The following is a 144,179-nucleotide window of genomic DNA, read 5'->3' on the forward strand; positions in this document are numbered from 1 at the left end:
AAGGACACAACACACATGATCTTCCTCTTTCCAGTGGAGACAGTCAGTGAGTACAGACACAGGAATAACAAGAGGAATACACCAATATTCACCACAGCTATATCCTTCCAAGCCATACGCACACATTCTTTCCACACCAGCAGTGCAGTCAATGACAGCTTATGCTGGACAAACCCAGTATTCAGGAATGCAGCACCAGCATATTCTCAAACAGGCCAGCACTACGGATTGCCCACTAATGGAATCAAGACCGAAGGAGGACTACCGCAAGTGCAATCTGCACTACAGACTGGATGCCTTAGTTACAGCCCAGGATTTGCTGCACTCCAGCCTGGCCAAATGGCATATTCCTATCAGATGCAAGGTTCTAGTTTCACACCATCATTTATTTATGCGAGCTGCAATTCTGTTTCCAATTCGACAAGTTTCAACAGTTCTCATCAGGATTACCCTTCCTACACAGCATTTGGCCAAAAACAGTATGCACAGTATTATCCAACTTCCACATATGGCACATACATGACCTCGAATGATACTGTTGATGGTACCTCTTCAACGTCAACGACTTATCAGCTACAAGATGCCATCCAACATCACCAACACAGACATCGAAAAAAAAGACTCCAAATCAGACAGCGAAGTGATTTGACCACTTCTTGGTTCCTGATACACAGGGACACCGATGGCGTTCATAAGGACATGCCATCATCAAACTCAGCACCCCACCAAGAGAGACATTTGACCATGATGATTGAAGGGTTTTGGACTCGCACATTTGATTTGGACTTATTGTTTAATCACTGTTCTCATGACTTGTACATACCATAACTTATCTACCTGTTTTTTGTTCAATTTTCTTTAAGTGTACAGAAAATAAGTAACATGTAAAAAAGGTGGGATGTGGTGATATGCATCACTGTAAAGACACAAGGGGTTAATGTAAATACATGTAGACTAGCTAGACACTAGAGGGAGCACCAGAGACATGACACACAGACACCCAACCAATAGAACAGTGAGATAGGACACGACCAATGGGCATTCACGATACACACAGAGGTGACATGACCACAGGAGGGCATTATCACAACCCATATATAAAGGACACAACACACATGATCTTCCTCTTTCCAGTGGAGACAGTCAGTGAGTACAGACACAGGGTTGATTCAATATCACTCCCACCACGTGGATTGTGGCAGACTGGTTAGTCAGTCTGGGTAGCTATCGTAGGATTAGCAGTAGTGTCGAACCCGAGTAATAGAAGTGTAAATAGTTTAATAAACGTGTTGAAGTTATCTCCACGGCTGAACCTTCCTTTGTCAAATGCACCACAAGGAAGCCGCTTATGCTACACCTAGAGCATAACAAGACAACAGGTATAAAATGAAATTCTATATCCTGTTTACCAGAACACACAGGTATAAAACTAAACTCTATACCCTGTTTAACGCAACACACTGGTATAAAACTAAACTATATATCCTGTTTAACAGAACTGTAGCCACCTAAGTTGGCCAACTCCCAATTTAAAATGGAGAACAGCAAAGGCTGAAGGGAAATTCAGCCAACATGGTGGCCTGCCCTGCGATCAGTGCCCACCGATGTGCGGGCGGACTTGTTCCGTGGGGGTGCTTCTTTCCTCCGCATCGGGCCCATGAAGGGCTCCGCAATATTACATGGGGGCCGGTGCCGAGAAGAGAACCCCCGCGCATGCGCGGACGTACACCGGCCGGTCCGCGCATGCGAGAGATCACGCCGGCCGTTACGTGCATGCGCGAACTCGCGCCGTCCCTTTGGCGCCAGCTGGAGCGGCGCCAACCCCTCCAGCGTCCACCTAGCCCCCAAAAGTTCTGATAATTTCTTACGTTCGTGGCCTGTTACGCCGGAGTGGTTGCCGCCGGTTTTCCCGCCAGGCCCGGAAGGGAGAATCCCGGCCTATACCCTGTTCAGCAGAACACACTGGTATAAAACTAAACTCTATACCCTGTTTAACACAACACGCAGGTATAAAACTAAACTCTATATCCTGTTTAACACAACACACAGGTATAAAACTAAACTCTATATCCTGTTTAACAGAACACACTGGTATAAAACTAAACTCTATATCCAGTTTAACAGAACACACTGGTATAAAACTAAACTCTATATCCTGTTTAACAGAACACACTGGTATAAAACTACTCTATATCCTGTTTAACAGAACACACTGGTATAAAACTAAACTCTATATCCTGTTTAACACAACACACAGGTATAAAACTAAACTCTATATCCTGTTTAACAGAACACACTGGTATAAAACTAAACTCTATATCCTGTTTAACAGAACACACTGGTATAAAACTAAACTCTATATCCTGTTTAACAGAACACACTGGTATAAAACTAAACTCTATATCCTGTTTAACAGAACACACTGGTATAAAACTAAACTCTATATCCTGTTTAACAGAACACACAGGTATAAAACTAAACTCTATATCCTGTTTAACAGAACACACTGGTATAAAACTAAACTCTATATCCTGTTTAACAGAACACACAGGTATAAAACTAAACTCTATATCCTGTTTAACAGAACACACAGGTGTAAAACTAAACTCTATATCCTGTTTAACACAACACACAGGTATAAAACTAAACTCTATATCCTGTTTAACACAACACACAGGTATAAAACTGCACTCTATATCCTGTTTAACACAACACACAGGTGTAAAACTAAACTCTATATCCTGTTTAACACAACACACAGGTGTGAAACTAAACTAGAGTTTCACACCTGTGTGTTCTGTTAAACAGGATATAGAGTTTAGTTTCATAACTGTGTGTTCTGTTTAACAGAACACACAGTTATGAAACTAAACTCTATATCCTGTTTAACACAACACACAGGTATAAAACTAAACTCTATACCCTGTTTAACACAACACACAGGTATAAAACTGCACTCTATATCCTGTTTAACAGAACACACAGGTATAAAACTAAACTCTATATCCTGTTTAACAGAACACACAGTGTGAAACTAAACTATATGTCCTGTTTAACAGAACATACAGGTATGAAACTAAACTCTATATCCTGTTTAACAGAACACACAGGTATAAAACTGCACTCTATATCCTGTTGAACAGAACACACAGGTATAAAACTGCACTCTATATCCTGTTTAAAACAACACACAGGTATAAAACTGCACTCTATATCCTGTTTAACAGAACACACAGGTATAAAACTGCACTCTATATCCTGTTTAACAGAACACACAGGTATAATACTGCACTCTATATCCTGTTTAACAGAACACACAGGTATAAAACTGCACTCTATATCCTGTTTAACAGAACACACAGGTATAAAACTGCACTCTATATCCTGTTTAACAGAACACACAGGTATAAAACAAAACTCTATATCCTGTTTAACAGAACACACAGGTATAAAACGAAACTCTATATCCTGTTTAACAGAACACACAGGTATAAAACTAAACTCTATATCCTGTTTAACAGAACACACAGGTATAAAACTAAACTCTATATCCTGTTTAACAGAACACACAGGTGTAAAACTAAACTCTATATCCTGTTTAACACAACACACAGGTATAAAACTAAACTCTATACCCTGTTTAACACAACACACAGGTATAAAACTAAACTCTATATCCTGTTTAACAGAACACACGGGTATAAAACTAAACTCTCTACTCTGTTTAACAGGACACACATGTATAAAACTAAACTCTATATCCTGTTTCACAGAACACACAGGTATAAAACTAAACTATATATCCTGTTTAACACAACACACAGGTATAAAACTAAACTCTATATCCTGTTTAACAGAACACACAGGTATAAAACTAAACTATATATCCTGTTTAACAGAACACACTGATGTAAAACTAAACTCTCTACTCTGTTTAACAGGACACACATGTATATAACTAAACTCTATATCCTGTTTCACAGAACACACTGGTATAAAACTAAACTATATATTGTGTTTAACACAACACACAGGTATAAAACTAAACTCTATATCCTGTTTAACAGAACACACAGGTATAAAACTAAACTATATATCCTGTTTAACAGAACACACAGGTATAAAACTAAATTCTATACCCTGTTTCACAGAACACACAGGTATAAAACTAAACTATATATCCTGTTTAACAGAACACACAGGTCTAAAACTAAACAATATATCCTGTTTAACACAACACACAGGTATAAAACTAAACTATATATCCTGTTTAACACAACACACAGGTCTAAAATTAACTATATATCCTGTTTAACAGGACACACAGGTATAAAACTAAACTATATATCCTGTTTAACAGAACACACAGGTATACAACTAAACTATATACCCTGTTTAACAGAACACACAGGTATAAAACTAAACTCTATATCCTGTTTAACACAACACACAGGTATAAAACTAAACTATATATCCTGTTTAACAGGACACACAGGTATAAAACTAAACTATATACCCTGTTGAACAGAATACACAGGTATAAAACTAAACTCTATACCCTGTTTAACAGAACACACTGGTATAAAACTAAACCCTATATCCTGTTTAACAGAACACACAGGTATAAAACTAAACTCTATATCCAATTTAACAGAACACACAGGTATAAAACTAAACTAGATACCCTGTTTAACAGAACACACAGGCATAAAACTAAACTATATACCCTGTTTGACAGAACACACAGGTATAAAACTAAACTCTATATCCTGTTTAACAGAACATACAGGTATAAAACTAAACTCTATATCCTGTTTAACAGAACACACAGGTATAAAACTAAACTATATATCCTGTTTAACAGAAAACACAGGTATAAAACTAAACTCTAGATCCTGTTTAACACAACACACAGCTTTAAAACTAAACTATATATCCTGTTTAACACAACACACAGGTATCAAACTAAACTATATATCCTGTTTAACAGAACACACAGGTATAAAACTAAACTCTATATCCTATTTAACAGAACACACAGGTATAAAACTAAACTCTATATCCTGTTTAACACAACACGCAGGTATAAAACTAAACTCTATATCCTGTTTAACCGAACACACTGGTATAAAACTAAACTATATGTCCTGTTTAACACAACACGCAGGTATAAAACTAAACTCTATATCCTGTTGAACAGAACACACTGGTATAAAACTAAACTCTATGTCCTGTTTAACAGAACACGCAGGTATAAAACTGAACTCTCTATCCTGTTTAACAGAACATGCAGTTATAAAACTAAACGATATATCCTGTTGAACACAACACGCAGGTATAAAACTAAAGTATATATCCTGTTCAACAGAACACACAGGTATAAAACTAAACTATATATCCTGTTTAACAGAACACACTGGTATAAAACTAAACTCTCTACTCTGTTTAACAGGACACACATGTATAAAACTAAACTCTATATCCTGTTTCACAGAACACACAGGTATAAAACTAAACTATATATCCTGTTTAACACAACACACAGGTATAAAACTAAACTCTATATCCTGTTTAACAGAACACACAGGTATAAAACTAAACTATATATCCTGTTTAACAGAACACACTGGTATAAAACTAAACTCTCTACTCTGTTTAACAGGACACACATGTATATAACTAAACTCTATATCCTGTTTCACAGAACACACAGGTATAAAACTAAACTATATATCCTGTTTGACAGAACACACTGGTGTAAAACTAAACTCTCTACTCTGTTTAACAGGACACACATGTATATAACTAAACTCTATATCCTGTTTCACAGAACACACAGGTCTACAACTAAACAATATATCCTGTTTAACACAACACACAGGTATAAAACTAAACTAAATATCCTGTTTAACACAACACACAGGTCTAAAATTAACTATATATCCTGTTTAACAGGACACACAGGTATAAAACTAAACTATATATCCTGTTTAACAGAACACACAGGTGTACAACTAAACTATATACCCTGTTTAACAGAACACACAGGTATAAAACTAAACTCTATATCCTGTTTAACACAACACACAGGTATAAAACTAAACTATATATCCTGTTTAACACAACACACAGGTATAAAACTAAACTATATATCCTGTTTAACAGAACACACAGGTATAAAACTAAACTCTATATCCTGTTTAACAGAACACACTGGTATAAAACTAAACTATATATCCTGTTTAACACAACACACAGGCATAAAACTAAACTCTATATCCTATTTAACACAACACACAGGTATAAAACTAAACTATATATCCAGTTTAACAGAACACACAGGTATAAAACTAAACTCTATATCCTGTTTAACAGAACACACAGGTATAAAACTGCACTCTATATCCTGTTTAACAGAACACACAGGTATAAAACTGCACTCTATATCCTGTTTAAAACAACACACAGGTATAAAACTGCACTCTATATCCTGTTTAACAGAACACACAGGTATAAAACTGCACTCTATATCCTGTTTAACAGAACACACAGGTATAATACTGCACTCTATATCCTGTTTAACAGAACACACAGGTATAAAACTAAACTCTATATCCTGTTTAACAGAACACACAGGTATAAAACGAAACTCTATATCCTGTTTAACAGAACACACAGGTATAAAATTAACTATATATCCTGTTTAACAGGACACACAGGTATAAAACTAAACTATATATCCTGTTTAACAGAACACACAGGTATACAACTAAACTATATACCCTGTTTAACAGAACACACAGGTATAAAACTAAACTCTATATCCTGTTTAACACAACACACAGGTATAAAACTAAACTATATATCCTGTTTAACAGGACACACAGGTATAAAACTAAACTATATACCCTGTTGAACAGAATACACAGGTATAAAACTAAACTCTATACCCTGTTTAACAGAACACACTGGTATAAAACTAAACCCTATATCCTGTTTAACAGAACACACAGGTATAAAACTAAACTCTATATCCAATTTAACAGAACACACAGGTATAAAACTAAACTAGATACCCTGTTTAACAGAACACACAGGCATAAAACTAAACTATATACCCTGTTTGACAGAACACACAGGTATAAAACTAAACTCTATATCCTGTTTAACAGAACATACAGGTATAAAACTAAACTCTATATCCTGTTTAACAGAACACACAGGTATAAAACTAAACTATATATCCTGTTTAACAGAAAACACAGGTATAAAACTAAACTCTAGATCCTGTTTAACACAACACACAGCTTTAAAACTAAACTATATATCCTGTTTAACACAACACACAGGTATCAAACTAAACTATATATCCTGTTTAACAGAACACACAGGTATAAAACTAAACTCTATATCCTATTTAACAGAACACACAGGTATAAAACTAAACTCTATATCCTGTTTAACACAACACGCAGGTATAAAACTAAACTCTATATCCAGTTTAACAGAACACACAGGTATAAAACTAAACTCTATATCCTGTTTAACAGAACACACAGGTATAAAACTGCACTCTATATCCTGTTTAACAGAACACACAGGTATAAAACTGCACTCTATATCCTGTTTAAAACAACACACAGGTATAAAACTGCACTCTATATCCTGTTTAACAGAACACACAGGTATAAAACTGCACTCTATATCCTGTTTAACAGAACACACAGGTATAATACTGCACTCTATATCCTGTTTAACAGAACACACAGGTATAAAACTAAACTCTATATCCTGTTTAACAGAACACACAGGTATAAAACGAAACTCTATATCCTGTTTAACAGAACACACAGGTATAAAACTAAACTCTATATCCTGTTTAACAGAACACACAGGTGTAAAACTAAACTCTATATCCTGTTTAACACAACACACAGGTATAAAACTAAACTCTATACCCTGTTTAACACAACACACAGGTATAAAACTAAACTAAATATCCTGTTTAACACAACACACAGGTCTAAAATTAACTATATATCCTGTTTAACAGGACACACAGGTATAAAACTAAACTATATATCCTGTTTAACAGAACACACAGGTGTACAACTAAACTATATACCCTGTTTAACAGAACACACAGGTATAAAACTAAACTCTATATCCTGTTTAACACAACACACAGGTATAAAACTAAACTATATATCCTGTTTAACACAACACACAGGTATAAAACTAAACTATATATCCTGTTTAACAGAACACACAGGTATAAAACTAAACTCTATATCCTGTTTAACAGAACACACTGGTATAAAACTAAACTATATATCCTGTTTAACACAACACACAGGCATAAAACTAAACTCTATATCCTATTTAACACAACACACAGGTATAAAACTAAACTATATATCCAGTTTAACAGAACACACAGGTATAAAACTAAACTCTATATCCTGTTTAACAGAACACACAGGTATAAAACTGCACTCTATATCCTGTTTAACAGAACACACAGGTATAAAACTGCACTCTATATCCTGTTTAAAACAACACACAGGTATAAAACTGCACTCTATATCCTGTTTAACAGAACACACAGGTATAAAACTGCACTCTATATCCTGTTTAACAGAACACACAGGTATAATACTGCACTCTATATCCTGTTTAACAGAACACACAGGTATAAAACTAAACTCTATATCCTGTTTAACAGAACACACAGGTATAAAACGAAACTCTATATCCTGTTTAACAGAACACACAGGTATAAAACAAAACTCTATATCCTGTTTAACAGAACACACAGGTATAAAACGAAACTCTATATCCTGTTTAACAGAACACACAGGTATAAAACTAAACTCTATATCCTGTTTAACAGAACACACAGGTATAAAACTAAACTCTATATCCTGTTTAACAGAACACACAGGTGTAAAACTAAACTCTATATCCTGTTTAACACAACACACAGGTATAAAACTAAACTCTATACCCTGTTTAACACAACACACAGGTATAAAACTAAACTCTATATCCTGTTTAACAGAACACACTGGTATAAAACTAAACTCTCTACTCTGTTTAACAGGACACACATGTATAAAACTAAACTCTATATCCTGTTTCACAGAACACACAGGTATAAAACTAAACTATATATCCTGTTTAACACAGCACACAGGTATAAAACTAAACTCTATATCCTGTTTAACAGAACACACAGGTATAAAACTAAACTATATATCCTGTTTAACAGAACACACTGATGTAAAACTAAACTCTCTACTCTGTTTAACAGGACACACATGTATATAACTAAACTCTATATCCTGTTTCACAGAACACACAGGTATAAAACTAAACTATATATTGTGTTTAGCACAACACACAGGTATAAAACTAAACTCTATATCCTGTTTAACAGAACACACAGGTATAAAACTAAACTATATATCCTGTTTAACAGAACACACAGGTATAAAACTAAACTCTATATCCTGTTTAACACAACACACAGGTATACAACTAAACTATATACCCTGTTTAACAGAACACACAGGTATAAAACTAAACTCTATATCCTGTTTAACACAACACACAGGTATAAAACTAAACTATATATCCTGTTTAACAGGACACACAGGTATAAAACTAAACTATATATCCTGTTTAACAGAACACACAGGTCTAAAACTAAACAATATATCCTGTTTAACACAACACACAGGTATAAAACTAAACTATATATCCTGTTTAACACAACACACAGGTCTAAAATTAACTATATATCCTGTTTAACAGGACACACAGGTATAAAACTAAACTATATATCCTGTTTAACAGAACACACAGGTATAAAACTAAACTCTATATCCTGTTTAACACAACACACAGGTATAAAACTAAACTATATACCCTGTTTGACAGAACACACAGGTATAAAACTAAACTCTATATCCTGTTTAACAGAACATACAGGTATAAAACTAAACTCTATATCCTGTTTAACAGAACACACAGGTATAAAACTAAACTATATATCCTGTTTAACAGAAAACACAGGTATAAAACTAAACTCTAGATCCTGTTTAACACAACACACAGCTTTAAAACTAAACTATATATCCTGTTTAACACAACACACAGGTATCAAACTAAACTATATATCCTGTTTAACAGAACACACAGGTATAAAACTAAACTCTATATCCTATTTAACAGAACACACAGGTATAAAACTAAACTCTATATCCTGTTTAACACAACACGCAGGTATAAAACTAAACTCTATATCCTGTTTAACCGAACACACTGGTATAAAACTAAACTATATGTCCTGTTTAACACAACACGCAGGTATAAAACTAAACTCTATATCCTGTTGAACAGAACACACTGGTATAAAACTAAACTCTATGTCCTGTTTAACAGAACACGCAGGTATAAAACTGAACTCTCTATCCTGTTTAACAGAACATGCAGTTATAAAACTAAACGATATATCCTGTTGAACACAACACGCAGGTATAAAACTAAAGTATATATCCTGTTCAACAGAACACACAGGTATAAAACTAAACTATATATCCTGTTTAACAGAACACACTGGTATAAAACTAAACTCTCTACTCTGTTTAACAGGACACACATGTATAAAACTAAACTCTATATCCTGTTTCACAGAACACACAGGTATAAAACTAAACTATATATCCTGTTTAACACAACACACAGGTATAAAACTAAACTCTATATCCTGTTTAACAGAACACACAGGTATAAAACTAAACTATATATCCTGTTTAACAGAACACACTGGTATAAAACTAAACTCTCTACTCTGTTTAACAGGACACACATGTATATAACTAAACTCTATATCCTGTTTCACAGAACACACAGGTATAAAACTAAACTATATATCCTGTTTGACAGAACACACTGGTGTAAAACTAAACTCTCTACTCTGTTTAACAGGACACACATGTATATAACTAAACTCTATATCCTGTTTCACAGAACACACAGGTCTACAACTAAACAATATATCCTGTTTAACACAACACACAGGTATAAAACTAAACTAAATATCCTGTTTAACACAACACACAGGTCTAAAATTAACTATATATCCTGTTTAACAGGACACACAGGTATAAAACTAAACTATATATCCTGTTTAACAGAACACACAGGTGTACAACTAAACTATATACCCTGTTTAACAGAACACACAGGTATAAAACTAAACTCTATATCCTGTTTAACACAACACACAGGTATAAAACTAAACTATATATCCTGTTTAACACAACACACAGGTATAAAACTAAACTATATATCCTGTTTAACAGAACACACAGGTATAAAACTAAACTCTATATCCTGTTTAACAGAACACACTGGTATAAAACTAAACTATATATCCTGTTTAACACAACACACAGGCATAAAACTAAACTCTATATCCTATTTAACACAACACACAGGTATAAAACTAAACTATATATCCAGTTTAACAGAACACACAGGTATAAAACTAAACTCTATATCCTGTTTAACAGAACACACAGGTATAAAACTGCACTCTATATCCTGTTTAACAGAACACACAGGTATAAAACTGCACTCTATATCCTGTTTAAAACAACACACAGGTATAAAACTGCACTCTATATCCTGTTTAACAGAACACACAGGTATAAAACTGCACTCTATATCCTGTTTAACAGAACACACAGGTATAATACTGCACTCTATATCCTGTTTAACAGAACACACAGGTATAAAACTAAACTCTATATCCTGTTTAACAGAACACACAGGTATAAAACGAAACTCTATATCCTGTTTAACAGAACACACAGGTATAAAACAAAACTCTATATCCTGTTTAACAGAACACACAGGTATAAAACGAAACTCTATATCCTGTTTAACAGAACACACAGGTATAAAACTAAACTCTATATCCTGTTTAACAGAACACACAGGTATAAAACTAAACTCTATATCCTGTTTAACAGAACACACAGGTGTAAAACTAAACTCTATATCCTGTTTAACACAACACACAGGTATAAAACTAAACTCTATACCCTGTTTAACACAACACACAGGTATAAAACTAAACTCTATATCCTGTTTAACAGAACACACTGGTATAAAACTAAACTCTCTACTCTGTTTAACAGGACACACATGTATAAAACTAAACTCTATATCCTGTTTCACAGAACACACAGGTATAAAACTAAACTATATATCCTGTTTAACACAGCACACAGGTATAAAACTAAACTCTATATCCTGTTTAACAGAACACACAGGTATAAAACTAAACTATATATCCTGTTTAACAGAACACACTGATGTAAAACTAAACTCTCTACTCTGTTTAACAGGACACACATGTATATAACTAAACTCTATATCCTGTTTCACAGAACACACAGGTATAAAACTAAACTATATATTGTGTTTAGCACAACACACAGGTATAAAACTAAACTCTATATCCTGTTTAACAGAACACACAGGTATAAAACTAAACTATATATCCTGTTTAACAGAACACACAGGTATAAAACTAAACTCTATATCCTGTTTAACACAACACACAGGTATACAACTAAACTATATACCCTGTTTAACAGAACACACAGGTATAAAACTAAACTCTATATCCTGTTTAACACAACACACAGGTATAAAACTAAACTATATATCCTGTTTAACAGGACACACAGGTATAAAACTAAACTATATATCCTGTTTAACAGAACACACAGGTCTAAAACTAAACAATATATCCTGTTTAACACAACACACAGGTATAAAACTAAACTATATATCCTGTTTAACACAACACACAGGTCTAAAATTAACTATATATCCTGTTTAACAGGACACACAGGTATAAAACTAAACTATATATCCTGTTTAACAGAACACACAGGTATAAAACTAAACTCTATATCCTGTTTAACACAACACACAGGTATAAAACTAAACTATATATCCTGTTTAACAGGACACACAGGTATAAAACTAAACTATATATCCTGTTTAACAGAACACGCAGGTATAAAACTAAACTATATACCCTGTTTAACAGAACACACTGGTATAAAACTAAACTCTATATCCTGTTTAACAGAACATACAGGTATAAAACTAAACTCTATATCCTGTTTAACAGAACACACAGGTATAAAACTCAACTATATATCCTGTTTAACAGAAAACACAGGTATAAAACTAAACTCTATATCCTGTTTAACACAACACACAGGCATAAAACTAAACTATATACCCTGTTTCACAGAACACACAGGTATAAAACTAAACTCTATATCCTGTTTAACAGAACATACAGGTATAAAACTAAACTCTATATCCTGTTTAACAGAACACACAGGTATAAAACTAAACTATATATCCTGTTTAACAGAAAACACAGGTATAAAACTAAACTCTATATCCTGTTTAACACAACACACAGGTATAAAACTAAACTATATATCCTGTTTAACACAACACACAGGTATCAAACTAAACTATATATCCTGTTTAGCAGAACACACAGGTATAAAACTAAACTCTATATCCTATTTAACAGAACACACAGGTATAAAACTAAACTCTATATCCTGTTTAACACAACACGCAGGTATAAAACTAAACTCTATATCCTGTTTAACAGAACACACTGGTATAAAACTAAACTATATGTCCTGTTTAACACAACACGCAGGTATAAAACTAAACTCTATATCCTGTTGAACAGAACACACTGGTATAAAACTAAACTCTATGTCCTGTTTAACAGAACACGCAGGTATAAAACTGAACTCTCTATCCTGTTTAACAGAACATGCAGTTATAAAACTAAACGATATATCCTGTTGAACACAACACGCAGGTATAAAACTAAACTATATATCCTGTTCAAAAGAACACACAGGTATAAAACTAAACTATATATCCTGTTTAACAGAACACACTGGTATAAAACTAAACTCTCTACTCTGTTTAACAGGACACACATGTATAAAACTAAACTCTATATCCTGTTTCACAGAACACACAGGTATAAAACTAAACTATATATCCTGTTTAACACAACACACAGGTATCAAACTAAACTCTATATCCTGTTTAACAGAACACACAGGTATAAAACTAAACTATATATCCTGTTTAACAGAACACACTGGTATAAAACTAAACTCTCTACTCTGTTTAACAGGACACACATGTATATAACTAAACTCTATATCCTGTTTCACAGAACACACAGGTCTACAACTAAACAATATATCCTGTTTAACACAACACACAGGTATAAAACTAAACTAAATATCCTGTTTAACACAACACACAGGTCTAAAATTAACTATATATCCTGTTTAACAGGACACACAGGTATAAAACTAAACTATATATCCTGTTTAACAGAACACACAGGTATACAACTAAACTATATACCCTGTTTAACAGAACACACAGGTATAAAACTAAACTCTATATCCTGTTTAACACAACACACAGGTATAAAACTAAACTATATATCCTGTTTAACACAACACACAGGTATAAAACTAAACTATATATCCTGTTTAACAGAACACACAGGTATAAAACTAAACTCTATATCCTGTTTAACAGAACACACTGGTATAAAACTAAACTATATATCCTGTTTAACACAACACACAGGCATAAAACTAAACTATATATCCAGTTTAACAGAACACACAGGTATAAAACTAAACTATATATCCTGTTTAACAGAACACACAGGTATAAAGCTAAACTATATATCCTGTTTAACAGAACACACAGGTATAAAACTAAACTCTATATCCTATTTAACAGAACACACAGGTATAAAACTAAACTCTATATCCTATTTAACACAACGCGCAGGTATAAAACTAAACTATATATCCTGTTTAACAGGACACACATGTATAGAACTAAACTATATATCCTGTTTAACAGAACACACAGGTATAAAACAAAACTCTATATCCTATTTAACAGAACACACTGGTATAAAACTAAACTATATATCCTGTTTAACACAACACACAGGTATAAAACTAAACTATATATCCTGTTTAACACAACACACAGTTATAAAACTAAACTATATATCCTGTTTAACACAACACACAGGCATAAAACTAAACTCTATATCCTATTTAACAGAACACACTGGTATAAAACTAAACTATATATCCTGTTTAACACAACACACAGGTATAAAACTAAACTATATATCCTGTTTAACACAACACACAGGTATAAAACTAAACTATATATCCTGTTTAACAGGACACACAGGTATAAAACTAAACTATATATCCTGTTTAACAGAACACACAGGTCTAAAACTAAAAAATATATCCTGTTTAACAGAACACACAGGTATAAAACTAAACTCTATATCCTGTTCAACACAACACACAGGTATAAAACTAAACTCTATATCCTGTTTAACAGGACACACAGGTATAAAACTGAACTATATATCCTGTTTAACAGAACACACAGGTATAAAACTAAACTATATATCCTGTTTAACAGAACACACAGGTATAAAACTGAACTCTATATCCTGTTTAACACAACACACAGGTATAAAACTAAACTCTATATCCTGTTTAACAGAACACACAGGTATAAAACTAAACTATATATCCTGTTTAACAGAATACACTGGTATAAAACTAAACTCTATACCCTGTTTAACAGGACACACAGGTGTAAAACTAAACTCTATATCCTGTTTAACACAACACACTGGTATAAAACTAAACTATATACCCTGTTGAACAGAATACACAGGTATAAAACTAAACTCTATACCCTGTTTAACAGGACACACAGGTATAAAACTAAACTCTATATCCTGTTTAACACAACACAGTGGTATAAAAGTAACTCTATATCCTGTTTAACAGAACACTCAGGTATAAAACTAAACTCTATACCCTGTTTAACAGGACACACAGTTATAATACTTTTTTTGTGTCATACTTCTGAACTTCAATAAAAATTCCTTGGGGTTTGTGTCATTGGAAGTCCAGGATTTTTTGCACATCCTGATTTGTCCTTTTTGCTTGGCTGTCTCTATTTCTAAGGGCAATTGACAGTCAAACACTTAGGTCGCAATTCAGCGGCCTCATTGCGCTTTCACTTGTGTGTAACACGGCCGGAGAATACCGGGAGAGGCTTGCAGTGCTCCTCCCAACACGCTTTACGCCTTCCAGGATTCTCCGAAGTCCCTCGAGACGTCGGAGTCAGAACCCCGTCCCAAATGGGCTGGACCGAATGGCGTTTGCAGATTTAGGCCGTAACACTACATTCCACCGACCTGCGTGGGATCTGTGGTATTATCATAACTATCAACATTACAAGGGTTAATGTAGTGTTGAAAGTAACCAGTAGAGGGAGCTGCAGATACAACTATATAAGGCAGTGATGCTAGACCTTAGGGGAGGAGCGTATGCAGGAGCTAGCTAGTGAAGGTCAAAAGAGCAAATAGTGTGAGAAGGTTAGATTACAGTTTATACCAGTAGTGAGATTAGCAGTAGATGAGTGTAGTTACATGTTATTAATCAATTCTCTTGTCTTAAGGACTAAGTGCCAAATCCCAGTTTAGTCGTGCAAACAAAATCATAACTTTGTTTAAGTAAAAACTATACTGTGGTCTTTGAGGAACATTACGCCAATGGTCCTAAATAAGCAACACAAAAAACACCACATGGTACCTGGAGTCCATTCCTTTAAAGAAACAGCAATTAGATTAGGTTAGAATAGCATTGGGGATTGAAGAAGAAATCCAGATGCTACAACTCAGAAATAATCCACAGTAAAGGCTGATCAGAAGATGGAAGGTCTCAAGAAACCTGACCAGTTCAAGACACATTGTAAACTATGCCAGAATTGGACTTTCTTTAAGCAACAGTTTGAAGGCTTTATTTATGCCTCCGCACTTGAAAATGTATCAGATCAACGTAAAACAGCACTCCTACTAAATTTGGCTGGACCGCAAGCTTTGGAGCTCTTTAATTTGTTTGAATTTAGTACAGATAAGGACAAAAATAAATCCAGCATGGTGCTCCAAAAGTTCGATACGCACTGTAAGAAACAGGTGAATGAGACCTGTGAGCGCTACATGTTTCGAAAAAGGCTACAGTTAAGGGGAGAGTCAGTGGATTCCTTCATCACAGCTCTCAAGCTTCGGGTGCAGTCCTGTAATTTTGCCTCAGCCTCCGGGTCTATACAGCGGGACCAAGTTGTGTTCGGAATAAACGATGAACGATTGTGCGAGAAAATGTGAATGAAACCGGTGGTGTCGATTGAGGACGCTATAAATATGTGTAAGGCTAGTGAACAGGTGTCGTGTAAATATGCCAAACTCGTGGCTAAGGAAAAGAGTGGGAAATTGATAAACATGGCTGACGCCATTAATGCTGTGTTGCAGCAAAGAAAACTGCATATAACGGTCAGCGACCATTTTGAAAATGACACCCCTGTGCACACACTGTGGACATGCCCACAGTCAAATAAAGTGTCCGGCAAGAGGGAAATAGTGTTCCAATTGTGGCAAATTGAACCACTTCGTAGCACATTGTCGTTTATCAGCAACTGTTCCAGTAACCAAATTTAAACAGCTTTATCGTGATTGCAGATGGATCCAAAGTGTGCAGAGTGCTGAGAAAAAAGCCGAAATCATAGCAGATAGAGATGATTGCTCACCATTTTCACTTTCTGATTCCTTCATGTTAGAAACTATCACTAGGATTGATTTACTGGATTGAAAAGAAAGACCAGTAAAGGCACTCTCAAAGCTCATAAAGGAGTGGACTGTCTCACTAGAAATAAATGGAGAATTGATCCCATTTAAGATTGATACAGGAACGCATGCAAATATTATCATGTACCGGTGTTTAAAGCGAGCAATCGTAAACCTCTGATAAAGCAGTTCGCCTGTAGGCACACAGATTGCAATGGTAACACGATAGCCACAAAGGGGTCATGCTGTCTCGTCATCAAGAATGGGAAAACTAAGATACCCATCGACTTCGGGGTGATAGAGGGTGAGAAATCGTCATTGATTGGAGTTGATGCTTGTGAAAGATTGCAGCTAGTTGAAAGGATTTATTCAACCAGTACTTCAGATGACCAAGATGGGGGGGCTATGCTCATTAAATGAGGGTGGAGGGGGGGGTGTTTGAAGGGTGGAGGGAGGAGTTGAAAGGGTGGGGGAGTGCAAGGCAGGTAAGGAGGGACCTCTGGGAGGTTGAAAGGGTGATGGGGTGGGGGTCCTGTAAGGGGGCTTGAAGAGGGGGGACCCCAGGGACCTCAAGGTGGGGTGTCCTCACTTGGGGGGTGGGGGTAGTGTCCATGTTTGCGGGGGGTGATACTGCCCATTAGAGATCAGGTAACCCTTTCAAAATGGCGGCCCAATCTCTGACTTCAGATCCCCAGTGCTAAACGAAGTGTGGGCTAAACCGGTGAGAAACTCCCCAGGGCCCCAAAAAATGACTAAGTGTCATTGAATAGTGGTGGAGAACTCGCCGGCGGAGCAGGCGGGAAACTCCCTGAAAAGCCCGCCACAAATTAACTTTGAAATGTTTTGGGAGAATCGCACCCATTGTAATGGATTTGGAGTCACAGGCAGACCAGACCACTATAGCTGGTCGATTTGCTTCTCCAAAGGACATTTGTGAACCAGATGGCTTTTTACAACAATCTATAATAGTTTTATGATCACCATTACTATTTTCTTAGTGAATATAAATCCCTGAAGCCAGGTCAGAATCTCGGGCGGGATTCTCCAATCCCGCGGCAGTGTTTCCACGCCGTCGTAAACGCCGTCGTGTTTGGGCCGCTCCCAGGACTAATTCTGGCCCCTACATGGGTCAGCACGGCACTGGAATGGCATGAGCAGTTGCGCCGGCGCCAACGCGCACATGCGCAGTGGCCTCCTTCAACGCGCCGGCCCCGACGCAACATGGCTCAGGACTACAGGGACTGGCACGTAGGAAAGAAGGCCCCAAGCCACAAAGGCCGGAATGCTAATCGGTGGGCCCCGATCACGGGCCAGGCCACATCGGAGGCCCCCCCGAGGTCGAACCCCCCCTCCACCCCGCACAAGCCGCCACCCGACCCTTCAACGCCGAGTTCCTGCTGGCCCAGAGCAGGTTAGAACGGCTCCGGCGGGACTCAGTTCTTTTCTTACCGCCGCTCAGCCCATCCGGGCCGGAGAATTGGCGACCGGCGCCGCGCCAACCACGCTCTACGGAGAATCGCGTGCTGGCGTCGGGGCGGCGTGGCCTCTTCGTGGGGATTCTCCGATTCGACCCCAGGCTGGGAGAATCCCGCCCCACAACATTTCCCCGGTTTAAGGTGATTGGTCTATTACTCAGTCTGTAGGTGGTATATGTCTCAGTAATGTACAGCATGGCCTGGGTCTCTCCACAAGGTCCATAAGAGCTATGTACTGCAACGCAGTGGTGGAGGTTGTCTGCACAGGGACCCCTAAGATCGGATTAGCAAGGTTCACTCTCATTGTGGCAGTTCAAAGTCTGATTCTTGGCAGATGGAGTTTGTCACAATGAACCTGTTTAATGACTTCCCACGTTTCCAATTCTTTGATCCAATGCTGGTAGATCTTGCTCAACAAGTGCGCTCCGAGATGGAAGATTGGCAGGAGATGGTTGAACGGATCATCATAGAATGGGTACGTGAGGGACAGCATGGATGATTTGAACCAGCTTGTTGCTTTTCATCAGTGTGGTATTACGGTCCTGGACCAGACCCCAACAGTTGCTAGGATACTGGACAGAAGTCCAATATTTAATTTAATTTGTATGACTGTGATGAAAGGATTCTTCACTCCTGGATTTATTCCATGCACAAATCGGGATATGGTATCTTGGAACAAACCTTGTTACTGACACAGGATTAAACTAACTTTAACATTGTACTGGAAATAGCTTTCAATTACCAATTAAACAGTGCTTAACAATAAAATGAAACACTTGAACTCCTAAATGCTTTCTTTTTATCTCCAACCCAGCAAAACCATCTCAGATCAAAACCCACTTTTGCTAGATGTGCCAAACATTGGACAGAGATGTGTTGAGACTGCTTGAAGATAGAGACCTGACACCCTGTCAGAATAATGCAGAATCTCTGACTGTATTCTCCAGAAACTGGTTCAGAGCTCGCCTGCCAGCCAAAAAAAGTAAAAACTGAAAACTCCGCACCTGACTGCTTCAGCCCCTGGCTCACCCCCATTTACTACATCATCTCTATCCCACTAATTGGGTTATGACCATCGTACTTAGGCTAACCACCATGGGCGGGATTCTCCGTCCGCTGCACCAGATTTCTGCTGCACCGCTGCACTAGATGCGCCACCAGGATTCTCCGTCTCGCCAGCCGGCCAATGGGGTTTCCCATTGTGGGCAGCTCCACACCGTCAGGAAATCCATGGGCTGCCGGCGCAAAGGAGAACCCCGACAGCGGAGAATCCAGCCCAATCTCTCTAAGTATCTACTCTCCAGGAAACCTTCTTTCTATAATCAAAATTCCATTCGCCCTATTTCGGTAAACAATACACATAGTTGGAATGAACTATGATCTTACTTTTATGAATCTTTAATCATCCCTTCTGTAGCGAGAGTGTCCACCTGTCTTTTAAAACAGGATTATAAAATAACATTACCGCAGCAGTCATACACACACAAATTCAGGCTTTTAACCATCACTGCACCAGATACATACAATACAACACCTCTAAAATGCCTACATTCATTAGAGTGGGGGGGGATGATGTTTGCCAGGACAGAAAGCCAGGGGAGGGGTGTTGAGTGGACCCTTCCAGTTATGATGCACATTGTTACATTCAATTGAGTGTCAACAAGATATGTGTGTGTGTGTGTGTGATGACCTTTGCCAGGCAGGTGTACAGTATTCTGCTATGGATTCTGATAGGGCAAGTGCTGAAGTCCCGAATGTCAGGTCCGGAAATCTGAAATATAAACAGAAAGTGCTGGAAAAACTCAGCAGGTCTGGCAGCATCTGTGGAGAGAGAAACTCTCCCACATATGCTGTGTTGACATCATGCTTTAGTCTCTGGCCATCCATGTAGATATGCAACTTTTTTTGACACTGGAGCTGAAATATTCTGGATCTGGTTTTAGAGGGGTTCAATGTGAGACACTGGGTGCTACTATATTCCATCAACTTTTCAATCTCTTCATTAAGGATCAGAACCAGAGGACAGAACGATGGAGCTTGGGAGGCACAACAGTTGTCATGAGAATAGTTGAACTTGCGGGATGTGACTAGCTTCCAGATCTAGATTTATTCTTCATTGAAAGGCAGCATGGTGGCACAGTGGTTAGCACTGTTGCCTCACAGCACCAGGGACCCGGGTTTGATTCCAACCTTGTGTGAAGTTTGTATATTCTCTCTGTGTCTGCGTGGGTTTCCTCCGGGTGCTCCGGTTTCTTCCCACAGTCCAAAGATGCGTAGATTAGGTGGATTGGCCATGATTAATTGCCCCATAGTGTCCGAAGATGTGCAGGTTAGGTGGGGTTACAGGGATAAGGGGTGGAGTGGGCCTAGGTAGGGTGTTCTTTCAGAGGGTCGGTGCAGACACGATGGGTCGAACATCATCCTTCTGCATTGTAGGGATTCTATGAAATCTATGACTCAGTAGGGACTGGGATGTGCCTGCCCAACTCACCTCATGTAGGAACCTTACTGCCAGTGGGCATTTACATGGGCATTCCTTTGGTGGAGGGGGCAAGAACCGGATGCATGTTAGAGAGAGATTGTGTTTCAGAGTGTCAGGAAAAGGAGGCTTTTCCCTGGTGTGGAAGGGGGGAAGACTGGTTCATTGAGCATGAGTATGGTCAAGGTTCAATGTTCAGTTTGAGATGCATTCGACTTGTAAGAAGAAGCGAGCATTTCCTCAGTGTTAAAATAAGCTGCGCAATGACTCTTGATTTTAACACATCCAGGACACCGAGAAGAGAAAGGTTGTGTTAGACGGTATAGGAATAAACTCAGGGCAGCAAGAAGCACAGCGGTAATTAATAAGCAGGAAGATATAAATCAGGTTGCAATAGAGGGGCTTTGAAGCTGGCAGTCTCCAGAAGAGGCCACTATCACATGATAAGCTTTTACTTATGTGTGGGTGCCTCTCTGTCAGCCAATCAGAATGCAGCTTTGGGTGTGTCTCTGGGTGGCCTCAGTTCCCAATAATCAAATGTCCAATTGGGTGGTGGGAATCTGGGAAAGGTAATGTGGAATAATGACCAGCAGTAAAATGGGAATAGTTATTCCCTTGGTTTTTGTAACATGTGGAAAATGAGTGTTGGCACTTAAAAGTACACTTAAAAAAAGTAACCTTTATCCAGAGGAACCCATAAATCTTCAAGTAAAAGCTGAGTAAAATCATGCTGAACTCACGAGCGGAGACTAAATGGATTTTGCAGCAAGGTAAGTACATTCCAGTTCAGTGTCCCCACTGAGTTTATTATATACACAGGCATGACTTCAAACTAAAGCCAACATTAAGAGTGGGAACATCACCAAGTTCCTATACTTCAACTCAAGCAACAGCACCCATCAGCTGAGCTGATCCATCCGAAATATGAAATGGGGATAGGAACGAACTGCCCTGTGATGCCATACAAGGTTGTATAGCCCTCCAGAACTCACAATCCAGACCCTCACTGGTTGATTGAGCAAGGCATAGGAATTGGGAGGCCAGGGGGGAAGTGGAGGGTGGCACATATCTGAGTAATTGTACACCTGTGAGAGGTATAAGTGGGGAGGGGAGAACTTTGGGCTGTGCGATTAAAGCATTTTCGAGGGTTTTGCAGCATTCCTACAGACTGTACTGTATCTCAGGGTCTATCTCTTCAATTAATCACGTCCAACAGTCCATATACACTTTCTCCTATCACTGACCCTCTCTCACTATCCTTCCGCAGTCCATATACATCCGGCACTATCACAGACATTGGGCACGATTTAATGGGAAAAAAATGTCCATTTTGGGAGCATTTAGTGGGGTGTCTGTCGACGCTGCTATGAAACAGGTCTTTGTTTTTTTTGGCCTAGCAAGGAAAGCTCCGCCGAGGCTGCACATATATTAATTTCCTGGACATTCATTTTTAAATGCCATCCCGATCTCTTGCCCCCCCCCCCCCCCCCCCCCCCCCCCGCCCCCCACGACGACCTCCGGGCCCCCCAAAGCCCCAACTTACCGATTAGGTGGTCCGCAAGCATCCCTCATTCCATCTTATAAGGGCAGGGCAATCCTTGGATATGATCCCCGGCACAGGCAGCCTGCCACCCAGGCACCTTGGTACTGCCAGCCTGGCACCCTGGCAGTGCCCTACCAGCCTGTCAGTGCCACCTAGGAGTGCCCGGAGGCCGGGGTGGGGGTTGAGAGATTGGGGTGGCATTTAAAATTGGAAGTGAAGATGCAGGAAATTAATGTAAGTGTGGCTGCAGTGGGGGGTTCTGAACTGAGGCCAAAAATAAACAGACTCCTGTTTGATAGCAGGGTCTTTTAGGGCGCTAACGAGCACTCTATTAAACGGAACTCTCTTTTGCTTCGGCCTCGGTGAGGAATGCTCCACCAAGGCCACACTCATGTTTATTTCCAGCACCTTCATTTCCTGCCAGGAGGGTTCCTGAGCAGCAACCTCCGGATGCGTTTCTCGCTGAGGTCAAATAAAAACAAAGTTCCATTTAATAGCGGAATCGTCAGTGCCGAGAAAGACCCCACTAAACGCGCCCAAAACGAGACTCTGACCGAGATCGTATTGTCTTGTCACACCCGACTGGGTGATGGGACAAAGCCATTAAATGTAATCTCGCGAGAGGCCCCTCACGCGATTTACAATGCTTGGGATGCCTCATGAGATCTTTTTTTATTATAAATTTAGCGTACCCAATTGTTTTTTTCCAAGTAAAGGACAATTTAGCGTGGCCAATCCACCTATCCTGCACATCTTTGGGTTGGGGGGGCGAAAACCACGCAAACACGGGGAGAATGCGCAAACTCTACACAGACAGTGACCCAGGGCTGGGATCGAACCTGGGACCTCGGCACCGTGAGGCAGCAATGCTAACCACTGCACCACCGTGCTGCCAGCCTCATGAGAGCTAACGAGATCCTGCGAGACGTCGTGATCTGGAGGGTGGGATTCAGATTTGCTTATTTTAATGTGCCGTTAAGCTCACTTAAATATGTTTGAGCCGGAGTTGCCCTAGGCGCAGGATCAAATGCCCACGTCTTGGAGACCCCGACGTAGCACTGTTTAGCACTGGTTTCAACAAATGTGGACCAGGCTTAACAGCACTTGGGGGGAGGTGGGGGTCTCCCAGGAGATCAGAAGCCCCCACGTGGTCTGGCTCTGGGAAGGGTGGTATTCAGCCTTCCCCGATGCCACCTTGGCACTTCCAGGGTGCCCACATGTCACTGCCAGGCTGGCAGGGGCATTGCCATGATGGCGGGCTGGTAGTGCCAAAGTGCCCAGGTGACAGTTTGCCCATGCCGGGAATTGGGCCCAGGGTGCCCTGTCCTTATGAGGTGTGGTGAGGGGGGTTCCAGGATCCCCTAATGGGTAAGTTAGGTGCTGGTGGTGTGTGGAGGACAAGGTACGGGGTTGAGAGATCATGGGGCCATTTAAAAATAGTGCCCCGATCACTTCTGACACTGGCGAGCTGAGCTTGGCAGGAAATGAAGCTAAGTGCGGTCTTGGCATGGCATTCCTCGCCGAGGCCTAAAAAATAGCGGGGTCGTTCTTGGCTCTGCAGATGCCTGGAAACACCCCGCTAAACGCGCCCAAGACTTTGTTTTTTTTCCCCATTAAAATGCACCTTCTAACTATTGAACATCCTCCCACAGTGTATGTACACTCTATCCTATCCTAGACCCCATATGACTGATTTAAATGCCTGAGTCATTGCTCTGTATAAATCCGTAAAGATAAATCCACAAATCTTTGCAGAATGCATTTTGTGCCTTGATATGAATTTGTTACTAATCTTGCTTTTGTTGATTGAGAGTGGGATTACTAACCAGAACAACTTCTTCCTTTCTTAGGGAAGGTGCTGTGGGAATGCTAAGGTCCAGCTGAGCCAGGTCGCTGAGGTGTCGATCTAGCGTTTCAGTCAATGTTTCCAACAGTGCAGCAGCAGCCCCCCCCCCCCCCCCCCCCCCATTCATGTACAGGTCCGTGTGGCCCCGAACCCTCAGCATTACTGACAATTTCTGGCTTGGAGGGCGGTGAGAGAGACCCAGCCGCTTCAGTGCTGACATCTAGAGTTCTAAAGCTTGACCAATTAACTCAGCACTGACCAGTATTCGAAGCAAGTCTCTTGCTGTTCTTTATGGTTCAAATACTCGTGAATAAATCTGCTGAAGCATCAAAGAACCCCACCTGTTCAAGCACATATAATAAAATTCAATATATACATATAGGCAGCCGGGACTCATCTGTACAGTTTCTGTGCTGATGCCAACTCCGAGATTCACAGGGCTACATTATAGAGTAATTCTAACAGTAGGCATAGCTTAAAGAAATATTTATGTGGTGAAAGTATGATGGACAAGCCCTTTTTGTACATGTGTTTTTTTGAATTTGACTATGTAGTGTATTCCCTACGGAGTGCACAATCTGTGTCCAATCAAAGCTGTGTGGAGGGCAGACGTCCAGAAATGGAATATTCCATATTGACTTTTCCAAAGGAGAGTCAGGCAAAATGGCTCCCAATCAGAAAGCAGCCAGACTTTAGAAAGGCGAGGTCTGTGAGTTTCAGAATGACATTCTGTTCACTGAACGATACCGAGAGTCCTGGAGTTACAGCTGTTTCATCCCTTCATAAATAGTTTGCTGTGGGAGTCACTGAATTCATCACATATCCAGTCCATTGTGTGACTGATGTTGAAGTTTACTGTACAGGGTATATTGAGGTGTGTGGGCACGCTTCAATGTCCTCCAACTCTGGTCTCTTGTACAACCCTGGTTTCCATTACTCCAACATTTGTCATTGTGCCTTTAGCTGCCAAGGCCCTAAACCCTAGAATTTATCCTGAAACATATCTCTCTTGTTTTATCTCTCAAGCTCTTTCTGTCCTGCTCTATCTCTCTCCCACTCTATCTTTCTCCCCCTTTCTCTTTATCCTGCTCTGTCTGTCCCACTCTACCTCTCTCTCCTTCTTAAAAGCTTTGCTTTTTGGCCCAGCTCCTGGCCACTTGTCCTAATATTTCTTTAAAAGACTTAGCGTAATGCTTCTGTGAAGTGACTTGGAAGGATTTACTATATTAAAGGTGCTATTCAGATGCAAGTTGTTGTTGTAGGGTTCTCAAATACACAACGCAATGTTTGAAGTGGGTTTTTGATCAGCCGACATTATTGACAGTACATTACTTCTAAGGGTAATATGCAGTGAGTTTGGATATGCTGCTAGCTCACTCCCTCTAATATCAGCCTGACCCTGTATAAAGCTGCTCAAAGTACTGAACCAGTGATTTGTGAATTCAGATTCCACTGGGGCAAATTGTGAAATGATATTCAATATCCCGTAACTCCCGGTACATTAGGGTGGCACAGTGGCACAGTGGTTAGCACTGCTGCCTCACGGCGCCAAAGTCCCGGGTTTGATCCCAGCCCCGGGTCACTGTCTGTGTGGAGTTTGCACATTCTCCCCATGTCTGCGTGAGTCTGTAGCCATCTGGGATGGCCACGTCCCGATTACAAAATGGACACTTGCAAAGACGGCAGGGAAAATTGGGCAATGCTAAGAAACAAGCAGGTGCAAGCTCTGTCTGTTGATTAGAACCTTAAACACTCAGACAGGACAGAAACTACCAAACGATTTACATACTAATGAGCCATCTCCGGGGACAAAAGGGAAACATTTAGGTACACAATGTTAGGACAGACTCCCCGGTGCCAGAAGAAGCTAAGACAAAGCAGACTGACAGTCACCAGGACACGCCCAGCGATCAGGGAACCACCCCTCTAATGGAGGAAAATCTATACCAATGATTGGGAAAGACCCAATTAGTTGAGGCCAAGTTCAAGGCCCACCCAAAAGAGCGCAAAGCCCTTATGAGTATAAAAGGTATCCCCCAAGGGAGAACGTTCTCCTTTGGCTTTGGCTCCCAGCGAAGAGAGAGACCAGCCTAGCAGCTACAGCAGACCAAGTAAGTTCCAAGTCAACGCACGCTACGAGATAGATGCTCCTAGTTGCTACCCTGTAAACAGCTCAACCCAGCAGCATCAGAACCGAGCACCGGCCATTGTTCCTCTGACTGAGTGGGCGCCCAAAGCTAAGTGTGGGCCTTAGTAATAGTGATAGTTTAGTTTGTAGAGTTTATGCATGAGTAGATTTGACTGTGTGTAAATAAATGAGCATTGTTTTTGAACTTACTAACTGGTGTATCGAGTCATTGATCAGTATTCGGTTCTGAACCTTGTGGACCTGTTGAACAATAACTGGCGACTCTTGAGCAAACGTGATTAAATAGAGCCAAATTGAGAGCCAACCAAAAGTTAGCAACAGGTCTCACCCCACAACTCAAAATATGCAGTGTAGGTGGATTGGTCACACTAAATTGCCCCTTAATTGGAAAACAATTATTGGGGACTCTAGATTTATTAAAAAAAACCTTCCAGTCATTCTTCGGACTAAAGTCGATTGTCCACTCCAGATGTATGGCACGACCAGCCGGAAGTGTCGATGTCAGAGCACACACACTGAAAGCGCGCCATTCCGAAACTCCCGCCCCACTTTTAAAAAAATCTGATCGGGAAGCGCTGCGCGAAACTGACAGATGAAAATTAAAGGGACAGCACTAACTTGCCAACTTGCCCCAATATTAGGTGAGTTTTTACACATTTTATTTGCACTTTTATTTGGTCCAGGGGCATCAAGCAGAGGCAGGCATCATCGGGGGCCATTTTGTTGGTGGGTTATTGTTTATCTTATTTGTGTTTAGTGTTTAAAAATATATTTAAAATGCAAATGAAGTGAAAGGAAGATATATTTTTTATTTTTTTAAACTTTGGTTTGTCATGAGGCTGTTAATTCAATTAAAAGGGTACTTTACTGGATAAAGTGAATTTGGAGCCACAGGAAGTGAATGAAAGATTTTTTAAAACCTTTGTTTTGTCATGAGGATGTTAATTCCATTAAAGGAACCATAATGGATAGAATGGGTTTGGAGTGTAGTCTTCGGCGATCACTCACTAACGAGTATGGTTGACCACCTAAGATACTCCATGTTACTGGTCACGGGTTCTGTGGGTCCTTGCGTGGCTGATGAGCCTGAACCTAGAGGCACATCTTAAATCATCCACTTGGCAGGAGTTTCCAAAAGGTGGGATCAGTTCTTGGACTCTATGTCGTGGGTATTCCTTTCTAAGGCTCCTTTATCTTGTCTCTTCTTATCGTCCAGTGTTCCCAAAGAATCGTGTCCCTTTTATCAGATTTGCTTTGGCAGTCGGGCCTCTGACATCCTAAGCAGCCCAGCAGAGTTGTTTTTGGATGATCATGGCCTCGCTACTGGTGCTATTGACTCCTTCAAGGACCCTAATATTACCATGCCTGTCCACCCAGCTGATTCAGAGCTAAAGTACATTTGGACTTTGGAATGTATTTTAAGCTGTGTTGTTTAAGAGTCCGCCTGATGTAATGTACATCCTTACAAGCTCAGTGACTACTTCAAATGCTTTTATCATTACAATGCCTCAGTTAACATTTACAAGCCTCTTGTAAGCTAATGTGAACAATCCCTCTGACAGGTATTGCAGAATCCAGAGCAGATTCAAAATCTGTAGTCATCCTTCACTTCCGCTGGGGCTTCACACTTATAGCTTGGCTTCTTAAAATCCTTGAAGTTCTTTTGAGGCTTTGAATTATTATTAAAAAAATAAATTTTTTTTAGAGTGTCCAATCATTTTCTTTTCAATTAAAGGGCAATTTAGCGTGGCCAATCCACCTACCCTGCACATCTTTGGGTTGTGGGGGCGAAACCCATTCAAACACGGGGAGAATGTGCAACTCCACACAGACAGTGACCCAGAGCCAGGATGGAACCTGGGACCTTGGCGCCATGAGGCAGCAGTGCTATCCACTGCACCACGTGCTGCCCTTGAGGCTTTGAATTATGCGTAGGGATCATGAGAGAAGGGTTAGGCATCATCTCCGCCTGGTGACGAAGTGAATCAATGACCTTAAGAATGTACATGTAAAGGACATCATATGAAATTATGTCAGAGGAGATGTGTGCCCGGAGATTGTGCTTCAGCAAGGAAGCAATGGGACACCTTTGTGAAATGTTAAAGGAAGACCTGAAGCTGAACTCTAACTGCCGCACTGCCTTAACAGTGGAAATGAAACTCAAAACAAAGCTCATTGTTTTGGTGTCCGGGTCCTTTCAACATTAGTGATATATGTAACATTTCACAGAATGATGCTGGGACCTGCATTCATCAGGTAATGAATGGAATTTATCATACGGTTTGGAGTTTATCATTGACACATCCCTGTGAAGATAGAGGTCCATCGCATTCCACAGGATTGCTGGTTTCCCAAAAGTAATTGGGGCTGTTGAAGGAACGCATTTTGCATTGAAGGCATCAAGAAATTACACTGTTTCATTCATCAACAGGAAGCGGTTCCATTCATTAAATGTGATGATAGTGTGTGATGCACAAATGAGGATCCTCACTGTAAATGCAAGCAACCGGGGAAGTGCTCATGACTTAGTTGTCCTTGAAAGCTCAACGTACACCGGTCCATGACAGCACCACCAGGAATTAAAGGATGGTTACTGGGCGAGAGAACATGGCTTATGACACCATTCCAGAGGATCACCAATGAAGCACAGGAACGATACAACCACGCACATGTAGATAAACTCCAAACCTTATGATAAATTCCATTCATTACCTGATGAATGCAGGTCCTAGTGCAGGTAGTGGAAAGGACAATTGGTGTTTTGAAATCACGTTTTCGATGTCTGGACAGATCAGGGATCACATTACAGTATGCACCTGGGTATAGTCTCAAGGATTGTTGTAGTGTGTTGTGCATTGCCAACTTTACCATTCAGCATGGACTGAGCATTCACCCAGAAAATGTCTTGCCACAAGAAATGGCCAAGCTGGAGGAAGGAATATGGGGCCTGATGCAGGCATACATCCTGGTGCAGGTGTGCAAGCCCAGGCTCCAGGTGACACAGGGGCCATTTGAGATTGCCTGGTAGTTGCTGCTTTCAGACTTTGAGCTTGTAACATTAACAATTGATATGTCAACACTCTCTCTTCCTCCTCATCTTTGCTCCCTCCCACTCTCCCCTTACCCCATCTTCCTCCCTCCCTTCCCTTCAGCCCTCCAGCCCATCCCCTTTACAAATAAACAGAACCATTGTGTTTATATGGATGTATATATTTCATTGACCGTTGTGTTTAAGTGAGAAAATATATTTTATTGCAAGCAATTTGTAAAAGTTGAGGTTGTTATTACACAAAATGTCAGTTGATAAAGTTAAACATTAAGTTAAATGTTAACTGGTTTCAAAGCTTGGTATTTATAAAATTATTTTTGTTAACAAATGTTTTGCATTAAACTTTACAAACTTCTACAAATGTTTTATGCAAACATCAAAGCATGGCATTTAAATACCAGATAATTTAACCTTAGGAACATAATTGAGGTAGACAAGGCAGAAAAATAATACTGATAATGATGTGTTGGGCACTCTGACATACAGACGAACCAACACGGTTGCGAATGGTACAACGCAGCTTTATTTAATTGAACTATAAACATAGTAAACTCTGGTATTCAGCACATGGTGAACCTCTGAGTGGCTGGCAATGAGGTCTGTGCCCTGAGCTCTCTCCTGCTCGAGTCCCCAGGAAGTGTTGTGTTCCCTGCTTTGTACTGTGTATGCTCTTGTCCGTGATTGGCTGTCGTGTTGTGTGTGTTGATTGGTCCGTTGATCTGTCCATCATTATGTGTGTATGTGTGTGTTGTGATGTTCACCTGAATATCATGACATCCCCCCCTTTTTTACAGGATTATGTGCCTACGTGGTTATAAATAGAGATGTGCACTGAGTGTAGCTAAATGTGTGTGTGTGCAATATTTACAGCATGTGCATGGGGTTTAACTATATACAAGGGGTGATGTCGGGTGTGACTTAACAACGAGGTTGTACCATAAACAAAGAACAGGGAGATGGTGAACTATAAAGCGAATTCCTGTAATGATAAGAACATAAACATATTAACAATGTGGTTGCATGAGTTCAATGTATAAACCGTCTCATAAGTCCAGCCTAGTAGGTGGGCGACGAATTCGGGTTGACCGCCTCAAGGGTAGGTCTGGAACCACCGGCTGATGAACGGGCCTGGCCACGGGCAACGACGGAAGGGGCATGGTAGCAGGCAGCTCCACAAAGTCGAAATCAGGAACAACAGGAGGGCACGGTGTCGGTGTAAGGTCTCGTAGCAAGCGTGGAAGCAGGCGAAGAGCCCGGCGATTGCGCCTACGAACGGATCCATCAGGCATGCGAACCAGGGACGAGCGGGGAGCCACGCGCGGAGAACTTCGGCAGGTGCTGACGAGGCACCTTCTGGTAGGTGGATGCGAACTTTGGCTCCAGGGGCCAGGGCGGGAAGATCAGTTGCCCATGTGTCATATGCCCTCTTCTGGCGACCGCGCTGCAGTTGCATTCTGTGTAGTACCGGAGCATGGTCAATTGTGCGCGCCAGAATGGAAGGCATAGTAGTCCTGAGGGCACGACCCATCAACAGCTGGGCTGGTGAAAGACCCGTGGCTAGTGGGGCCAAGCAATAGGCCAGCAGCGCGAGGCAGAAATCCGATCCGGCAGCAGCAGCCTTACAGAGGACCTGCTTGACAATGTGAATGCCCTTCTCCGCCTTTCCGTTGGACTGGGGGTTGCAGAGGGCTAGACGTCACGTGTGTGAAGCCATACGAGGCAGCAAACGATGACCATTCCTGGCTGGCGAAACAGGGCCCATTGTCCGACATGACCATCATCGGAATGCCGTGGCGAGCGAAGGTGTCTTTGCAGGCCCTTATGACAGCGGACGACGACAAATCGTGCAGGCGTATGACCTCTGGGTAGTTGGAGAAGTAGTCAACGACGATGACATAGTCCCTGCCGAGCGCATGAAAGAGGTCCACACCCACCTTCGCCCATAGGGACGTCACCAGCTCATGGGGCAGTGTCATCCCGCTGCAAGAGCACTGCCCCAATGCCGGACTGGCTGGCATCAGTCGAGATTTTAGTGGCACGAGACGTGTTAAAAAATGCCAGTACCGGTGCAGTGGTGAGCTTGAGTTTGAGCTCCTCCCATTCCTGCTGGTGTGTGTGCTGCCACTGGAACTTCGTGGACTTTTTGACGAGGTGGCGCAGAGCTGTCGTGTGGGAGGCAAGGTTGGGAATGAACTTCCCCAGGAAATTGACCATGCCTAGGAAGCGTAGTATTGCTTTCTTGTCTGCCGGCTGCGGCATGGCTGTGATGGCGCTCACCTTGTCTGCATCCGGACGGACCCCTGATCCGGAGATGTGGTCCCCAGGAACCTCAGCTCGGTTTGGCCGAAAGAACACTTGGCTCAGTTGAGGCGCAGGCCGTTTTCACGTATGCGTGCAAAGACGCGTTGGAGACGATAGATGTGCTCCTGTGGTGTGGTGGACCAGATGATGACGTCGTCCACGTAGACGCGCACCCCTTCGATGCCTTCCATCATCTGCTCCATGATCCTATGAAAGACTTCGGATGCCGAGATGATGCCAAATGGCATTCGGTTGTAGCAGAACCTGCCGAAAGGGGTGTTGAAGGTGCACAGCTTTCGGCTGGACGGATCCAGTTGGATCTGCCAAAAGCCCTTAGAGGCATCCAGTTTTGTAAATATTTTCGCCTGGGCCATTTCACTCGTGATCTCTTCCCGTTTGGGTATGGGGTAATGTTCCTCATAATATTGTTATTGAGGTCTTTTGGGTCAATACAGATCCGGAGCTCGCCGGAGGGCTTCTTGACACACACCATGGAGCTGACCCATGGCGTGGGCTCCGTGACCCTGGATAGGACCCCTTGGTCCTGGAGATCCTGCAGCTGCTTGAGGCGGTCATTGAGTGGCGCAGGGACCCTGCGAGATGCGTGAATGACCGGGGTGGCGCCTGGTTTGAGCCAAATTCTATAGGTGTATGGCAGTGTTCCCATGCCCTCGAATGCCTCCTGGTTGTGGGCGAGTAGCGATTGGAGCTGTGTGTTAAACTCTGCATCCGGGAAGTCAGACGTTCTGTCTGGAGAGAGCGAGTGGACTCGTTGCATGAGGTGGAGAGCCTCGCATGCCTGTGCGCCTAGCAGGGAGTCCTTCGATGAGCCGACTACCTCAAATGAGAGTGTGGCCGTGTGTGTGTTGTGTGTCACCTGGAGCTGGCAGGATCCCATAGCCGGGATAACGTTCCCGTTGTAGTCGACCATCCTGCACCGGGACGTCCGAATTGGTGGTCTGACCTTCATGGCGTAGAAGGTTGAACATGCTATGAGGTTGGCAGAGGCGTCAGTGTCCAGGTGGAAAGTTATTGCCGATCAGTTGACCATCAGGGTGGCACACCATTCATCACCCGGATTGACCGTGTTAACTCGGTTCCCATCAATGACCGCAACACGGAAGGCGTCTCGGTCATCTGTGTCACCGGTCTGGATGTCGTCTGGGCAAGATTCGTAATGGGGAGGCTGAATGGTCCGCACGTCCCTGCGAGGTTGTCGGAGATGTTGAAGATCGGCAGGTTGAGCTGCTCGACAGTAAGCAGCGTAGTGGCCCACATTGCCACTGCGTAGTCATTGTCGGGTTCTTGCGGGACATTGCCGCTTTAAATGTGCAGCTCCACAGTTGCCGCACGTCGTGACGTCATGACGTTCGTTGCGCCACTGCGCATGCGCAGTTCGGTCTTGCGTCGGGCGCGCCTGTGCATCACGTCCCTCAGTGTTGCCGCTGGTTTTGGCGTGCACAAGCGCGGGAGGCCTCGAAAAACGTGCAAAATGGCCGACGTCGTCCGGGCCGCGGGCCGGGAGGAACTCGATCGCCTGGACCCGTTCGGCCTCGTAGGGCACCTGGCTCGCCGATCGGGCCGCGTAGGACCCCCGCCGCGGCCGATTCGGTTGCCTGAAATTGTGCATAGCGGCTAGTCGCATTCTCGTGCAGGACACAGGCTTCGATTGCGGAGGCTAAGGTGAGGCCCTTTATTCTTAAAAGCTGCTGGCGTAGGGTGCCCGAGACGACCCCAAAAACGATCTGGTCCCGAATCATGGAGACTGCGCGAGGATGCGGAGATGGGTCAGGAATGACTGAAAGTGCTCATCCTTACCTTGCAGACGCTGCTGGAAGACATTTCTCTCGAAGCTCTCGTTGACCTCGACATTGAAGTGTTGGTCGAACTTGAGAAGGACCGTCTTGTATTTGGGCTTGTCCTCGCCTTCCGCGAACACCAGGGAGTTGTAGATATGGATGGCGTGCTGCCCTGCGGTGGTGAGGAGGATGGCGATCTTTCTGGTGTCTAAGGCGCTCTCTCTTTCATTGGCTTCCAGAAAGAGCTGGAAGTGCTGCTTGAACAGCTTCCAATTTACGCCGAGGTTCCCAGCGACTTGCAGCGGCTGTGGTATGTTGACGGTGTCCATGGCGCAGGATGGCAGATTTGTGGGTAGGTGTCGATTTACTCCTGGTATCATGATGTGTTGGGCACTCTGACACACAGATGAACCAACACGGTTGCGAATGGTACAACGTAGTTTTTATTTCATTGAACTATAAACATAGTGAACTCTGGTATTCAGCACATGGTGAACATCTGAGTTGCTGGCAATGAGGTTTGTGCCCTGAGCTCTCTCCTGCTCGAGTCCCCGGGAAGTGTCGTGTTCCCTGCTTTGTACTGTGTATGCTCTTGTCCGTGATTGGCTGTCGTGTTGTGTGTGTTGATTGGTCCGTTGATCTGTCCATCATTATGTGTGAATGTATGTGTTGTGATGTTCACCTGAATATCATGACAATAAACGCAATCACAAAGAAACTCAGATGTTACAAGGATAGTGACAACTAAAAGCAAAAAGCCCTGGGGGACTCTTTTTAAATCTTATGACCAGGTCATCTTGCAACGACATTTTGTGACCCCTTCTGCAAGTCAATGAGGAGATGGTGTTATTTACATTTTGTCTTGCTTCAAGAATCTCCATTGGTACTTGTTCGAGAAGTTCTGACTCCTCTCCTTCGCATCTAAACTTTGTGGTCCTCACAAAACCTTTATTCATAAAAAATAAAATTAAAAATTACTTTAAAATAACCAATATGTCAGGTGGATGTACCTTTAAGAAATGGGTATTTATCAAATAGCTGCAGTGATGTCAGTGTGTGGGTGGAGCTGGGCTGTCTGTCTTTCACTTTCATTTTTGAGCTGGCAGATGCAGTGTGTTTTTGGTTTCGTTTTCAGAGGTGGAAAGCTGCCGGCAAAGTAAGCAGCTGTATAATGATCTCTCTCTCTACAAGCTAAGGAATGTCTCCAGATCATTGATGATTTCAAAGTAATACCTGTTTCTGTAGAGCATTTAAACTTGCTGTCTTTATTTTGAAAAAGCATTTAACTTATTGATGTTGTTTGGGAAGTTATTAAGGGTTACCGATAGAATATCGTATTTGGGAAAGGATCAGTGTTTTTAGTTGATAAGATGTTTACTGTGTGTTTATTAAATGTTAATTGGATTCATAGAATAAACATTGTTTTGTTTTAAACATACTTTAGCTCTCTGTTGCATCACACCTGTAAAGTGGGCCCTTGCATTCCCCATGACCAAAATCTATTTAAAGTTGTGGGTCAGGTGAACTCCATGATATACTTTGGGGTTCTCTAAACTCTGGCCCATAATAAATAACAACATCAATGCCTGTATAAAAGAAAGAGCAAATCAAAACTATGAAAAAAACCTTCTAAATACCTTTCAAACACTTGTAAAGCTTATTGCCCGCTGTCTTCAATATAAACCTGCAGCCTGCCCTCGATGGGCGTTCCCGTAGCTGCAGTGTCACAAGGGTGTGTGGCTACAACTAAGCTGCGCCGCGCTGGAGCCCGTGCAGACGGTCATGCGAAGGCCCGAGGCTCCCTCTGGAGCCGGAAAGTTTGCCATGCCTTTTGTGTGCAGATTGGTGCGCAGTTTTCTCCTCCAGTATCGGCGGGCCAATAAAAATCTGCTCACTTTTAGGCTGGCACAAGGAAGAAAATGATCCCTACTGGATAATCTGAAATCCCAACTACTTTCTGTGTTCCCTTCCAGGTGAGAGAGCTTCCCTCCTCTGTGCTCTGACCTGTATGTAACTCTAGTTCCCCACTATCAGGTGAATTCTAATATTCAAACCCGCTCGGAGTGGGGAGAGGCTGAAAGCAGCCTGAGGACCCAGAATGAGCAATGGGTTTTCAGAAGCTCTTTAGTGTCACAAGTAGGCTTACATTAACACTGCAATGAAGTTACTGTGAAAAGCCCCTAGTCGCCACATTCCGGCGCCTGTCCGGGTACACAGAGGGAGAATTCAGAATGTCCAAATTACCTAACAGCACGTCTTTTGGGTATTTAACTGAGCCACAGCATTAACATTCTCCTTTCCAGATTTCCCATCGGATCGTAAGAAATAGGAGGAGGAGGAAGCTCATTCAGACCATCAAGCCTGTTCCTTGGTTCAATGAGATCATGGATGATCTGATTGTGGATTAACTCCACTTTCCTGCCTGCCCCTAGACTTCGTCGTCAATCTGAAATCAGTCGATATATCCAGTGACCCAGTCTCCACTGCTCCCTGGCGAAGAGAATTCCAAGTGCTTTTTTAAATTAAACGATTTTCATTTTATGACAACCAGACCTTTTGCACTCCAATTATGCAATGGTATCTGCCAAGGAAAAGAAAAACACAAAAATAATATTAAAACATAAACCAGAAAAAAAGATAACAGAATTAAGTATTTTACATCTTTGATCTCTTTCTAGACACTATGTGCTTAAACGATACATGTGTCCTATACATTTTACCGTGTGATCTGTATTAGTGGATTGTGGGGGGTGTGGTAACCTTATGGCTTGAGGAAAAAAAAGAAAAAGCCCCTGATGTCACCTGTGGGGGGGAGGGGGCGGTGGTGGTGGGTGGATAGTCCCAATACGCAGTACCCTAGGGTGAGGCCGTGAGGCCCACCGAGGGTGGTGTGGCTTCGTCTGGAGAATATGCCCTTTTGTGGCATGTTTCTGTAATGCCGCACGTGGGCCCCTGTCCCCCATTGTAGTGAATAGCTATCGCTGTTGCTGTGTTTTGCGTGCTACCTCCTCCCCTGCCCCCACTCTTTCTTCCCCACCCTGTCCCCCCCCTCTAGTTCAACCTTCCCCCCTCTCTTGGCACCCCTCCCTGCTCCCTCCCGCCCACCCAGTTACTGATCACAGACAGGTCCTCAGAGAGGCTGGCGAATTGCCTCTATTTGTAGTGGAAACGTTTCTCCGACCCCCTGATGCCGTATTTTATTTTCTCCAGTTTCAGGATTTCTGCTAGGTTGGATAGCCAGTCTGTGGCCTTGGGTGACCCTGTTAATCTCCATCTGAGCAGAAGTCTCTGCTGGGCAATCAGAGGAAAAGACATTGACCCCTCTCTCCAGAAAGAACTCTGGCTGCTCCGACACCCCGAAGACCATCATCTTCCATTATCTCCACAGGGGATTAAATGTTTCATGCCTTTGATATGTCCTTCTCTGGAAAAATAGTGTGCTATTCTATTGTAGGAACATCGCAACATAGAAACATAGGAATTAGGAACAGAAGTAGACATTTCTGTCCTTTAAGTCTGTTCTGCCATTCAATCAGATCATGGCTGATCTCTTCCTGGTCTCAAATCCACCTTCCTGCCTGTTCCCCATATCGCTTTAACCCATTTTTTAATCAGAAATATATCTATCTCTTTCTTGAAACCATTTAATGAACCAGACTCCACCACACTATGAGGCAGTGAGTTCCATAAATTCACCACCCTCTGCGAGATGTAGTGCCTCCTCATCTCAGTTTTAAATCTACCGCCTCTCAACCTATACCTGTAACCTCTTGTTATAGATTGCCCCACAAGAGGATTATTTACTTTATCAAACCCTTTTAGTATTTTATACACCTCGATCAGATCCGCTCTCATCCTTCTAAACTCCAACAAGTGTAAGCCCAAGCTGTTTAATTTCTCCTCATATGTCAACCCCTTGATCCCTGGAATCAACCTGGTGAACCTCCACTGAACTGCTTCCAATGCCACCACATCCCTCCTCAAATAAGGAGACCAAAACTGGACATAATACTCCAGATGTGGTCTCACCAACACCCTATCCAATTGCAACAACATTTCTCTACTTTTACACTCTAGTCCTTTTGCAATAAATGCTAACATTCCATTTGCCTTTCTTATTACATTTTGTACCTGCACGCCGACTTTCTGCGAATCACGAACAAAGACACCCAGGTCCCTCTGCCCAGACACATTTTGAATCCGTTTTCCATTTAGACAATAATTTGCCAGATTATTTTTTCGGCCAAAATGGATAAACTCACACTTATCCACATTGAACTCCATCTGACAAATTGTCTCTCAGAATTTTGTCTCATCTACAGAGGGAATTCTCAAACAGTCACTGAATTTTACATTCTCAGAATTTACATACTCAGCCACCTTTGGCTTGTATGTCCATTTATAAATCACGGCTTGAAGACTTCCGGGTGTGGCGATGACCAGCTGAGTCGCACGTTTCGGCACCACCCGTTGGAACGGACTTTTGGGCTCTTATTAGGAGCCCCAACGGCAATTTTTAACAGCAAAAATCACTGTGCGGTGAAATAGAAGGGAATCCCCCCGGATATAAATGGAAAAAGGAGAGGATAGCGGCCGGATTGCAGTGGATCCTTTGGAGCAGTGGCAAGGAAGGGAAGCTCGAAGCAAGGTGGCGTCGGAAGGTGGCCGTTTGGTATGGGGCCCGGAGCAACAAGAGTTCCTGCGGCGCTGTGTGGAAGAGCTGAAGAAGGAGGTGTTGGCCCCGATGCTACAGGCGATTGAAGGGCTAAAGGAGGCGCAGAGGACCCAGGAGCTGGAGCTTCGGGTCGTGAAGGCAAAGGCTGCTGAAAATGAAGATGAAATACAGGGCCTGGTGGTGAAGACAGAGACGCACGAGGCACAGCACAAAAGGTGCGTGGAGAGGTTGGAAGCCCTGGAGAATAATTCGAGGAGGAAGAATTTAAGAGTCCTGGATCTTCCCGAAGGCGCAGAGGGGGTGGACGTCGGGGCATATGTGAGCACGATGCTTCACTCGCTAATGGGATCGGAGGCCCCGACGGGCCCTTTGGAGGTGGAGGCGCGAAGACCAAAGGCTGGAGAAATACCTCGAGCCATAGTGCTGAGGTTCCACCGCTTCAACGACAGAGAGATGGTCCTAAGATGGGCGAAGAAAACTTGGAGCTGTAGGTGGGAGAACGCGGTGATCCGCGTATACCAGGATTGGAGTGCGGAGGTGGCGAGAAGGAGGGCAAGTTTCAATCGGGCTAAGGGGGTGCTTCACAAAAAGAAGGTTATAAATCACGGCTTGTTTAAAAGTTCAATATGTCCGCACGTAATTTGGGGTTTTGCTCCATCATCATGACACTCCTCCTGATACATAACGGGTGTTACAATCTGAAACATGCCTGCTCTTGGACAGGTAACACAGGGCATAGCAGAGAGCAGAGACACTTTGGGAACTCACCCATCAGCCTACAAGGCTGAGTAATCCTGTGGAAAATATGACGATAATTTTTTAATGCAGAATTCCACGGAAACATCCAACTTTAACAAATTGATCTTTCACAACACTCACCCTGACCTTGTTTAACCATCCTGTAGGCAGTCTCAGATAATGCTAAATACAGGAGCATTGACATCTTGAGCAGGCCATTCACCCCTCAGGTCTGTTCTTCAATTAGACAATGGCTCATCTGAACCTCCAATTGCCCAATTTTCCTCCAGATCCCTTGATGTCCTTACCTAACAAAACATGAACCCATTGTTACCCTTAGGATTAGGAATTCGTTCAATATACTCTTCAAGAGAGAGTCAGGGTATATTTTCATTAATATTGATCACAGATATTCTTAAAGCAACATGACCAGTCAGTGTATTTGGAATGTCTCCTCTGGTATAGGTTGGATTCATTCTGATGTCAGTTGCCTTTAAGAATTCTTGTTTGTTTCCCCCAACTATGTATTCTGGCTGAACATGGCCTCCTGTCGGAATGGACAACCCAGGAGGTTTCTAGAATCAGATTCACAATGTCAGTTTGAGGCACAGATGGCAAATTGAAAATCTAGTCTCCTTCATTGCAAAATAAACATTGCGTCCCACAGGCTGATATCTAGGACAGAAAGGAAGACCAGCATTTATATTGCACTTTACCCCATTACAGCCAATGAAGTACTTTTGAAGTGGAGTCACTGTTGTAATGTAGGAAACCAATTTGCACACAGCAAGATCCCTCAAACAGCAATGTGGTAATGATCACTTATCTGTTCAGTGATGTTGATTTTTGGTATTGGCCAGAACAAAAGAGTGCTGTGGAATCCTTTACATCCATTCAAACGGGCAGATGGGGCCCGTTTAACATCCCATCCAAAACATAGTCCCTCTGACAGTGAGCACTCCCTTAGTATTGCACTGGAGTGTCCGCCTTGACTTTTGTGCTTAAGCTCTGCAGTGGAACTTGAGCCTGCAGGTGAGAGTTGTGACCTCGGAGCTGGCACTATCCAGCAATGGCCAGATCATTTCCTTCAGTGATGTTGGTTGAGGCCTAGATATTGACTGGGAGGACCTCCTTGCTCTTCTCAAAATGGCAGCATGGAATATTTTATATACACTTGACCGGGCAGACTTGATTAAATGCTTCATCCAGAAGGCAGCACCTCCAAAAGTGCAGAACTCCCTCAATACCGCACTGGAGGGACAGCCTAGTTTATGTACTCAAATCCCTGGAGTGGTGCTTTTGAGAATATTACTCAGCCAAGCTGTATTGCTACGGCTCATTGAGTCTCCTTTATTGTGTAAACGTTATCCCATATGGAAGCTGTCTCTAACTGGTTACAGATTCTACACTTACCTTCCTTTACTCCAGCCAAAGTAAACATCACATTATCAAAACCCATCTTGATGTCATTCACATCAAAGTGTGCATCTTACATCTGGTTTGCTGCCAGTTAGTAATGGCCATGTGACGTTAAAACCATGTGTGGCGATGAGCTCAATTTACAACAGCTTCCTGATCCGACAGCTTTTAATCAACAGAGGCTGACGTCATTTGATGTAAGTTAACACACCAACCAGGCGACAGGAACATTCAACCAAGAGATTGTGATTTCCATGGAAACCACACAACAACCAGCATTGCATCCTTATTCCAAAGCACATAGCGACTAGGGAATTATTTTAATAGTCGTGTAACTTTCATTTCACTTGTGACCTGCTAAATGGTTTAGTCGGCAGTGAGTGAATCAATGCTGAGAAGTGAACCAGGTTCAGACAGAAAGGCAACGGTCAAGTGATTGGACTGCCTGCTGAAATACAGCCACTCATAATTTCCAACCACTCCATCCACCTCACCCTAGTCCCCATTTGTTCAGCAGCCCTTTGATTAAAGGCTAATTGACTGCTGGACTAATCGATCACTATCGAGGCCAGTAAACAGCAACTAATTCCAGACATACACACAAATATACAAATTAAGGCCGGACGAGGCCATTCAGCTTCTTGAACCTGTTCCACCATTTGGCACCACTGTACCTGATCTGACTGTGGCCTCAACTCTACTCTCTCGTCAATCAGGAATCTATAATAATCTTTATTGTCACAAGTAGGCTGACATTAACACTGCAATGAAGTTACTGAGAAAAGTTCCTAGTCGCCACATTCCGGCGCCTGTTCGGGTACTCAGAGGGAGAATTCAGAATGTCCAAATTACCTAACAGCACGGGCAGGATTCTCTGATCCTGAGGCTAAGTGTTGATGCCGACAGCGTTTACGACGGCGTCAACAGGCACCTAGGAGCAGCGATCCTGCGCAGCACAGGGGGCCAGCATGGCTCTGGAGTGACTCACGCAGCTCCAGCTGCCAATACGGGCGTCAGAACGGGCGCCGCGAATGTGCGCATGTATGCTACGGCCGGCACAAATTCATGCATGAGCATGGGTTGCCTTCTCCACGCCGGCCCCGACGCAACATGGCAGAGAGCTACAGGGGCCCGACACGGAGGAACATAGGTCCCACCAGGATAAGCCCGCCCGCCGATTGGTAGGCCCGATTGCGGGCCAGGCCACCGTGGAGGCCCCCCCCCCCCCGGGTTGGATCCCCCCTTCCCCCCCCCAACCAGGCCGCCCCCTGCAGCATGAACACTGAGGTCCCGCCGGGTAGCACTAAACATGAACAGCGGCGGGCACTCGGCCCATCATGCGTGAAGAATTGCCGGGGGGGACCGCGTAGAGCGGCCCCCGACCGGCACTGCGCTGACCACGCTGGCCGGCAGCATCGCGTGAAGCACACCCCGCCCTGCCTTGGTGATTCTCCGACCCGGCCCGGGGTCAGAGAATCCCGCCCTAAGTCTTTTGGGACTTGTGGGAAGAAACCGGAGGAAATCCACGCAGACACAGGGATACAGTGACCCAAGCCGGGAATCGAACCTGGGACCCTGGCGCTGTGAAGCCATAGTACTTACCACTATGCTATCTAACTCTGCCTTCAAAATATTCACCGACCCAGCCGGCACTGGTCTCTGGCGGAGAGAGTTCCAAAGATTAACAACTTTGAGAGGTGAAATTCCTCCACATCTCCATCTAAAATCGGGGATACCATATTTTTTTAACTGAGTCCCTTGGGTCCAGTCTCCACCACAATGGGATACACCTTTCAGCATCCACGCTGTCAAATCCTCTCAGGATCCTGTATGTTTCAATAAGATCTCCTTTTAATCTTCTAAACTCCACTGGATACGGCCCAACCTGTCCAAACTTTCCTCATAGGATAACCACACGTTTCGGTAATCAGTCTACTGAACCGTCTCGAAAATGACTCAGATACAATTCTGTCATTTCTCAAGAAAGGAGACCAAAACTACACTGCAGCCCAGATGTGGTCACTGCACTGCAGCCCAGATGTGGTCTCAGCAAAGTCCCATATAAATACAATTCTGTCATTTCTCAAGAAAGGAGACCAAAACTACACTGCAGCCCAGATGTGGTCACTGCACTGCAGCCCAGATGTGGTCTCAGCAAAGTCCCATATAAAATACTAATAAACATGATTAAATAATGAAATATTTTAAAATTTGAATGACAAAGATAAAACATTAATGTCCCAGGGCAGAGTTTGCCTTAAATTATCCACTCGAACCATTTCCAAATCTATGACCACTCTCCACTTACACACCCACATCCCACCCTGTACCTGCTGAAAAGGTCCTTCCTGTTTATTTCCCTTCTATTCCCTTATTTCCTCTTTCTTTAATTTTTGCCATTGCATTTTTGATCCATGGATGATTTATGGGCATGTGTCTTTAAAGTAGTCTGCATCTTTAATTCAAGCAGAAGAAAGCAGTGGCTTGTGCCTTTAATTGGAGCAGAGGATTTCAGCATCAGCAGAGACCCCTGTATTAGTCTGTGCTGGTTCAAACTAGAGCTGTGAACTGTCTGGCACCAATGACAGAGACTGTCTGGGGTTTGATTTGATTGATTTGGCTGGTGGCCAGTGAATTGGTCCAAAAGGTTGTCCTCTGCCCGGTAACAGATGGTGATTGGATCTGATCCAACTGGAATGTTTTCAGAGTCACGAGGGATCCAGTTTGATTTTAGTTTTGGCAACCTGATGGAGGAATCTAACTAACTCTCTCCCAAAAGATCCAGCTAAACTCTCTCTTGAATGGCCTACTATGATGGCTGACTCTCTGTCCAGCAAGTCTGGGTTCCCTTCTATTGAGTCTGCAGAGGCCTGAAGTTAGACCATGAGCTGGAAACAAAGTTTGATGTGAAATAGTGTCTTCCCAAAAAGCCTGCTGCCTGTGAGTACTGCATTCTCTTTCTAAACAACAAAGACCCTGAATCACTGACTCTACAAGAAAGACAATTATCGGCTGCAAACCAGAAATTTTAATCAGCAAGTGTGCTAAAGAACCAACATTTGAATCAAAGGTTCTTACATGTGACTTTCATGCTTATTATTTTTCTCCCCTTTCCCCCATTTGTGTTTGTTTGTCTTGTGTGTGTGGGTAGAGGGTGGGGCAGTTAAAGTGGGCAGTAAGTATTAGCTTGTCATTATCCAATTGTATTTACTGCATATTTCAATATAGATCTTGTTATAAATAAACAGTAATGTGTTTACACTTACAAACCTGGTGACTGTAACTATTCGGCAGCCAAGGGCCAAAGACTTTGGGGAATTTTTATAAGAATTATTGGTTAATTCACTTGTGTTGTGACTCTGGGATGAGTGGGCCAGAATTGAGAGTGCACTTGACCAGGGCGTCACAGCATAATTTTGGGGCTCGGGTCCGGGATCTTTGGAACGGCAGACGACACATTTGGGTTACAGGGTAAATTAAAAGAGACACCAGGTATATGGTGATATATGAGGATGGCTCTGGAAGCTGCTCAGACTTTTCTCAAGGTGAACAACTTATCTCTGGTTTCTTTTCAAGCGCTTCGCAAAGACAAGTTAATCGAATTGGCAGGTGCATTAGAAATAGAGCTGGAGCTAAGAAGGTGGAGAACGTTGAAGCAATTGCTCAACATTTATATTTGAAAGAGATGCAAGAAACATACCCTGGGTCATGGCAACAATCAGTAGAATTGGTTAAAATCCAGTTACAAATGGAACAATTGAAAATGCTGCAAAATAAAAAGAACTGTAGATGAGGCAAAAGTAAGGGGATCTGAGGCAGAAGGACTGGGCAAAATAAATGGAGATGAAAATGAGGAGGTTGGAATTAAGAGAGAGAGAGAGAGAGGGAGGGAGAGAGAGAGCACGAGAGGAAAAAGTAAAAGAGAGAAAGGAAAAAACAAAAGAGAGAGCCTTCCAGCTTAAGGCACTGGAAATGAGTAGGAATCTGCCAGAAGTAGAGGGGAGCTGAATCCTAGAACGGAACCCAGCTGCGATATGTTTAATTTATAAAGGTCCTCCAAGCAATCGATGAGGAGATTAAAAAAAACATTTTTAGGGCTTTTGGGAAAATAACAACACAATTGGAGTGGCCAAGAGAAAAGTGGACATTACCCCTGCAGAGTAAACTGGGGAGGCGGCCACAAGAAGTTTATGCTTCCTTGTCAGGGTCTCAGAATTATGATGAGTAAGAAGGGCTATTCTGGATGCATAGGAATTGGTTCCAGAAGCAGAGAGGCAAAAGTTTCAGAATTTAACGAGACATCCGGGACAGACTTTGAAAGGGTGAAGCAGAACAATTATAACAGGTGGGTATGGGCATTGAAAGTTGAAGCTACCAATGAGGCTCTGAGAGAGGTAATTCTCTTAGAGAAGTTTAAGAATTTCTTACCTTCTATATTAAAAATGCATGTTATAGACCAGCAGGTGCAAACTGATAGGTAAGCAGCAATCGGGGCGACGTGGCCCGGCCCCGGGCTGAGAGAATCCCGCCCAATACTCCTGATGTGGTTTCACCAACACCCTATAAAATTGCAACAACACTTCTCTACGTTTATACTCCAGTCGTTTTGCAAAAAAAATGCTAAAAAATGCTAACATTCCACTTGCCTTTCTTATTACATTTTGTACCTGCATACTTTCTGCGATTCATGAACAAAGACACCCAGATCCCTCTGCCGAGGTGCATCTTGAATCTGCTTTACACTTAGGTAATAATTTGTCTTTCTATTTTTTCGGCCAAAATGGATAACCTTACCCTTATCTACATTAAGCTCCATCTGCCAAACTTTGGTTCAATCTCCTAGCCTCTATATATCCATCTGTAAAATCTTTATCTCCTCTTCACTGCCTGCTTTCCCACCTATTTCAGTGTCATCCGCAAATTTTGCAATGTTACACTCTGTCCCTGCTTGCAGATCATTTATATAGATTGTAAACAGTTGAGGTCTGAGGACTGAACCCTGCGGCACCTCAGTAGTTACAGTTCGCCAGCCAGAGAGGGACCCATTTATCCCGACCCCCTGCTTCCTATCAGTCAGCCAATCCTCAATCCAATCTAGAACTTTACCCCCAATCCCCTACGATCGCACCTTCTGGATCAGTCTGTAATGCGGCACCTTGTCAAACGTCTTCTGGAACTCTAGAAAATCACATCCATAGATTCCCCATTACCCACCTTGCTGGTTACGTCCTCAAAGAACTCAAACAAGTTTGTCAAGCATGACTTACCCTTCATAAAACCATCCTGACAATGGTGGATTGAGCTTTGTCTTTCCAAATGTTCATTTATCTCCTCCTTAATGATTGAGTCCAGCAACTTCCCCACCACAGGTCAAGTTAACCGATCTATAATTTCCTACTTTTTGCCTCTCTCCCTTTCTGAATAGGGGTATCACATTAGCATGTTTCCAATCCACTGAAACCCTTCCAGAATCCAGGGAATTCTGAAATATCATAACCAATGGATCAACTATCTCCCCTCGAACCTCCCTTAATTCCCTAGGGTGCAGCCCACCAGGTCCCAGAGATCTATCTGCCCTTAATTCCATAACTTTATTCAATATACTCTCTATAATGATGGTTATTGCACCACGTTCCTCAACATTAACTACAGTTTTTGGAAATTTTTAATTATCCTCTACCAAGAAGACAGAACCAAAATACTGATTCAGTGCCTCAGCCATCTCTATGCTCCCTATTATTACCGCACCAGTATCATCCTCTAAAGGGCCAACATTTACTTTAGTTTTTTTCTTCCTCTTTATATACTTACAGAAGTTTTTGGTATCATAAGAACATAAGAACTAGAAGCAGGAGTAGGCCATCTGGCCCCTCGAGCCTGCTCCACCATTCAATGAGATCATGGCTGATCTTTTGTGGACTCAGCTCCACTTTCCGGCCCGAACACCATAACCCCTAATCCCTTTATTCTTCAAAAAACTATCTATCTTTATCTTAAAAACATTTAATGAAGGAGCCTCTACTGCTTCACTGGGCAAAGAATTCCATAGATTCACAACCCTTTGGGTGAAGAAGTTCCTCCTAAACTCAGTCCTAAATCTACTTCCCCTTATTTTGAGGCTATGCCCCCTAGTTCTGCTTTCGCCCGCCAGTGGAAACAACCTGCCCGCATCTATCCTATCTATTCCCTTCATAATTTTATATGTTTCTATAAGATCCCCTCTCATCCTTCTAAATTCCAACGAGTACAGTCCCAGTCTACTCAATCTCTCCTCGTAATCCAACCCCTTCAGCTCTGGGATTAACCTAGTGAATCTCCTCTGCACACCCTCCAGTGCCAGTACGTCCTTTCTCAAGTAAGGAGACCAAAACTGAACATAATACTCCAGGTGTGGCCTCACTAACACCTTATACAATTGCAGCATAACCTCCCTAGTCTTAAACTCCATCCCTCTAGCAATGAAGGAGAAAATTCCATTTGCCTTCTTAATCACCTGTTGCACCTGTAAACCAACTTTTTGCGACTCATGCACTAGCACACCCAGGTCTCTCTGCACAGCAGCATGTTTTAATATTTTATCATTTAAATAATAATCCCTTTTGCTGTTATTCCTACCAAAATGGATAACCTCACATTTGTTAGCATTGTATTCCATCTGCCAGACCCTAGCCCATTCACTTAGCCTATCCAAATCCCTCTGCAGACTTCCAGTATCCTCTGCACCTTTTGCTTTACCACTCATCTTAGTGTCGTCTGCAAACTTGGACACATTGCCCTTGGTCCCCAACTACTAATCATCTATGTAAATTGTGAACAGTTGTGGGCCCAACACTGATCCCTGAGGGACACCACTAGCTACTGATTGCCAACTAGAGAAACACCCATTAATCCACACTCTTTGCTTTCTATTAATTAACCAATCCTCTGAGTGCTGAATTTGGTGCATTTGAGTGCGATAGTGAGAGTTTGGTGACCGAGGGAGTTAGGTGAGGAGGGAGTAAGGTGCTCCTTTCATTTTGTTTCCGACATTTCCGCAAAGAGTGCGAAGAGAGCCAGGAGTTTACAGAAAGTGTAGCTGACTGGGAGCAGGGTCGGAGGGCGGAGATCTAGTTAGTCCACAGGGCAGCTATATTCTGTCAGGTAAGAGGGGATGGAGGCTAGGCCAGTTACATGCTCCTCCTGTAGGATGTGGGTGGTGAGGGATACCACCGGTGTCCCCACTGACTATACCTGCGGGAAGTGCACCCAACTTCAGCTCCTCAAAGACCGTGTTAGGGAACTGGAGCTGAAGCTGGATGAACTTCGGATCATCCGGGAGGCAGAGGGGGTGATTGAGAAGAGTTACAAGGAGGTAACCACACCCAAGGTACAGGACAAGAATAGCTGGGTTACAGTCAGGGGGAAAAAAACAAACAGGCAGACAGTGCAGGGATCCCTCGTGGCCGTTCCCCTTCAAAACAAGTATACCGTTTTGGATGCTGTTGGGGGGGATGACCTACCGGGGGAAGGCCCTAGCGGCCAGGTCTCTGGCACTGAGTCTGGCTCTGGGGCTCAGAAGGGAAGGGGGGAGAATAGAAAAGCAATAGTTGTAGGCGATTCAATGGTTAGGGGAATAGGTATGAGATTCTGTGGTCGCGAGCGAGACTCCCGGAAGGTATGTTGCCTCCCGGGTGCCAGGGCCAGGGATGTCTCGGATCGTGTCTTCAGGATCCTTAAGGGGGAGGGGGAGCAGCCAGAAGTCGTGGTGCACATTGGTACCAACGACATAGGTAGGAAAAGGGGTGTGGAGGTAATAAACAAGTTTAGGGAGTTAGGCTGGAAGTTAAAAGCCAGGACAGACAGAGTTGTCATCTCTGGTTTGTTGCCGGTGCCACGTGATAGCGAGGCTAGGAATAGGGAGAGAGTGCAGTTGAACACGTGGCTGCAGGAATGGTGTAGGAGGGAGGGCTTCAGGTATTTGGATAATTGGAGCGCATTCTGGGGAAGGTGGGACCTGTACAAGCAGGACGGGTTGCATCTGAACCAGAGGGGCACCAATATCCTGGGAGGGAGGTTTTCTAGTACTCTTCGGGAGGGTTTAAACTAATTTGGCAGGGGAATGGGAACCGGATTTGTAGTCCAGCAACTAAGGTAGCCGATATTCAGGACGGCAAAGCGTGTAATGAGGCAGTGGGGAAGGGAACACTGACAAAGGAGAGTACTTGCAGGCACGGAGATGGGTTGAAGTGTGTATACTTCAACGCAAGAAGCATCAGGAATAAGGTGGGTGAACTTAAGGCATGGATCGGTACTTGGGACTACGATGTGGTGGCCATCACGGAAACTTGGATAGAAGAGGGGCAGAAATGGTTGTTGGAGGTCCCTGGTTATAGATGTTTCAATAAGATTAGGGAGGGTGGTAAAAGAGGTGGGGGGGGGGGGGTGGCATTATTAATTAGAGATAGTATAACAGCTGCAGAAAGGCAGTTCGAGGAGTATCAGCCTACTGAGGTAGTATGGGTTGAAGTCAGAAATAGGAAAGGAGCAGTCACCTTGTTAGGAGTTTTCTATAGGCCCCCCAATAGTAGCAGAGATGTGGAGGAACAGATTGGGAAACAGATTTTGGAAAGGTGCAGAAGTCATAGGGTAGTAGTCATGGGCGACTTTAACTTCCCAAATATTGAGTGGAAACTCTTTAGATCAAATAGTTTGGATGGGGTGGTGTTTGTGCAGTGTGTCCAGGAAGCTTTTCTAACACAGTATGTAGATTGTCCGACCAGAGGAGGGGCAATATTGGATTTAGTACTGGGTAATGAGCCAGGGCAAGTGATAGATTTGTTAGTGGGGGAGCATTTTGGAGATAGTGACCACAATTCTGTGACTTTCACTTTAGTAATGGAGAGGGATAGGTACGTGCAACAGGGCAAGGTTTACAATTGGGGGAAGGGTAAATACGATGTTGTCAGACAAGAATTGAAGTGCATAAGTTGGGAACATAGGCTGGCAGGGAAGGACACAAGTGAAATGTGGAACTTGTTCAAGGAACAGGTGCTACGTGTCCTTGATATGTATGTCCCTGTCAGGCAGGGAAGAGATGGTCGAGTGAGGGAACCATGGTTGACAAGAGAGGTTGAATGTCTTGTTAAGAGGAAAAAGGTGACTTATGTAAGGCTGAGGAAACAAGGTTCAGACAGGGCATTGGAGGGATACAAGATAGCCAGGAGGGAACTGAAGAAAGGGATTAGGAGAGCTAAGAGAGGGCATGAACAATCTTTGGCGGGTAGGATCAAGGAAAACCCCAAGGCCTTTTACACATATGTGAGAAATATGAGAATGACTAGAGCGAGGGTAGGTCCGATCAAGGACAGTAGCGGGAGATTGTGTATTGAGTCTGAAGAGATAGGAGAGGTCTTGAACGAGTACTTTTCTTCTGTATTTACAAATGAGAGGGGCGATATTGTTGGAGAGGACAGTGTGAAACAGATTGGTAAGCTCGAGGAAATACTTGTTAGGAAGGAAGATGTGTTGGGCATTTTGAAAAACTTGAGGATAGACAAGTCCCCCGGGCCTGACGGGATATATCCAAGGATTCTATGGGAAGCAAGAGATGAAATTGCAGAGCCGTTGGCAATGATCTTTTCGTCCTCACTGTCAACAGGGGTGGTACCAGGGGATTGGAGAGTGGCGAATGTCGTGCCCCTGTTCAAAAAAGGGACTAGGGATAACCCTGGGAATTACAGGCCAGTTAGTCTTACTTCGGTGGTAGGCAAAGTAATGGAAAGGGTACTGAAGGATAGGATTTCTGAGCATCTGGAAAGACACTGCTTGATTAGGGATAGTCAGCACGGATTTGTGAGGGGTAGGTCTTGACTTACAAGTCTTATTGAATTCTTTGAGGAGGTGACCAAGCATGTGGATGAAGGTAAAGCAGTGGATGTAGTGTACATGGATTTTAGTAAGGCATTTGATAAAGTTCCCCATGGTAGGCTTATGCAGAAAGTAAGGAGGCATGGGATAGTGGGAAATTTGGCCAGTTGGATAACGAACTGGCTAACCGATAGAAGTCAGAGAGTGGTGGTGGATGGCAAATATTCAGCCTGGATCCCAGTTACCAGTGGCGTACCGCAGGGATCAGTTCTGGGTCCTCTGCTGTTTGTGTTTTTCATTAATGACTTGGATGAGGGAGTTGAAGGGTGGGCCAGTAAATTTGCAGACGATACGAAGATTGGTGGAGTTGTGGATAGTAAGGAGGGCTGTTGTCGGCTGCAAAGAGACATAGATAGGATGCAGAGCTGGGCTGAGAAGTGGCAGATGGAGTTTAACCCTGAAAAGTGTGAGGTTGTCCATTTTGGAAGGACAAATATGAATGCGGAATACAGGGTTAACGGTAGAGTTCTTGGCAATGTGGAGGAGCAGAGAGATCTTGGGGTCTATGTTCATACATCTTTGAAAGTTGCCACTCAAGTGGATAGAGCTGTGAAGAAGGCCTATGGTGTGCTCGCGTTCATTAACAGAGGGATTGAATTTAAGAGCCGTGAGGTGATGATGCAGCTGTACAAAACTTTGGTACGGCCACATTTGGAGTACTGTGTACAGTTCTGGTCGCCTCATTTTAGGAAGGATGTGGAAGCTTTGGAAAAGGTGCAAAGAAGATTTACCAGGATGTTGCCTGGAATGGAGAGTAGGTCTTACGAGGAAAGGTTGAGGGTGCTAGGCCTTTTCTCATTAGAACGGAGAAGGATGAGGGGCGACTTGATAGAGGTTTATAAGATGATCAGGGGAATAGATAGACAGTCAGAGACTTTTTCCCCGGGTGGAACAAACCATTACAAGGGGACATAAATTTAAGGTGAAAGGTGGAAGATATAGGAGGGATATCAGAGGTAGGTTCTTTACCCAGAGAGTAGTGGGGGCATGGAATGCACTGCCTGTGGAAGTAGTTGAGTCGGAAACATTAGGGACCTTCAAGCAGCTATTGGATAGGTACATGGATTACGGTAAAATGATATAGTGTAGATTTATTTGTTCTCAAGGGCAGCACGGTAGCATTATGGATAGCACAATTGCTTCACAGCTCCAGGGTCCCAGGTTCGATTCCGGCTTGGGTCACTGTCTGTGCGGAGTCTGCGCGTCCTCCCCGTGTCTGCGTGGGTTTCTTCCGGGTGCTCCGGTTTCCTCCCACAGTCCAAAGATGTGCGGGTTAGGTGAATTGGCCAATGATAAATTGCCCTTAATGTCCAAATTGCCCTTGGTGTTGGGTGGAGGTGTTGAGTTTGGGTGGGGTGCTCTTTCCAAGAGCCGGTGCAGACTCAAAGGGCCGAATGGCCTCCTTCTGCACTGTAAATTCAATGATAATCTATGATTAATCTAGGACAAAGGTTCGGCACAACATCGTGGGCCGAAGGGCCTGTTCTGTGCTGTATTTTCTATGTTCTATGTTCTATGTTCTAGAACATAGAACATAGAACATAAAACAATACAGCGCAGTACAGGCCCTTCGGCCCACGATGTTGCACCGAAACAAAAGCCATCTAACCTACACTATGCCATTATCATCCATATGTTTATCCAATAAACTTTTAAATGCCCTCAATGTTGGCGAGTTCACTACTGTAGCAGGTAGGGCATTCCACGGCCTCACTACTCTTTGCGTAAAGAACCTACCTCTGACCTCTGTCCTATATCTATTACCCCTCAGTTTAAAGTTATGTCCCCTCGTGCCAGCCATATCCATCCGCGGGAGAAGGCTCTCACTGTCCACCCTATCCAACCCCCTGATCATTTTGTATGCCTCTATTAAGTCTCCTCTTAACCTTCTTCTCTCCAACGAAAACAACCTCAAGTCCGTCAGCCTTTCCTCATAAGATTTTCCCTCCATACCAGGCAACATCCTGGTAAATCTCCTCTGCACCCGCTCCAAAGCCTCCACGTCCTTCCTATAATGCGGTGACCAGAACTGTACGCAATACTCCAAATGCAGCCGGACCAGAGTTCTGTACAGAGTTCTCTATCCATGCTACTACTTTCCCCTTAATGCCATGCATCTTTATCTTATGCAGCAACCTTTTGTGTGGCACCTTGTCAAAGGCTTTCTGGAAATCCAGATATACCACATCCATTGGCTCCCCGTTATCTACTGCACTGGTAATGTCCTCAAAAAATTCCACTAAATTAGTTAGGCACGACCTGCCCTTTATGAACCCATGCTGCGTCTGCCCAATGGGACAATTTCCATCCAGATGCCTTGCTATTTCTTCCTTGATGATAGATTCCAGCATCTTCCCTACTACTGAAGTTAAGCTCACTGGCCTATAATTACCCGCTTTCTGCCTACCTCCTTTTTTAAACAGTGGTGTCACGTTTGCTAATTTCCAATCCGCCGGGACCACCCCAGAGTCTAGTGTATTTTGGTAAATTATCAGTGTTTATATTTTCTGCTAGTTGCCTTTATAGTTTATCTTGGCTCTTTTGTTTTTATTTTTAGAGCCTTTTGCTGAACCTTAAAGTTCTCCCAATCCTCCAGCTTACCACTAGCTTGCACTGCGGCTAGCACATGAGATATGAACTGTAGAGCATGTGGAAGTTAGGAAAACTCATTGAGCAGTGAATGTCTCAAGGTCGGAGATGTTGGCAGTTGTTAATCACATATCAAATGATTGGTAGTGAACAAGATCCTGAGCATTATCAGACTGACGGTGACCATAAAGGTGACGAGACAGACGAGGGTCTTGACTTCGATTTGAGTTCTGATTAATCCTTTGACTAAACTGATCGTGAACAATTGGCAAACAATTCTTCCAAAGTAAGTAAAGAAGATAGCAACTTGGTAGAAAAAAGTGAATTGGACTTTTCTAAACATAACTGGAGCTCACCTCTTGCAGTAAACCTTTGCCACTCTCGGCAGGTAAAAGAATTCACCAGAACAGGCTTGCTTTAAAGGGCATGGCATCAGCTATTTAGGACAAGGACAGGAGGGACTGTGAAGTGATACCAAGCGAGCAGCTGGTTGACCTAGAAGCTTTCAAACCTTCTCTGACAACGATGCCTTCCCGTAGAAGTTAGCATTCTGAAATCCAGTCTGGGTTTTTCAAATTACACTTTTGAACAAAACCGCCACTTCACATTTAACAGCGAATCCAGTCCAGAATTTTACACCTACCTCTTTAAGATTTTTTGTCTTGCCTGCTGTACAAACTGTTCACAATTAGTTTAACTCTAAATTTCCCAGACATTAGTAAAATGGCATTAAACTTTCATTTACCTTAGAAGTCTCCTGTCCCACTTTAAGTCTGGTTACTGTCTCTTTAACTCAGAACACTTTGTTTACTATTCCTTGAATTATTCTGAACAACTTGGCCTCTGTTCTCATAGGTTCAGTTGTCTTAGACATTCTTTCTGTCCTAATTCCTTGGTTATCTGGACTGTTCCTTGTTCCTTATGATGCCTGTATCTTTGTAGTTCCCTTGTACTGTCCAGTTTCTCTTGGCAGAGTTGAGAGATGTTCACTGCCCAGTGTCCTGTCTCCAACCGCAATATATTCAGCTAAAACTGAAGCTTAAAAGCTTTTTTGTTACCTTATAAGGACCACCAGTTGCTGAGCAATGGCTGCATACCTCTGCTGGCTGATTTATTTTTTATGCCGTGGTGCAATCCAAGCACAATAGAAACACAGTTGGAACTGAACCAACCCTCACACATGCAAACACCTTTGTCCAGCATGAATCTAACCAAAGGTTTTCACCTTCCAGTCATAGAAACATTAAAGTAAACACGCTTAAAACCACACCTTATTTCTAATGTTTACCAATACAAATAGAAATACCTTACACCCAAAATATAAATCCCTGTACACCCTCCCTCAGTCAACATGTACACCCTCCCCCAGCAACGGCATGCACCCTCTCCCAGTGACTGCATACACCCCTCCCCAGTGATTGCGTACATCCTCCCCCAGTGACTGCGTATACCCTCACTCAATCAATACGTACTGCATACAACTCCACCAGTCAGCATGTACACCTTCCCAGTCAATGAGTATTCCCTCCCCAGTGACTGCAAAGACCCTCTCCAGTGACGAGGTACACCTTCCCGTGACTGCGTACACCCTCACTAAATCAACACATACAGCCTTCCCCAGTGACAGCGTATACCCTCCTTCAGTGACTGTGTACACCATCCCACAGGGAATGCATACACCCTCCTTCAGTCAACGAGTACACCCTCCCCCGGTGAATGCATACACCCTCCCTCAGTCAATGAGTACACCCTCCCTCAGTCACCGTGTACACCCTCCCTCAGTCAACACATACACCTTCCCTCAGTCAACATGTACACACTCCCCCAGTGACTACTTACAGTCTCCCTTAGTAACTGCGTACACATCCCCAGCCAATGAGTACACCCTCCCCCAGTGACTGCATACACCCTTCCTCAGTGATTGTGTACACCCCCATTACTACGTACACCCTCCCCGTGACTGTGTACACCCCCCTTAATCAATGCGTATACCCTCCCTCAGTGACTGCGTACACCATCACGCAGAGAATGCATACACCCTCCCTCAGTCAATGAGTGCACCCCCCAGCCAAAACACACACTGTCGCTCAATCAACACATACACCCTCCCCCAGTGACTGCATACACCCTCCCTCAGTGACTGCATACACCCTCTCCCAGTGACAACGTACACCCTCCCCCAGTGACTGCATACACCCTTGCTCAGTGACTGCATACACCCTCCCTCAGTGACTGCATACACCCTCCCTCGGTGACTGCATACACCCTCCCTCAGTGACTGCATACACCCGCCCTCAGTGACTGCATACACCCTCCCTCAGTGACTGCATACACCCTCCCTCAGTGACTGTACACCCTCCCCCAGTGACTGCATACACCCTTCCTCAGTGACTGCATACACCCTCCCTTGGTGACTGCATACACCCTCCCTCAGTGACTGCATACACCCGCCCTCAGTGACTGCATACACCCTCCCTCAGTGACTGTACACCCTCCCTCATTGACTGCATACACCCTCCCTCATTGACTGCATACACCCTCCCTCAGTGACTGCATACACCCACCCTCAGTGACTGCATACACCCTCCCTCAGTGACTGTACACCCTACCTCAGTGACTGCATACACCCTCCCTCAGTGACTGCATACACCCTCCCTCAGTGACTGCATACACCCTCCCTCAGTGACTACATACACCCGCCCTCAGTGACTGCATACACCCTCCCTCAGTGACTGTACACCCTACCTCAATGACTGCATACACCCTCCCTCAGTGACTGTACACCCTCCCCCAGTGACTGCATACACCCTCCCTCAGTGACTGTACACCCTACCTCAGTGACTGCATACACCCTCCCTCATTGACTGCATACACCCTCCCTCAGTGACTGCATACACCCTCCCTCAGTGACTGCATACACCCTCTCCCAGTGACAATGTACACCCTCCCCCAGTGACTGCATACACCCTCCCCCAGTTGCAGCATACACCCTCCCCCAGTTGCAGCATACACCCTCCCCCAGTTGCAGCATACACCCTCCCCCAGTTGCAGCATACACCCTCCCCCAATTGCAGCATACACCCTCCCCCAGTTGCAGCATACACCCTCCCCCAATTGCAGCATACACCCTCCCCCAGTTGCAGCATACACCCTCCCCCAGTTGCAGCATACTTCCTCCTTCAGTGACTGTACACCCTCTCTCAGTAAACGAGTACACTCCTTCACTCAATACATACGCCACCCTCAGTTGTTTCCTTTGATTTAAATGATGAACTTACTACCTTCGGTGATTTATGATAACAAGTCCCACAATTTTTCTTCTTTCAAGCAGCATGTTGAGTTGCGATGGTTAACTGTTATTGTCAGCTTGGGAACTGAATGACACCTCTGCTGCCATCCTGGATCTGAAGGTGCTGCATCTGTTCACTGGCACCCCATGTGGCAGAATGCAATCACTCGCATTATATCACTTCCCTCCTCCTCCTCCCCTCTCGCTTCTTCCTCCCGCTCCCCCACTCCCCCCCCCCCTCCTCCCCCCCCCCCCCCCCCCCCCTCCACCCCCTCCTCCGGGATGATGGTAGTGCCCACTCGCACTGCTAGAAGGGAGGGCATGCCAGTCAATCTGAAGAAACGCTGAATGAGTGCATCCCTGGTGTCTCTGCCCCCCTGGAGGTTTCTCATTGCTTCGTCGTTGTCCTCTCCCTCTGGCTCCCTGGATTCATCATCGGAGCCCTCTTCAGTGTTCACTTCTCAGCGACAACATAAATGAGTATACCACCACCATCACTGACTTCATCAGCAAATGTGTGGACAAAGAAAGCAATACTCCCTACTGAAGGACAGGTCTGAGGCGTTCAAGTCAGGCGACTCTGACCTATACAAGAAACCCAGGTGCGAACTCCACAAAGCCATCCGAGGTGCCAAGAGAGAATATCGGACCAAGCTGGAGTAAAGACTAGCGTTACAGACTCTCGGTGGTTGTGGCAAGGTCGAAACAACATAACGGAGTACAAGGCGAAGCCGAGCAGTCTCTCCAGCAGCAGCGCACCCCTCCGCGATGAACTCAATGCATTCTATGCTCGGTTCGTGCAGGAAGCTATCAATTCGCTGTCAAGTGCCCCAGCAGCCAAAACACACCCATACCTACTGTCACAGCGCCCAAAGTCAGATTGGCCTTCCTGAAAGTGAACCCTCAGAGCCTGCGCGGATCAGCTGGCAGATGTGTTCGCGGACATCTTTAACCTGCCCTATTCCGCTCCGAGGTCCCCACCTGCCTCAAGATGGCCACCATCATACCAGTGCCACAGAAGAATCAGGCCTCAATGCCTACCGTCCGGTGGCGTGATATCAATCGGAATTAAGTGCTTCGAGAGGTTGGTCATGAAGCGCATCAACTGCATACTCCAAAAACGCCTAGATCCACTGCAATTCGCATACCGCCGCACCAGTCCACAGCAGACGCCATCTCCCTGGCCCTACACTCATCCCTAAAGCATCTCGACAACAAGGAGTCCTACATCAGACTCCAATTTATTGACTACAGCTCCGCCTTCAACACCATCATCCCAGCCAAGCTCATAGCAAAGCTCCAAAACCTAGGACTCCTCGCTCCGCAACTGGATCCTCGACTTTCTGACCCACAGACGACAATCAGTAAGAATAAACAACAGCACCTCCTCCACAATAGTCTTCAATACCGGGGCCCCACAAGGCTGCGTACTTAGCCCCCTACTATACTCCCTGTACACACACGACTGCGTGGCAAAATTTGGTTCCAACTTCATCTACAGGTTTGCTGACGACACGACCATAGTGGGTCAGATCTCGATTAACGACGAGTCAGAATACAGGAGGGAGATAGAAAATCTAGTGGAGTGGTGCAGCGACACCAATCTCTCCCTCAATGCCAGCAAAACTAAAGAGATGGACATTGACTTCAGAAAGCAAAGTACTGTACACACCCCGGTCTGCATCAACGGAGCAGAGGTGGCGATGGTTAACATCTCCAAAAATATGTCCTGGTCCACTGTGGTAGCCACCACTGATGTATATATTGTATATATAGGATGTTGATATAGGTGCTTTACGGTAAGGCCCCTGTACTACAGGTACGGGGGTAGATCCCTGCCTGCTGGCTCCGCCCAGTAGGCAGAGTATAAATATGTGTGCTCCCAGTACAGCAGCCATTTCATCAGCGGCTGTAGGGGGCCACACATCTCAGTGCAATGAAGCCTCGATTACATCCTACTCTCGTCTTTGTGTAATTGATTGTGCATCAATTTATTACACTGGGTTTTTCAGAAGATGGACCTCCGCATCAAGCCGGATCGCCTGCAGCTGCATCCGCAAGCAGACAACGCCAAAAAGGACTTTGAACATTGGCTAGCCTGTTTTGAAGCTTACAACGGGTCTGCGCCAGACAAAATTCCAGATCCTTTACACATGGCTGAGCTCCAACGTCTTTCCATTTGTCCAGGACGCGCCGACCTACGCAGAGGCCATGGAACTACTGAAGGAAAACTACGCTCAGCGGACGAACACACTCTACGCCAGGCACCTCCTCTCCACGCGGCGTCAACTTCCCGGTGAGTCGGTGGAAGATTTCTGGCGCGCCCTGCTCCCCCTAGTTAGAGACTGTGACTGTCAGGCCGTTTCGGCCACGGAACACTCGAATTTGCTAATGAGAGACGCAATTGTAATGGGCATAGGGTCTGACTACATCCGCCAGCGCCTCTTAGAGGGGGCCACGCTCGACCTCGCGGCGACCAAAAAACTAGCACTTTCACTTACGGTCGCATCACGCAACATTCAGGCCTATGCCCCCGACCGCGCGGCCCAAACCCCCTGTGCATCGTGGACTCCGCAGACGGCTGCCCCATCGTGGAGCCCATCAGCGACCGCCCTCAGCGGCAGCCAACCAACCCCGGGGGGCCCAAATGCTACTTCTGTGGGCAGTTAAAACATCCCCCGACAGCGCTGCCCGGCGCGGAACGCTCTCTGCAAGGCCTGTTGCAAGAAGGGGCATTTTGCTGCAGTGTGCCAGGCCCGCTCAATCACCGCTATTGTCCCGGCACCCCCCACGTGCAGCCAGTGGGTGCCGCAATCCTCCCCTCCTAGGACCACATGCGGCCCGTGGGTGCCGCCATCTTGTTCCTCCCAGGACCAACGGGCGCCGCTATCTTGCTTTCCCCACGACACATGCGGCCCGTAGGCGCCGCCACCTTACTCGACTCAGGACCCATGCCCATCGGGCACCTCATCCGGCCGCTCATCGCCTGCAATCGGCAACGACCAGCCGGGTCTCGCCTCGGTTACGATTGACCAGTCTCGACCACACAACCTCACGACTGCTTCAACTAAAGTGAAGGCCAACGGGCACAGGAACTCCTGCCTGCTGGATCCTGATACGGTAAGGCGCTGCTCCCTCGCGGTACCCCCGCTAACCAGAGAATATCCCTGGCCTCCGGGTCCCACTCCGTGGCATTCCGGGGATACTGCATCGCCACTCTCACTGTCCAGGGCGTGGAGTTCAGCGGCTTCCGCCTCTCCATCCTCCCCAACCTCTGCGCTGCCTTGCTACTCGGCCTGGACTTCCAGTGCATCCTCCAGAGCCTAACCCTGAAATTCGGCGGGCCCCTACCATCCCTTATTCTGTGCGGCCTCGCGACCCTTAAGGTCGACCCACCTTCCCTTTTTGCAAACCTAACCCTGGATTGCAAACCCGTCGCCACCAGGAGCAGACGGTACAGCGCCCAGGACAGGACCTTCATCAGGCCTGAAGTCCAGCGGCTGCTTCGGGAAGGCATCATCGAGGCCAGCAACAGCCCCTGGAGAGTCAAGTGGTAGTGGTCAAAACTGGGGAGAAAAACAGGATGGTCGTTGACTACAGTCAGACCATCAGTAGGTACACGCAGCTCAATGTGTACCCCCTCAATCAGATTGCACAGTACCGGGTCTTCTCGACAGTAGACCTGAAATCTGTCTACCACCAGCTCCCCAACCGCAAGGCGGACCGCCCGTACACTGCTTTTGAAGCAGACGGCCGCCTTTACCACTTTCTTAGGGTTCCCTTCGGCGTCACCAACGGGGTCTCGGTCTTCACCGGGATATGGACCGAATGGTTGACTGGTACGGGCTGCGGGCCACTTTCCCGTACCTGGACGATGTCACCATCTGCGGCCACGATCAGTAGGACCATGACGCCAACCGTGCCCAATTTCTCCGCACCGCGACTCTCCCCTACCTCACGTATAACAGGAAGTGCGTGTTCAGCACAAACCGCTTAGCCATCCTTGGCTATGTGGTCCAGAACGGAGTTCTGGGGCCCGACCCCGATCGCATGCGCCCCCTCATGGAACTGCCCCTCCCCCACTGCCCCAAGGCCCTCAAACATTGCCTGGGGTTCTTTTCGTACTACGCTCAGTGGGTCCCAAACTATGCGGACAAGGCCCACCCACTCATTCAATCCACTGTTTTTCCTCTGACGGCCGAAGCTGACCAGGCCTTTAACCGTATCAAGGACGACATCGCCAAGGCCGCGATGCACGCGGTCGACGAGACGCTCCCCTTCCAAGTCGAGAGCGATACATCAGACGTTGCTCTGGCCGCCACCCTCAACCAGGCAGACAGGCCCGTGGCATTCTTTTCCCGCACCCTCCATGCCTCCGAAATTCGACACTCCTCCGTCGAAAAAGAGGCCCAAGCCATCATTGAAGGTGTGCGGTATTTGAGGCATTACCTGGCTGGCAGAAGATTCACTCTCCTCATTGACCAACGGTCAGTTGCCTTCATGTTTAATAACACACAGCATCAAGACACACAGAAAGATCAAAAACGATAAAATCTTGAGGTGGAGGATCGAGCTCTCCACCTACACTTACGAGATTTTGTATCGCCCCGGTAAGCTCAACGAGCCCCCCGATGCCCTATCCCGAGGTACATGTGCCAGCGCACAAGTGGACCGACTCCGGACCCTGCACGACAACCTCTGTCACCCAGGGGTCACACGTTTTTACCATTTTACCAAGGCCCGCAACCTGCCCTACTCCATCGAGGAAGTCAGGGCGATCACCAGAGACTGCCAGGTCTGCGTGGAGTGTAAACCGCACTTCTACCGGCCAGACCATGCGCACCTGGTGAAGGCTTCCCACCCCTTTGAACGCCTCAGCGTGGACTTCAAAGGGCCCCTCCCCTTCACCGACCGCAACACGTACTTTCTTAATGTGGTCGATGGATATTCCCGATTCCCCTTCACCGTCCCATGCCCCGATATGCCGTCTGCCACCGTCATCAAACCCATCAACACCATCTTTGCTCTGTTCGGCTTCCCCGCCTACGTCCACAGCGACCGGGGATCTTCATTCATGAGTGATGAGCTGCGCCAGTACCTGCTCAACAGGGGCATTGCCTCGAGCAGGACGACCAGCTACAACCCCAGGGGAAACGGGCAGGTGGAGAGGGAGAATGGGACGGTCTGGAGGGCCGTCCAGCTGGCCCTACGGTCCAGAAATCTCTCAGTCTCCCACTGGCATGAGATCCTCCCCGAAGCACTTCACTCCATTCGGTCGCTCCTGTGCACCGCGACTAATGAAACCCCCCATGAACGTCTCTTTGCCTTCCCCAGGAAGTCCACCTCCGGGGTTTCGCTCCCGACATGGCTGGCAGCTCCAGGACCCGTTCTCCTCCGTAGATACGTTCGACTCCACAAGGCATTAGTTGAGACGGTACAGCTACTTCACGCTATCCCGCAATACGCCTACGTAGCGTACCCCAACGGCCACCAAGACACAGTCTCCCTCAGGGACCTGGCACCAGCTGGTTCCATTCCCCCCCTCTTCCGCCCCACCCCCCCCCCTCCCGGTGCATCCCACCGCAGCCCCCGCTCCGGGACAATCCGTCCGCCCCTTGCTCACACCCGGGGATGAAGAGGATTTCGACATGCTCCCAGAGTCACCGAAGACCAAGCCACCGCCGGAGTCGCCACCAGCGCTGCGGCGCTCTCAACGACAGATCAAGGCACCAGACCGCCTGAATTTGTTATATTATCTGGACTTTTAAAACACAACTTTCTGTATATATTTCTCCACCACCCCCCTGGATTCATTTTTTTAACAGGGGGTGAATGTGGTAGTCACCACTGATGTATCTATTGTATATATAGGATGTTGATGTAGGTGCTTTACGGTAAGGCCCCTGTACTACAGGTACAGGGGTAGATCCCTGCCTGCTGGCTCCACCCAGTAGAACAAGAACAAAGAACAAAGAAATGTACAGCACAGGAACAGGCCCTTCGGCCCTCCAAGCCCGTGCCGACCATGCTGCCCGACTAAACTACAATCTTCTACACTTCCTGGGACCGTATCCCTCTATTCCAATCCTATTCATGTGTTTGTCAAGATGCCCCTTAAATGTCACTATCGTCCCTGCTTCCACCACCTCCTCCGGTAGCGAGTTCCAGGCACCCACTACCCTCTGCGTAAAAAACTTGCCTCGTACATCTACTCTAAACCTTGCCCCTTTCACCTTAAACCTATGCGCCCTAGTAATTGACCCCTCTACCCTGGGGAAAAGCCTCTGACTATCCACTCTGTCTATGCCCCTCATAATTTTGTATACCTCTATCAGGTCTCTATCAGGTAGGCGGGGTATAAATATGTGTGCTCCCAGTACAGCAGCCATTTCGTCAGCTGCTGTAGGAGGCCACACATCTCAGTGTAATCAAGCCTCGATTACATCCTACTCTCGTCTTTGTGTAATTGATCGTGCATCAGTCCACCCACGTGGACGCTACCACCATGAAAGCACAACAGTGCCTATACTTCCTCAGGAAACTAAGGAAATTTGGCATGTCCACATTAACTCTTACCAACTTTTACAGATGCACCATAGAAAGCATCCTTTCTGTCTGTACACAGCCTGGCATGGCAACTGCTCGGCCCAAGACCGCAAGAAACTTCAGAGAGTCGTGAACAGAGCCCAGTGAACACACACCTGCCTCCCATCCATTGACTCCATCCACACCTCCCGCTGCCTGGGGAAAGCGGGCAGCATAATCAAAGATCCCTCCCATCCGGCTTACTCACTCTTCCAACTTCTTCCATCGGGTTGGAGATACAGAAGTCTGAGAACACGCACGAACAGACTCAAAAACAGCTTCTTCCCCACTGTCACCAGACTCCTAAATGACCCTCTTATGGACTGACCTGATTAGTGCTTCACCTGATGCCAGTGTCTGTGTAGTTACATTGTGTACCTTGTGTTGCCCTATTATGTATTTTCTCTTTATTTTCTTTTCTTTTCATGTACTTAATGATCTGTTTGAGCTGCTCGCACAAAAATACTTTTCACCGAACCTCGATACTTGTGACAATAAACAAATCCATCCATATGGCTGGAGCTGTTGCATCATCATCCTCCTGCTCAGGAAACTATCTCAGACCCAATCATCTGGCAGATCCTCATCGCAACTTCCCTTGCAAACCGGAGTCTCCTGTGGCAGCGTACCCCGTTCATGTCAAGATAGTTTAACCATTGCATGTACACCCTGGCAGCTGGGTCGTGGCATCTTCTCCAGGGTGGTCTCCTTGCCCTCTCTGCTGGCCCTGATCATTCTGTAGCCGAACCTCTGCCTGAGGGGCATGCCTGCAATCACCAGGCCTCCTCAATCTTTGTTCCCCCTCCTCCTCAGAGGAGGAAGTGCTTCCTGCCGGGGCAGCATGGTAGCACAAGTGGATAGCACTCTGGCTTCACAGCGCCAGGGTCCCAGGTTCGATTCCCCGCTGGGTCACTGTCTGTGCGAGTTTGCACGTTCTCCCTGTGTCTGTGTGGGTTCCTCCGGGTGCTCCGGTTTCCTCCCACAGTCCAAAGACGTGCAGGTTAGGTGGATTGTCCATGCTAAATTGCCCTTAGTGACCAAAAAGGTTAGGAGGGGTTATCGGGTTACGGGGATAGGGTGGAAGTGAGGGCTTAATGGGTCGGTGCAGACTCGATGGGCCGAATGGCCTCTTTCGGCACTGTATGTTCTATGTTCTATGAGTGGACAAAACCTATCAGCAGGTTACCTAATGGGGCTCTCCTGTGTACAAAGAGTGACTGGGGGACCCAAACCTCTGGTACCAGCGAACAAATATCTTGTTTGAGCGTCACACTCTGATGTACCCAAAACAGGAAACTCTCTTATCAACACTCCAGAACACCAACTCACCTCACCCCTACAAATGCCTAACTTGTCAGCCAATGTTTGCAGCAGGGGCCTTTTACCCAGATTTTGTGAGGGCCACGAAGAATCCAGCATGAGTTTCAAGGATACAAGAAATAACATTTATTTACAATAACATATATTTACATAACAGCAGCAACTTCGCTTGCAGCTTACTCCTTCCTGCTGGTTCCAAACTGGCCAGCTTTATTTATACAGGGAGTCTGCTAATGATTTCTCCGCCCCCTCATTGGGGAAGCTCATTCTCCCACAGGATTGTGGGATTGTCATTTGTCCCCAGCCAATGGTAAGCAGGCAGGTTATAACACCAGACTTGGAAAAAAATGTTTAAACAGGGGTTGCCCGTGCAACAAGCTTAAAACCACACAGGCAACATGAAAGTCAGGTCAACTGGGGTTTTAATCCCCTTATTTACATCTCTTATTGTCAGCAGATGCTTGCATAATCGCGCCTGCGCCCACCTAACAAAATATCAGGTGAGTACGTGATGACATTGGGAAGCACCTGACGTCATGAGGCGTAATCTTACGTGCTTCTGGGTCAGGTGCATTCCCTACCGGGCACTGCAAAATTCTGAATTTCTGAGAAGCTTTTTTAACTCCGCGATGTTGATTTGAAACTCGCTATCACAAAGTGTAACTGAGGTAAATGGCACTGGTGCATTTGAGAGGAAATTTGCTAACGACATGAGGCAGAATGGAGTAGAAGGATATTGGGGATACAGGTAAGGTGTGTTAGACGTTTTAGTTGCTGTGAAATGAAGAGTCTAAAGTTCTTGTTCCTTTTCACCAAACACCATTTATTTCACTTCCACAGCCTCTGCACAAAACTCTCAACAACACACCACCTGACAGAGGCCACCTGAAGCCCCTTTACATATCAGTGTCAATTAATGGATACTTAACATAAATGAGACAACTAATTGCAATGTCTCTCAACCAATTACTTAACAAGGTGGAGGAGATCCGAGTGGATCATTAATGTTTGCATTACCTAGGATCTGAATGGCCCATTCCAGGGAATTAAATGGGATGTAATTCTACAGGAACTCAGCAACATAAACTAGATCATTCAGAGATTTGCCAATCTTCTCTGTAGCAGCATTGTGATTTCAGAAGGGTTTTCTTGCTTCAAAGAAAAGGTGCAAACAGGTAAACGGCTGTTTTAAAAGGGAGTGTTGTAACTTCTGCACCATAGAGTTTGGAAAACAAGGCCTGGTGTCATTTGGCACGTCCTATCCTCCACCGCACCCCCCCCTCCCCCCCTCACACCCACCGCAACCCCGAGGCCTAGTTTTTAATGCCTTTGGCACTGTCACTGAGAGAAAACTCTCTTTTGCACCTGGTCAAGAGAGAAACTTTCCACAGACAGGAGCTCTCCCTTTCCACAGACAGGAGCTCTCCCTTTCCACAGACAGGAGCTCTCCCTTTCCACAGACAGGAGCTCACCCTTCCCCCAGAAGGAAAAGAGATTTGGTCACCAAACTAAAAATTGATTTTCCACATTGCCGATGTGGCAGCTTGATGTGCAATCAATTGCACAAAGACGCAGATTGGGTACAACTGTGGCTTTATTACAGTCAGATGTGTGGCCTCCTGCTGCAGCTGGCGAAATGGCAGGGCACTGGAGGTCATGCATATTTATACAGTTCTCCGTGGGCGGAGCCAGCCGGCAGGAGCTACCTGCGAACCTGTAGTGCAGGTCCTACCTTACATCTCCTATTACAGTGGTTCACCACATTCAACCCCTGTTAAAAATGAGTCCAGCGGGGGTGATGTGAAACTATATACAAATAGTGCAATTATGTAGTGTTAAGAAGAAAAAAAAGAAAAAGTCCATGTTGACGGTCCGGAGTCCGTCAAGGTTCAGCCGATCCGGTGCTTTGGTGCTTCGTTGGGAGAGGCGTAACGGTGGCGGTGAAGTCGCTGCCGGCGGTGGTGGAGGTGGAACCGATGGCAGTGGTGGCGGTGCTGATGCTGGCCAGTCATCGGGGAATTCCGGGAGCGTGCCGAAGTCCTCTTCGTCCTCTTGTGCGGGAAGGGGGGGGGGGGGGGGGGGGTGGTCTGGTGGGGTCAGTGTTGGCGGCGCGGTGGGAGGGGGGAGGCGCATGGGTGGGGGAGTGTGTTGGGGTGGAGCCTGACGCTGCCAGGTCCCTGAGTGAGACAGTATCTTGGCAGCAGTCGGGGAACTCAACGTAGGCATATTGAGGGTTGGCGTGGAGCAGGTGAACCCTGTCCAAGGGGTCCGCCTTGTGGAGTCGGACGTGCCTACAGAGAAGGACCGGTCCTGGAGCAGTGAGCCAAGTCGGGAGCGACACCCCGGATGTGGACTTCCTGGGGAAGGTAAAAACACGTTCATGAGGTACATTATTAGTGGCGGTGCACAACAGTGACCGGATGGAGTGTAGAGCGTCAGGGAGGACCTCCTGCCAGCGAGAGGCTGGGAGGTTCCTGAACAGTAGGGCCAGCTGGACGGCCCTCCAAACCGTCCCATTCTCCCGTTCTACTTGCCCGTTTCCCCGGGGGTTGTAGCTGGTCGTCCTGCTGGAGGCTATACCCCTGCTGAGCAGGAACTGACGCAGCTCATCGCTCATGAATGAGGATCCCCTGTCACTGTGGATGTAGGCAGGGGAACCGAACAGAGAGAAAATGGTGCTGAGGACCTTGATGACGGTGGCAGATGTCATATCGGGGCATGGGATGGCAAAGGGGAAACTGGAGTGCTCATCGACCACACTGAGAATGTACGTGTTACAGTCAGTGGAGGGGAGGGGCCCTTTGAAATCCACGCTGAGGCATTCAAAGGGGAGGGAAGCCTTCACCAGGCACGCACGGTCCGGCCGGTAGAAGTGCGGCTTGCACTCCGCACAGACCTGGCAGTCCCTGGTGACTGTCCTTACTTCCTCGATGGAGTAGGGCAGATTGCGAGCTTTGACCAGATGGTACAATTGAGTGACCCCCGGGTGACAAAGGCTGTCGTGTAGGGCCCGGAGGTGGTCCACTTGTGCGCTGGCAAATGTACCTCGGGAGAGGGCGTCTGGCGGTTCGCTGAGTTTACCGGGGCGATACAAAATCTCGTAATTATAGGTGGAGAGCTCGATTCTCCACCGTAAGATTTTATCATTTTTGATCTTGCCCCGCTGTGTGTTATTGAACATGAAGGCTACCGACCGTTGGTCAGTGAGGAGAGTGAATCTCTTACTGGCCACGTAATGCCTCCAATGCCGCACAGCTTCAACGATAGCTTTGGCCTCCTTTTCAACAGTGTCGAATTTCAGAGGGAAAAGAATGCCACGGGTCTGCCTGCCTGGTTTAGAGTGGCGGCAAGGGCGATGTCTGAAGCGTCGCTTTCTACTTGAAAAGGCAGTGACTCGTCCACTGCGCGCATCCCGGCCTTGGTGATGTCTGCTCTGATACGGGCGAAACCATGTTGTGCCTCGGCCTCGAGAGGGAATTGGGTGGACTAAATGAGTGGGCGGGCCTTGTCCGCATAGTTTGGGACCCACTGAGCGTAGTAGGAAAAGAACCCCAGGCAGCGTTTGAGGGCCTTGGGGCAGCGGGGGAGGGGAAGCTCCATGAGGGGGCGCATGCGGTCGGGGTCGGGCCCGAGAAGTCCGTTTTGGACTACATAGCCGGGAATGGCTAACCGGGTCGTGCTGAACACACACTTCTCTTTGTTACAGGTCAGGTTGAGAAGAGTGGCAGTGCAGAGGAATTTATCGAGGTTGGCATCGTGGTCCTGCTGGTCATGGCCGCAGATGGTGACATTATCTAAGTACGGAAAAGTGGCCCGCAAACCGTACTGGTCGACCATTCGGTCCATCTCTCTTTGGAAGACCGAGACCCCATTTGTGACGCTGAAAGGGACCCTAAGGAAGTGGTAGAGGCGACCGTCCGCCTCGAAGACCGTGTATGGATGGTCCGACTTCCGGATGGGGAGCTGGTGGTAGGCGGATTTCAGGTCAATCGTTGAGAAGACCCGTTACTGCGCAATCTGATTGACCATCTCAGATATGCGTGGGAGGGGGTACGCGTCGAGCTGCGTGTACCGATTGATGGTCTGGCTGTAGTCCACGACCATCCTGTGTTTCTCCCCAGTTTTAACCACTACCACTTGGGCTCTCCAGGGGCTGTTACTGGCCTCGATAATACTCTCCTCCTGGGTGCTGTACCGTCTGCTCCTGGTGGCAACGGACTTGCAATCCACAGTTAGAATGGCAAAAAGGGAGGGGGGATCGACCTCGAGAGTCGCGAGGCCGCAAACGGTAAGGGGGGGGTAAGGGCCCGCCGAATTTGAGGGTGAGGCTCTGGGGATTGCACTGGAGGTCCAGGCCCAATAGGAGTGCAGCACAGAGATTAGGAAGGACATAGAGGCGGAAGTTACTAAATTCCACGCCCTGGACAGTGAGGGTGACTGTACAGAAGCCTTTGATCGCGACGGAGTGGGATCCGGTGGCTAGGGAGATCCTTTGATTGGCAGGATGGACCGCGAGGGAGCAGCACCCTCTGGGTACCGTATCTTGGTGTACAAAGCTTTCGGTGCTCCTGGAGTCCAGCAGGCACGAGGTCGCGTGGCCATTGATTTTAACCGTCGTCGACGCGGTGGCCAGGTTGTGAGGGCCAAGATTGGTCCAGCGTCATCGAAACGAGCTGCGGGTAGTCGTCGGATGCTTCTGGTGGCGAGCGTGTGTGGTTCCGATCTCGGGATGTCCGGAGACCCTGTGGGGGACAAGATGGCGGCGCCCATGATGCGCACATTGCAGGGTCGGGACAAGATGGCGGCGCCCATGGTGCGCACATTGCGGGGTCGAGACAAGATGGCAGCGGCCATGGGGCGCACGTAGCCGGAGGGGGACATTGGTCGCACATTGCCCCGGGAGGAGAAGATGGCGGCTCCCATTGTGCGTTTGGCGTGGGGGAGGGGGCGATAGCGGGCGCGATCGCAGCGACTGCGCGGGCCTGGCACACAGCCGTGAAGTGGCCCTTCTTACTGCAGGATATACAAACAGCAGTGCAGGCCGGGCAGTGTTGCGGGGGTGCTTCTGCTGACCGCAGAAGTAGCAGCGGGGACCCCTGGGGTGCGCGGACAGGTGTGCAGCGCAGGTGTATTGGGAAGGCAGGGCCCCAGCTGAGTAGGTCATCGGCGGGGTCCAGGAGGGGTAGGAAGGGGTAGAAGGGTGGGCAGCATGGCGGGAGGGGTAAGATTGTACATTACGGGATGCGACCGTCATGGAGAGCGCCAAGGTTTTTGTCTCCGCCAGTTCGAGCGTGGCCCCTTCCAGTAATCGTTCTCAGATGCGGTCCGACGCAATCTCCGTCACGAAGGCATCGCGCATGAGGAGGTTCACGTGTTCAGCGACCGTAACGCCCTGACCGTCACAGTTCCGGACGAGTGGAATTAGGGCGCGCCAGAAGTCTTCGATGGACTCACCAGGTAGTTGCGAGCGGGTGGCGAGTACATGCCTGGCGAAGAGCGTGTTCGCCTTCTGAGCATAGTGTTCTTTAAGGAGTTCCATTGCTTTCGCGTAAGTCGTGGTGTCTTGGATCAACGGGAACACGCTGGAGCTCAGTCTGGAGTACAGGACGTTTATCTTCTGAGCTTCCGTTGGCTCGGGGTCCGCAGCCTTGATGTAAGCCTCAAAACATGCTAGCCAGGGAGTAAAATCTTTCCTGGCGTCGGGCGAGTGCGGATCCAGCTGCAGGCGATCGGGCTTAATTCGGATATCCATTCTGTGGAAAAATCTGATATAAATTGATGCGCAATCAATTGCACAGACGCAGATTGGGTACAACTGTGGCTTTATTACAGTCAGATGCGTGGCCTCCTGCTGCAGCTGGCAGGTCACTGGAGGTCATGCATATTTATACAGTTCTTAGTGGGCGGAGCCAGCTGGCAGGAGCTACCGGCGAACCTGTAGTGCAGGTCTACCTTACATCTCCTAATATAGTGGTTCACCACACAGCTGATAAAGAAAGCCTTCATCAAAGTCACTTAGCAACAGCAAGCACCCAGTTTATGCCATCGATCACTAGCAACTGGCATCCGGGGTTATCTTGTTCTGAAGGAAAGGTGATCGGTAAAGCTCTGGAATTCAGGTCAGTACCAAGAGGAGATAGTGTAGAGGAAAAGGATATATTCATAAACTTTCCCAACCCAAGGCTGCTCCAATGTAATTTTATAGGCAATTAATTACTTTTGATATGGAGTCACTTCATCGAATAGAATCATAGAATCATGACAGTGCAGAAGGAAGTCATTCGGTCCATTCAGGCCTGCACCAACCCTCTAAAAGAACACCCTACTTGGCCCACACCCCCCCTATCCCAAAACCCCACCTAACCTTTGGACACACTGAGGGCAATTTAACACGGCCAATCCACCTAACCTGCACATCTTTGGACTGTGGGAGGAAACCGGAGCACCTGGAGGAAACCCACGCACACACGGGGAGAACGTGCAGACTCCGCACAGTCACTCAAGGCCTGAATTGAATCTGGGTCCCTGGCGTTGTGAGGCAGCAGTGCTAACCACTGTGACACTGTGCTGTGCTGTAATGCAGGGAATCATTGCAGCCAGTGCACGTATAGCAAGATCTCACAAACAGCTTTGCAATAAGCAACATGTTTAACTGTTTTTGTGGTATTGATTTGAGGGGTAGATGTTGGTCAGGACACCAGGGGGAAGGTCCCCCGGTAACACCATGTTGTTTCTCTATTGGCCGCTCTGTGTCAGTATGAAGCAAAGGCACCATGATGTACCATGCCATCCATACCCTTCTGCAGGAGTAACAGCTGTTCTCCCATGCCTCAATGATACTTTTCTTTGAATGTGGAGCACTGAAAAATAGCATGGGCGGTATTGTCCGTCGGCCGTCGCCAGAATCGCAAAACGTGTTTGGTGCAGAATTGTGGTGGGAGCCGGGTTCACGCCAAATTGCAATTCTCCGGTGCCTCAACAGCGGTGTCAATGCATTCTATGTCGCACATACAGTAAACGCCATTTGCATATCATTAACAGGCCTGACCTGGTATTCTCTGGGACCTCCGCGATGCTCCGCCTCTACTGGGGGGAATTCCTAGCGGCGGATCACTTGTAGTTCTAAAAATCGAGAAAGAGGCGCTGTGGCTGATGAGGGAGAGAGAGGAAGTGCACACGGAAAGGTGCGACCGTGGGCTGTCAGTCCTGACACTGACCTAGGTGCCTGGGGTTTGTGGGGGGGGGGGGGAGGGGGGGGGGCCATGCCAGGGTCGGGCTGCAGGGGGGGGTGACGGGGGGGTCGGGCCGTAGGGCTATGGCCACCCCCCATGGGACTGGTGCGGTGTCCAGTCGTGGACCACCATTGCCGCGGCCTGCAAGGCAGGCATCTTGCTGCGCACACCACTGACCACCGAACTTGGCTCCTAGTTCTGCAGAATGCTACCAGCCGTATAGGTGCCCCCACCCCACCGCCCCTGTACCCCAGCTCTCACCACACCGCCCCAGACCCCACCCCTGCACCCCACCCTCTCCCATACCACCCACCAGCAAACATCATGCGGCCTGCCCAAAGGCAACACCCACACCAGCCCCAACAGAGGGGCTCCAGACAGGGGCAGTGGAGCGTACCGATGGCAAATGCGGTGCCAGCTGATGGTATCCCTGGCAGCTAGGATAGGGAGCGAGGGCCAGGGGCCCCCACGGTGCCAGGCACCAACGGGGCCAGGGGTGCGGGGATAAAGGGGGAACATGCAGAGTCTGCAGTGCCAACCTGGGCCATCGTGTAGCCTGTTGGAAGTGTTTGCACATGGGAATACACACATGCTAACATATTAGCCTTTCATCTCCTGCAGACAATGGATATTGGAGTACAACCAGCAATGGTGGCCTTCCTCCTTGTCGCTGCAGCCCCGGAGGATGCACTGCGGCTGCACGAGCTGGAGCTGCTGAAGGAGGAGGAAGCTGCAGAAGCGGAGCGTGCACCAGAGGAACAGGATGTAACTACTGAGGATGGAGAGCCGGCCGCCCAACAGGCCAAGGGGGAGGAGGTGGTGCAATGGAGGCACTGCATGAGGCCTCACGTGTACCAGCAGCACCTGTCATTCGAGGACCTGCCGGCCCGGGCATGCTGTCGAAGACTCCGGGTATGCACGGGAGCGACATATCTGCTGGATCATGGTGCACCTGGCAGCGTGGGGGAATGGGGGAGGACACGCGCTCCTAGCGGCCATCAAGGTGACGATCGCCCTGAATGTTTACGCCAGGCGCCGAGTGGGGACCTGTCCAGGATCTCACAGAGCTCGGTGCACAGGTGCATCCACATCGTCATGGAGGCCCTATATGCCCAGTCAGCACAATCCATCCATTTCAATGTGGACCAAGCCCACCAGGATGCCTGGGCAGCGGGTTCGCCGCTAGCACCGTGACGCTCTGTATCCAGGGGGTGATCGATGGGATGCATGTCAACCTATGAGCACCTGCAGATTACAGGCCAGTCTACACAAACCAAAAGGGGCTCCACTCGATGAATGTGCAGCTGGTGTGTGACAATCAGACGCGCATCATGCACGTCTGTAGCCAATACCTGGGCAGTGTGCATGACACTTTCATCCTGGCCTTTTTGAGGTGCCCCCCTGCTGGGGGGTTCGCTCCTGGGCAACACGGGTTACCCAATGCGGTCGTGGCTGATGATGCCTATCTGAGGACCACAGACCGACGCGGAGTCCCACTACAACGAAGCCCATGCCGCGACCAAGGGTGTGATCGAGCAGGATGCTTCGGCCTCCTGAAGATGTACTTCAGGTGTATGGACCGCTCTGGAGGGGCCCTCCAGTATGACCCTGGGAGGGTCGCCTGCATCGTGGCGGCCTGCTGTGACCTCCACAACATCATGCAGCAGAGGGGCGACATGCTGGACGAGAATGAAGAACGCCAGTCCTCGTCTGATGAGGAGGAAGTGGGGGACAGCGAGGATGGGTAGGACATAGGGCCAGGCAAGCACGGGAGTCCGCAAAACGTGTGCGTAGGGCCAACGCGAACAGGACACTCTGATCGCCTCCAGGTTCACCGACTGTGAGGGGGGGTCACTGGCCAGAGGCTCGGACACTGCATCCCACCCCCACACCACCCCCACCATTCCCCAGCCACAACCCCACCTACAAGCCCTCTGTGATACCTGCCACACTACGGGGTGGGGGCCCTGGTTTGGCAGTAACAGCGGGTATGGTCCATGAGATGAAGGATGATGTCAACCCGCTCTGCGATGAGCTCCGGTGCTCCACATCATTGGACAACATCTGACTCCTGCCCACGGTAGCACTTTCCACCATCCACTTGGGTGATTCCTGCATGCGAGCTGGCCATTCCATCACAAGGTCTCATCGAATCACCTGTGTTGGTGGGGGACAGTGGAGCGGTGAGGGCTGGCTGAACTGCAGTCACTGAGCCAAGCCCACCCCCAATGTCCACCTATCCTGCCCCCTGGGCCCCCTCTGTGGCCAGACCACACCAGCCCACCCCTCACACCCTTCTGAGGCAGGTTGTAACATTGTGCACAGCTGTTGAATGTGCAAACATATATACAGATTTGTGCCCCAGCCCTGTCGCTAAACTGTGCCCCGCACCCATGCAAACTTAACTGGTGTCTAATTTTCTGACCTTATGAACCCTAATGCTATGTCTAGGTGGATCCTCAGATGATACATCAGGATTGGAGGTGGCCTGCTGTGACTCCCACCCTGAGGCCTGGGTCCCTTATGGCGGCAGTCCTCTGGGGCGACCGCCCTGGATGGGCCCGGCTGCTGCTCGAGTGTCCCAGGTGGCGTGGTGCTGCCCTGTTCTGCCCGCTGCCCATGTGATGTGCCAGGGAGAGGAGGGGAGAGTCCGAGGTGCTGCGGTGTTCTGGCATCTCACCTGTGGGAGTCACTGGCACAGGCTCCATCGCCTTCTCCACCATTGGGGTGCCGAGCAGAACTAACCCCTGAGGCTCCCCCACCACCTGACGCTGTCAGTCCTGGAGGCCCGCTGCCCTCTCGACCAGGGTCTGCATGCTTTCGGCTATGGAGCACAGGGAGTGGACCACCTCCATCTGGAACTGCACCACATCACACTGTGACTGCGCCACCACCTTCTGGGTCTGTGCCACATCAGCCAGTAACTGTGCCATCTCCCTCTGCGACTGGGCCACCTCCCTCTGTGACTGTGCCACATCAGCCAGTAACTGTGCCATCTCCCTCTGCGACTGGGCCACCTCCCTCTGTGTCTGTGCCACATCGGCCAGTAACTGTGCCACCTTCCTCTGTGTCTGTGCCACATCGGCCAGTAACTGTGCCACCTCCCTCTGTGTCTGTGCCACATCAGCCAGTAACTGTGCCACCTCCCTCTGTGTCTGTGCCACATTGGCCAGCGCCCGGTCAATGCCACCAATGCTCTCAGCTACGGCCTGCTATGACTGGGACACGCTCAGGAGTGCTGCTGCAATGTTGAGGTGTCCCTGGCACATGGCTGCCTGTTAGACGGCAGCCCTCTTGTTGGCCTTGGCCACTGCCTGCTCAGAGTGCCCCAGACCTTGGACATATTGATCCATGGTCGAAACCCTCACCCCAAGGCCTCCACCATGGATCTGTGGTGTTGGCCTGGGTGGCACACATGACCGCCTCTGCCTCCTGTTCCTGCATGCAGTTGGACTCCTCCAACTGCATCTGCAGGTGCTGGATGCTTGCTGACAACCCCTCATGTAGTCCCTGGTGTGATGATGTGCACAAAGCAATTCTGTAGATAATATTATACATGACCTCCGGCCACCAGGTGGTAGTATTTAGCCCACCATGTGACCCTGTGTCTGGGGAGTTGGGAGTAAGTCATGTTGTTGGATAGGTGTATTTTGCAGTAGCTCTATAATAGTTAGTTAATGTTAGTAGTTGTTATTGTATTTATCCTAGCTACCTTTACCATGCATTTGTATCATAATAAATTATTTAAACTAGATGTTCCATAGTGCATCATTCACACCGGTCAGTCTACAGAACATGCATTGGACCAGGATTGATGATTGACTAAGAACAAGAAGATTCTGCTAAAAATCTGAACTTTTAAAGATAACTTTGAAGAAGAAGAGAGAAAATGCAATTTTTTTACCAACCTTCAAGCTACTGGCAACTGGCGCTCAACGCACGATAAAACTTCGAAGCCCAGAATGGAAGGTATAAAGGCACCTCAACAGCTTTGGATTACCGGTAATGTAGATGAGACTTGGAGGGTGTTAAGCAATAGTTCAAACTTTATGTTGCAGCCCTTGGTTTGCAGGTACAGCCTGACGAGAGGTGTAACGCATTGCTGCTCACTGTAGCAGGTCCCCAAGCAATTGAAATTTTCAACTCGTTTATCTTCGAAAGCGAGGCAGATAGCAAGAACTTCGACAAAGTTCTCAAGCAATTTGATCTGCATTGCTCTCCTAGAAAAAATCAAATCTTCGAGCACGATATATTTTGTACGCGCACCCAAAACGCAGGCAAGGCATTTGATAGATTCCTTACCGACTTGCGGTTGCAGGCACAGTCGCACAATTTTAGTACATAGAACATAGAAAAATACAGCACAGAACAGGCCCTTCGGCCCACGATGTTGTGCCGAACCTTTGTCCTAGATTAATCATAGATTATCATAGAATTTACCTGTCTGTTTTATTACATTTGGCAGTTCAGAAGACTAAGAATTTGTTCAAAGAAAAGAATGTCAAGACTTTGTCTGAATGGGAACAGTTTTCTGTTTGGCAGCCTCTGCACAGATCCTAGTGTTGAAGCAGGTCTCCGAGAATAGGAGCAGAGATGGTGGGATTTCCCATTGTGGCATCTTGCAAGGGAGGTTCATCCACCATGGGAGATTGACTTTTGATGGCACTGGATGATCCCAGCTGTGGGCAGTGTCAGAAAATCCTGCCCTGTGTTACTGTGTGTATTGGAAAGAACATAACTTTAAAAATAGGAAGAGTGAGGGATTGTGGATTGGGCAATACCCATTGTTGCTGTGATACTGTTGCCTGAGCCTAAAAGACCATTTAAAAGGATGGGAGAAAGGAGACTCTGGGGATTCTGATGAGGACTGATGTGAGCCAAGTCAGAAAAGGTTTATAGGCGTGAGTGTTGTCAGTGGTAACCATGTCCAGGGACTTCAGATGGAATACCATTGCTAGTGAATGTGAATTGAGCTGAAATGATTGGATGGAAAATGAGAAACTCTGCAAAATGGAGGCTGATTTGAAAGATTGTGAAATCACTTTGGCTCCACATTTGTGCAGGATGTAATTAGTGCTTGTAATTAGGAAAGGTCTATCTTTGTTGTGTTATGGGCCAGGGTTTAGAGAACCCCAAAGTGTATCATGGAGTTCACCTGACCCACAACTTTTACTAGATTGTGGTATGGGGATCACACGGCCCACTCTACAGGTGTGGTTCAGCAGAAATGTAATAGTATTTTTTAAAGCAAAACAATGTTTATTCTATGAACTCAAGTTAACCTTTTTCAAACATACAGTGACCACCTTAGCAACCATTAATTCAAATACAACCCCCAAAGAATACAATACTAAGTAATCCTTTAAGCTTTCCTTTTAACATCCATAAGACTTAAAACACCTTTTACCAGAAGCACACCAGGTTAAAGTCATTACTGTTATTAGTTTTAAATCACCAGGATTGATTTACAGTCTTTAGATTACAGAGAGAGATTCATACACCTTCTGGCTGTGGCTGCAGCTATCCAGCTCTGAAAACAAACTAAAACACACCCTGCAGCAAACAGCCTAAAATGAAAGTAAAAAACTGACAGACAGCCCAGCTCCACCCACTCTCTGACATCACTGCAGTAATAAACACCCATTTCTTAAAGGTACTCTCACGACAGATACTTATATACACACCCATTTATAAACACCCATTTCTTAAAGGTGCTCTCACATGACACCTCCCCCCAAGGAAAAAAAATAAATCATCAACTTCAAGATGGTTTCATTTTTCAGCCTTTCACTATCCTTTAAGAAATGCACACAGTAAATATACTTTTTAGTTTCAAAAATCAACACACGCAAACAGGCACAATAATATAGTCCATTTTTGTTTGCTTTTCTTCCTCCAACTGAAATCCTTCTCGATTGACAGTCTCTTTGAACAAGAAAGTCTCTGCACGATCCGTCCATTTCTTTACACCTCGGCATTTCTCTTTAAAGTCAGATATTTGAGTTCAATCTGATCACAGAGTCCCTTGTAATTCTCCAACCAGGAGCATTGGTTATCACAGCTTTCAGGCAGTCAAATGCCTGTTGACACTCCGCTGTCCACTGGAATTTGTTACACTTCTTCAGCAAGTCCATCAGTGGAGCAATCATGCTACAAAGCTTTTGCACAAATATTCGATCAAATCCACTCATGCCAAGAATTCGCATTATTTCCCTTTGTCTTGAGGGTATCGGAAACTCCTCAATAACTGTTGGTTTCACATCCCGTGTGACCATTCGACCCTGTCCAATTGTATGGCCAAGGAAAGTGACCTGGGCTTTTCCAAATTCACTTTTGGCTAGGTTTACCACAAACCCGCCTCCTGAAGTTGATCGAATAACTCCATTTGATGTTTTAAATGTTCTTTCCATGTTTGGCTGAAAATTACCAGATCGTCGATGTATACCACACAATTGGGTAATCCTGAAACGACTTTGTTAGTTAACCGTTGAAATGTGGCTGGGGCGATTTTTATACCAAATGGCATAACTTTGAATTGGTACATACCTCTGGAGTCACAAAAGCTGAAATCTCCTTCCCCCTTTCGGATAAAGTTATCAGCCAGTAACCTTTAAGTAAATCCAGTTTGGAAATAAAAGCTGATTGTCCCGCTTTCTCAATGCAATCATCCAAACATGGGATAGGATAAGAGTCCGTTCTTGGAACTGAATTAACCTTTCTATAGTCCACACACAACCGTTGGGTACCGTCTGGTTTTGGTATCATCACTATGGGTGAGCTCCATTGCCTGCAACCTACTTCAATTATGCCATTTTTAAGCATACTCTCAATCTCTTTGTTAACCTGTGCCAATTTTAAAGGATTAAGTCTATATGGATGTTGTTTGATTGGAACAGCATTTCCCACATCTACATCATGTAAAGCCATTTTAGTACTTCCCAATTTATCTCCACAAATATGCCTATGTGATATCAATAACTCTTTCAGGTCAGTCCATTTTTCCTCTGGAAGATAACTCAACAATTTATCCCAATTTTTAAGAACATCCTCGTTTTACAATTTAATTTGAGGTATGTCAAATTCACAGTCATCTGGATTTGGTTCGTCACTTTGAGTTAGAATCATTAAAACCTCCTTTTTCTCTCCTTCCCTTTCAAAGTACCTTTTAAGCATATTCACATGACACACTCGGTGTCTTCCTTCTATCTGGTGTTTTTACCACATAATTCATCTCACTTAATTTCCTTTCAATCTGATAAGGTCCACAAAACCTTGCTTTTAAAGGCTCACCTACCACTGGTAACAATACGAAAACTTTATCTCCACTGGTGAAATGACAAACTTTGGATTTCTTGTCCGCTCCCAGTTTCATCACATTTTGTGCAACGTTTAAATGTTGTCTAGCCAATTCACCTGCTCTATTTAATCGTTTCCTAAAATTTGTCACGTAATCCAATAATGTAATTTCCGATTTCTCACTCACCAATTTTTCCTTAATCAATTTAAGTGGTCCTCTTACCTCATGACCAAAAATTAGTTCAAAAGGAGTAAATTTGGTTGACTCATTAGGTGCATCCCTAATTGCAAACAGTACGAATGGAATTCCTTTATCCCAATCCTCTGGATAATCTTGACAATAAGCCCTCAACATTGTCTTTAATGTCTGATGCCACATTTCTAACGCTCCCTGCGATTCTGCATGGTACGCAGTTGATTTAAATTGTTTTATTCCTAAGCTATCCATAACTTCTTTGAATAACCTTGAGGTAAAATTTGATCCTTGATCCGATTGTATTTCTGTGGGTAGTCCATATCTAGTAAAGAATTTAAGTAACTCCTCCACAATCTTTTTAGCTGTAATATGGCCTCTGGAAACCTAGTAGACACATCCATTATAGTCAAAAGATATTGATTCCCACTTTTTGTTTTAGGAAGCAGTCCTACGCAATCAATTAGGACCCTTGTAAAAGGTTCCTCAAATGCTGGAATGGGTATTAAGGGTGCTGGTTTTATCACTGCTTGAGGTTTCCCTATCACTTGACATGTGTGACATGATTGACAATATTTAACTACATCTTTATATTGTCCAGGCCAATAAAAATGTTTTTGTATTTTAGCTTGAGTTTTCCTTATTCCCAAATGACCTCCCACTGGTACCTCATGTGCAACTCGCAACATCTCCTTTCTATACCCTACCGGCAATACTACTTGATGAACTTCTGCCCACTTTTCATCCGCCTGCATATGTAAAGGTTTCCATTTTCTCATCAAGACATCACTTTTACGGTAATAACACTCTGGTATACACGCAGATTACTTTTCTGTGTATGCTTTCTGATACATCCGTTTTATTTCTATATCTTTCTGTTGTAACTCCGCCAATTTTCCTGAACTAAAAATATCCGCCTCATTCTCCACCTGTTAGAACATAGAACATACAGTGCAGAAGGAAGCCATAAGGCCCATCGAGTCTGCACCGACCCACATTAAGCCCTCACTTCTACCCTATCCCCGTAACCCAATAACCCCTCCTAACCTTTTTGGTCACTAAGGACAATTTAGCATGGCTAACCACCTAACCTGCACATCTTTGGACTATGGGAGGAAACTGGAGAACCCGGAGGAAACCCACGCACACACGGGGAGAACGTGCAGACTCCGCACAGACAGTGACCCAACGGGGAATCGAACCTGGGACCCTGGTGCTGTGAAGCCACAGTGTTATCCACTTGTGCTGCCCGTTCTTGTTCTTTTTCAACCATCTGATCAAAAATCGTTTCTGATAATTGCCCTTCAACTTCATCTTCACTCTTTGATTTCTCCTCTTGTCTTAACCTGTGACTTTGTGACCTTGTTACTACACAATCCGGAAAAATCCCAGGATATTCATTCTTCAACACTTCAGTTGATTGATTTTCCACTGGCTTATCAACCACAGTTGGCATCACTCCCACCTGCGATCCAGCTATATCATTACCCAAGAAAAACTGTATTCCTGAACAAGATAGTTTCTCTATTACTCCTACTACTACTTCACCACTCTTCACTGGACTTTCCAGTTTTATCTTATATAATGGAACACTACTCTTCTCACCCTGAATTCCACATATTACCACCTTTTCTGGCAACATTCTTCCCAAACTACATAACTCTTCATCTCTTACCATTAAAGATTGACTAGCTCCCGTATCTCTTAAAATTGTGACTTCTTTACCTGCTCCTCCTGATACACGAGTAAACTTTACCCACACAAGTAAATTCTTTAAAGAGATCTGGCACCTTGTTATCAATCACCTCTTGATCAGGCTGTACAATCTTTTGCACCTCCTTCGCTTCACTTGGGCTTTCCTTTACCACTTTAACAAACCCTGTTTTACCACATCAGCCTTCCCACTGCTTGTCTTCAACGACCAACACTGGGACTTTACATGGCCTAGTTGATCACAGTGAAAACATTTGAAATTTTTCATGTCTCTTCCACCCTCCTGGATTTCTTTTTTAATCTGAGGTACACTCTCCTTATTATCTCCCATCAGATCACCTTTACCTTTACCACTTGAGTATTTCTCATGTCCCCAGTTTCTATCCCTCACAGGCTGAAACTGATGTCGGAAACCAAGCTTTGATTTATGAACTAATTCATAATCATCTGCCATTTCTGCTGCTGATCTCGCAGTTTTAACCCTCTGCTCTTCCACATAAATTCTCACTACATCAGGAATTGAATTTTTAAACTCCTCCAAAAGTATAATTTCTCTGAGAGCTTCATACGTTTGGTCTATTTTCAAAGCCCTTATCCACCTATCAAAATTACTCTGTTTGATCCTTTCAAACCCCATGTACGTTTGACAGAATTCTTTCCTTAAATTCCTAAACCTTTGTCTGTCGGCTTCAAGCACTAGGTCATATGCACCTAAGATGGATTTTTTTCACCTCCTCATAGGTCCCAGATACCTCCTCCGGTAGTGATGCAAACACTTCACTAGCCCTACCTACCAGCTTTGTTTGAATCAATAATACCCACATGTCCTGTGGCCATTTCATTTGTTTAGCCACCTTCTCAAATGAAATGAAAAAGGCTTCTACCTCCTTCTCATCAAACCTTGGCAATGCTTGGACATATTTAAATAGATTCCCACCAAGCCTTCGACTATGACGCTCTTTCTCACTATTCTCATCACAATCCACCAACTGTACGTTTCCCTTTACGTCTGCCAATTTTAACTGACTGTCATGTTTCATGGCCATTTTCTGAAGTTCAAACTCTCTCTCTTTATCTTTTTCCCTGATCTGTATCTCCCTTCTCTTTCCTTTTGTTCTGCTAGGGCTATTCTTTCTGTTTTCCTTTCTTCTCTCTCTTTTTCCTCTCTCTCTCTTTCTTTTTCCTCTCTCTCTCTTTTGTATTCAAGCTGCTTTAATTCATTCTCATGTTCCATTTGTTTAATTTGTAACTGAATTTTTGCCATTTCCATTGAGTCAAACTGTATCTCGGGCAACTTTAAAAGCTTAGCCACCGCCATAATGACCTCATCTTTTCGAATTTTGTCAGGTAATGTTAACTGCAATGTTTTTGCCAAATCTAACAGTCTGCTTTTAGTCTCTGTCCGTAAGGTACTGCGTGTGACCATCTCCGCCCCCAAAAACATCTGAGCCTCTGAAAGAGCCACTGTCCACAACACACTCCCTACTTAAACTAAAATACCATATCTGAAAAGCAACCACAGTATGCTCACCCCTCACTGTCTTTAAGTTCACTAAGCCAATCCAATAGATAGACTTTTATCCCGCTCGAGCCCCCAATTTGTTATGGGCCAGGGTTTAGGGAACCCCAAAGTGTATCATGGAGTTCACCTGACCCACAACTTTTACTAGATTGTGGTATGGGGAGAACACGGCCCACTCTACATGTGTGGTACAGCAGAAATGGAAAAGTATTTTTTTAAAATATTTTTTTTAGTAAAGTTTTGCAAAGTTTTTCATAATAAATGGTAATAATCCTAACATAGCAAAATAGAGTGAACATTAACATAGTGCAAAAAGAGAATATACAATGGCAATTGACTAGACGTGGCCCCACGTGGCTCAGTCTTCCCACACCCTCCCAACGGAGCGCTCACCCCCACTCCCCTAAGGGTCGCTGCTGCTGCTGATGTTTTAATTTTCCGAGAAGCCATCGGACGGTATTATGCCCCCGCTCAACAGCAGCAGCTCTGTACACTTGGCAAAATTATTTACACACATAAGTAGGCATCTGTTGGTGGTGTTGTCGCCCTTGCTTCTCCCGGACGGAGTTCGCTGCCGTTGTCGTCTCGTTCCGCTTCTGCGCACTTCCGCTTCTGCGGCCCTCCCGTCTTCCCCGTTTTCTCTTTTCCTGTGGACGTTAAGTTTGTTAACGTTTCCCTGCCTCCCCCCTCCCCCTCCCTGGCTCTCCTCTATTGTTCCCTGTCTCTTCCCTCTACCCCCCTCTCCCTGCTCCCGACCCCCCCCCCCTCCCCCCTGTGGCTCACCTTTCCTTACTTTTAGATTTAGCTGTCCCCCTGTCCGTCCGTCCCCCTTCCCGGTCTATCTCTCCCTCTCATGCTTTGGCTGCTTTTCCCTGTTTCTTGGCTACCTGGCTATTCTTCTGCTTGTTTGTTGGCCACAAACAGGTTCCGGAACAATTGGGTGAATGGCTCCCACGTTCTGTGGAAGCCGTCGTCTAACCCTCGGATGGCGAATTTGATTTTCTCCATTTGGAGAGATTCCGCGAGGTCGGACAGCCAGTCTGCAGCTTTGGGTGGTGCTGCTGACCGCCAGCCGAACAGGATTCTACGGCGGGCGATCAGGGAGGCAAAGGCAAGGGTGTCCGCCCTCCTCCCCAGGAATAGATCTGGCTGGTCTGAAACCCTGAAGAACGCCACGTTCGGGCATGTCTCCACCCTCACCCCACCACCTTGGACATTGCCTCGAAGAAGGCTGTCCAGTACTCCACAGGTCTGGGGCAGGACCAGAACATGTGGGCGTGGTTGGCTGGGCCTCCTTGGCACCACTCACATCTGTCCTCCACCTCTTGGAAGAACCTACTCATACGGGTTCTTGTTAAGTGGGCTCTATGTACCACTTTTAACTGCGTCAGGCTGAGCCTTGCGCACGTGGAGGTGGAGTTGACCCTATGCAGTGCTTCGCTGCAGAGTCCCCACCCTATTTCGATCCCCAGGTCCTCCTCCCACTTCATTCTTGTTGCGTCCAGTACGGTGTCGGCCCCTGGAAAAGTATTTTTTAAAGCAAAAATATGAACTCAAGTTAATATTTTTCAAACATACAGTGAACATCTTCGCAACCATTAATTCAAATACAACCCCCAAAGATTACAACACTAAGTAATCCTTTAAGCTTTCCTTTTTACATCCATAAGACTTAAAACACCTTTTACCAGAAGCACATCAGGTTAAAGTCATTATTGTTATTAGTTTTAAATCACCAGGATCGATTTACAGTCTTTAGATTACAGAGAGAGATTCATACACCTTCTGGCTGTGACTGCAGCTATCCAGCTCTGAAAACAAACTAAAACACACCCTGCAGCAAACAGCCTAAAACGAAAGTAAAAACTGACAGACAGTTGATTCTCGTTGAATTGATTCCCGATAGGGGTATTTAAAGTGAATTGTACCTTTTTATTTGAAATATCTTTCATCTGTTAATTAATGTTTGAATCATGTTGATTTTAATTGCTTTGTTACAGTAAAAGTTTTTAAAAGTGGAATCTTGTCCAACAGTTTTTCCATTGGTGTCCAGCCAGAGAATGCTTTCTTTTTAAACGTTATCAGTGTCTCTGGGGATGGTAACAGGTCTCAGTAATTCCCTGGACATCAGGACTATGCACACATATTATATCATGTAACTTACACATACTCAACAAGACGTCAAAGCCTCAGATCTAAATGAGGCTACTTATATTTTACAATCAAAAGCAGCTGTTTGCTTTAGATTAGTCATGCCTTATTTACAATAGCTCTGGGAATTTCTGCAGTAACATATACAGGGGGCAGAATTCATCTGTGTTTTCTAGAAATAGTGGCCCTTTTTGAAAAGATTATCCAGAGACCCAGGTGAAGTTACAAGGACAGGGGACACGAACAAGGGTGAATACATGACAATTTGCAACTTCTTGCATTTATACAGCACCTCGTTGTGGTTAAAGTGTCCCAAGGTGGCCCACAGGAGTGTTACCAATCACGATTTGAGAGTGAGCCACACAAAGAGTTATTATATGGGAGAAACAGATTTTTAAAATTGTTTCAAGGAGGGGGGGGGGAGGTGGAATGGCTTGGAGGGGAAATCCCAAATTTTAAGACCCCATCAACAGAAAATGCAGTTGCCAATATTGGAGCAAAGAAGTAAAGATAATGGCCAATGCAGTAAATCTACAGCATCAAACCTGGGTTTGTAAAACCTGTATCATCAGTGGAAGGGAGCCAGATGGATTTTAGACTTTTCACAGCTGAGTGAAGATTAAGCAAAATGTTGGAAGTGAATAAGGAAGGAGAAGGAGCAATGGCTAAAAAGACAGAATTGCAATGAAGACCAATAAATGAGGAAAGCTTGGGAGTAGCAATGATCAATGGTAAAATCGTGAGAGTCATGAAAGATTGGGAGGGAGAGAGTGAGAAGGTACGAAGGCAACGAGGAGAGAACATTATCAATTAGTGGATGATCCATCTCGGTCTCCTCCGGAGGTCCCCAGCATTACAGATGTCAGACTTTAGCCAATTCGATTCACTCCACGTAATAGCAAGAAATGGCAGAAGGCACTGGATACTGCAAAGGCTATAGGTCGGATAATATTCTGGCAATAGTACTGAAGACTTGTGCTCCAGCATTTGCCCTGTCCCCGAGCCAAGCTGTTCCATACAGCTACAACACTGACATCTACCCGGCAACGTGGAAAATTGCCCCTGTGTGTCCAGTACACAAAAACCAGGACAAATCCAACCCAACCAATTACTGCCTCATGAGTCTACTCTCAATCATCAGTAAAGTGATTGAAGGGGTCATTAACTGTGCTATCAAGCGGCACTTACTCAGCAATAGCCTGCTCATGAACACTCAGTTTGGGTTCAGCCAGGGTCAGTCAGCTCCTGACCTCATTGCAGCCTTGATTTAAATATGGGCAAAAGAACTGAATGCCAGAGGTAAGGTGAGAGTAACTGCCCTTGACATCAAGGCAGCATTTGACCGAGTACGGCAAAACTGGAGTCAATGGGAACCGGGAAAAACTCTCTACTGGTTGGAGTCACATCTGGCACAAAGGAAAATAGTTGTGGTAGTTGGAGGTCAGTCATCTCAGCTCCAGGACATCAGTGCAGAAGTTCCTCAGGGTAGTGACCTAGGCCCAACTATCTTCAGCTGCTTCATCAATGACCTCCCTTCCATCATAAGGTCAGAAGTGGGGATGTTTGCGGATGACTGCACAATGTTCAGCACCACTCCTGACATACTGAAACAGTCCATGTCCAAATGCAGGAAGACCTGGACAATATCCAGGCTTGAGCTGACAATTGACAAGTAACATTAATTAGCACCACACAAGTGCCAGGTGTTACAATCCCAACCGATGTTACTACTGGATAAGGCAGATCCCAGGGCGGAATCCGGCTTGATCGATCCTAAGTTCTATTTATTGTTTAGATATGTGGTAGGTGGCTACTGAACAGATTCACAAGAGTCAGCTGATGAATTTACAACCAAAAAAATAAAACATTTTACTGAACATTAAAAGATTTGCAATAATACACAACTTTTTCACCCCAACTATACCTTTAAGATATTTACAGATTTGTAAGGACAACACAAATTATAGAAGTTACTTTATACTCGCCTGTACACAGTCCATGTAAACCAATAGATGATCTGTGATCACATACCCGACACTCTGAAACCAGGTGACATATGCCACCCAAAACAACTTCTCTGGATTTCTCATCAATTCCCCTCAGACACTTGTTAAGCTGTGAGCCAACTGATCCCACTGGAACTCTCAAGGGTTTCCATTTCCTGCTCCCGAAGAACACGCCTTGGAATCTTCTCCCAAATAGGGGGCGGGATTCTCTCGTCCCGCGGCAGAGTATTGACGCTGTTGTAAACGCCGTCGCGTTTACGGGCCGCTCTGAGGAGCAATTCAGGTCCGCAAATGGGGCCAGCACGGGTGCCGCGAGAAGCGCGGGGGGCATGGCGCCAGACCGGCGTCGGATACGCGGGGCGCGTCAATGACGTGGTGCCGCGGCGCCTAAAGGTGGCGAGCGGCGCACAGTCCCAGGACTCGCAAGATGGCCCCGCCCACCATGCCGCCCCGAGGTTCAGGGTCCACGACCTCGATACGCTGCTGGACGCGATCGAGGAGAGGAGGGCGATCCTGTGCCCCAGACGGGGACACCGCCACCCAAGCAGCACAGTCCGGTGTAATTGGAGGGAGGTAGGCAACGCCGTCAGCGCAGTGGGGCACACCCCACGGACCGACGAACAGTGCCGCAAGAAGATGCACGACCTGACGAGGGCAGCCAAGGTGAGTACACAGAGATGTGCCCCTGGCACCACTCCACCCCTACCACACACACATGTGAAAGTAGCCCCCCCCCCTCCCCCCGAGGAGGGCAAAACCCTCCACCTGACCCACATGGGCTGCACCCACCCATGTGAGCCGCTTTGGCCTGTGCCCCGTACTCCCATGCCATCATCTAGCCAACAGCTGCACGGCATGCGGTGGACTGCCTAACTCTGATGTTTTCACCCCCCCCAGGAGAAGACCGCCCACAACCACAGGGAGCGTGAGGGAACCGGAGGGGGTCCACCCGTACTGCACCCCCTCACCGTCCATGTGAAGAGGGCACTGGACCTCGTTGGCGGAGCCGAGGACCGGGAGGTTGCCCCTGGCCAGATCGGCGGCACACCAGCAAGTGAGACACCCCTGCCTGGCCCCACCCCCCCCACTCCACCCACTCCACCCCCTCACCCCATTCCCCACCCCACGACAGTGTTCAATTCTGGTCGCCACACTACCAGAAGGGTGTGGAGGCTTTAGAGAGGGTGCAGAAGAGATTTACCAGAATGTTGCCTGGTATGGAGGGCATTAGCTATGAGGAGCGGTTGAATAAACTCGGTTTGTTCTCACTGGAACGAAGGAGGTTGAGGGGCGACCTGATAGAGGTCTACAAAATTATGAGGGGCATAGACAGAGTGGATAGTCAGAGGCTTTTCCCTGGGGTAGATGGGTCAATTACTAGGGGGCATAGGTTTAAGATGCGAGGGGCAAGGTTTAGAGTAGATGTACGAGGCAAGTTTTTTACGCAGAGGGTAGTGGGTGCCTGGAACCCGCTACCGGAGGAGGTGGTGGAAGCAGGGACGATAGTGACATTTAAGGGGCATCTTGACAAATACATGAATAGGATGGGAATAGAGGGATACGGACCCAGGAAGTGTAGAAGATTGTAGTTTAGTCGGGCAGCATGGTCGGCACGGGCTTGGAGGGCCGAAGGGCCTGTTCCTGTGCTGTACATTTCTTTGTACACTCCAGTCCCCCCCCACCTCACCCCCTCACCCCATTCCCCCCACCCCCTCACCCCATTCCTCACCCCACTCCACCTCATTCCCCCCCACCCCCTCATCCCATTCCCCACCCCACTCCCCCCAGCCCCTCATCCCATTCCCCACCCCACTCGACCCCATTCCCCCCCACCCCCTCATCCCATTCCCCGCCCCACTCCACCCCATTCCCCCCACCCCCTCAACCCATTCCCCACCCCACTGCACCACATTCCCCCCACCCCACCCCACTCCATTCCCCCCCACCCCACCCCCTCACCCATTCCCCCCACTCCCTCACCCCATTACCCACCTCACTCCGTCCCATTGCCCCCCCCACTCCACCCCACTCAATCCCATTTCCCCTCACCCCACCCCTCACACCATTCTCCCACCACCCCACCCCCTCACCCCAGTCCGCATGTCTAACGATACATGCTGTCTTGTGTCTTCCAGGACCTGCCGCCGGTCATCCCGGCCCACCTGGCGTACCTCGCCACGACCAGTGCCAGGTCCAGAGGCCCCCCAGAGGCCACCGCGGGGAGGGCAGATGGCAAGGAAGCCCTTCCACCGACACTGATACCCAGGACACTGACACACAGAGGACGGCAACCCAGGACAGTAACACACAGAGGACGGCGACCCAGGACAGTGACACACAGAGGACGGCGACCCAGGGCAGTGACACACAGAGGACAGGGACACAGGACAGTGACACACAGAGGACATGGACCCAGGACAGTGACACACAGAGGACGGCGACCCAGGACAGTGACACACAGAGGACGGCGACCCAGGACAGTGACACACAGAGGACGGCGACCCAGGGCAGTGACACACAGAGGACAGGGACACAGGACAGTGACACACAGAGGACATGGACCCAGGACAGTGACACACAGAGGACGGCGACCCAGGACAGTGACACACAGAGGACGGCGACCCAGGACAGTGACACACAGAGGACGGACACCCAGGGCAGTGACACACAGAGGACGGGAACCCAGGACAGTGACACACAGAGGGTGGGAACCCAGGACAGTGACACACAGAGGACAGCGACCCAGGACAGTAACACACAGAGGACGGGAACCCAGGATAGTGACACACAGAAGACGGCGACCCTGGACAGTGACACACAGAGGACGGCGACCCAGGACAGTGACACACAGAGGACGGGAACCCAGGACAGTGATAAACAGAGGACGGGAACCCAGGACAGTGATACACAGAGGGCGGAACCCAGGACAGTGACACCCAGGGGACGGGAACCCAGGATAGTGACACACAGAAGACGGGAACCCAGGACAGTGACACCCAGAGGACGGGAACCGTGGAGAGTGACACACAGAGGACGGGAACCCAGCACAGTGACACACAGAGGACAGGAACCCAGGACAGTGACACACAGAGGACGGCGACCCAGGACAGTGACACACAGAGGACGGGAACCCAGGACAGTGACACACAGAGGACGGTGACCCAGGACAGTGACACACAGAGGACAGGGACACAGGACAGTGACACACAGAGGACAGGAACCCAGGACAGTGACACACAGAGGACGGTGACCCAGGACAGTGACACACAGAGGACGGACACCCAGGACAGTGACACACAGAGGACGGGAACACAGGACAGTGACACACAGAGGACGGGATCACAGGACAGTGACCCACAGAGGACGGCGACCCAGGACAGTGACACACAGAGGACGGCGACCCAGGACAGTGACACACATAGGACGGCGACCCAGGACAGTGACACACATAGGACGGCGACCCAGGACAGTGACACACAGAGGACGGGAACCCAGGACAGTGACACACAGAGGATGGCGACCCAGGACAGTGACACACAGAGGATGGCGACCCAAGACAGTGACACACAGAGGACAGGGACACAGGACAGTGACACACAGAGGACGGATACCCAGGACAGTGACACACAGAGGACGGGAACACAGGACAGTGACACACAGAGGACGGTGACCCAGGACAGTGACACACAGAGGACGGCGACCCAGGACAGTGACACACAGAGGACGGACACCCAGGACAGTGACACACAGAGGATGGGAACACAGGACAGTGACACACAGAGGACGGTGACCCAGGACAGTGACACACAGAGGACGGCGACCCAGGACAGTGACACACAGAGGACGGGAACCCAGGTCAGTGACACACAGAGGACGGGAACCCAGGACAGTGACACACTGAGGACGGCGACCCAGGACAGTGACACACATAGGACGGCGACCCAGGACAGTGACACACAGAGGACGGGAACCCAGGACAGTGACACACAGAGGATGGCGACCCAGGACAGTGACACACAGAGGACGGGAACACAGGACAGTGACACACAGAGGACGGTGACCCAGGACAGTGACACACAGAGGACGGGAACACAGGACAGTGACACACAGAGGACGGTGACCCAGGACAGTGACACACAGAGGACGGGAACCCAGGACAGTGACACACTGAGGACGGCGACCCAGGACAGTGACACACATAGGACGGCGACCCAGGACAGTGACACACAGAGGACGGGAACCCAGGACAGTGACACACAGAGGACGGTGACCCAGGACAGTGACACACAGAGGACGGCGACCCAGGACAGTGACACACAGATCACGGGAACCCAGGACAGTGACACACTGAGGACGGCGACCCAGGACAGTGACACACATAGGACGGCGACCCAGGACAGTGACACACAGAGGACGGGAACCCAGGACAGTGACCCACAGAGGACGGGAACCCAGGACAGTGACACACAGAGGGTGGGAACCCAGGACAGTGACACACAGAGGACTGGAACCCAGGACAGTGACACACAGAGGACGGGATCACAGGACAGTGACCCACAGAGGACGGCGACCCAGGACAGTGACACACAGAGGACGGCGACCCAGGACAGTGACACACTGAGGACGGCGACCCAGGACAGTGACACACAGAGGACTGTGACCCAGGACAGTGACCCACAGAGGACGGTGACCCAGGACAGTGACACACAGAGGACGGCGACCCAGGACAGTGACACACAGGGGACGGTGACCCAGGACAGTGACACACAGAGGACGGCGACCCAGGACAGTGACACACTGAGGACGGCGACCGAGGACAGTGGCACACAGAGGACGGGAACCCAGGACAGTGACACACAGAGGACAGTGACCCAGGACAGTGACACACAGAGGACATGGACCCAGCACAGTGACACACAGAGGACATGGACCCAGGACAGTGACACACAGAGGACATGGACCCAGGACAGTGACACACAGAGGATGGCGACCCAGGACAGTGACACACAGAGGATGGCGACCCAGGACAGTGACACACAGAGGACGGGAAATAGGCATAACATATCCACCGCAGTCCCCAATCGCCCATCCCGACCCTCAGTCTGTGTCCAGCTTCTCGGCCTGAACAAAGGCCCACGCCTCCTCCGAAGACTCAAAATAATGGTGCCGGTCCTTGCAGGTAACCCACAATCGCGCAGGCTGCAACATGCCAAACTTCACCCCCTTCCTGTGCAGCACCGCCTTCTCTCAATTGTACCCGGCTCTCCTCTTCGCCACCTCCGCACTCCAGTCCTGATATATCTGAACCTCAGCGTTCTCCCACCTGCTGCTCCTCTCCTTCTTGGCCCACCTGAGCACACACTCCCGATCGACGAACCGATGGAACCGCACCAGCACCTCCCGCGGAGGCTCGTTAGCCTTGGGCCTCCTCGCCAACACTAGGCCCCTTCCAGCTCCAGGGGCCCCTGGAAGGACCCCGCTCCCATCAGCGAGTTCAACATGGTGACCACATAGGCCCCCACGTCCGGCCCCTCCAGCCCCTCCGGGAGGCCCAGAATCCGCAGATTATTTCTTGACCGATTCTCCATCTCCTCGAACCGCTCCTGCCATTTCCTTAGGAGCGCCTCGTGCACCTCCACCTTTACCGCCAGGCCTCATTGTCAGAGATCTTTTGTCGAGCCTCTCGGATCGCCACCCCCTGGGCCGTCTGTGTCTCCAGCAGCTTCTCAATAGAAGCCTTCATCGGCTCTAGCAGGTCCGTTTTAATCTCTCTGAGGCAGCGCTGGATACCCTCCTGTTGCTCCTCCGCCCACTGCCTCCATGCTGCCTGGTCTCGGCCCGCTGCCATTTTGTCCTTCCTCCCTCCCTTCTTTGGGTCCACCACTACCTTTTTCTGTCGCCCCGCTCCTAGTTAAAGCCATATACTGATGGGGAGCTGTTATTAACTCCTTCCCACACCGGGAAACATCGAAAAGGTTCCGTTGGGTGCCCTCAAAAGAGCCCAAAAGTCCGTTTTTGCGGGAGCCGCCGAATGTGCGACTTAGCTCTGCATAGCCGCACCCGGAAGTCTCGAGAGGGAATCCTTTTGGCAGTGTTCGCTTCACCAATCTGCCCCCAAAAGTCTGTGGAAACTCCTGAAAAAGGTTTGAGAGTCCGTTCCAGATGGGAGCTGCCGAATGCGCGACCTACTCCTCCATGGCCGCCACCGGAAGCCTCGTCCCCGCTTCTTCAATGGCCTTGGTGAGATCTTTTCACAGTTGTTCCCTCTGTTGCTAGAATTCACCTTTAATAAAGGCCCTCAAGTCAGCTTGAAACCTTTAAGCTTGCCCTTCCCCCGCCTGCACGCTGGAAGAGGCTTTTGTCTCAGCTAAATCTTTTACTGTTTCTGCCGGGACTGGTAACCAAGAGACATACCATTCCTGGGGGACACTGTCGGACGAATGTTGCAGTCTTCTTCCCACACCGGGAAATGTCAAACAAATTCCGTTGAGGGCCCTGTCAAGAGCCCAAAAGTCCGTTCCAAGCGGGAGCTGCCGAACATGCGACTTAGCTCTGCATAGCGCAACCGGAAGTCATCTCCCACACCCTCCACCATCGCAGAGACTCTCACCTCTGTTGGGCACTTTAGAGATGAGGCTTCTGGGACACTCACTGGTGCGCACCACACAGCCGTACCTACCGGTACAGCAGGTGGAGGTAGGAAAATGAAATGAAAATGAAAATGGAATGAAATGAAAATGACAGCAGCCGAGCAGCCGAGGGGCCGGACGGTCGGAGGGCAGACCGGCCCCAGCAACCAGCTGCCCCCCAGACAGTTCCCGGGTTCCTGGAGTTTCCAGACCCACCCACAAATCCGATGTATTTGGACACCCAGGGACTAGACAACGGGATGACGGCCGGCTTCCAGCAGCTTCCAGCAGCTGCATATGCAGGTGGAGGAGTCCATCCACCTCCAAGAGCAGGGAGTGGTGCCGGTCATGGCTGCCACCCATGTCGACACCACACGGGTGGCATCTGTGGTAGAGGCAATGGGGGCAACAGTGTCGGCCAGGGGTCAGGTTATGCAAGGCGTGGGGCTTCATGTGAATGCGTCATTCGTGGCCCAGGACAGGGCTGCCCTCTCACAGGCAGCCATGTGCCAGAGCCAACTGGACATCTCAGTCGTGCTCCGCAGTCTGGCCCAGTCTCAGCAGGCCATCGCTGAGAGCATCCACAGCATTGGCCAGATGCTGGATGGCGTCGCACAAGCCCAGATGGAGGTGGCGCAGTCCCAGACAGGGATGGCCCACTCCCTGGGCTCCATCGCAGCTGACGTTAGGACCCTGGTCAATACCACAGCGGGCCTGCAGGACTGGCAGCGCCAGGTGTCGGTGGTGCCTCGGGGCTTGCCTCCGCTCGCACCCCTGTCCCATAGAGAGGCCCGGGGGCCACCGGGCACCGGGAGGAGGAGGTTCTGGGGCCTGTTCTGGTGACGCCTGCAAGGGAGGGCCCAGAACACCGCAGCACCTCGGACTCCCCCCATTCCGTCCCTGGTGCATCTGTGGGCAGTGGGCGGACCAGGGTGGCACCACGCCATCCAGCACGCCCGCGGAGCAGCCTGGCCCATCCAAGCTGGGCCGCCCCAGGAAATGAGCGCCAACGGGGAGCCACGTCGCAGAACAGGAGTCTCAGCAGTCCGCCTCCAATCCTGCTGTACCTGGGAGGCACAGAAACGTAGTCGTAGGGCCCGTAAGGCCAGAAAGTTAGACACCTAGTAAGTTGGCACGGGTGCAGGGCACAGTTTAGTTATAGGGCTAGGGCACATGTATGTAACCTTTCTAATTAAACTCACTGTTACACCAATGCAAGCTGCCTCTGAGCTATGTCCGATGCCTGCGGGGTCGGGTAGGAGACTGAGTGCCACTGTGGTCGAGGGGCGATGGAACGTTGAGCCCAGGTGGGTGTAATTCCCCCACCCCGGACGTCCACGGCACCTCGCCCCCAGCGATTCGACATGGCCATGTGATGGAGTGTCCAGCACGCAGACAGGGACCACCCAGGTGGAGGGCGTAAATGTGGCCATGAGTCAGACAGTGTCTAACCATTTGGAGCTGACAGCTCATCACAGAGCGGGTTGTCATCACCCTCCATGGCATCGATCACACCCGCTTCCACTAGCAATCGTGTGAACCTAGCCTGTTGTGCCGTAGGTGGATGTGCCTCAGCCAGGGGGGGCGTCCCTCGAACATGCCGGGGATGAATGATTGCGCCAGGATAAATGCATCGTGTACATTGCCCGAGTACCGGGCGCAGACGTGCAGGATCTTCATCTGGTGGTCACAGACCACCTGAATGTTCATGGAGTGGGTCCCCTTCCTGTTCATGAACACGTCCCTCTTCTCCGCTGGTGGCCGCATGGCGACGTGCACCCCATCGATCACCCCCTGGACCATGGGCATCCTGGCCACAGCAGCGAATCCCGCTGCCCGGGCATCCTGGTGGGCGCGGTCCCTTGGGAACAGGATGTACCGGGCCGTGATGTCATACAGGGCGTCAATCACTGCACGGGTGCACCAGTGCACCGATGGCTGGGAGATACCGGACAGTCCCCCACTCGGCGACTGGAACGACCCCATGGCATAGACATTCAGGGCCACCGTCACCTTGATGGCCACCGGGATGGCATGTCCTCCCCCAGTGCCACGCGGTGCCAGGTGTGCCATCAGGTGGCAGATGTGGGCGATGATTTCCCGGCTCATCTGGAGTCTCCTCCTGCATGCCCTGTCCGGCAGGTCCTCGAAGGACATGTGGCGCCGGTAGACACGAGGCCTAATCGGCGCCTCCGGCGCCTTGGCACCACCAACTCCTCCTGCTCTTCATCCACATAGGTATCTTCATCCTGTGCCTCACCCTCGTTGTTGTCGTCCTCCTCCTCCTCCTGCGCCCGTCGGGCATGCAGCCCTGCAGCCTGTCCCTCTGCAGCCTGTCCCTCTGCTGCAGCCTGTCCCTCTGCAGCCCGTCCCTCTGCTGCAGCCTGGCCCTCTGCTGCCTGTCCCTCTGCTGCAGCCTGTCCCAATGCTGCAGCCTGTCCCTCTGCAGCCTGTCCCTCTGCAGCCTGTCCCTCTGCTGCAGCCTGTCCCTCTGCTGCAGCCTGTCCCTCTGCAGCCTGTCCCTCTGCTGCAGCCTGTCCCGCTGCAGCCTGTCCCGCTGCAGCCTGTCCCTCTGCAGCCTGTCCCTCTGCTGCAGCCCGTCCCGCTGCAGCCTGTCCCTCTGCAGCCTGTCCCTCTGCAGCCTGTCCCTCTGCAGCCTGTCCCTCTGCTGCAGCCCGTCCCTCTGCTGCAGCCCGTCCCTCTGCTGCAGCCCGTCCCTCTGCTGCCTGTCCCTCTGCTGCAGCCTGTTCCTCTGCAGCCTGTCCCTCTGCAGCCTGTCCCTCTGCTGCAGCCTTTCCCTCTGCTGCAGCCTGTCCCTCTGCTGCAGCCTGTCCCGCTGCAGCCTGTCCCTCTGCAGCCTGTCCCTCTGCTGCAGCCCGTCCCTCTGCTGCAGCCTGTCCCCCTGCTGCAGCCCGTTCCTCTGCTGCAGCCCGTTCCTCTGCTGCAGCCCGTCCCTCTGCTGCAGCCTGTCCCTCTGCTACAGCCTGTCCCTCTGCTGCAGCCTGTCCCTCTGCTACAGCCTGTCCCTCTGCTGCAGCCTGTCTCTCTGCTGCAGCCCGTCCCGCTGCAGCCTGTCCCTCTGCAGCCTGTCCCTCTGCTACAGCCCGTCCCTCTGCTACAGCCCGTCCCTCTGCTACAGCCTGGCCCCCTGCTGCAGCCTGTCCCTCTGCTACAGCCCGTCCCTCTGCTACAGCCTGTCCCTCTGCTGCAGCCTGTCCCTCTGCTACAGCCTGTCCCTCTGCTACAGCCCGTCCCTCTGCTACAGCCTGTCCCTCTGCTGCAGCCTGTCCCCCTGCTACAGCCCATCCCTCTGCTGCAGCCTGGCCCCCTGCTGCAGCCTGTCCGTCTGCTGCAGTGTAGCGCACAAAGACTCCGTGAGACGAATAGAGTGAAGTCGATGAGGCTTTATTAAGCGTGTCTGTTCCCCCGCAGCACGATAGTAGAATGGCCTGCGGGGGAGGACTCCGGCTTCTTATACTCCGCCTTCAGGGCGGAGCTAGAGGTCAACGGCCAACCAGGACCCGGGATCTGTCAGCCAATGACATTAGGGCTTCCAGTCCCACATGACCCCTAATACAAACTACCACATTCACCCCTTGTCAAAAATGAACCCGGCGGGGTGATGCTTCGTATGGTGGTAAGGGTTTACAGGGCTGGTCCTGGGAGGAAAACATTCACATGGCAATACAGTATTGTACAATTTTGTCCTGTTTCAACTATTTACAGAAGGTATCGGGAGAAAAGCAAAATGTTCTTGTGAAAAGTCCATATTTTGATTTAGATCGACGCCACGAGTCGGTCGGGCGGTCTGGTCGTCCGTGTCGATCGCCTCGGCCCCGGTGGTGGTGGTGGTGCTTGTACCGGTGTTGTCGTCTCCGGGAGCCTTACGGTTTCAGCTTGGGCTTTATTCTTGGTCGGGCCTGAGGGGAGGGAAACCGATCCTCCTGGGAAGGGGGCGGTCGCGGGGTGCGGCGGTGGCAGGAAGGGGGGGGGGATGGGTGAATGGTGTCGGGGGGGTGTGTGTGTTGCCGGCGGGCGCCAGATCCCGCAGGGAGACCGTGTCCTGATGGCCGTCGGGGTACTCCACGTAAGCGTACTGCGGGTTCCCCTGCTGCAGCCTGTCCCTCTGCTGCAGCCTGTCCCTCTGCTGCAGCCCGTCCCTCTGCTGCAGCCTGTCCCTCTGCAGCAGCCTGTCCCTCTGCAGCCTGTCCCTCTGCTGCAGCCCGTCCCTCTGCTGTAGTCTGTCCCTCTGCAGCCTATCCCTCTGCTGCAGACTGTCCCTCTGCTGCAGCCTGTCTCTCTGCAGCCTGTTCCCCTGCTGCAGCCTGTCCCTCTCCTGCAGCCCGTCCCTCTGCTGCAGCCTGTCCCTCTGCAGCCTGTCCCTCTGCTGCAGCCTGTCCCTCTGCTGCAGCCTGTCCCTCTGCAGCAACCTGTCCCTCTGCTGCAGCCTGTCCCTCTGCAGCCTGTCCCTCTGCTGCAGACTGGCCCTCTGCTGCAGCCTGGCCCTCTGCTTCAGCCTGTCCCTCTGCAGCCTGTCCCTCTGCAGCCTGTCCCTCTGCTGTAGCCTGTCCCTCTGCAGCAACCTGTCCCCCTGCTGCAGCCTGTCCCTCTGCAGCCTGTCCCTCTGCTACAGCCTGTCCCCCTGCTGCAGCCCGTCCCTCTGCTGCAGCCTGTCCCTCTGCTGTAGCCTGTCCCTCTGCAGCAACCTGTCCCTCTGCTGCAGCCTGTCCCCCTGCTGCAGCCTGTCCCTCTGCAGCCTGTCCCTCTGCTACAGCCTGTCCCCCTGCTGCAGCCCGTCCCTCTGCTGCAGCCCGTCCCTCTGCTGCAGCCCGTCCCCCTGCTGCAGCCTGTCCCTCTGCTGCAGCATGTCCCCCTGCTACAGCCTTTCCCTCTGCTGCAGCCTGTCCCTCTGCTGCAGCCTGTCCATATGCTACAGCCTGTCCCTCTGCTGCAGCCTGGCCCTCTGCTGCAGCCTGTCCCTCTGCTGCAGCCTGTCCATATGCTACAGCCTGTCCCTCTGCTGCAGCCTGGCCCTCTGCTGCAGCCTGGCCCTCTGCTGCAGCCCGTCCCTCTGCTGCAGCCCATCCCTCTGCTGCAGCCTGTCCCTCTGCAGCCTGTCCCTCTGCTGCAGCCTGTCCCTCTGCTGCAGCCCGTCCCTCTGCTGTAGTCTGTCCCTCTGCAGCCTATCCCTCTGCTGCAGACTGTCCCTCTGCTGCAGCCTGTCTCTCTGCAGCCTGTTCCCCTGTTGCAGCCTGTCCCACTGCTGCAGCCCGTCCCTCTGCTGCAGCCTGTCCCTCTGCTACAGCCCGTCCCTCTGCAGCCTGTCCCTCTGCTTCAGCCTGTCCCTCTGCAGCCTGTCCCTCTGCTGCAGCCTGGCCCTCTGCTGCAGCCTGGCCCTCTGCAGCCTGTCCCCCTGCTACAGCCCGTCCCTCTGCAGCCTGTCCCTCTGCTGTAGCCTGTCCCTCTGCAGCAACCTGTCCCTCTGCTGCAGCCTGTCCCCCTGCTGCAGCCTGTCCCTCTGCAGCCTGTCCCTCTGCTACAGCCTGTCCCCCTGCTGCAGCCTGTCCCTCTGCTGCAGCCCGTCCCCCTGCTGCAGCCCGTCCCTCTGCTGCAGCCTGTCCCTCTGCCTCAGCCTGTCCCTCTGCTGCAGCCTGTCCCCCTGCTGCAGCCTGTCCCTCTGCTGCAGCATGTCCCCCTGCTACAGCCTTTCCCTCTGCTGCAGCCTGTCCATCTGCTGCAGCCTGTCCCTCTGCAGCAACCTGTCCCTCTGCTGCAGCCTGTCCCTCTGCAGCCTGTCCCTCTGCTGCAGACTGGCCCTCTGCTGCAGCCTGGCCCTCTGCTTCAGCCTGTCCCTCTGCAGCCTGTCCCTCTGCAGCCTGTCCCTCTGCTGTAGCCTGTCCCTCTGCAGCAACCTGTCCCCCTGCTGCAGCCTGTCCCTCTGCAGCCTGTCCCTCTGCTACAGCCTGTCCCCCTGCTGCAGCCCGTCCCTCTGCTGCAGCCTGTCCCTCTGCAGCAACCTGTCCCTCTGCTGCAGCCTGTCCCCCTGCTGCAGCCTGTCCCTCTGCTACAGCCTGTCCCCCTGCTGCAGCCCGTCCCTCTGCTGCAGCCCGTCCCTCTGCTGCAGCCCGTCCCCCTGCTGCAGCCTGTCCCCCTGCTGCAGCCTGTCCCTCTGCTGCAGCATGTCCCCCTGCTACAGCCTTTCCCTCTGCTGCAGCCTGTCCCTCTGCTGCAGCCTGTCCATATGCTACAGCCTGTCCCTCTGCTGCAGCCTGGCCCTCTGCTGCAGCCTGTCCCTCTGCTGCAGCCTGTCCCTCTGCTGCAGCCTGTCCATATGCTACAGCCTGTCCCTCTGCTGCAGCCTGGCCCTCTGCTGCAGCCTGGCCCTCTGCTGCAGCCCGTCCCTCTGCTGCAGCCCATCCCTCTGCTGCAGCCTGTCCCTCTGCAGCCTGTCCCTCTGCTGCAGCCTGTCCCTCTGCTGCAGCCCGTCCCTCTGCTGTAGTCTGTCCCTCTGCAGCCTATCCCTCTGCTGCAGACTGTCCCTCTGCTGCAGCCTGTCTCTCTGCAGCCTGTTCCCCTGTTGCAGCCTGTCCCACTGCTGCAGCCCGTCCCTCTGCTGCAGCCTGTCCCTCTGCTACAGCCCGTCCCTCTGCAGCCTGTCCCTCTGCTACAGCCTGTCCCTCTGCAGCCTGTCCCTCTGCTGCAGCCTGGCCCTCTGCTGCAGCCTGGCCCTCTGCAGCCTGTCCCCCTGCTACAGCCCGTCCCTCTGCAGCCTGTCCCTCTGCTGTAGCCTGTCCCTCTGCAGCAACCTGTCCCTCTGCTGCAGCCTGTCCCCCTGCTGCAGCCTGTCCCTCTGCAGCCTGTCCCTCTGCTACAGCCTGTCCCCCTGCTGCAGCCTGTCCCTCTGCTGCAGCCCGTCCCCCTGCTGCAGCCCGTCCCTCTGCTGCAGCCTGTCCCTCTGCCTCAGCCTGTCCCTCTGCTGCAGCCTGTCCCCCTGCTGCAGCCTGTCCCTCTGCTGCAGCATGTCCCCCTGCTACAGCCTTTCCCTCTGCTGCAGCCTGTCCATATGCTACAGCCTGTCCCTCTGCCTCAGCCTGTCCCTCTGCTGCGGCCTGGCCCCCTGCTGCAGCCTGTCCCTCTGCTGCAGCCTGTCCATATGCTACAGCCTGTCCCTCTGCCTCAGCCTGTCCCTCTGCTGCGGCCTGGACCCCTGCTGCAGCCTGGCCCCCTGTTGCAGCCTGTCCCTCTGCTGCAGCCTGTCCCTCTGCTTCAGCCTGTCCCTCTGCTACAGCCTGTCCCTCTGCTACAACCTGTCCCTTTGCTGCAGCCTGTCCCTCTGCAGCCTGTCTCTCTGCTACAGCCTGTCCCTCTGCTGCAGCCTGTCCCTCTGCTACAGCCTGTCCCTCTGCTGCAGCCCGTCCCTCTGCTGCAGCCTGTCCCTCTGCAGCCTGTCCCTCTGCTGCAGCCTGTCCCTCTGCAGCCTGTCCCTCTGCAGCCTGCCCCTCTGCTGCAGCCTGTCCCTCTGCTACAGCCTGTCCCTCTGCTACAACCTGTCCCTCTGCTGCAGCCTGTCCCTCTGCAGCCTGTCCCTCTGCTACAGCCTGTCCCTCTGCTGCAGCCTGTCCCTCTGCAGCCTGTCCCTCTGCTGTAGCCTGTCCCTCTGCAGCAACCTGTCCCTCTGCTGCAGCCTGTCCCCCTGCTGCAGCCTGTCCCTCTGCAGCCTGTCCCTCTGCTACAGCCTGTCCCCCTGCTGCAGCCCGTCCCTCTGCTGCAGCCTGTCCCTCTGCTGCAGCCCGTCCCCCTGCTGCAGCCCGTCCCTCTGCTGCAGCCTGTCCCTCTGCCTCAGCCTGTCCCTCTGCTGCAGCCTGTCCCCCTGCTACAGCCTTTCCCTCTGCTGCAGCCTGTCCCTCTGCTGCAGCCTGTCCATATGCTACAGCCCGTCCCTCTGCTGCAGCCTGTCCATATGCTACAGCCTGCCCCTCTGCTGCAGCCTGTCCCTCTGCTACAGCCTGTCCCTCTGCTACAACCTGTCCCTCTGCTGCAGCCTGTCCCTCTGCAGCCTGTCCCTCTGCTACAGCCTGTCCCTCTGCTGCAGCCTGTCCCTCTGCTGCAGCCTGTCCCTCTGCTGCAGCCCGTCCCTCTGCCTCAGCCTGTCCCTCTGCTGCAGCCCGTCCCTCTGCTACAGCCCGTCCCTCTGCTACAGCCTGTCCCTCTGCAGCCTGTCCCTCTGCTGCAGCCTGTCCCTCTGCTGCAGCCTGTCCCTCTGCTGCTGCCGCTGCTGCCGCAGCCTCTCTGAGCTGCCTGCGCCGATGCTGCCACAGGGCAGCATGCAGGGCAGCGGCTCCCGCCACGGCGGCCAACATCGCTGGCTGGTTCCCAAACATTATGTTCTGCAAGGGGTGGGGGCATATACAACATGTTTAACGATGACACGTAGCCCCCTCTACAGCCAGCTGCCATGGGCTACATGTCTGTCCCGGTTGGCTGATTGCGCCACAGCCAGGCATGCACCTAGACCCCTGCCCACACCCTCAGTGCTCCAACCAAGATTGCCCGTCCCTCCTGCTAGCGCCTCGATTGGATGGCACTGCCCTCACGGGGGGCTGCCATGGGTGCCGCCCTGGACCTACCTGCCAATGGGTACCACCGGCTGAGAGGGCTGCTCCCTGGGGGGTCCAGCACCCATGCGCACGTCCGGCAGGCTTGCGCTCAGCCAGCGCCCGGGGATGGTGCCCATCAGCTTGGCCGCCGTAATGGCGTCCGTGGCTTTGGCGCCGCCCTGCCATAGCGGGCCGTTCCAGACCGGCGGCCTTGTTGTCCCCACGCTCTCTCACGCCCCTGAACACGGAGGCCCTCCCCCCCTTGCCCCTAGCCATGGCCATGCCTGACACGACAGACGTTGGTCCCCCCACACGCCGGCCCCTCACCTCCTGCCCCCGATTTTTATTAGCAGGTTAGAACGGCGCCGTCGGGACTTCGGCCCATCCGGGCCGCAGAATCCACGGGAGCCCGGAGAATCGATGAACAGACCCCTTAGGCGATTCTCCGGGCAGCACGGCGCCGATCACGATCACGCCGTTTCCACTGGTTGTGAGAATCGCGAAACGGCGTCATACCGGCGTCGTTCGAAAAACCATTGCGATGTCCGATTCTCCGAACCGGCTCAGCCTGAGAGAATCCCGCCCAAGGTTTTCTCTCAGAAGTCTTCACTAAGGATCCACCTCCAGGCTTTCAACTGTCACTGCCCCAATGTCACTATCGTCCCAGCTTTCACCACCTCCTCCGGCTGCGAGTTTCAGGCACCCACAACCCTCTGTGTAAAAAACTTGCCTCGTACATCTACTCTAAACCTTGCCCCTCTCACCTTAAACCTATGCCCCCTAGTAATTGACCCCGCTACCCTGGGGAAAAGTCTCTGACTATCCACTCTGTCTATGTCCCTCATAATTTTGTAGACCTCTATCAGGTCGCCCCTCAACCTGTCCCTCTGGACAGGTTTCGTGATTTCGTGAGAATCGCGAAACGGCGTCATACCGGCGTCGTTCGAAAAACCATTGCGATGTCCGATTCTCCGAACCGGCTCAGCCTGAGAGAATCCCGCCCAAGGTTTTCTCTCAGAAGTCTTCACTAAGGATCCACCTCCAGGCTTTCAACTGTCACTGCCCCAATGTCACTATCGTCCCAGCTTTCACCACCTCCTCCGGCTGCGAGTTTCAGGCACCCACAACCCTCTGTGTAAAAAACTTGCCTCGTACATCTACTCTAAACCTTGCCCCTCTCACCTTAAACCTATGCCCCCTAGTAATTGACCCCGCTACCCTGGGGAAAAGTCTCTGACTATCCACTCTGTCTATGTCCCTCATAATTTTGTAGACCTCTATCAGGTCGCCCCTCAACCTGTCCCTCTGGACAGGTTTCGTGATTTCGTGAGAATCGCGAAACGGCGTCATACCGGCGTCGTTCGAAAAACCATTGCGATGTCCGATTCTCCGAACCGGCTCAGCCTGAGAGAATCCCGCCCAAGGTTTTCTCTCAGAAGTCTTCACTAAGGATCCACCTCCAGGCTTTCAACTGTCACTGCCCCAATGTCACTATCGTCCCAGCTTTCACCACCTCCTCCGGCTGCGAGTTTCAGGCACCCACAACCCTCTGTGTAAAAAACTTGCCTCGTACATCTACTCTAAACCTTGCCCCTCTCACCTTAAACCTATGCCCCCTAGTAATTGACCCCGCTACCCTGGGGAAAAGTCTCTGACTATCCACTCTGTCTATGTCCCTCATAATTTTGTAGACCTCTATCAGGTCGCCCCTCAACCTCCGTCGTTCCACTGAGAACAAACCGAGTTTATTCAACCGCTCCTCATAGCTAATGCAAACTTCCTAACTTTTTTTATTTTTTAAATTTTTCCAATTAAGGGGCAATTTAGCATGGCCAATCCACCTAACCTGCACATATTTGAGTTATGGGGGAGAATATGCAAACACGGGGAGAATATGCAAACAGGACACGAACAGTGACCCAGGGCTGGGATCGAACCTGGGTCCTTGGCGCCGTCAGGCAGTGGTGCTTTTAAAAAAATGTATTTTATTACAAACATACATCAAAACAGGTTACAGCAAATAAACACCTTGGGAAGCCTACTTCCCAGCAATCAACTGTACAGTCTGTACAGATTTTTTCTTTTTTTTCCACCCCCCCCACCCGCCCACCCCCTGCGACAAACAGCTCATTAAACACGGTCACAGACATCCCCCACCTTTTCTCAAATCCCCCTGCAGAGCCCCTTAACTCATACTTTATCTTCTCCAACCACAGGAAGTCGTACAGGTCACCCAACCATGCTGCTACCCCCAGTGGCGATGCTGACCGTCACTCCAGTAAAATTCGCCGCTGTGCAATCAGAGAGGCGAAGGCCAAGACATCGACCTTCCTCCTCTCCATGAGCTCCGGCTTCTCTGAAACTCCAAATATCGCCACCAAAGGTCCGGGTCCACCACCTCCTCCACCATCCTGGCTAAGACGGCGGACACTCCCGCCCAATTTTTCGCAACCCAAAATATGTGCGTGTGATTCGCTGGCCCCGCCCACCCATCTCACACACATCTGCTGCCCCCTGAAAGAACCCACTCATTCTCGCCTGAGTCTTATGCACCTTAAACTGTATCAGGCTTATCCTTGCACAAGAGGAGGTCCGGTTTACCCTATGCAGTGCCTCAATCCATACTCCCCAATTGATCACCCCTCCCAACTCCGCTTCCCATTTCTCCTTGATCTTCACCACCCGCTCGCCTCCCTGCTCTCCCAGCCACTTATACATATCCCCAATTCTTCCCTCCCCTTCCACATCCGGAAGCAGCCGTCACTCCAGCAGGGTGTATCCCGGCAACTTAGGGAACCCCATCCAGTACTTTCGCGCCAAGTCCCTAACCTGCAGATACCTGAACTCACTCCCCCTCGGCAGCTCTACCTCTTTCTCCAAATACAGATCCCTCACCTTGGCCAGCCCCACTTCCTCCACCTCCTGATAACACGATCCATCCACCCCCCCCGGCTCAAACCCATGATTCTCACACAGCGGCGTTAGCACCGACATCCCTTCCACCCTAAAATGCCTCCTCAGCTGATTTCATATCTTCACTGTGGACTGCACCACTGGGCTCCCTGAATACCTACTCAGAGCCATTAGTAACACTGCCATAATCATAGCCCTCAAACTAGACGCCTTACGAGATTCCTCCAACATACTAACCCACTCTACCCCTTCACCTTCCCACCACCGCCGCACCTTGTCCACATTCGCCACCAAATAATAATTAAGCAAGTTCGACAATGCCACCCCCCGCCCCCCCCCCCCGCTGCCTCTGTAGCAAGGTACTCCCCACCCTCGACACCTTCCCCGCCCATACAAAGTCCAAAATGATCGTGTCCACTTTCTGAAAAAAGGCCTTTGGTATAAAGATCAGGAGAGCCTGAAAGACAAACAAGAGCCTCGGCAGAATATGCATTTTCACTACTTGGACCCTCCCCGCCAACATTAAGTGCAGTGTATCCCACCTCTTAAGATCCTCCCTGGCCTCCTCCACCAGGTTCGTTAAGTTCCATTTATGGAGCCCCGTCCAGTCCCTCGCTACCTGAATCCCTAAATACTTAATGTCATAATATACACCAGTATATCATGGTGCAGACACACACTGATGGACACACAGTGGGACCAATCAATAGACACAACACCGCAGCCAATCACCAGTGAGAGCACACGCACTATAAAGACAGGGGACATCAGAGTTCCCGCTCATTCGAGTAGCAGCTAGCTAGGAGCACAGAGCTCACAGCCTGCACAGACATTCACCATGTGCTGAGTGCATCAACTGGTTAGGACAAGGCAAAGGTCTTTAGTTAAAGCTAGTATCGCATTAACCCACAGTTTGAGTATGTTTAAATAGTTAACCATTCAATAAAATACTGTTGGTGACCTGTATGTGATCCAGAACACCCAACACATCACTTAAAACTATCCCTCGCTACCATAAATGGCGGGCGGGATTCTCCTCTACCCGGCGGGGCCGGCCGTACCGGCGCCGAGGATTCTCTGCACCTTCAGGGGCTAGGCCGGCACTGGCGGGGTTGGCGCCACGCTGGCCGGCGCAGAAGGGCTTGGCACCGTGCCAACCGGTGCCTAAGGGCCTCTGCCAGCCGGCGTAAGTTGGCGCATTCGCGGGAGCGCCAGCGTGTGCTGGCATCATCAGGGGCTCTTCTCCGCGCCGGCCATGGCGGAGGTTGACAGCAGCCGGCATGGAGGAGAAGAGTGCCCCCACGGCACAGACCCGCCTGGGATCGGTGGGCCCCGATCGTGGGCCAGGCCACCGTGGGGCCACCCCCGGGGCCGGATCCCCCCGCGCCCGCCCCCCCCCCGATCCCCCCCCCCCCCCCCCCCGCCCCCGCACCCCTGCCGAGGACTCTGCAGGCCGCCCGCAGAGCCAGGTCCCGCCGGTACAGACCTGGTTTAATTTACGCCGGCCGGCCGCTCGGCCCATCGTGAGGCGGAAAATCGCCTGGGGGGCTGCTGCCAGCGGCCGCCGACCGGCGTGGTGTGATTCCCGCCCCCGCCAAAACCCCGGCACCTGGGAATTTGGCAGCCGGCGTCGGGGCGGCGGGGTGGGATTCCCGCCGCCCCCCGGCGATTCTCTGACCCGCCCCCTATTCCCCCCTACATTATGCCCGCTGTCCCAGCTCATTTACTGGGAAAACCTTGCTTTTCCCGAAATTCAGTTTATACCCCGGGAACCCTCCAAACCTCCCTAACAGGCCCATAATCCTTCCCATACTCTCCAACGGATCCGAAACATACAGCAAGAGGTCATCGACATAGAGCGACACCCGATTCTCCCTCTGTCCCCTCATAATCCCCCGCCACTCTGCCGACCCAGTGAGAGCCATCGCTAATAGCTCTATGGCCAGCGTAAACAGCAACATCGACAGCGGGCACCCCTGCCTCGTACCTCTGTGTAAGTCAAAGCTTTGTGAGCTGATTTAGCACACTGGGCTAAATCGCTGGCTTTTAAAGCAGACCAAGGCAGGCCAGCAGCACGGTTCAATTCCCGTACCAGCCTCCCTGAACAGGCGCTGGAATGTGTAGACTAGGGGCTTTTCACAATAACTTCATTGAAGCCTACTTGTGACAATAAGCGATTTTCATTTCATTTTTTTCATTTCATAAAACTAGTTTCTGTAATCCACTCATTTCGGACACCTCTGTGGGTCACTAATAAGACGAAGTTCAGAAGGACTTTGGGAGGAAGAATAGAAAAGCAGCATATAAATGGAGAGAGACTGCAGAAAGCTATGGTATAGATGTTACATGAATCACAAAAAGTTGTGTACAGTTACAGCAAGAGATTAGAACGGTAAATGAATTGTGCCATTTATTAAAAGATGAATGGAATCTAAAAGTAGGACTGTTTTGCCACAGTTATACAGGGCATAGGTGAGGCCACATCTGGAGTGGTGTGTGCAGTTTTGGTCTCCTTATTTAGGAAAGGATATTTGTGTTGGAAGTTCACAGGACTGATCCCTGGGATGGGGAGGAGTTTATCTTACGAGGAAAGCTGGGGCTGTGTCCAGTGGAATTAAGAAGATTGAGTGGTGATCTTATTGAAACATTTAAAATCCTGAGGGGATTTGACAGTGTGGATGCTAAAAAGATGTTTCCCCTTGTGGGAGGGACTGGAATGAGAGGTCACAGTTTTAAAATAAGTAGTCTCCCATTTAAGATGGAGATGAGGAGACTTTTTTTTCCCCTCAGAAAATCATTAGTCCTGTGGAATTGCATTCTCCAAAGAGCAGTGGAGGCAGGGCCATTGAATAATCACTTTCAGACAGATTCTTGACTGACAAGAGAGCCAAAAGTTAGAGGTGGAGACAAGAAAGTAAAGGCCGGAATCTGATCAGCCATGATCTTATCGAATGACAGAACAGACTCGAGGGGCCAAACAGCCTACTGCTGCTCCTAATTTGAATGTTTGTATGTATGCAGACTTTGTGACTGAGATTGGTGACATACATGCTGAGACGATTGCTGAGCTAATTTGTGTAATCTTAGTTTTATCTGCCATTTAATGGGTAATTTATAGTTTATCATTAACAACAATTTGCCTGTTAATTCATCTTTAACTCATGTCAATTCTGGGTTTTAGAGCGTTTGCTTTGTGTGGTGGTTTTAAGTAGCAGGCCTCAGAGGTTCAAACAAATGAAGAGATTTATTAAGAAGATGTTAACATTACAGATCATGACGTTACACTGCCCGTTAGCCCGCACAAACCGCCGATAAGATGTCGTCATGTGATCGGTCCCTGAAAGGCTGATACTGAGGAAACTCTGGAAATACCATAAATATACAAAACTTTGTTTGACTATTATAATAATTCTTCAAAATATATTAACGGAATATGGGTATTGCTGGTGAGGCCAGCATTTGCTGCCTATCCTTAATATCCCTTCAGAAGGTGGTGGTGAGCTGCTTTCTTGAACTGCTGTAGTCCCTGAGGTGTCGGTATACCCACTGTGCCATTAGGGAGAGATTCCAGGATTGTGGTCCAGCAACAGTGAAGGAATGGCAATGTATTTCCCAGTCAGGATGGTGAGTGACTTGGAGGGGAAGGTATTTGCTGTCCTTATCCTTCTAGATGGTAGTTGTGAGTTTGGAAGGTGCTGCCTAAGGAACCTTGGTGAGTTCCTGCAATACATCTTGTAGATGGTACACACGGCTGGTACTGTGTGTCAGTGGTGGAGGGAGTGGATGTTTGTGGAAGGGATGCTAATCGAGTGGTTGTTTTGCCTTAAATAGTGTCGAGCTTCTTGAGTGTTATTGGAACTGCACTCATCCAGGCAAGTGGAAAGTATTCCATTACACTCCTGACTAGTGCCTTGTAGATGGTGAACAGGCTTTGGGTGGTCAGGAGGTGAGTTACTCACCACAGGATTCCCAGCCTCTGACCTACCCTTGGAGCTGCAGTATTTATATGGCTAGTCCAATTCGATTTCTCATCAATGGTAAGCCCCAGGATGTTGCATCTGGGTTTGGGCAGGCGGGTTCCCGGGGAATCCCAACCATTTAGTGTGATGAACAGTTACTGCCTTATCATCATGTAAGGTGATGTCCCCTTTTAAGACCAGGCTTGGAACCCTGGGGACTCCGCCTCTGGCTCCGCCCATCTGGGAGCCATACATAAAGGCCTGCCTCATGGTCTGTATAGCAGTCAGCTCTCGTCCAAATCTGTAGCACAGTTATTAGCCTAATAAAGCCTTCTTTACAGTTTAATCTCTAAGCATCATTATTGAGGGTACCTCAATTTATTAGGCTAAACTAGATTCAGGATGGACGCAGGCCTAAAACCAGAGAAGCTCAATCTGGAAGCACAAACGCCGGAGGCAAAGGAAATTTTTAAATACTGGCTGCGGTGCTTCGAGGCCTACCTGGACTCCGCAGAGATTCCCATCCTGGGGCCACGCAAGCTGCGTCTACTCCACGCCCGGGTGAGTCACAGAATCTCCACCACGCTCGAAAAGGCGACGATTTATGAGGAAGCGATTGAGTTGCTCCGCAAGCGGTTTGTCAAACCCGTCAATGAGGTGCACGCCCGGCATCTGCTCTCTACCTGCCGGCAGCGCTCGGGGGAATCGCTCGACGAGTTTGTTGAGAAACTCACCGCGCTGGCCAGGGACTGTGACCATCAGGATGTGACAGGGGAAGTCCATATGAACCTGCACATCAGAGATTCTTTCATGTCCGGCATCCGCTCGACCTGCATCCGGCAGCGACTGCTCGAAAACGGGGCAAAAGACCTCCAGGAGACGCTAACGCTCGCCTCCTCGCTGGAGGTGGCCCGACATAACTTGGGTACGTACCCCGTGGACTCTGCCAGCCCCCCCCGGACTTCCTCAGACTCGCCCGTATTACAGGACTGCGCCACGCGGTGACCCGCTCACCATGGGGGCACACCTTGCTACTTCTGCGGGCAGGGCCAGCACCCACGCCCACGCTGCCCAGCCCGCTCCGCGATCTGCAGCGACTACGGGAAGAAAGGGCACTTTGCGAGGGTCTGCCTGGCCAGACCCAGGGGCCAGAAAAACAAAGAACAGCCGTCCCGAAAATCAGGCTCTCAGGCCCGCAGCCCTCGCAATGCTGCTGCGCACGGACCCGACACGTCCTCTTCTGACGCGTCATCAGCCTCGTGCGAATCATGGGAGCGGCCATCTGGTCGGCGGCCATCTTCTCGACCCGACACGTGCGACCAACGGCAGCGGCCATTTTACGACTCCGACTACCCGCGACTGGGTGCGATCACCCTCGATCAAACTCGGCCAAAACACCTGCAGAACTCCATGATGCAGGTCCAGGTCAACGGGCACGACACTGCATGCCTCTTCGACTCCGGGAGCACGGAGAGCTTTATCCACCCTGAAACGGTAAGGCGCTGCTCCCTACGCACCCATCCCACATCCCAAACCATAGCCCTCGCATCTGGGTCCCACTCGGTACAAATCACGGGGTACTGTATTGCGGATCTCTCGATCCAGGGTGCCAAATACACCCGTTTCAAATTTATATCCTCCCTCACCTCTGTGCCCCCCTGCTGCTCGGACTGGATTTCCAGTGCAGCCACCGAAGCCTGACACTGAAGTTCGGCGGACCCTTGCCCCCCCTCACGGTGTGCTGCCTTGCGACACTGAAAGTCGCACCCCCCTCGCCATTCGCTAACCTCACTCCCGACTGTAAGCCCGTCGCCACCAGGAGCCGGCGCTACAGTGCCCAAGATATGGCTTTTATCAAGTCAGAGGTCCAGCGTTTACTGGGAGAGGGGGTCATCGAGGCTAGCAACAGCCCTTGGAGAGCGCAAGTGGTGGTAGTCCGGTCCGGGGAGAAGAAACGGATGGTCGTGGATTATAGCCAGACCATAAACCGATTCACGCAGCTTGATGCGTACCCCCTTCCTCGCATCGCGGAAATGGTAAATCGGATCGCCCAATACCGAGTCTTTTCCACGGTCGACCTCAAATCTGCCTACCACCAGCTCCCCATCCGACCAAAAGACCGCCTCTATACTGCCTTCGAAGCAGCCGGCCGGCTCTTCCACTTCCTCAGGGTCCCCTTTGGTGTCACAAATGGGGTCTCCGTCTTTCAAAGGGCGATGGACCAAATGGTGGACCAGTACGGTTTGCGGGCTACATACCCGTACTTGGACAATGTCACCATCTGCGGCCTTGATCAGCAGGACCATGACGTTAACCTCAAAAAGTTCCTCCAGACCGCCCGAGCCCTTAACCTGACCTATAACGAGGGCAAATGCGTTTTCCACACCACCCGGCTGGCCATCCTCGGCTATGTCGTGGAAGACGGGGTCCTAGGTCCCGACCCCGACCGTATGGACCGCCCCCTTAAGGAACTCCCTCTCCCCCGCAGCCTCAAGGCCCTCAAACGGTGCTTGGGGCTTTTCTCCTATTACGCCCAGTGGGTCCCCAAGTATGCGGACAAAACCCGCCCACTCCTAAAGACCACCACTTTTCCCCTCTCGGCTGAGGCTCAATTGGCCTTCAACCGCATCAAGGCTGACATCATCAAGGCCGCCATGCACGCGGTGAACGAAACCATCCCTTTCCAGGTAGAGAGCGATGCATCAGACATCGCCCTGGCTGCTACCCTCAATCAAGGAGGCAGACCAGTAGCGTTCTTCTCCCGAACCCTCACCGCCTCCGAGATTCGACACTGCAGTCGAAAAGGAGGCACAAGCCATTGTGGAGGCTGTGCGGTGCTGGAGACACTACCTCGCCGGTAGGAGGTTTACCCTCGTCACCGACCAACGGTCGGTCGCCTATATGTTCGATAACACGCAACGGGGCAAAATAAAAAACGATAAAATTTTGAGGTGGAGGATCGAACTCTCCACCTACTCGTACGATATCAAGTATCGTCCAGGGGAGCTCGACGAGCCCCCAGATGCCCTGTCCCGCGGCACATGCGCCAACGCGCAGGAAGACCGCCTGCAAGCCATCCACAATAACCTCTGCCACCCAGGGGTTACCCGGCTCGTCCATTTCATCAAGCCCCGCAACCTACCTTACTCAACCAAGGAGGTCAAGGCCATGGACAGGGCCTGCCAGGTCTGTGCGGAGTGCAAACCGCACTTCTATCGGCCAGACAAGGTTCGGCTCGTGAAGGCCTCGGGCCCCTTTGAGCAACTGAGCGTGGACTTCAAGGGCCCCTCCCGTCCACCAACCGTTATGCCTATTTCCTCACCGTGATCGATGAGTTCTCCCGTTTCCCATTCGCCATTCCCTGCACCGACATGACCTCAGCCACGGTGATTAAGGCACTGCACAGCATCTTCACCCTGTTCGGTTTCCCTGCTTATATCCACAGCGACCGGGGTACATCGTTCATGAGCGATGAACTGCGTCAGTATCTGCTCAGCAAAGGCATCGCCTCGAGCAGAATGACCAGCTATAACCCACGGGGAAACGGGCAGGTGGAGAGGGAGAACGCGACCGTGTGGAAGGCTGTCCTTCTGGCCCTGCGGTCGAGAAATCTCCCAACCACCCGCTGGCAGGAGGTCCTACCCGATGCCCTACGCTCCATTAGGTCACTCCTCTGCACGGCCACAAATGAGACCCCTCATGAGCGATTGTTTCTCTTCCCCAGGAAGTCTACCTCCGGGGTCTCGCTTCCACCTTGGCTGACGGCTCCGGGACCTGTTCTTCTCCGGAGGCACGCGAGGAGCCATAAAACGGACCCCCTAGTTGAAAAGGTCCGACTGCTCCACGCCAACCCCAGTTACGCCTACGTGGAATACTCCGACGGCAGGCAAGATACGGTTTCCCTCCAGGATCTGGCGCCCGCTGGATCCTCCACCACAGACGCCCCTTCCCGCGCCGCTCCCCTGCAGGACCCGTCGCCCCCTTTACACACCCCGCCGGCGCCGGCTCCGCTACCCCCGGCCCTGCCTAGTTCCTCTGCCCCGACCCGGACCGAAGCTCCGACCGCTGTTCTCCCGGATGTGCCCTCAACCGGGACGTCCGTGCCTGCCGCACCACCGCCCGAACTGAGGAGATCGAGGAGGACGATCTGGCCGCCGAGACGGATGGACCTATGATGGCACTTCACCCCCGCCGGACTCCTTTTTAAACAGGGGGTGAATGTGATGAACGGTTACTGCCTTATCATCATGTAAGGTGATGTCCCCTTTAAGACCAGGCTTGGAACCCTGGGGACTCTGCCTCTGGCTCCGCCCATCTGGGAGCCATACATAAAGGCCTGCCTCATGGTCTGTATAGCAGTCAGCTCTCGTCCAAATCTGTAGCATAGTTATTAGCCTAATAAAGCCTTCTTTACAGTTTAATCTCTAAGCATCATTATTGAGGGTACCTCATTTAGTTTTAACCCACCCACCCACCCCCAACCCCCTCCTCCCCACTGCACCCTGAGAACCAGCTTTGGGTTGAGTTCTGTCCATTGTATAATTTGAATTCATTATTAAAAGAAATCTGGGATTAAAATTCTCATGATGGACATGGGGCTGTTGTCAATGGTTTTAAAAACCCACCTGGTTCACTAATGTCCTTCAGGAAAGGAAATCTGCCGTCCTTATCTGGTCTGGCCTACGTGTGACTCCAGACCCAGAGCAATGTGGTTGCCTTTGTGATGGCCTATCAAGCCACTCAGTTGAATCAAAGCACTACAAAGTCAAATTCTTTTATTTTCAACAGTGGAATCATTTGTTCAGTAATTAACTGGGATTTCACAGCAACTGCATTGCAGTGTTAATGTAAGCCTGCTTGTGACAATAAAGACTACTATTATTATTATTTCTTTTTTTAAACAAAAGCTACTGGCCTTGACCAACATCATGATAGGAGGAAGCTTTACTCTGTCTCTGACCCTGTTCCCGCCCTGGGAGTGTTGATTGACTGGAGTATAGTCAGGAAGAATTGCAACTTAGGCAAAATGAATTTGCCATCCTGTGGGAAATGATTATAACTTTGAGAGATGTCCAGAAGATCATGGAAATGTTTATTTGTCATCCTGGGGTATATTTTTAACCCTTTTCGCACTTGGCCACTGGCGGACATTTTTCCCAGCAACCTGTAAAATAGAGAAACAGTTCATTGTGTCTGTTGTGTCATAAAAACCTGTCATTCATCCTAGAGAGAGGTTTCAGCGCCAATGCTTGGTCAGGCAGTGGGGAGTGAGCACAGGCCATGGTGCCAACCTGGCGCACTCCAGCATATCATCTTGGTATATTGACTGAGTGGAAATACTGGAGCAGGAAGCAATGGGTTAGAACAGATTGGTCAGCTCAGTGGAGATTTTCTCACTATGTTTACCTTCACGCTTGTTGAAATGTAAAGAACCTTAGAGATGATGTCTCTAGTCATGGACCTGAAGACAGCACTTCTGCGGGCTTGGCAAGACTGCACCTGTTGAATGAAGCTCACTCATTTACTCAAGGCTGGGTGTGAGGCTGCATTTCTGGGATAGCACAAACATGCCAGACCAAGAGAGTGCAACAAGAAACTCTAAGGGCTTGCAAAGCCGCACTGAGGAGACAGTTCAGCAAACATCCATTATTTTGCACTCGGCTTCCAGCTACACACTGTGCCCCTATAGAACAGTCCATTTTCTGGAAAATTCTGAACCCGGCCTTCAAACCGTGTATTTTTCCAATGTCGCAGATTCATTCCTGGTATTAAAACCCAATTTTCTGTCAAATGAAAGCCTCTCTATTTCTAACTCAGACTTTTTCCCGTCACATCCTCCTGCTTAACATCTGTCAATTATTACAATCCCGGACCAGACCCCAACAGTAGCTAGGATACCCGACAGAGACCCCAATATTTTATTTTAATTTCGTAAGACTGTGAGGAAAGGATGCCTTGCTCCAGGAATGATTTCATGAAAAATAGGGGTATGGTAGATTAAAACAAACTATATTACTAACACAGTATTAAAATATCTTGAACATCTCCCAAGAAATTAACTTACAATTACCCCATAAGCAATGCTAATTAATGCAGTGAATACAGTAACCCTTAACTGCTATCTTTATTCCCACACAAAGAACAATTAAAAAAACATCTCAGCTCTCAATCCACTGTTAAAATACAGTTAGCCCTCAGGAATACCAGCTTTACTCAGGAATACTCAGGAATATCAGCTTTGCAGAAATGTTCATTGAGAAAGAGAGACCCTTTGACACTGATCGGAATCCTGTCAAAACAATGCAGAAACTCTGGCTGTAATTCTAGAAAAGCTGCGTCAACTTGTTTCAGCTCACCTTCTAATCAGACAAATTTGAACTGCTTGGAAAGAAACTCTTAATCTGTCTACAGGCATATCTGTATGGTGTTGGGTGGCATTACCACTGTGCTAAATGGGATAGACTTCAGATCTAGCAACTCAAGACTGGGCATCCACGAGGCACTGTGGGCCATCAGCAGCAGCAGAATTGCATTCAACCACAATCTGCAACCTCATGGCCCCGGAATATCCTCCACTCGACCATTACCACCAAGCCAGGGGATCAACCTTGCTTCAATGAAGAGTGCAGGAGAGCATGCCAGGAGCAGCATCAGGCATATCGAAAAATGAGGTGTCAACCTGGTGAAGCTACAACACAGGACTACTTGTGTGCCAAACAGCATAAGCAGCAAGTAATAGAGTTAAGCGATTCCACAACAAACATCAGGCCTAAACTCTGTAGTCCTGCCACATCTAAACGTGAATGGTGGTGGACAATTAATCAGGGGGGAAAGTCTCCGCTGGTTGGAGACATACCTGGCACAAAGGAAGATGGTGGTGGCGGTTGGAGGTCAATCATCTCAACTCCAGGACATCACTGCAGGAGTTCCTCAGGGTGGTGTCCTAGGCCCAACCATCTTTAGCTGCTTCATCAATGACCCCCCTTCCATCATAAGGTCAGAAGTGGGGATGTTTGCGGATGACTGCACAGTGTTCAGCACCATTCGCGACTCCTCAGATAATGAAACAGCTCATGTCCAAGTGCAGCAAGACCTGGACAATATCCAGGTTCGGGCTGACAAGTGGCAAGTTACATTCACGCTGCTCAAGTGCCAGGCAATGACCATCTCCTACAAGAGAGGATTTAACCATCGCCCCTTGACATTCAATGGCATTACATCGCTGAATCCCCCACAAACAATATCCTGGGGGTTACCATTGATCAGAAACTGAACTGGACTAGCCACATTAATACTGTGACTACCAGGGCAGGTCAAAGGGAGGAATCTTACGGTGAGTAACTCACCTCCTGACCCCTCAAAGCCTGTCCACCATCTACAAGACACAAGTCAGGAGTGTAATGGAATACTCTCCACTTGCCTGGATGGGTGCAGCTCCAGCAACACTCAAGATGCTCAACACCATCCAGGACAAAGCAGCCCGCTTGATTGCTCCCCCTTCCACAAACATTCAAACCTTTCACCACCGACGAACAGTGGCAGCCACGTGTACCATCTACAAGATACACTGCAGTAACTAACCAAGATTCCTTAGACAGCACCTTCCAAACCCACAACCATTGCCATCTAGAAGGACAAGAGCAGCAGATATCTGGGAACCCCACCACCTGGAGGTTCCAATCTAAGTCACTCATCACCCTGAGTTCCTTCACTGTCGCTGATGGCGCTCTGATGGGGTTGCGACTGCGCATGCCGCCGGTCCCGATGATGCCGATTTGGAGAGGGCGGAGCATCGCGAGCCGGTGTCAAACAAGCGCCTGCCTGATTTCGCCGTCGGGAGCCATTCTCCACCCAATCGCAGTTCTCGATTTTGGCGCGGGCTACGGAGACTCCCACCCGGTTAATAATAATAATAATATAAAGACAGAGACCAGTAAGGTGCTAAAAACCACCATATGAAACAAAGACCCTTTTTTCCTTTTACTTCTGATTTTCTTTTACCCCTTTCTTTCCCTCTGTATTTGTTTGTCTTGTGTGTGTGTCTGTGTGTGTGGAGCGGAAGAGCAAGATAAAGTGGGGAATTAGGAACTAGATAATTGTTAACCAGTTGTATTTGCTGCATATTTCATTACAGTTCATAGAACATAGAACAGTACAGAACAGGCCTTTCGGACCTCGATGTTGTGCCGAGCTTTGTCCAAAACCAAGATCAAGCTATCCCACTCCCTGTCATTGTGGTGTGCTTCATGTGCCTATCCAATAACCGCTTGAAAGTTCCTAAAGTGTCTGACTCCACTATCACAGCAGGCAGTCCATTCCACACCCTAACCACTCTCTGAGTAAAGAACCTAACTCGGATATCCCTCCTATATCTCCCACCCTGAATTTTATAGTTATGCCCCCTTGTAACAGCTACATCCACCCGAGGAAATAGTCTCTGAACGTCCCCTCTATCTATCGCCCTCATCATCTTATAAATCTCTATTAAGTCGCCTCTCATCCTCCTCCGCTCCAAAGAGAAAAGCCCTAGCTCCCTCAACCTTTCCTCATAAGACCTACCCGCCAATCCAGGCAGCATCCTGGTAAATCTCCTTTGCACCCTTTCCAATGCTTCCACATCCTTCCTATAGTGAGGTGACCAGAACTGCACACAATATTCAAATGTGGTCTCACCAGGGTCATGTACAGTTGCAGCATAAATCCATGGCTCTTAAACTCAAGCCCCCTGTTAATAAACTCTAACACACTATAGGCCTTCTTCACGGCTCTATCCACTTGAGTGGCAACCTTCAGAGATTTGTGGACATGAACCCCAAGATTTCTCTGTTCCTCCACATTCCTCTGAACCCTGCCGATGACCCTGTAATCCGCATTCAAGTTTTTCCTACCAAAATGAATCACCATGCACTTATCAGGTTTAAACTCCATCTGCCATTTTTCGGCCCAGCTCTGCATCCTATCAATGTCTATTTGCAGCCTACAACAACCCTCCACCTCATCCACTACTCCACCAATCTTGGTGTCATCAGCAAATTTACTGACCCACCCTTCAGCCCCCTCCTCCAAGTTCATGTTATTAATAAAAAATATTGTGTTTACATTTACAAAACTGGTGACTGTAATTATTGGGCAGCCACGGGCCAAAGACTTCAGGTATTTTTCTAAGAATCATTGGTTAATTCACGTGTGTTGTGACTCCAGATCAAGTGGGGCTGGAATTGACCCCACACTAGCCAGGGTGTTGGAACAACACCTTAAATAGAATGACTGAATGGCTTGCAGTGAGTCACTGGTCTGACCCAAGCTGCTCTCCCGATGGCTAAATCTGCTCCTGCACAGGTGGAGCAGTGTGCGGCAGGGCCCGCATGAACTACATCATATGGAGATTGTTACCTAAGAGCATCTCAAAGCAGGGATGTGAGCATCCCACCTCTCCCTCTGCTAAAACTACTGGGGTTCCACCATGTTGGAGCCATAGGAACAGAAAGAATAATGCTTTGTGATTGCAGGGTGGGTATATACATGGGCTTGTAAGATAATGTAAGTTAGTGGAATCACATCAAATGTATCACTTTGCGTTAGTTACATTCTTGTTTGCTGATTGGTAAGTTTCCTTCTTGGTTGCTCGTTAATGATTGAGAAGATTTGAATTGATGGGGGATCAGTGGCCTGGAGTGTGGGGGTGGGTGTTATGTCAGTGGGATTGGTGATCAGTGGTAAGCCCAGTGGTGAAGGTGTTACAGCTGTAAGGGAATCTCTGGCATCATGGGCAGTAATGGGAGTGCCTGCTACTGCAGTCATATTCCTCATCCTCACCATCATCCTCTTCCTCATCTTCAGTGGGTTATCCACAGAAGGTGTGTGATCTGTACCTTGTCCTCCTGTGACTCCAACCTTCACTGCAGTACAATGTTATACAGAGATCGGCACTCCACTATCATTCATTCTGGTGAATGCGGGAAAGGATACACCAAATCAATCCAAGTAGCTGAGGAACATTTTCATATGTTGATTACTTACTCGACGATACATCCAATGGCCATATCTTCTTTCTTTGCTCATGAGATGTGGCTGGCGAGGCCAGTATTTAATGCCCATCCTTAATTACCCTAGAAAACGTGGTGGTGAGCTGCCTTATTGAACTGCTGCAATCCATATGGCATAGATACACCCACGGTGCTGTTAGAGAAGGAGTTCCAGCATTGTGACCCAGTGACAGTGAAGGAACAGCAATATATTTCCAAGTCAGGATGGTGAGTGACTTGCAGGTGGTGGCATTCCCATGTATCTGTTGCCATTGTCCTTACAAGTGGTTGAGATCATGGATTTGGAAGGTTTTGTCAAAGGAGCCCTGGTGAGATGCTCCAATGCATCTGGTAGATGGTGCACACTGCTGCTACTGTGTGTCAGCACTGGAAGGAGTGAATGGTCAAGATGGGGATGCCGTAGTGGTATTGTCACCATCTGCAGTAATCCAGAGCCCTAGAGTACTCTGGGATCCCAGGTCCAAATCCCACCACTGCAGATGGTGAAATTTGAATTTAATTAAAAGAAATCTGGAATTAGAAGTCTAATGATGACCATGAAACCATTTTTGATTGTCATAAAAACCCATCTGGTTAACTAATAATAATAATCTTTATGAGTGTCACAAGTAGGCTTACATTAACACTGCAGTGAAGTTACTGTGAAATGCCCCTAGTTGCCACACTCTGGCACCTGTTCAGGTACACAGAGGGAGAATTCAGAATGTCCAATTCACCTAACAAGCATGATTTTCTGGACTTGTGGGAGGAAACCGGTGCACCCGGAGGAAAACCGTGTAAATACGGGGAGAATGTGCAGACTCCGCACAGACAGTGACAGACTAATGTTCTTTCGAGAAAGAAATCTGCCATCCTTACCTGGTCTGGCCTACATGTGACTCCAGACCCACAGCAATATGGTTGACTCTTAACTGCCCCTCAAGGGAAATTAAGGATGGGCAATAAATGCTGGCACAGCCGGCGACGCCCACGATCCATGAACGAATAAACAAAATCACGTGGGCTGGTTTGCCCAGGATGGTCTCAAGACTCTTGAGTGTTATTGGAGCCACACTCATCCAGGAGTACTCCACCCCATCCTGACGTGTCTTGTCGGGCAGGTTTTGGGGAGTAAAGAGGTGAGATACTCGTGGACTCACAACCTTTGACCTGTTCTTGTAACCCCAGTATTTATTTATATGGCTGGTCCAGTTCAGTTTGTGGTCCATGGGAACTCCAAAGATATTGATGGCTTTCGCTGTCCTGCTCATGAATGTCATTGGTTGTATTTCTCAGGGGTGTCGTCTCCTAGCAACTACCCCTTTTGTCTGCTTAAAGGTCCAAAGAGGTCAAGAAGATTGGACTGCTGCAGGATGAATGTATACTGTCAACTCCCTGGGAATCCCGTGGACACTGGCTTGAACTTCTTCTTGGTGAACACTAATGCAAAGGAAGCCTTTGCTGTTTATAAATGTTTCTGGATGATCTGGCGATGCTTGGATTGTCACACGTATGCAGTTAGTGATACTCTGCATTGTGGGAAGTCAGAGACACAAACCGTTCATTCTGACTGGTACCATCACCAATGTAAAGTTGAAATAGTTATCAGGCCTATGAAGCAACCCATCAATGTCCTTGGATGTTAGCAAGGGCAAAACTAATGGAAAAACATGTCAATGATCAGTATCCTGTTGCAGCTGAGATCGTTCAGCTTGATCTCAATCAACATGCTTCAAGTCACATTAGTTGCGTAATTGTGCCCACTCAAGCAATATGTTTGTGTGTGAGTGCCTCTGATTGGACTTCCAAAATCAATGACTGCAATGATGTGGCTGTATCATTGCCTGACTGGGAAAGAAACTATTTCCCTCAGAAAGGTGGTGATGACATACAGCTTGAGAATAGTGCTCCAAATCCTTGGCTCTGTGCTGAGGTGTATATTGTCAAGTGCCCTCCCATGGGCCAAGTTGAGCACAAGGTTTTAGAGTAAAGGTTAGGACAATGACTGCGCCTGAGAAGAGAACTCAGGATGCAGTAGAATTGCCAAATCTGTGGCCAAATGGTCATGTTGTGTGGGGCAAGGGTGGTATGGGGTCTTGTCCAACCAGCATGTAAACTGGGCATCAATGTTGTGGTCAGGACATGGGAAAATGAGCTTTGCGAGTCTGAGACAATGAGTGGAAAAAGAATGTTTTTTATGGGATGAATGCTATCAAGTCTCTCTCTTTGATTCTACAGTGAGGGGACCATACGGAACACGGAGCTTGGTGATCTCACTGTCATTCGTCTCGCTCATAGGCAGGAGAAAAGAAGACAATGTCAATGGCGGTTCTTGGCTCACCAATGGCTGAATTGTGATGAGGAAGGGCTGGCAGGGCCTGTTCCATACGCAGCGGGTGAACGCCAGTGAGCTGTTGCTCGTACGCACCCTGCTAGACCCAGAGTCTACTGACGACCCTTGACATACCTTAATGTCCAAGAATCAGTGCCGCCAAGACTGTGCAAGTCTACGGAACTGGTTGGTCACATCTGCCTCCTTCTGGAGGATTTGGCACCACAGGAGCTAGGAGGGCATCCACTACCAGTGTCACTGAAAGTGATTGCATAGCTCAATTTCTATGCCAGTGGGTCCTTCCAGGATGCCACAGGTGACCTCTGTGCGACCTTGCAAGTATTTGCACACAAGTGCATCCAGGAGGTCATGCTCGCAACCTTCGCAAGGCACACAACTTCATCCATTTCAACCAGAATCAGGCAAACCAGGATGCAAGAGCACTGGGATTTGTGAAGATCATTAGTTTTCCACAAGTGCAGGGTGCCATCAACTGCACTTGTGTGGCACTCAGAGCTTTGTGGCATCAATTTGTCAACTATGTGAACCACAAGGGATTCCACTCGCTGAATGTTCAGCTGGTCTGTGACCACATGAAATGCATCCTCCAGGTATGTGCCCAATTCCGAGGGAGTGTGCACGACTCTTACATCCTGAGCTGCTCCCAGATCCCCGCCTGTTTGAGGGTCCACAGTGGTGACAGTGTTGGCTCCTTGGAGACAGGGACATCCACTGAAGACATGGCTGATGACACGAGTGTGGAGGCCACAGAATGCAGCAGAGACCAGATACAATCTGGCTCATGCTGCTACCCACACATTGGTGAAGCAGATCATAGGGATGATGAAAATCTGGTTCCGGTCCCTGGATCAGTCTAGTGGAGCCCTGCAGTACAGTCTGCAGAGGGTGTCGCACAGCGTGTTTGTCTGCTGCACCTTTCACAATCTGTCGCAGCAATGGGGGGAGAAACTGCCTGTGGAGGAGATGGAAGAGTGGCATATTTCCTCGGATGAAAAGGATGTTGAGGTGGATGATGAAGGGAAGACTCTGGAAGGCGAGGAGTTCGCACATGAGATAGTGACGATGGCCAGATAGGGCAGATGAGCTTGGGATGGGCTCATAGCCACCCACTTTATGGGTGTTTTAGATTTAGATTTAGATTTATTGTTACGTGTACTGAGGTACAGTGAAAAATATTGTTCTACGTACAGTCCAGGCAGATCGTTCCATACATGAAAAACATAGAACATACGATAAATACATGAGGATACATAATGAAAATACATAAACATAGACAGCGGGTGAAAATATGGTATACAGTACTACAACTGTAGAGAAAATGCGTAGAAAGATCTGGTAACAGCGGGGAAGAAGCTGTTTTTGAATGTATTGGTGTGCGTTCTCAGACTTTTGTATCTTCTGCCCGATGGAAGTGGTTGGAAGAGAGAACAGCCTAGGTGGGAGGGGTCTTTGATTATGCTGGCCGTTTCCCCAAGACAGCAGGAGGTGTAGACAGAGTCAATGGATGGGAGGCAGGTTCATGTGATGGACTGGGCAGTGTTCACAACTCTCTGTACATTCTTACGGTCTTGGGCCGATCAGTTGCCATGCCAGGCTGCGATGCAGCCAGATAGGATGCTTTCTATGGTGTATCTGTAAAAGTTGGTAAGAGTCAATGTGGACATGCCGAATTTCCTTAATTCCCTGGTGAAGTATAGGCGCGGTTGTACTTTTTTGGTCGTAGTGTCGATGTGGGTGGACCAGGACAGATTTTTGGTGATGTTTACATCTAAGAATTTGAAACTGTCAACCATCTCCACCTCGGCACCATTGGTACAGACATGGGCATGTACGACACTTCACTTCCTGAAGCCAATGACCAGCTCCTTTGTTTTGTTGACATTGAGGGAGAGATTGTGTTGTTACACCACGCCACTAAGTTCTCTATCTCCCTCCTGTACTCCGACTCGTCGTTGTTTGAGTTCCAACCCACTATGGTCGTGTCATCAGCAAACTTGTAGATGGAGTTGGAACCAAATTTTGCCACGCAGTCGTGTGTGAATACAAAGAACAAAGAACAGAGAAAATTACAGCACAGGAACAGGCCCTTCGGTCCTCCCAGCCTGCGCCGATCCAGATCCTTTATCTAAACCTGTTGCCTATTTTCCAAGGATCTACTTCCCTCTGTTCCCCGCCCGTTCATATATCTGTCTAGATGCATCATAAATGATGTTATCGTGCCCGCCTCTACCACCTCCGCTGGCAAAGCGTTCCAGGCACCCACCATCCTCTGCGTAAAAATTTTTCCACGCACATCTCCCTTAAACTTTCCCTCTCTCACCTTGAAATCGTGACCCCTTGTAATTGACACCCCCACTCTTGGAAAAAGTTTGTTCCTATCCACCCTGTCCATACCTCTCATAATTTTGTTGACCTCAATCAGGTCCCCCTCTCAACCTCCGTCTTTCCACTGAAAACAATCCTAATCTACTCAACCTTTCTTCATAGCTAGCACCCTCCATACCAGTCAACATCCTGGTGAACCTCCTCTGCACCCTCTCTAAAGCATCCACATCCTTCTGGTAATGTGGCGACCAGAACTGCACGCAGTATTCCAAATATGGCCTAACCAACGTCCTATACAACTGTAACATGACCCGTCCGATGAAGACAAGCATGCTGTATGCCTTCTTCACCACTCTATCGACCTGCGTTGCAATGGTACAATGGTCCTGAACTCCCAGATCTCTCTGTACATCAATTTTCCCCAGGACTCTTCCATTGACCGTATAGTCCGCTCTTGAATTAGATCTTCCACAATGCATCACCTCGCATTTGCCTGGATTGAACTCCATCTGCCATTTCTCTGCCCAACTCTCCAATCTATTTGTATTTTGCTGTATTCTCTGACAGTCCTTCTCGCTATCTGCTATATAGGGAGTATAGTAGGGGGCAGGAAGCCATTCAGCCTCTCGAGCATGCTCCGCCATTCAATTAGATCATGGCTGATCTGAATGCCACCTCAATCCCACATTCCTGTCTATCCCTGATAACCTATCACCCCCTTGCTGATCAAAAATATATCCATCTCTGCCTTAAAAATATTCACACTGTGCTTTTCAGGAAGAGATTCCAGAGACTCACGACCCGTTGAGAAAAAAATATTCCCCTCATCTCCATCTTAAATGGGGACACTTTATTTCAAAACATTAACCCCTAGTTCTAGATTCTCCAACAAGCAGAAACATCCTCTCCATATCCACCCTGTCAATACCCCTCAGGATCTTATATGTTTCAATCAAGTCACCTCTTACTGCTCTAAACCCTAGCAGATACAAACCTAGCCTGTCCAACCTTTGTTCATAAGTCAAGCCGCCCATTACTGATATTAGTCTAGTAAACCTTCTCTGAACTGATTCCAATGTATTGACAATCCTTCCTTAATTAAGGAGACCAATACTGTACACAATCTCCAGATGTGGTCTCACCAAGATGGCCAAGATTTACCAAGATGGCGCCGGAGCGAGGCGACTCTCTGCGAGCTCTCACAAACAGATCCACTTTTTACTTAACTTATACGCGTTCTAATCTTTTAAAATTTAATTCTAAACCTAACATTAAATAATAACATTCTATTAGCTTTCCTTTTTTTAAAAAGTATTTTTATTGGAGTTTTAACACAATTCAAACACAAGACAGAACAAGCAGAGAAAAAAAGACGTCAGTGACCCTAGTCCCCCCGGTCGTGTTTCCTTATTTACAATGGTACACATTCGGAGAATCCGCTGAAGATTTCTCTCAATCTCTCAATTGTTTTCACTGATGAGTTCGACTTCATGATGGCAACATCTGGCCATTTTGAATGAGCATCGACTGTATTGGATTTACTAATTATTCGGGGTCCTTTAAGAAATCAACAAAGCTATATTGGAGAATAAAATGATTCTTTAAAAAATAGTCTGCAGAAGTATGATCGACTTATGAAAAATGAGTGAACTATTAAACCCTGACTGTCTATAGATGCTGACAATGTTTCAAAAGATGTACTGTATAATCATACTTAAAAAAGCGATACAAAGCCAAATTCAGCAGATTAGCAAAAATCTAGTAACAATCGTATACCAGGCCAGACATGATGCAAAGATTTTGACCATGGGATAGAGTACATGGGAACTGTGCTGTGTTAGGGAAAAAATTTGGAGTCAGTGATAAATGTCCAATTAACCAATCACCTGTTAAGTGATTGCAACCTTTCTGAACGAATCAAGGGGTCGCAGCTGAGAATTAGAACCAATCAGAGTTCTAATTAAGGGGCTAAACCATAGATAAGGATTTTCTTAAGCATGTGATCGTTATGGTGATATGCATCAATGTAAATACACAAGGGGTTAATGTAAATACACTTAGACTAAATAAACACTAGAGGAAGTACCAGAGACATCATGACACACAGACATTCAATCAATAGGTCAGTAAGATAGGACACGACAATGGGCAGTCAAGGCACACCCAGAGGTGACACTACCACAAGGGGGCTACCCATATAAAAGGATAGTGCACATATGCTCTTTCTCTTTCCACAGGCGACACTCAGAGACACAGGGGCAGGTCAGGAAGCATCACGCCCACCGCATGGATTAGAGCAGACTGGTTAGTTAGATTGAGTTACTGTAGTAAGATGTGCAGGAGAGTCGAACCCAAGTAGGAGAATTGTTAACTGTTCAATAAATGTGTTAAACCTATCTCCAAGTTTGAACCTTCCTTTGTCAGAGTAGACATCAAGGAAGCAGCTTATGCTACGTGAAGAAGCATAACACAACAATCGTATGATTGATTATTAGGAGAATTCTAGCTTTCTGGAATTCTTGAAGCATCTGTAGAAATTATTTCTTTGGATTATTTGAAATTATTTTCTTTTACCTTTTCCTTATGTTCAAATTTCAAAGACTTTTCGCTGTAGTCTGACAAGTTTATGTGTTATTTTGATCGAAGTTTTGATTCAGTTTTTATGCAAGTGTATTAAGTAAATTCTTGAAAAATAAAGAGTGTTTTGGACACCTCTTCAACCGGACTGAGTATCTTATTTTTGGAAGGAAAATAAGAAGATCCTACAGACAGTAATTAGAAACAGGCACCCTACAAACAGTCCTTCGTAATCAATGTGCAGCCATTGCCAAGCCCTTTCTGGCCACTCCCACAGATGCAGCAGTGTTAACAGTGGCAGGATTTACACCTTGGTGCAAGATGAACATGTTCCTGCCTTCTACTCTGTTTCGGCGTCAAATCCAGACTACCAGAAATAGCTCCTCACTATCTGTTTATTCACACAATTCCACAATGGCCCTCGTGTAATTGACACTCATCTTCTTATTGGTGCTGGAATAATTACTCTCATCCAATCCTCGTCGCCAGTATTTGTTGTGTATTGGTGTTTGCAGGATTGAGGCTAGGCCTCAGAGGTTCAACAAACTAAGGAGCATTATTAAGGAGATGTGTTCAGTACAAATTGAAGATCTACTCTGTGCATTACCCATGCAAATGGCCGATGGCATCAACCCCAATGGTGTTATGCATGCATTATCTCACAGTGCCCTGTTTAGCTTCGACGCTGCAGGTAAGGAATCACTATAAATACACAACAGGTGCCAGCAGGACGAGGGGAAGGGATGAAGAGGAGATCCTGCCCAGCAGTTACTCCAGCCTACTGATGCCCAAGAACATTGGGCAGAAGGAAGAAAGTGTACCTGTAGGGACATCACATGAGCCAGTTGCACCTTCCACCAGCCCACATGCCTCAGAGTTTCGAGAACTAGTTCAGGCAGACTCTCACATTCTGGTGGAGAGCTGCTGGGGATGAGGTATCTGAGTCAGATGATGGGCCCCTGGAATTGCCCATCCCGAGATGCTGGGGAAGCTGTGAGATGTGGAGGAATATGAGGCATAAGATGTAGGAGCAAAAGTAGACTATTCGGCCCATCGCATCTGCTCCACCATTCATAAGATCTGATATAATCCTCAACTTCACTTTCCCACCGTATCTCTATAACCCTCGATTCCCTTACTGATTAAAAATCTGTCTATCACAGTATTGAACATACTTAAAACAACCCAACCTCTAAAGCCTTTGTCGGGGGGGGGGGGGGGGGGGGGGGGGAGGGGGGGGGGGGGATTCCTGAGGATTCAAAAAGCCATCCTGCAGAGAGGGCAACACGTGGGAGGCCTGGTCCGCCGAGCCTCCTATTCTACCACTGGACGACGAACGCAGAGAGGATGAGAGTGTGGCTGAAGGAGCCGGAGGCAGAATGGGCCCAAATGGAGGGGGCCTCCTGCACAGGAATGTCTCTCCGGGCACTAGTCACCACTTCATTCCCGGCTCCCCCACACACACACACACTCAAGGAGCCCAGTGGCGGTAGCCACAAGAAAGGCCTGGAACCAGTTCAGGCGCCACTTCAAACTTGGTAGTATCTCTACAGAGGCCCCCATCTGCAACAACCATAGGTTCGCCCTAGCAAAAATCGACGCCACATTTAGGACTTGGAAGGAGGGCAGAGGGACCTTGAACGTGAAGGACATGTTGTGGACGGTAGGATAGCGACCCTGGGGAATTTGTCTGAGAAGCTCCAATTCCCGAAAAGGAACAAACTTCCCTGTCGCTGCCTGACTTTCTCCGCAAGGAAACCGAGACGTTTCCCAGTTACCCGGACACGGTTTTAGACCCGATGGTAGCACTGGACTAGCTGTGTGGAGACAATTGTGATGACAGGAACGGACAACTCATAGGAGAGAGCAGGACCCCACTGGGTGAAAAGCGATGGAAATGGGGGAGGAACTGGGCGTGGGGATAGTGGGAGAACTCTGGATCGAGGCACTGCATGGGGTCAACAAAAAAAAACGCCGTGTCTTCTGCCAAGGACAAGAAATTCAGGCAAGAAACTATACTATAGGAGAAATGGGTTCCTGCCACGATCAGAGCACAGGCCGAAACTGTCTCCTACATCGTCCAAACCCACATCGAGGTCATCTGGAGGAGGCATGTGGATCAACTATTGGCGGGGAGAACCTATCCATCAGAAGCTGTACCGATGGATGTCCGAATCCAACTGTGCCAAGAGACAACCTGGACTTTACCAAAAATCTAACACTAATAGAACTGATTGGAGGAAATAGCACCTCGATTGTAAATCAAGTCCTAAATCAACCTCAAATCATAATGTTGACTCCGGTTAAAACACTACTGACAATGTTCACATCGAGTCAAAGACACCTGACATTACAGCAAGTCCTAATAAGCAGACTCTTGAGGTTCACCAACAACCATGCAGTGAAGCACAACCTCCCAATCGTCTGACTTATTGATTGTTATTGTTAATTAATTGTTAATGTTGTAATTGTTTAATGTGTTGATTTAACGGGGAGGAAATGTTAGTGTATTTATTGTGATTTATTACCAGCAGTGTTGAAACTGAACAGGTCACTTTAAGATGATGCATACATTATGTCATTGGGAGTGATGTTATTGACCGTTTGCCCAAATGACTGTGCAAAGCAGGTCTTCAGCCTGCACTAAACACATCTCCTTAATAAAGCGCCTTAGTTTGTTGAACCTCTGTGGCCTCCTAGCCTCAATCCTGCAAACACCAATACACAAAAGTGCCTGTAACTGAGAAGGGAGAGTGAGTGACTGCATTAGCTGCCTCCAACATGGAGGAATGTGTGACCCTTGGGCTTCTATGTGACCACTGCTAGGAAGTAGAGATTGCTCAAGGAATTTATATTTGCATTTTGTGTGTTAGGAAGCAATAAGGTACAAATTTAAGTTTAATTTTTGTGTGTGGGTATTTGTGTGCCAAGAAAGGATTAAAACTTCAGTTTAGCTTCATGTTAAACAAAGATGCCTACAAGTCTGTAGGTTTAGTTTCACTTTAAACTTTGCTTCTGCATTGTAATGGAGGTTTTATGATGTAACAGCAATTATAGGGTTGAAAAAAACTACGCTGTTGCTTAGCAACCAGAGGCCCACACTGAGAAAGCAGAAGCACTTGAGTTTCAATATGAAACCAGGTAACCCTGGGGGAGATCAACATTAGTAGAGAAATGGTGCTGGGAAAATTGATGGGATTGGAGGCGGATAAATCTCCAGGGCCTGAGAATCTGCATCCCAGAGTGCTTAAGGAGGTGACTCTGGAAATAGTGGATGCATTGGTGGTCATCTTCCGGGATTCTATAGACTCTCGAACAGTCCCTGCAGATTGGAGGGTAGCTCACGTCACTCCAATATTCAAAAAGGGAGGTAGAAAGAAAGCAGGGAATTATAGACCAGTAAGCCTAACATCGGTAGTGGGGAAAATGCTTGAATCCATTATCAAGCACTTTATAGTGGGACATTTAGAAAGCAGTGGCAGGATCAGTGAGAGTCAGCATGGAATAATGAAGGGAAAATCACGCTTGACAAATCTGTTGGAATTCTTTGAAGATGTAATCTCTACAATTGACCAGTCGATGGGGTATATTTGGACTTTCAGAAGGTGTTTGACAAAGTCCCGCATAAGAGATTATTGTGCAAAATTAAAGCGCATGGGATTGGGGAAATGTATTGAAATGGTTGGCAGAGAGGAAACAAAGAGTAAGAATTAATGGGTTATTCACTTTGGAAGCAAAAACAGGAAAGCAGATTGCTACCTGAATGGTTGTAAATTGGAAAAGGGGAGTGTGAAGCGGGACCTGGGTGTCCTTGTGCACCATTCGCTGAAGGTAAGAATGCAGGTGCAGCAGGCGGTAAAGAAGGCTAATGGTATGTTGGCCTCCATTGCGAGACTTTTCATGTATCGAAGCAGGGATGTGTTGCTGCAGTTGTACAGGGCCTTGGTGAGGCCACACCTGGAATATTGTGTGCAGTTTTGGTCTCGTCTGAGGAAGGATGTTCTTGCTCTCGAGGGAGTGCAGCGAAGGTTTACCAGACTGATTCCAGGGATGACGGGACTGTCATATGAGGAGATATTGATTTGGGTAAGATTGTTCTCGCTGGAGTTCAGAAGAATGAGGGGGGGATCTCATAGAGACTTATAAAATTCTAACAGGACGAGACAGGGTAAATGCAGGGAAGATGTTACCAATGATGGGTGTGTCCAGAACCAGGGGTCACAGTCAGAGGATTCAGGGTAAACCATTTCGGACAGAGATAAGGAGACATTTCTTCACACAAAGAGTGGTGAGCCTGTGGAATTCATTGCCACAGGAAGTAGTTGATGCTAAAACATTGAATATATTCAAGAGGCGGCGAGATGTAGCACTTGAGGAGAATGGGATCAAAGGCTATGGGGAGAAAGCAGGATTAGGCTATTCAGTTGGATGATCAGCCATGATCGTAATGAATGGCTCGAAGGGCCAAAAGGCCTCCTCCTGTTCCTATCTTCTATATTTCTATGTTTCTATGTTAACCCAGAGGCAAGAAGCATTCCACAGAAACTGCCAGTATAGAAAAGTCAATACAGAGGGACAGAATGCAAGTCCCAGAAGCTAAAGAACCGAAGTCCCGGAAAACAGGGAGTGAGATTTCCAGAAAGTTAGAAGAATAAAGAAAAGAAATCGGGAACAAGTCAGGAGCAGTGAGAGGGTCACAGCCAAAGACAGGGCTGCAAGGTCAGACCTGGAGACATCGGCGAGTGAGAAGCCAGGCACCTGAGGTGATCCTAAGGTTAGTGACACCTTAGTACAGCCTGTGAAGCAGGGATGTTCTATTGGCCTGGCTGGGTACTTGCGAGATTGTATGGAAGCTTGACTGCACGTGGTGATGTAGCGAAGAGAAAGACTGAAAAGGGAGAGTGAAATCCTGGGAGTGGATCCTTGGTGAAAGCATCCGAGAGAAAGCAATGTTTGGGAGAAGATTCTAAGCGGGTTCTTCAAGAGTGGAGTTTGGAAATACTTGTGTTGAAGTCAGATTTCAGTTGCCTCACAGTGTGACAAGCATCTGGGGGATTTGATGAGAAATCCACATAACTTGTTTTGAGAGGCAACTGTGACTTGGTTTCAGAATGTGGGATGTCTGACTGCATTGCACCTATTGGTTTACGTGGACTGTGTACTTACTGAGAACATTAACATATTCAGTTTTGTAACTTGTGTTATCCTTATAACTCTGTGCACATCTGTAAAGGTATAGCTGGGGTGAAAGAGTAGTATATTATAGTTAATCTCTCCTTGTTTAATAAATGACATGTTAGGCGGTTTTGGCTATGGATCAACATGTTGGTAAAAAGGAGGTTAAAAACCTCCTTACCTTGCAGGTCAGCTGGGAGCGGGAGAGAGAGAGAGCCGGGACATTGAAAACAGCGCGGGAGATTTAAAAAGCGCGGGAGCTGCGGGTCAGAGCGGATAGTTTAAAAGTTTGTGGCCTGGGAGAGGTAAGTACTGTTTAAAAACCTCCTTACCTTGCAGGTCAGCTGGGAGCGGGAGAGAGAGAGAGCCAGGACATTGAAAACAGCGCGGGAGATTTAAATAGCGCGGGAGCTGCGAGTCAGAGCGGAGAGTTTAAAAGTTTGCAGCGTGGGAGAGGTAAGTACTGTTTAAAAACCTCCTTACCATTGCAGGTCAGCTGGGAGCGGGAGAGAGAGAGAGCCGGGACATTGAAAACAGCGCGGGAGATTTAAATAGCGCGGGAGCTGCGAGTCAGAGTGGAGAGTTTAAAAGTTTGCAGCGTGGGAGAGGTAAGTACTGTTTAAAAACCTCCTTACCATTGCAGGTCAGCTGGGAGCGGGAGAGAGAGAGAGCCGGGACATTGAAAACAGCGCGGGAGATTTAAAAAGCGCGGGAGCTGCGAGTCAGAGCGGAGAGTTTAAAAGTTTGCGGCCTGGGAGAGGTAAGTACTGTTTCAAAACTTCCTTTTTTGGAGTTTGGTGTTTGGGATGAGTTTCAAAAAAAAAAAAAAATCCAATTAATTAAGTAAATTAATTAACTAGTTAAGGGAATTTGGTGCTCATCTTAAGGAGGTGCAGAGAAGCAGACCTGTGAGGGAGTCTCGGGAGCAATTACATCACAGCCAGCAGGTAAGTGATTGGCTTGTGACTGGTAAGTGATTTCTCTCTCTTTGACTTTCTCTTAGCTGTGTAGCGTAGTTCAAATTTAACTTCAAGTTTAAGTCATGGCAGGAGAGCTCAGACCCGTGTCATGCTCCTCTTGTGAGATGTGGCAAGTCAGGGACCCTTCTGGTGTCCCTGATTCCTTCATCTGCAAGAAGTGTGTCCAACTGCAGCTCCTGTTAGACCGCTTGACGGCTCTGGAGCTGCGGATGGATTCACTTTGGAGCATCCGCGATGCTGAGGAAGTTGTGGATAGCACATTCAGTGAGTTGGTCACACCGCAGATTAAAATTACTGAGGCAGATAGGGAATGGGTGACCAACAGACAGAGGAAGAGTAGGAAGACAGTGCAGGGATCCCCTGCGGTCATCTCCCTCCAAAACAGATTTACCGTTTTGGAAACTGTTGGGGGAGATGGCTCACCAGGGGAAGGTGGCAGCAGCCAGGTTCATGGCACCGTGGCTGGCTCTGCTGCACAGAAGGGCGGGAAAAAGCGTGGCAGAGCTATAGTGATAGGGGATTCAATTGTAAGGGGAATAGACAGGCGTTTCTGCGGACACAAACGAGAATCCAGGTTGGTATGTTGCCTCCCTGGTGCAAGGGTCAAGGATGTCTCGGAGCGGCTGCAGGGCATTCTGGAGGGGGAGGGTGAACAGCCAGCTGTCGTGGTGCATATAGGCACCAACGATATAGGTAAAAAACGGGATGAATTTAGGGAGTTAGGAGTTAAACTAAAAAGTAGGACCTCAAAGGTAGTAATCTCAGGATTGCTACCAGTGCCACGTGATAGTCAGAGTAGGAATGCCAGGATAGCTAGGATGAATACGTGGCTTGAGAGATGGTGCAAGAGGGAGGGTTTCAAATTCCTGGGACATAGGGACCGGTTCTGGGGGAGGTGGGACCTGTACAAATCGGACGGTCTGCACCTGGGTGGGACCGGAACCAATGTTCTCGGGGGTGTGTTTGCTAGTGCAGTTGGGGAGGGTTTAAACTAATGTGGCAGGGGGATGGGAACCGATGTAGGAAGTCAGTGGGGACGGAAACAAAAGGCAGGAAGGGAGAGTGTGTAAAGCATGACCAGAGAAAGCAGGGCAGAGAGCAAGGAAAGTCTACATTAAACTGCATTTATTTCAATGCAAGGGGCCTGACGGGCAAAGCGGATGAACTCAGGGCATGGATGGGCACATGGGACTGGGATATGATAGCTATGACTGAAACATGGCTAAGGGAGGGGCAGGACTGGCAGCTCAATGTTCCGGGGTACAGATGCTATAGAAAGGATAGAACAGGAGGTAAGAGAGGAGGGGGAGTGGCGTTTTTGATTAGGGAGAACATCACGGCAGTACTTAGAGGGGATATATCCGAGGATTCGCCCACTGAGTTTACATGGGTGGAACTGAAAAATAAGAAGGGAGAGATCACCTTGATAGGACTGTACTACAGGCCCCCAAATAGTCAGCGGGAAATTGAGGAGCAAATATGTAAGGAGATTACAGATAGCTGCAAGAATAATAGGGTGGTAATAGTAGGGGACTTTAACTTTCCCAACATTGACTGGGACAGCCATAGCATTAGGGGCTTGGATGGAGGGAAATTTGTTGAGTGTATTCAGGAGGAATTTCTCATTCAGTATATGGATGGACCGACTAGAGAGGGGGCAAAACTTGACCTCGTCTTGGGAAATAAGGAAGGGCAAGTGACAGAAGTGTTAGTGAGGGATCACTTTGGGACAAGTGACCATAACTCCATTAGTTTTAAGATAGCTATGGAGAATGATAGGTCTGGCCCAAGAGTTAAAATTCTTAATTGGGGCAAGGCCAATTTTGATGTTATAGAACAGGAACTTTCAGAGGTAGATTGGGGGAGACTGTTGGCAGGCAAAGGGACGGCTGGTAAATGGGAGGCTTTTAAAAATGTGTTAACCAGGGTTCAGGGTAAGCACATTCCCTTTCGAGTGAAGGGCAAGGCTGGTAGAAGTAGGGAACCCTGGATGACTCGAGATATTGAGACTCTGGTCAAAAAGAAGAAGGAGGCATATGACGTGCATAAACAACTGGGATCAAGTGGATCCCTTGAAGAGTATAGAGATTGTCGAAATAGAGTTAAGAGGGAAATCAGGAGGGCAAAAAGGGGACATGAAATTGCTTTGGCAAATAATGCAAAGCAGAATCCAAAGAGCTTCTACAGATACATAAAGGGAAAAAGAGTAACTAGGGACAGAGTAGGGCCTCTTAAGGATCAACAAGGACATCTATGTGCAGAGCCACAAAAGTTGGGTGAGATCCTGAATGAATATTTCTCATCGGTATTCACGGTGGAGAAAGGCATGGATGTTAGGAAACTAAGGGAAATAAATAGTGATGTCTTGAGAAGTGTGCATATTACAGAGGGGGAGGTGCTGGAAGTCTTAAAGCGCATCAAGGTAGATAAATCCCCGGGACCTGATGAAATGTATCCCAGGATGTTGTGGGAGGCTAGGGAGGAAATTGCGGGTCCCCTAACAGAGATATTTGAATCATCGGCAGCCACAGGCGAGGTGCCTGAAGATTAGAGAGTGGCGAATGTTGTGCCCTTGTTTAAGAAGGGCAGCAGGGAAAAGCCTGGGAACTACAGACCGGTGAGCCTAACGTCTGTAGTAGGTAAGTTGCTAGAAGGTATTCTGAGAGACAGGATCTACAAGCATTTAGAGAGGCAAGGACTGATTCGGGGCAGTCAGCATGGCTTTGTGCGTGGAAAATCATGTCTCACAAATTTGATTGAGTTTTTTGAGGGGGTGACCAAGAAGGTAGATGAGGGCAGTGCAGTAGACGTTGTCTACATGGACTTTAGCAAAGCCTTTGACAAGGTACCGCATGGTAGGTTGTTGCAGAAGGTTAAAGCTCACGGGATCCAGGGTGAGGTTGCCAATTGGATTCAAAATTGGCTGGACGACAGAAGACAGAGGGTGGTTGTAGAGGGTTGTTTTTCAAACTGGAGGCCTGTGACCAGTGGTGTGCCTCAGGGATCGGTGCTGGGTCCACTGTTATTTGTGATTTATATTAATGATTTGGATGAGAATTTAGGAGGCATGGTTAGTAAGTTTGCAGATGACACCAAGATTGGTGGCACAGTGGATAGTGAAGAAGGTTATCTAGGATTGCAACGGGATCTTGATCAATTAGGCCAGTGGGCCGACGAATGGCAGATGGAGTTTAATTTAGATAAATGTGAGGTGATGCATTTTGGCAGATCGAATCAGGCCAGGACCTACTCAGTTAATGGTATGGCGTTGGGGAGAGTTATAGAACAAAGAGATCTAGGAGTACAGGTTCATAGCTCCTTGAAGGTGGAGTCTCAGGTGGACAGGGTGGTGAAGAAGGCATTCGGCATGCTTGGTTTCATTGGTCAGAACAATGAATACAGGAGTTGGGACGTCTTGTTGAAGTTGTACAAGACATTGGTACGGCCACACTTGGAATACTGTGTGCAGTTCTGGTCACCCTATTATAGAAAGGATATTATTAAACTAGAAAGAGTGCAGAAAAGATTTACTAGGATGTTACCGGGACTTGATGGTTCGAGTTATAAGGAGAGGCTGGATAGACTGGGACTTTTTTCCCTGGAGCGTAGGAGGCTTAGGGGTGATCTTATAGAGGTCTATAAAATAATGAGGGGCATAGATAAGGTAGATAGTCAACATCTTTTCCCAAAGGTAGGGGAGTCTAAAACTAGAGGGCATAGGTTTAAGGTGAGAGGGGAGAGATTCAGAAGGGCCCAGAGGGGCAATTTCTTCACTCAGAGGGTAGTGAGTGTCTGGAATGTGCTGCCAGAGGTAGTAGTAGAGGCGGGTACAATTGTGTCTTTTAAAAAGCATTTAGATAGTTAAATGGGTAAGATAGGTATAGAGGGTTATGGGCCAAGTGCGGGCAACTGGGACTAGCTTAATGGTAAAAACTGGGCGGCATGGACTGGTTGGGCCGAAGGGCCTGTTTCCATGCTGTAAACTTCTATGATTCTATGATTCTATGTCCAAGGTCTGGGCCATTCTGTGCAGGTGCTGCACAGGATAGGGCTGCTGCCTCAAAGGTGACCATGTCCCAGAGCCACCTGGAAATTGCAGCGGTGCTCCTGAGCGTGGCCCAGTCACAGCAGACAATTGCTGGGAACGTCAGCGGCATTGCCCAGGCGCTGGCCGATGTGACACAGATGCAGAGGGAGGTGACCCAGTCCCAGAGGGAGATGGCGCAGTCACTGGCTGATGTGACACAAACCCAGAAGGTGGTGGCACAGCCAATGGGTGATGTGGCGCAGTCTCAGACGGAGATGGTCCAACCCCTGTGCTCCATGGCTACGGGCTTGCAGACCCTGGTCAAGACAAGAGTGGGCCTCCAAGACTGCCAGCGCCAGGTGGCGGGGGAGCCTCAGGGCATAGCACCCCTCGCACTCCTACCCAAGGAGTATCCCGGAGGCCATCGGGCATCCCCAAGGGAGGAGGAGCTGATGGGGCCCGTGCCAGTGACACCCGCAGGGGCAGTGCCAGAACACCGCAACACCTCAGACACCCCCCCCCCCCCTCCGGTCCCTGCCGCATCTGGTTGGCAGCGGGCAGAATGGGATGCCACCACGCCACCCGGGGCACCTGAGCAGCAGCTGGGCCCATACAGGTATGGTCGCCCCAGATGTCGCCCGCCAACCTCTCCATGTCTGGTTTCTCCCATGCCAGATGGGCCGCTCTCCTCTTGAAGTCAGCGAGGTTCTTGAGGTCAGACAGGCCCCCTCCAATCTCCTCTCTCTCTCTTATTGTGTATCAAGCTTTCCAGCGAGAAGAGAGATGTGGTTAAGAGCAATTGCATTTCAGGTATCTTTCTCATGCTTCCAGACATTTAAATAATCCACTGGATTGTGTGCCATCTGATTATGCATGTTGTCCAGAGGAGTCCTGGGGCAGCACCCTCCAGAGTGGTGAGCCCATACAGATGGAAGGATAAGGCTCATGGAGACAGGTCATCAGCGAAGCTTGCTGGTGACCTCAACACCTCACCCTCTTCCCCCCCACTCACCCCCTCCACCTCCCAGACAGCATCTAAGCTCCCTCTGTGGAGAGCTAGCCCATGAACGAAAACTAGATTTAACTTGGACAGTGAGTGTCGAATGTAAATCCTGCCATGAGCTGGCACAAGCAGGCAGTTTTCCACAACATATTGTTTTGTTTAATTATAGCATTGAATATATTGCTTGCTATAGTGCTGTGAGCCTGGTGACCCGGTGACCCAGTGACCTGGTGACTTGGTGACCCGGTGCATTGATTCTCGGTGGGAGCGTGTACGGTCAGCCATTTCAAAAAGAAATTGGTTAGGCACTGAAGGGAAATAAACTTGGGAGTGCAACAGCGACAGAGAGACTGACTGGATTACTCTACCAAGAGCTAGTACAGATTTGATGGACCAAATAGCTGGCTGCTGTGCTGTAATGACGCTGTGGAAAAAATTGATTTATGGCTGAGGGAGTAGGGAATGAGGTGAGGGGATGGGAGGTGGGGAGGGGGGGGGGGATGCTCGGGGGGGGGGGTGGGGGGGGGGGTGCTCGGGGTGGGGGGGGGGGGGTAAGGTTGAATCATGTGAAGGCACCAGGTCAGATCACCGACATCAATGTGAAAGGTCCTGAATAATCCTCGCAGTGAGGATGTGGAATCACATTGCAGAATCAACGCCTAATTCATTTCTCTTAAAAGTCCACCAATGGGGGAATCACATGATGTGAGCACGGGGACAGCTGTGTTTTCACTAGCTCTGGCTCTGCTCATCTTTCACTCTTTTTTATCCTTGTGCATATCTCTTTCCTGTATTTGTTCAGTTTACATGGTTTTTACTATGTACTGAGACTTGTTGGTCAATGTTTCAGCACTTTTGAGTCGAGACACTATGTTTTAATCCTTGGTGATTCGTGGTAGCGGGAGGGAGTTGGGGTGGGGCCTTGTCTTTGGTGGCGCACCTGCTTTGAGAGTTTTCCCACCCTGACGATATGCTTGCGTTGAAGATGAACTATCTGATAGTCTTGGCTCTATGGTGCAGGATGTTATCGCCCAATTTTAAGAGTTGTGAGCTGTCTTTATGGAGGTGATGGTGGAGTACACGGAGGTTCTTGTTGCAGAGAGAGTGCAGTCTCTGGTGGAAGCCCACCTCCACATGGTTGAGTTCCTATTGCATGGCCTGTCGTCCATCTTGGGGGATTCAGATGAAGACGAGGTGGAACTGGTGAGAATCCCTGCCAAGCCCGGTGTCTCCAGTGAGATGGTGAAGAAGTTTCCGGCCAAGTTTGAGAACTGGCTGCCATGTCTAGGGAATCTCGATTTGGACAGTGTGCAGTTCGAATTCGATGGTGCACATTTAATCCTGTCCCTCACTAAAGAAAACTATACCAACAAACGCAAGAAAGGCAATTGATCAATATTGAATGAATTATTAGCAAGGTTTTACCTAATGCTCATTATTCAGTGTATTTTATCTACGGCTAATTAGAGACCAGAATGAAGTGCTGGAAGAATGTGCTTCTATTATAATCTCTGCAGGAGTCTGGCTCTTTATCTCAATAAACTGCTCTGTTTATTTCATGTTGCTGTTAAACTGCAGGCATTAGACTCACATCTGCACCAGTGTTATGGAAATGTGGGCCAGCAACACCACATTATACAACCACTTTCTGTACTGACCGCATGTACTCTCACTTAAACACACAACCCTATCCTCCTGTGTCCAAATAACTAGTGAGGAGTAGAATCCCGCTTGTCTCTTTACAACATAGTTAAAACACAGAGACACCCAGTGGAGTGCGAAGTCAAACTTTAAAATGAAGAGTGTGTGATAGAACCGGGTTATGTATTGCCCCAAAATTTGATCAGATTTCAATCTGTTACTCACTCCTGGGTATCTGTTATTCTATATATAAACCGCCCCGAACCGCTCGATTAGATTCCAGACTGTAACTCACTCCCGGGTATCTGTTATGCTATATATAAATCGCCCCGAACCGCTCGATTAGATCCCAATCTGTAACTCAATCCCGGGTATCTGTTATGCTATATATAAATTACCATGGACCCCTCGATTAGATGCCAGACTGTAACTCCCGGGTATATGTAATTCTACATATAAACCCCCCCAAACCCCTTGATTAGATTATAGGCCGTAACTCACTCCCAGGTATAGGTTCCTCTATATATAAACCACACAGAACCCCTTGATTAGATTCCAGTCTGTAACTCACTTTTCGGTATCTGTTTTTCCACATATAAGCAGCCCTGAACCCTTTGATTAGATTCCAGCCTGTAACTCACTCCTCGAAGTCTGTTATTCTATATATTGTGTCGAATACAGGATTTTAGATATATTGTATATGATTGGCAATTTAAGTGTTAAAAGCCTGGGGTTGGAGTGTGTTTGGCTGCAGTAGTCATGTTTTTAAAGATAATATTGTTTTGCAAGACCAGAAAGCTTTTCGGAGCCAGAGGTGAAATTGACCAGAGTAAAAACAGCCTGGGCTAATACAATGTTTAATGACTAGGGGGATTCCCTGGGAGTTAATGAGTTTTCAGCCTGGGGAGTTAACTTGCTTTCAGTTTGGAGAGATTATGTCATTGCGAGGTGGAACTAAGGTATTCAGACATATTTTGAGAAAGCTTTTTGAGTTGAGCTCTAATCTGGCTACTCTTTTAGACCACAAGTAAGGTATTTTCCTCCCAGTAGGATAGTTAAAGAAGAGTGATAGAATTTAAAGCAGAGCAGACTTGTCTGAGGACAAGGAAGAAGCTGAAACAAGCCAAGTGAAACAACGTTTTGAAGACATCCAGCCAGAGTTTGCAGGGGTTCTAATAGGAGCCAAATCTGTTCTGGAAAGCAAGTATTAATCTGTGCCAATGGGATGTGGGATGGCTTGAGAGCTGTATGCTTTTTTTATTTTTTGTTGTTTAATTAGGAATAGAGATAGTAATTAAGGGTATGGCATTTACTGTATTGAGTAGCATTGTTTGAAGGGTATTTTTGGGTGTGATGTTAAATAGTTTAATATTGTATTAATAATAAAGTTTTGTTTTAAAATACCAAATCCCTATTTCTTCATGCAATCACTAGTGGAGCAAAATATTCTTTCCGCACAGATTACAAAAATAAAATATTGGGGTTTCAGCCCAGTTTCCAAGCCACTGTTGGGATCTGGCCTGGGATCATAATAATATAAACCACCCTGAAGCCCTCGATTAGATTAGAATTTGTAACTCACTACGGATAGCTGTAATTCTATATTTAAACTGCTGAGAATCCTTCGAGTAGATTCCAGTCTTTAACTCACTCACAGATATCTGTTATTCTATATATAAATCAACCAAACCCCTTGATTAGATTCCAGTCTGTAACTCATGTCCAGGTATCAGTTATTCCATATATAATTCCCCCAAACCCCTCGATTAGATTCCAGTCTGTAAGTCACTCCCGGCTATCTGTTTTTCTATATATAAATTAACCCAACCCCTCGATTAGATTACAGTCCATAACTCACATCCGGGTATCTTCATTCTATATATAAAACCCTCAAACCCCTTGATTAGATTCCAGCCTGTAACTCACTCACAGATATCTGTTAGTCTATATATAAAACCCCAAACCCCTCAACAAGATTCCAGTCTGTAACTCACTCCCGGGTATCTGTTATTCTATATATAAACTGCCCCGAACACTCGATTAGATTCCAGTCTGTAACTCATATGCAGGTATCAGTTATTCTATATATAAATCCCCCAAACCCCTCGATTAGATTCCAGCCTGTAACTCACTCACAGATATCTGTTAGTCTATATACAAACTACCCCGAACCCTCGATTAGATTCCAGCCTGTAACTCATGCCCAGGTATCTGTTATTCTATATATAAACTACCCCAATCCCTCGGTTAGATTCCAGCCTGTAACTCATGCCCAGGTATCTGTTATTCTATATATAAACTACCCCAATCCCTCGGTTAGATTCCAGCCTGTAACTCATGCCCAGGTATCTGTTATTCTATATATAAACTACCCCAATCCCTCGGTTAGATTCCAGCCTGTAACTCATGCCCAGGTATCTGTTATTCTATATATAAACTACTCCGAACCCTCGATTAGATTCCAGTCTGTAACTCACTCGGGGTATCTGTTATTCTATATATAAACCACCCTGAACATCTCAATTATATTCCCTTCTGTAACTCAGACTTGGGTATCTGTTACATTATATATAAACCACCCCAAACACCTCGACGAGATTTCAGCCGGAAACTCACTCACGGGTATCTGTTGTTCGAGATATAACTGCCTGAACTAATTCAATTAGATTCCAATTTATGGCTCATTCCTAACTATATAATAAATTCTATGAATGGGTACACAGAGTCGGATTAGTGGTGTATCTGTTTTTCTGACCATAAACATTTTGTATAAACGTTGCAAATTACAAAAAACAAGTTTCCTTTTCTCCTTCCACTCATTTGTCATTCTGCTTCTGAATAATAATAATCTTTACTGTGTCATAAATCGGCTTACATTGACACTGCAATGGCGTTACTGTGGTAATCCCCGAGTTGTCACATTCCGGAGCCTGTTCGGATACACTGAGGGAGAATTCAGAATGTCCAATTCACCTAACAAGCTCGGCTTTCGGGGATTGTGGCAGGATACTGGAGGAAACCCAAGCAGACACGGGAAAACATGCAGACACCGCACAGACAGTGAGCCAAGCAGGGAATCGAACCCGGGTCGCTGGTGTCATGAAGCAACAGTGCTAACCACCGTGCTACCCATAAAGATATTGATTCTCTCTGAGCTATGGAACCTGAGAGTATGACAGTTACTTACTGAATTTGAAAGTGTGAAGACCCCTCAAACTGTTCCCAATAGAGTGAGAGAAAACACAAACTGTCCTTAATAAAGAGAGAAGAACCAGAAACTGACCCCAATGCAGGGAGAGGAACATCAACCTGTCCTTAATAAAGAGAGAGGAACCTCAAACTGTCCTTAATAAACAGAGAAGAACCTCAAACTGTCCCCAATGCAGGGAGAGGAACCTCAACCTGTCCTTAATAAAGAGAGAGGAACCTCAAACTGTCCTTAATAAACAGAGAAGAACCTCAAACTGTCCCCAATGCAGGGAGAGGAACCTCAACCTGTCCTTAATAAAGAGAGAGGAACCTCAAACTGTCCTTAATAAAGAGAGAGGAACCTCACACTGTCCCCAATGCAGGGAGAGGAACCAAAACTGTCCTTAATAAAGAAAGAAGAACTTCAACTTGATCTTAATAAAGAGTTAAGAACCTTAAACTGTCCCCAGTGCAGGGAGAGGAACATCAGCCTGTCCTTAATAAAGAGAGAGGAACATCAAACTGTTCTTAATGCAGGGAGAGCAACATCAACCTGTCCTTAATAAACAGAAAGGAACATCAAATTGTCCGTAATGCAGGGAGAGCAACATCAACCTGTCCTTAATAAAGAGAGAGGAACCTCAAACTGTCCCCAATGCAGGAAGAGGAACATCAAACTGTCCTTAATAAAGAAAGGAGAACCTCAAACTGTCCCCAATGCAGGGAGAGGTACCTCAACCTGTCCTTAATAAAGTGAGAAGAACCTCACACTGTCCACAATGCAGGGAGAGGAACCTCAACCTGTCCTTAATAAAGAGAGTAGAACGTCAAACTGTCCACAATGCAGGGAGAGGAAGCTCAACCTGTCCTTAATAAAGAGAGTAGAACGTCAAACTGTCCCCAGTGCAGGAAGAGGAACATCAACCTGTCCGAAAAAGAGAGAAGATCCTCAAACTGTCCTTAATAAAGAGAGAGGAAGCTCAAACTGTCCCCAATGTAGGGAGAGGAACCAAAAACTGTCATTAATAAAGAAAGAAGAACCTCAACTTGATCTTAATAAAGAGTTAAGAACCTTAAACTGTACCCAATGCAGGGAGGGGAACCAAAAACTGTCCTTAATAAAGAAAGAAGAACCTCAACTTGATCTTAATAAAGAGTTAAGAACCTTAAACTGTCCCCAGTGCAGGGAGAGGAACATCAACCTGTCCTTAATAAAGAGAGAGGAATCTCAAACTGTCCCTAATGCAGGGAGAGGAACATCAACCTGTCCTTAATAAAGAGAGAGGAACCTCAAACTGTCCCCAATGCAGGGAGAGGAAGCTCAACCTGTCCTTAATAAAGAGAGTAGAACGTCAAACTGTCCCCAGTGCAGGAAGAGGAACATCAACCTGTCCGAAAAAGAGAGAAGATCCTCAAACTGTCCTTAATAAAGAGAGAGGAAGCTCAAACTGTCCCCAATGTAGGGAGAGGAACCAAAAACTGTCATTAATAAAGAAAGAAGAACCTCAACTTGATCTTAATAAAGAGTTAAGAACCTTAAACTGTACCCAATGCAGGGAGGGGAACCAAAAACTGTCCTTAATAAAGAAAGAAGAACCTCAACTTGATCTTAATAAAGAGTTAAGAACCTTAAACTGTCCCCAGTGCAGGGAGAGGAACATCAACCTGTCCTTAATAAAGAGAGAGG

The sequence above is a fragment of the Scyliorhinus torazame genome, chromosome 7 (assembly GCF_047496885.1).
Source record: "Scyliorhinus torazame isolate Kashiwa2021f chromosome 7, sScyTor2.1, whole genome shotgun sequence".
NCBI classification, from domain to species: domain Eukaryota; kingdom Metazoa; phylum Chordata; class Chondrichthyes; order Carcharhiniformes; family Scyliorhinidae; genus Scyliorhinus; species Scyliorhinus torazame.